Source organism: Pseudophryne corroboree, unplaced genomic scaffold, assembly GCF_028390025.1.
Source record: "Pseudophryne corroboree isolate aPseCor3 unplaced genomic scaffold, aPseCor3.hap2 scaffold_1114, whole genome shotgun sequence".
In the NCBI taxonomy this organism is placed as follows: domain Eukaryota; kingdom Metazoa; phylum Chordata; class Amphibia; order Anura; family Myobatrachidae; genus Pseudophryne; species Pseudophryne corroboree.
In genome coordinates this window covers 12,725-156,903 of record NW_026967740.1, presented here as the reverse complement: position 1 = coordinate 156,903, position 144,179 = coordinate 12,725, and the positions used below count along the sequence as shown (strand labels likewise).

Here is a 144,179-nt window from a genome sequence, read left to right as displayed (position 1 = left end):
ATGCGGGGAATGTAGTGACAGGGGCCCATGCAGGGAATGTAGTGACAGGGGCACACAGGGGGAATGTAGTGATAGGGGCCCATGGGGGGGAATGTAGTGACAGGGGCCCATGGGGGGGAATGTAGTGACACGGGCCCATGGGGGAGTGTAGTGACAGAGGCCCATGGGGGGGAATGTAGTGACAGGGGCCCATGGGGGGGATGTAGTGACAGAGGCCCATGGGGGGGAATGTAGTGACAGGGGCCCATGGGAGGAACGTAGTGACGGCACACGGGGGGAATGTAGTGATAGGGGCCCATGGGGGATGTAGTGACAGGGGCACATGGGGGAATGTAGTGACAGGGGCCCATGGGGGGGAATGTAGTGACAGGGGCCCATGGGAGGAATGTAGTGACAGAGGCCCATGGGGGGGAATGTAGTGACAGGGGCCCATGGGGGGAATGTAGTGACAGGGGCACATGGGGGGAATGTAGTGACAGGGGCTCATGGGGGAATGTAGTGATAGGGGCCCATGCGGGGGAATGTAGTAACAGGGGCCCATGGGGGGAATGTTGTGACAGGGGCCCTTGGGGGGTGGATGTAGTGACAGGGGCCCATGGGGAAAATGTAGTGATAGGGGCCCATAGGAAAAATGTAGTGATAAGGGCCCATGGGGGGAATGTAGTTACAGGGGCTCATGGGGGAATGTAGTGATAGGGGCACACGGGGGGAATGTAGTGACAGGGGCCCATTGGGGGGAATGTAGCGATAGGGGCCCATGGGGGGAATGTAGTAACAGGGGCCGATGGGGAGAATGTAGTGACAGGGGCCCATGGGGGGGAATGTAGTGACAGGGGCCCAAGGGGGTTATGTAGTGACAGGGGCCCATGGTGGGGAATGTAGTGACTGGGGCCCACGGGGGGAATGTAGTGATAGGGGCCCACGGGTGGAATGTAGTGACAGGGGCCCATGGGGGGGAATGTAGTGATAGGGGCCCATGGGTGGATTGTAGTGACAGTGGCCCATGGGGGGGAATGTAGTGACAGGGGCACATGGGGGGAATGTAGTGACAGGGGCCCATGCGGGGAATGTAGTGACAGAGGCCCATGGGGGGGAATGTAGTGACAGGGGAACACGGGGGGAATGTAGTGACAGAGGCCCATGGGGGGGAATGTAGTGACAGAGGCCCATGGGAGGAATGTAGTGACAGGGGCCCATGGGGGGGAATGTAGTGACAGAGGCCCATGGGGGGAATGTAGTGACAGGGGCCCATGGGGGGGATGTAGTGACAGGGGCCCATGGGAGGAATGTAGTGACGGGGCCCATGCGGGGAATTTAGTGACAGGGGCCCACAGGGGGAATGTAGTAACAGGGGCCCACGGGGGGAATGTAGTGACAGAGGCACATGGGGGGAATGTAGTGACAGGGGCCCATGGGGGGAATGTAGCGACAGGGGCCCATGCAGGGAATGTAGTGACAGGGGCACACAGGGGGAATGTAGTGATAGGGGCCCATGGGGGGGAATGTAGTGACAGGGGCCCATGCGGGGAATGTAGTGACAGGGGCCCATGCGGGGAATGTAGTGACAGGGGCCCATGCAGGGAATGTAGTGACAGGGGCACACAGGGGGAATGTAGTGATAGGGGCCCATGGGGGGGAATGTAGTAACAGGGGCCCATGGGGGGGAATGTAGTGACAGGGGCCCATGGGGGGAATGTAGTGACAGAGGCCCATGGGGGGAATGTAGTGACAGAGGCCCATGGGGTTATGTAGTGACAGGGGCACACGGGGGGAATGTAGTGATAGGGGCCCATGGGGGGAATGTAGTGACAGAGGCCCATGGGGTTATGTAGTGACAGAGGCACATGGGGGGAATGTAGTGACGGGCCCATGGGGGGGAATGTAGTGACAGGAGCACATGGGGGGAATGTAGTGACAGAGGCCCATGGGGGGGAATGTAGTGACAGGGGCCCATGGGGTTATGTAGTGACAGGGGCACATGGGGGGAATGTAGTGACAGGGGCCCATGGGGGGAATGTAGTGTCAGAGGCCCATGGGGGGTAATGTAGTGACAGGGTCCCATGGGGGGGAGATGTAGTGACAGGGGTCCATGGGGGGAATGTAGTGATAGAGGGCCCATGGGGGGAATGTAGTGACAGGGGTCCATGGGGGGGAATGTAGTGACAGAGGCCCATGGGGGGGAATGTAGTGATAGGGGCTCATGGGGGAATGTAGTGATAGGGACCCATGGGGGGGAATGTAGTAACAGGGTCCCATGGGGGGAATGTAGTGATAGGGGCACATGGGTGGAATGTAGTGACAGGGGCCCATGGGGTTATGTAGTGACAGGGGCACATGGGGGGAATGTAGTGACAGGGGCCCATGGGGGGAATGTAGTGACAGAGGCCCATGGGGGGTAATGTAGTGACAGGGTCCCATGGGGGGGGAGATGTAGTGATAGAGGGCCCATGGGGGGAATGTAGTGACAGGGGTCCATGGGGAGGAATATAGTGACAGGGGCCCTTGGGGGGGAATGTAGTGACAGGGGCCCATGGGAAAAATGTAGTGATAAGGGCACATGGGAAAAATGTAGTGATAGGGGCCCATGGGGGGAATGTAGTGATAAGGGCCCACGGGTGGAATGTAGTGACAGGGGCCCATGGGGGGGAATGTAGCGATAGGGGCACACGGGTGGAATGTAGTAACAGGGGTCCATGGGGGGGAATGTAGTGACGGGGCCCATGGGGAGAATGTAGTGACAGGGGCCCATGGGGGGGAATGTAGTGACAGGGGCCCATGGAGGGAATGTAGTGATAGGGGCCCATTGGGGGAATGTAGTCACAGGGGCCCATGGGGGGAATGTAGTAACAGGGTCCCATGGGGGGAATGTAGTGACAGGGGCACATGGGTGGAATGTAGTGACAGGGGCCCATGGGGTTATGTAGTGACAGGGGCACATGGGGGGAATGTAGTGACAGGGGACCATGGGGGGAATGTAGTGACAGAGGCCCATGGGGGGTAATGTAGTGACAGGGTCCCATGGGGGGGAGATGTAGTGATAGAGGGCCCATGGGGGGAATGTATTGACAGGGGTCCATGGGGAGGAATGTAGTGACAGGGGCCCTTGGGGGGGAATGTAGTGACAGGGGCCCATGGGAAAAATGTAGTGATAAGGGCCCATGGGAAAAATGTAGTGATAGGGGCCCATGGGGGGAATGTAGTGATAAGGGCCCATGGGGGGAATGTAGTGATAGGGGCACACGGGTGGAATGTAGTGACAGGGGCCCATGGGGGGGAATGTAGCGATAGGGGCACACGGGTGGAATGTAGTAACAGGGGTCCATGGGGGGGAATGTAGTGACGGGGCCCATGGGGAGAATGTAGTGACGGGGCCCATGGGGGGGAATGTAGTGACAGGGGCCCATGGAGGGAATGTAGTGATAGGGGCCCATTGGGGGAATGTAGTCACAGGGGCCCATGGGGGGAATGTAGTGATAGGGGCCCATGGGGGGAATGTAGTAACAGGGGCCCATGGGGGGAATGTAGTGATAGGGGCTCATGGGGGGAATGTAGTGACAGGGGCCCATGGAGGGAATGTAGTGACAGGGGCCCATGCGGGGAATGTAGTGACAGGGGCCCATGCGGGGAATGTAGTGATAGGGGCCTATGGGGAGGAATGTAGTGATAGGGGCCCATGCGGGGAATGTAGTATTAGGGGCCCATGGGGGGAATGTAGTGACAGGGGCCCATGCGGGGAATTTAGTGACAGGGGCCCACAGGGGGAATGTAGTGACAGGGGCCCATGGGGGGAATGTAGCGACATAGGCCCATGGGGGGAATGTAGTGACAGGGGCCCATGCAGGGAATGTAGTGACAGGGGCACACAGGGGGAATGTAGTGATAGGGGCCCATGGGGGGGAATGTAGTGACAGGGGCCCATGGGGGGGAATGTAGTGACACGGGCCCATGGGGGAGTGTAGTGACAGAGGCCCATGGGGGGGAATGTAGTGACAGGGGCCCATGGGGGGGATGTAGTGACAGAGGCCCATGGGGGGGAATGTAGTGACACGGGCCCATGGGAGGAATGTAGTGACGGCACACGGGGTGAATGTAGTGATAGGGGCCCTTGGGTGGAATGTAGTGACAGGGGCCCATGGGGGGAATGTAGTATTAGGGGCCCATGGGGGGAATGTAGTGACAGGGGTCCATGGGAGGAATGTAGTGACAGAGGCCCATGGGGGGGAATGTAGTGACAGGGGCCCATGGGGGGAATGTAGTGACAGAGGCCCATGGGGGGAATGTAGTGACAGGGGCCCATGGGGGGGATGTAGTGACAGGGGCCCATGGGAGGAATGTAGTGACGGCACACGGGGGGAATGTAGTGACAGGGGCCCATGGGGGGGAATGTAGTGACAGAGGCCCATGGGGGGGAATGTAGTGACAGGGGCCCATGGGGGGAATGTAGTGACGGGGCCCATGGGGAGAATGTAGTGACGGGGCCCATGGGGGGGAATGTAGTGACAGGGGCCCATGGAGGGAATGTAGTGATAGGGGCCCATTGGGGGAATGTAGTCACAGGGGCCCATGGGGGGAATGTAGTGATAGGGGCCCATGGGGGGAATGTAGTAACAGGGGCCCATGGGGGGAATGTAGTGATAGGGGCTCATGGGGGGAATGTAGTGACAGGGGCCCATGGAGGGAATGTAGTGACAGGGGCCCATGCGGGGAATGTAGTGACAGGGGCCCATGCGGGGAATGTAGTGATAGGGGCCCATGGGGAGGAATGTAGTGATAGGGGCCCATGCGGGGAATGTAGTATTAGGGGCCCATGGGGGGAATGTAGTGACAGGGGCCCATGCGGGGAATTTAGTGACAGGGGCCCACAGGGGGAATGTAGTGACAGGGGCCCATGGGGGGAATGTAGCGACATAGGCCCATGGGGGGAATGTAGTGACAGGGGCCCATGCAGGGAATGTAGTGACAGGGGCACACAGGGGGAATGTAGTGATAGGGGCCCATGGGGGGGAATGTAGTGACAGGGGCCCATGGGGGGGAATGTAGTGACACGGGCCCATGGGGGAGTGTAGTGACAGAGGCCCATGGGGGGGAATGTAGTGACAGGGGCCCATGGGGGGGATGTAGTGACAGAGGCCCATGGGGGGGAATGTAGTGACACGGGCCCATGGGAGGAATGTAGTGACGGCACACGGGGTGAATGTAGTGATAGGGGCCCTTGGGTGGAATGTAGTGACAGGGGCCCATGGGGGGAATGTAGTATTAGGGGCCCATGGGGGGAATGTAGTGACAGGGGTCCATGGGAGGAATGTAGTGACAGAGGCCCATGGGGGGGAATGTAGTGACAGGGGCCCATGGGGGGAATGTAGTGACAGAGGCCCATGGGGGGAATGTAGTGACAGGGGCCCATGGGGGGGATGTAGTGACAGGGGCCCATGGGAGGAATGTAGTGACGGCACACGGGGGGAATGTAGTGACAGGGGCCCATGGGGGGGAATGTAGTGACAGAGGCCCATGGGGGGGAATGTAGTGACAGGGGCCCATGGGGGGAATGTAGTGACAGGGGCCCATGGGGGGAATGTAGTGACAGGGGCCCATGGGGGGAATGTAGTGACAGGGGCCCATGGGGGGAATGTAGTGACAGGGGCCCATGCGGGTGATGTAGCGACAGGAGCCCACGGGGGGGATGTAGTGACAGAGGCCCATGGGGGGGAATGTAGTGTCAGGGGCCAATGGGAGGAATGTAGTGATGGCACACAGGGGGAATGTAGTGACAGGGGCCCATGGGTGGAATGTAGTGACAGGGGCCCATGGGGGGGAATGTAGTGACAGGGGCCCATGGGTGGAATGTAGTGACAGGGGCCCATGGGGGGGAATGTAGTGATAGGGGCCCATGGGGGGAATGTAGTGACAGGGGCCCATGGGGGGGAATGTAGTGATAGGGGCCCATGGGGGGAATGTAGTGACAAGGGTCCATGGGGGGAATGTAGTGATAGAGGGCCCATGGGAGGAATGTAGTGACAGAGGCCCATGGGGGGGAATGTTGTGATAGGGGCCCATAGGGGGAATGTAGTGACAGGGGCACATGGGGGGAATATAGTGACAGGGGCTCATGGGGGAATGTAGTGATAGGGGCCCATGGGGGGGAATGTAGTAACAGGGGCCCATGGGGGAAATGTTGTGACAGGGGCTCTTGGGGGGTGGATGTAGTGACAGGGGCCCATGGGGAAAATGTAGTGATAGGGGCCCATAGGAAAAATGTAGTGATAAGGGCCCATGGGGGGAATGTAGTTACAGGGGCTCATGGGGGAATGTAGTGATAGGGGCACACGGGGGGAATGTAGTGACAGGGGCCCATTGGGGGGAATGTAGCGATAGGGGCCCATGGGGGGAATGTAGTAACAGGGGCCGATGGGGAGAATGTAGTGACAGGGGCCCATGGGGGGGAATGTAGTGACAGGGGCCCATGGGGGTTATGTAGTGACAGGGGCCCATGGGAGGGAATGTAGTGACAGGGGCCCATGGGGGGAATGTAGTGATAGGGGCCCACGGGTGGAATGTAGTGACAGGGGCCCATGGGGGGGAATGTAGTGATAGGGGCCCATGGGGGGGAATGTAGTGACAGAGGCCCATGGGAGGAATGTAGTGACAGGGGCCCATGGGTGGGAATGTAGTGACAGAGGCCCATGGGGGGAATGTAGTGACAGGGGCCCATGGGGGGGATGTAGTGACAGGGGCCCATGGGAGGAATGTAGTGACGGGGCCCATGCGGGGAATTTAGTGACAGGGGCCCACAGGGGGAATGTAGTAACAGGGGCCCACGGGGGGAATGTAGTGACAGAGGCACATGGGGGGAATGTAGTGACAGGGGCCCATGGGGGGAATGTAGCGACAGGGGCCCATGCAGGGAATGTAGTGACAGGGGCACACAGGGGGAATGTAGTGATAGGGGCCCATGGGGGGGAATGTAGTGACAGGGGCCCATGCGGGGAATGTAGTGACAGGGGCCCATGCGGGGAATGTAGTGACAGGGGCCCATACAGGGAATGTAGGAACAGGGGCACACAGGGGGAATGTAGTGATAGGGGCCCATGGGGGGGAATGTAGTGACAGGGGCCCATGGGGGGGAATGTAGTGACACGGGCCCATGGGGGAGTGTAGTGACAGAGGCCCATGGGGGGGAATGTAGTGACAGGGGCCCATGGGGGGGATGTAGTGACAGAGGCCCATGGGGGGAATGTAGTGACAGGAGCCCATGGGAGGAATGTAGTGACGGCACACGGGGGGAATGTAGTGATAGGGGCCCATGGGGGGATGTAGTGACAGGGGCCCATGGGGGAATGTAGTGACAGGGGCCCATGGGGGGGAATGTAGTGACAGGGGCCCATGGGAGGAATGTAGTGACAGAGGCCCATGGGGGGGAATGTAGTGACAGGGGCCCATGGGGGGAATGTAGTGACAGAGGCCCATGGGGTTATGTAGTGACAGGGGCACACGGGGGGAATGTAGTGATAGGGGCCCATGGGGGTTATGTAGTAACAGGGGTCCATGGGGGGGAATGTAGTGACAAGGGCCCATGGGGGGAATGTAGTGACAGAGGCCCATGGGGGGAATGTAGTGACAGAGGCCCATGGGGTTATGTAGTGACAGGGGCACACGGGGGGAATGTAGTGATAGGGGCCCATGGGGGGAATGTAGTGACAGAGGCCCATGGGGTTATGTAGTGACAGAGGCACATGGGGGGAATGTAGTGACAGGGGCCCATGGGGGGGAATGTAGTGACAGGAGCACATGGGGGGAATGTAGTGACAGAGGCCCATGGGGGGGAATGTAGTGACAGGGGCCCATGGGGTTATGTAGTGACAGGGGCACATGGGGGGAATGTAGTGACAGGGGCCCATGGGGGGAATGTAGTGACAGAGGCCCATGGGGGGTAATGTAGTGACAGGGTCCCATGGGGGGAGATGTAGTGACAGGGGTCCATGGGGGGAATGTAGTGATAGAGGGCCCATGGGGGGAATGTAGTGACAGGGGTCCATGGGGGGGAATGTAGTGACAGAGGCCCATGGGGGGGAATGTAGTGATAGGGGCTCATGGGGGAATGCAGTGATAGGGGCCCATGGGGGGGAATGTAGTAACAGGGTCCCATGGGGGGAATGTAGTGATAGGGGCACATGGGTGGAATGTAGTGACAGGGGCCCATGGGGTTATGTAGTGACAGGGGCACATGGGGGGAATGTAGTGACAGGGGCCAATGGGGGGAATGTAGTGACAGAGGCCCATGGGGGGTAATGTAGTGACAGGGTCCCATGGGGGGGAGATGTAGTGATAGAGGGCCCATGGGGGGAATGTAGTGACAGGGGTCCATGGGGAGGAATGTAGTGACAGGGGCCCTTGGGGGGGAATGTAGTGACAGGGGCCCATGGGAAAAATGTAGTGATAAGGGCCCATGGGAAAAATGTAGTGATAGGGGCCCATGGGGGGAATGTAGTGATAAGGGCCCATGGGGGGAATGTAGTGATAGGGGCACACGGGTGGAATGTAGTGACAGGGGCCCATGGGGGGGAATGTAGCGATAGGGGTACACGGGTGGAATGTAGTGACAGGGGCCCATGGGGAGGAATGTAGTGACAGGGGCCCATGGGGAGGAATGTAGCGATAGAGGCCCATGGGGGGAATGTAGTAACAGGGGTCCATGGGGGGGAATGTAGTGACGGGGCCCATGGGGAGAATGTAGTGACAGGGGCCCATGGGGGGGAATGTAGTGACAGGGGCCCATGGAGGGAATGTAGTGATAGGGGCCCATTGGGGGAATGTAGTCACAGGGGCCCATGGGGGGAATGTAGTGATAGGGGCCCATGGGGGGAATGTAGTAACAGGGGCCCATGGGGGGAATGTAGTGATAGGGGCTCATGGGGGGAATGTAGTGACAGGGGCCCATGGAGGGAATGTAGTGACAGGGGCCCATGCGGGGAATGTAGTGACAGGGGCCCATGCGGGGAATGTAGTGATAGGGGCCCATGGGGAGGAATGTAGTGATAGGGGCCCATGCGGGGAATGTAGTATTAGGGGCCCATGGGGGGAATGTAGTGACAGGGGCCCATGGGGGGAATGTAGTGATAGGGGCCCATGGGGGGAATGTAGTAACAGGGGCCCATGGGGGGAATGTAGTGACGGGCACATGGGGGGGAATGTAGTGACAGGGGCCCATGGAAGGAATGTAGTGACATTGGCTCATGGGGGGGGAATGTAGTGATAGGGGCCCATGGGGGGGAATGTAGTGACAGAGGACCATGGGAGGGATGTAGTGACGGAGGCCCATGGGGGGAATGTAGTGACAGAGGCCCATGGGGGGAATGTAGTAACAGGGGCCCATGGGGGGAATGTAGTAACAGGGGCCCATGGGGGGGAATGTAGTGATAGGGGCCCATGGGGGGGAATGTAGTGACAGGGGCCCATGGGGGGGAATGTAGTGACAGGGGCCCATGGGGGGGTGAGGAACCCAGGTTCATGTGTGCATTATTCTCGCTTACAGCTCCGCACAGCGCCCCGGAGTCACTACCGGGTTCTGAGATCACACAGTAAGGACACAATAGCCAGATACAAAACGCACCTTTATTTTCATACACACTAATTGTACATGGAAAACCGTAACCACACTTTATACATTATTTACAGGTAGCATTAACATTGCACGCAGGAGGACTATACGGATATAAAAACCCCACACAGGGATCCTCCACCCACCTAAGCCGTCTATAGTCACCTCTCAGGGCACCTGAGCACGATTCTTTGCACGGCCATTAGGTTCCACTGGGTGATCTGCTGCAAGACTTGCTGATCCTGGCCGCTTTTGGCCTGATGGTCCTCTACCCGCCAAAGGTAGGGCCACACGCCTGGGACAGCTCCCGATTGAACAAACGCTTAGCTACGTATACTGGACCCTCTCCGCAGAGCCAGGTCTCCAGACAAATGTGCTGACAGGACTCCTGGCAACAGCCTCGTTCCAAACCTCCTCACAAGGCAGGAGCTTCACTCAACTCTCCCCCAAAACCCTGGCATGTCACCTTATAAAACCCCTGCTGCTTGTCTGAGATAGGGGACACCGTTACCTCTGGGATTGGTGGGATTTTCACTCCTAATACTTAAACATGTCCAGGGACCCCAGTGGACCCACCATGGGGGATGGTGCCCGGTCGTCTGCTGAAAGGCCATCCAGAACAAAAGGCACTAGTTATGGAGATAAGAAGGTTGGCTGCCCTGGGGCCATAACATGAGTCCATTTTAACCCCTTGTAGTCATTTGTGATGTCATAGGCAATTCAGCTGATCAAGGCTTCCTGTGGGGTACACAGATCAGATGTGAATATCGGCTGGGTGTTATAAAGGATAACATTCCATTATCTCTGGCATTCTGCCATGCACTACTGAAGCGCAGGACCAAGCTGGCCAAAAAAACATGTGACGTGATGCTGGCATAGCCGCGTTCCGTCATAAATGGACATTATGGTGTGTAATAATGTGTAATGGGCATTACGGTGTGTAATATGTGTAATGGGCATCACGGTGTGTAATAATGAGTAATGGGCATTACGGATGTGTAATAATGTGTAATGGGCATTACGGATGTAAAAAAAATGTGTAATGGGCATTACGGATGTGTACTAATGTGTAATAGGCATTACGGATGTGTAATAATGTGTAATGGGCATTACGGTGTGCAATAATGTGTAATGGGCATTACGGTGTGTAATAATGTGCAATGGGCATTACGGATGTGTAATAATGAGTAATGGGCATTACGGATGTGTAATAATGTGTAATGGGCTTTACGGTGTGTAATAATGTGTAATGGGCATTACGGTGTGTAATAATGTGTAATGGGCATTACGGTGTGTAATAATGTGTAATGGGCATTACGGATGTATAAAAATGTGTAATGGGCATTACGGATGTGTACTAATGTGTAATAGGCATTACGGATGTGTAATAATGTGTAATGGGCATAATGGTGTGTAATAATGTGTAATGGGCATTACGGTGTGTAATAATGTGTAATGGGCATTACGGTGTGTAATAATGTGTAATGGGCATTACGGATGTATAAAAATGTGTAATGGGCATTACGGATGTGTACTAATGTGTAATAGGCATTACGGATGTGTAATAATGTGTAATGGGCATAATGGTGTGTAATAATGTGTAATGGGCATTACACGTATAATAATGTGTAATGGGCATTACAGTGTGTAATAATGTGTATTGGGCATAATGGTGTGTAATAATATGTATCAAGCATTACGGATATATAATAATGTGTAATGGGCATAATGGTGTGTAATAATGTGTAATGGGCATTACACATGTGTAATACTGTGTAATGGCCCTCATTCCGAGTTGTTCGCTCGGTATTTTTCATCGCATCGCAATGAAAATCCGCTTAGTACGCATGCGCAATGTTCGCACTGCAACTGCGCCAAGTAACTTTGCTATGTAGAAAGTAATTTTACTCACGGCTTTTTCATCGCTCCGGCGATCGTAATGTGATTGACAGGAAATGGGTGTTACTGGGCGGAAACACGGCGTTTCAGGGGCGTGTGGCTGAAAACGCTACCGTTTCCGGAAAAAACGCAGGAGTGGCCGGAGAAACGGTGGGAGTGCCTGGGCGAACGCTGGGTGTGTTTGTGACGTCAAACAGGAACGACAAGCACTGAACTGATCGCACAGGCAGAGTAAGTCTGAAGCTACTCTGAAACTGCTAAGTAGTTAGTAATCGCAATATTGCGAATACATCGGTCGCAATTTTAAGAAGCTAAGATTCACTCCCAGTAGGCGGCGGCTTAGCGTGTGTAACTCTGCTAAATTCGCCTTGCGACCGATCAACTCGGAATGAGGGCCAATGTGCAGTACGGTGTGTAATAATGTGTAATGGGCATGATAAAGCTAAATATTTATCTTATATAAAACCCTTTAAGAGGTCTAAGAACAATGTACGCTATTGACGTATGGAGTACCGTAAGGGTACGCACGTTGCGTAACAATCGCTTAGCCGTAGTCGAGACGCTCAAGCGTCACGTTCGCTCACGGCCAAGGGATCACAGGCAGGCACGCTATTGGCTGCCGACTAACGTAATGATTCGCTATAGCGTAGCGGACGCTCGGGACCACGAGGAGATCACCAGCGGCGCAGACGCTCACAATGTTAAACCTTTATATCTAAACCATAGTGTTAGGGTCTCCTGCCCTGTGCTGCCACGTCATCATGGCAACCGGGAGACAAGTGCTAGTGGAGTAACCTGAGCGCAGCTGATACTCCGGTTCGGGTCTTTTGCTGTGCAGTGGTTATAGGCTCTGTGCACGGCAGGGGATCCGGTGCTGGTTTTTGTGCTCACAGTCTGTGAGGTCTGAGTGGGGCGTGGACAGCACCTGCTTTATAAGGCCTCTTTTCAGGGTAAGCAGATGCTGCTGAATCTTTGTTGGTTAGTCAGTTCATGAAAGTTAGCCAGTACTGTGTAGCTTTGTATTTGTTTGTTGCTTACTGCAAATAGGCCTGGGGATTTGGTATTACACTCTGCCAATCCAGACCTAGCAGTAAGACTGGAGTCAGTCGTTTAGCTTGCTGGGGTTCTGTTACTACTCTGTGAACTTAGCAAGTTTGCGGCTGTATTCTAAGACTTGCCTGTCTAATCCTGTCTCACTGTGCTAGGTGTCAGGGGTCAGTTTAGTGGCAGTAAGCTAAAACCTGTGCACTGCAAGTGAGAAATAGGATTGTGGAGACTCTCCTTGTGTCTATCATTCCATCTCTGACCAAGGAGTTTACTGCCACACCCGTTGATAACCCTTTAGGGTTTTGCTGTTGCCCTTAGCAACAGCATTTCGGGTTCTCTACGTATTAAAACACAACATCTTGCTTTTTCCATCTGTGCAGTTCTAATACAAGGGAGATACCCAGTTCCTTAGTCTCTGGGCTTCTCTGTTCACTTTGTGTGTATTTTTGTACCCTATTACCTTCTGTGTACGTTATGTCATATTCCCCAGTTTGTCTGTGAGTCCATTTGTTTTGCATAACAGTTCAAACACCAGTACATTCCTGCAGACACTGGAGTGCATAACAGTTCTGACACCAGTACTTTCCTGCAGACACTGGAGTGCATAACAGTTCTGACACCAGTACTTTCCTGCAGGCACTGGTGTGCATAACATATTCAGCAGCCTAATACTCCTGTTGAAATTTTGTGGGAATATGGAGCATACCCCTCAAAATACGTTGCAACAGGTGGTCGATCAGGTGCAGGTCCTGACTCGACAATTTAATGATTTGTCCATTAAAATGCACACCTCCCAGGCTGCTGGCGGAGCTCCCGCAGCAGCAGCACCTGCAGGGGTTAAGGAGCCGAAAGTAAATCTCCCGGATCGTTTTTCTGGAGATCGCTCGCAGTTCTTTTGTTTCAAGGAGAGCTGCAAGCTATACTTCCGGCTTAGGCCTCAGTCTTCTGGGTCGGAGATTCAGCGGGTGGGCATTGTGATTTCCTTGCTACAAGGAGACCCACAGGTCTGGGCATATGGGTTGCAGCCTGACTGTCCGTCGCTTAAAAGTGTTGATGCTTTTTTTTACGGCACTGGGCATGTTGTATGATGACCCTGACAAGACGGCCTCAGCCGAGGCTCAGATTTCGATCCTTAAGCAAGGGCGAAGGCCAGTTGAGGTTTACTGTACGGAGTTTCGGAGGTTGGCCCATGATACCCAGTGGAATGACCCAGCCCTGAGACACCAGTACCGAAGAGGTCTTTCTAACCAGATAAAGGACCAACTGGTACAATATCCCTTGCCTGATAGCTTGGATCAGCTCATGCAGTTATCCATCCGGGTGGATAGACGGCTGAGAGAACGTAGGCTTGAAAGGGAGACTGAGATTTCCTTCCTTCCCAAGGGAACCTCAGACTCTGAGGAATTTTCTGAGGAGCCTATGCAGATTGGGGCTACCCGCCTCTCCTCGCGTGAGAAGACGCGGAGGAGACAGCAGGGGTTGTGTTTGTACTGTGGGAATAAAGGTCATGTGGTAGTATCATGCCCAGAAAAGCCGGAAAACTTCAGGGCCTGAGGGTGATGGGAAATATCCTGTCAGGCCAGAAGTCAGAATTTCCCAAGAAGACTTTTATCATTCCGGTGACCTTGAAGATCCTCGGTCAAACTGTCAAGACTGAGGCCTTTGTGGACAGTGGGGCCGACGGGGTTTTTATGGACCGCCAATTCGCCCTGAAACACTCTGTTCCCTTAGTACCCTTGGCATCGGAAATTGAGATTTGTGGGTTAAACGGGGAACCATTATCCCAAGGTAAAATTACCTCTTGCACTAGCCAGATTTCTTTGTTTATTGGAGCCACACACTCTGAAAAATTGTCCTTTTATGTGACTGTCTGTACTTTTGCCCCATTGGTGTTGGGGTTACCCTGGTTAAGGGCCCACAATCCTCAATTTGACTGGGTCTCTGGGGAGATTCTTAGTTGGGGTACTGATTGTTTCAGGAGTTGCTTGAGCCTTCCAGTCAGGCTCTCGCAGCTAAGTTTGCCAGGATTGCCAGGGTGTTATGCAGATTTTGCGGACGTGTTCTCCAAAAAAGTTGCAGAGGTACTACCTCCCCATCGCCCCTATGACTGTGCCATTGATTTGTTGCCAAATGCTAAGCTTCCCAAGAGCAGGTTGTACTCCCTGTCACGTCCTGAGACTCAGGCTATGGCAGAGTACATTCAGGAGAACTTGGCTAAGGGATTTATCAGACCTTCACAGTCTCCAGTTGGGTCGGGGTTCTTCTTCGTGGGTAAAAAGGATGGTTCGTTGCGACCCTGCATCGACTTCAGGGAATTGAACCGTATCACGATTAAAAACTCATACCCACTGCCTCTCATTTCGGTCTTGTTTGACCAGCTTCGTACTGCCGCCATTTTTTCTAAGATTGACCTACGCGGTGCGTACAATCTAATCCGAATAAGAGAGGGGGATGAATGGAAGACTGCCTTTAATACCCACTCAGGGCATTATGAATATTTGGTGATGCCTTTTGGGCTCTGTAATGCCCCGGCAGTCTTCCAGGATTTCATGAATGATGTGCTATGGGAATATTTGGATAGATTCTTAGTTGTATACTTAGATGACATCCTAATCTTCTCCCATTCCCTGGAGGAACATCGGAATCATGTACGCTTAGTCAACTCAGAGACCACCGGCTTGGGGCGAAGCTGGAGAAGTGCGAATTTGAAGTTCAGCAAATCGCATTTCTAGGATATATTATCTCCCCAGAAGGTTTCCAAATGGAGGGTTCCAAGGTACAGGCAGTCCTGGATTGGGTGCAGCCCACTAGTTTGAAGGCGCTTCAGCGTTTCCTGGGCTTTGCGAATTTTTATAGAAGATTTATCGCTGGATTTTCGTCTATAGTGGCGCCCTTGGTGGCACTCACTAAGAAAGGGGCGGATGTTGCTCACTGGTCTTGTGAGGCTAAAGCGGCTTTTGCCCGTCTCAAAAGGGCATTTGTTTCGGCCAAGGTGCTGCGACACCCAGATCCAGAGCGTCCTTTTGTGGTGGAGGTGGATGCCTCTGAGATGGGTATTGGGGCAGTGCTTTCTCAGATGGGAGTGTCTGATAATCGCCTTCATCCCTGTGCTTACTTTACCCGTAAATTTTCGCCTGCCGAGATGAATTATGACGTGGGTAACCGGGAATTGTTGGCTATTAAGGATGCACTCGAGGAGTGGAGACACTGGCTTGAGGGGGCTAAGTTTGTGGTCTCAATTCTCACTGACCATAAGAATCTGGCATATTTAGAGTCAGCGAAGCGTCTCAATGCCAGGCAGGCACGATGGGCTTTGTTTTTTGCTCGCTTTAATTTTTTGATAACATATCGCCCTGGGTCAAAAAACATCAAGGCTGATGCGCTCTCGCGGAGTTTTGCTCCAATCCAGGAGACCACCGAGGAGCCGTTGCCCATTGTTTCCCCATCATGTATTGAAGTGGGCATTACCCAGGACCTCTTATCATTAGTCCTTAGAGCACAGGAGCAGGCTCCTCCAGACCTTCCGGTAGGTCTTTTGTTTGTGCCTCCTAGGTTAAGACAGCGAGTGTTCCTGGAATTCCATGCCAAGAAGTCAGCAGGTCACCCGGGTATTGCCAGAACTCGGGAGTTGCTATCTAGGGCGGTGTGGTGGCCCTCGGTGGCTAAGGATGTGGATCAGTGGGTTCGGGCATGTGACATCTGTGCCCGAAATAAGACTCCTAGAGGGGTTCCTGTTGGCCCATTACATCCACTCTCTATCCCATCTAAGCCATGGACCCACATTTCAATGGATTTTGTGGTGGACTTGCCCAAATCCTCGGGGATGACAGCCATCTGGGTTGTCGTTGACAGGTTTTCGAAGATGGCGCACTTCGTTCCACTGGTTGGGCTGCCATCAGCCAGACGCCTGTCTGAATTATTTATGCTGCATGTTGTGCATCTCCACGGGTTGCCACTTGATGTGGTCTCTGACCGCGGATCCCAGTTTGTGGCCAAATTCTGGAGGGCATTTTGTTCCGATCTCCAGATTTCTGTCAGCTTGTCGTCAGGCTACCATCCGCAGTCTAATGGGCAGACTGAAAGGGTGAACCAGTCCTTGGAGCAGTTCCTCAGGTGTTATGTCTCCAAGTGTCAGACTGACTGGGTTGCTCATCTGTCCATGGCGGAGTTTGCCTATAACAACGCGGCTCACTCTGCTACAGGGATCTCTCCCTTCCTTTGTGTGTATGGGCATCATCCTAAGGCCAATTCTTTTGACCCCCTGGACTCCACGCCTGGTGGTTCCTCTGTGGTTTCGGTCCTTAGAGGTATTTGGCGGAAAGTGAAGAAAGCCCTTGTGTCTGTGTCATTAGTGACCAAAAGGGTTTTTGATAAGCGGAAAAGACCCTGCAGCTTCAAATTAGGAGACTTCGTCTGGTTGTCTACCAAGAATTTGAAGTTGAGACAGCCATCTCATAAGTTAGGGCCCCGGTTCATCGGCCCTTATAAGATCACCAGGGTTATCAATCCGGTGGCATTTCAGTTAGATCTGCCCCGTTCTTTGGGTATCAATAAAACATTTCATTGTTCCCTTTTAAAACGGGCGATTAGTAATCCTTCTTCCAGTGGAAGACCTTCCCCTCTTCTGATACGTGGCCAGAGGGAGTTTGTTGTTGAAAGGATTCTTGACTCCAAGGTGGTTCGGGGTCGGCTGTCATTTTTGGTGCACTGGAAGGGGTATGGCCCGGAGGAGCGGTCGTGGGTGCGCAGTTGTGATCTTCATGCCCCCAGACTGATACGCTCTTTCTTCTCGCAGTTCCCCGATAAACCCGGTGGTAGGGGTTCTTTGACCCCTCGTCAGAGGGGGGGTACTGTTAGGGTCTCCTGCCCTGTGCTGCCACGTCATCATGGCAACCGGGAGACAAGTGCTAGTGGAGTAACCTGAGCGCAGCTGATACTCCGGTTCGGGTCTTTTGCTGTGCAGTGGTTATAGGCTCTGTGCACGGCAGGGGATCCGGTGCTGGTTTTTGTGCTCACAGTCTGTGAGGTCTGAGTGGGGCGTGGACAGCACCTGCTTTATAAGGCCTCTTTTCAGGGTAAGCAGATGCTGCTGAATCTTTGTTGGTTAGTCAGTTCATGAAAGTTAGCCAGTACTGTGTAGCTTTGTATTTGTTTGTTGCTTACTGCAAATAGGCCTGGGGATTTGGTATTACACTCTGCCAATCCAGACCTAGCAGTAAGACTGGAGTCAGTCATTTAGCTTGCTGGGGTTCTGTTACTACTCTGTGAACTTAGCAAGTTTGCGGCTGTATTCTAAGACTTGCCTGTCTAATCCTGTCTCACTGTGCTAGGTGTCAGGGGTCAGTTTAGTGGCAGTAAGCTAAAACCTGTGCACTGCAAGTGAGAAATAGGATTGTGGAGACTCTCCTTGTGTCTATCATTCCATCTCTGACCAAGGAGTTTACTGCCACACCCGTTGGTAACCCTTTAGGGTTTTGCTGTTGCCCTTAGCAACAGCATTTCGGGTTCTCTACGTATTAAAACACAACATCTTGCTTTTTCCATCTGTGCAGTTCTAATACAAGGGAGATACCCAGTTCCTTAGTCTCTGGGCTTCTCTGTTCACTTTGTGTGTATTTTGTTACCCTATTACCTTCTGTGTACGTTATGTCATATTCCCCAGTTTGTCTGTGAGTCCATTTGTTTTGCATAACAGTTCAAACACCAGTACATTCCTGCAGACACTGGAGTGCATAACAGTTCTGACACCAGTACTTTCCTGCAGACACTGGAGTGCATAACAGTTCTGACACCAGTACTTTCCTGCAGGCACTGGTGTGCATAACACATAGACAGTGTATTATGCAGCAAAACCTTAGTGTAGTGATAGGGTGTAAATGCAACACAGTATAACCTTATTAACTCAAAAGCTGTTCGAGCGTCACCGACGCTCTGAGAATACTTAACACTATAAGAAATACACAGATACCGTGCTTAGGGTCTAACGCCTTATATGAATGTTATTACTTGCAAAAAGATAAATACAGTACAAGTCACACACTACAATATAACATAGACTAACTAACCAGATAACTACACAGGAAATACAATATAATACAATTACGTTTAAGGGAAATTTGGAGAGGAAGAGGAGAAGAGAGAGAGAGAGAGAAATTTGCTCACAATAACAATAAAGAACAATATGATTGCGGAGAAAAACTTACGCACAAGGGGAAACGATCGCATGCGCCTCTGGATATCCAGCTCCCAATTATCAGCAATGAGAACCGTTGAAGAGAGTGACCTGGATACCATCGGCTTGTCTATTTATGCCCCACACACAATACAATTCAATGGTCCCTACAATCTCATTGTTCATTGGACACAGGAATTCGGCTTCGCATTATAACAAAAGGTCATAGGTTGATTCATACAGGTGGGCTGTGGCTACTTCCAACTGCTCAGGTGGGTGGGATACTGGGTTTCCCGCCGCATGGCTAAGTAATTGCAAATAACAGTAAATGGACATAAACTTCTTATGTCCATAACTATTCGCACAAGCGATTAATACGCTCCAAACCAACACCGGAATATTGCTATTTAAATACTCTTCCGATGGGTACCAAACACCACTGTATGACCCCTGTTAGACCCTTCGTACAATACAAAGAGGGATCTCTCTGTTCAGGAACATGCTATGTTAACTAAACTTTCAGAATCTATCAAAGGGACCATGATCTACAAAATACATTATTACTGAAAATATGTAACGATTGAGTCGCACGCTACGATCACATAAACTCTACCGTAAATACGCATACCGTGCACCTGCGGGTGCACGTAACAGCGGGTATGCGCACGTACGGGAGAGCGCACGCATGCGCAGCACGGACCTGTATGAGGTGCAAATATGGTAGTGTGTATAGAGATATTTTTCTGACTTTGACAGGCATTACGGTGTGTAATAATGTATAATGGGCATTACGGTGTGTAATAATGTGTAATGGGCATTATGGTGTGTAATAATGTGTAATGGGCATTACGGTGTCTAATAATGTGTAATGGGCATTATGGTGTGTAATAATGTGTAATGGGTATTACGGTGTGTAATAATGTGTAATGGGTATTACGGTGTGTAATAATGTGTAATGGGCATAACGGATGTGTAATAATGTGTAATGGGCATTATGGTGTGTAATAATGTGTAATGGGCATTACTGTGTGTAATAATGTGTAATGGGCATAATGGTGTGTAATAATATGTAACAGGCATTACGGATGTATAATAATGTGTAATAGGTATTACGGTGTGTAATAATGTGTAATGGGCATTACGGTGTCTAATAATGTGTAATGGGCATTATGGTGTGTAATAATGTGTAATGGGTATTACGGTGTGTAATAATGTGTAATGGGCATTACGGTGTCTAATAATGTGTAATGGGCATTATGGTGTGTAATAATGTGTAATGGGTATTACGGTGTGTAATAATGTGTAATGGGTATTACGGTGTGTAATAATGTGTAATGGGCATTACGGTGTGTAATAATGTGTAATGGGCATTACAGTGTGTAATAATGTGTAATGGGCATTATGGTGTGTAATAATGTGTAATGGGTATTACGGTGTGTAATAATGTGTAATGGGTATTACGGTGTCTAATAATGTGTAATGGGCATTATGGTGTGTAATAATGTGTAATGGGTATTACGGTGTGTAATAATGTGTAATGGGTATTACGGTGTGTAATAATGTGTAATGGGCATTACGGTGTGTAATAATGTGTAATGGGCATTACAGTGTGTAATAATGTGTAATGGGCATTACGGTGTGTAATAATGTGTAATGGGCATTACGGTGTGTAATAATGTGTAATGGGCATTACTGTGTGTAATAATGTGTAATGGGCATAATGGTGTGTAATAATATGTAACAGGCATTACGGATGTATAATAATGTGTAATAGGTATTACGGTGTGTAATAATGTGTAATGGGCATTACGGTGTCTAATAATGTGTAATGGGCATTATGGTGTGTAATAATGTGTAATGGGTATTACGGTGTGTAATAATGTGTAATGGGTATTACGGTGTGTAATAATGTGTAATGGGCATTACGGTGTGTAATAATGTGTAATGGGCATTACAGTGTGTAATAATGTGTAATGGGCATTACGGTGTGTAATAATGTGTAATGGGCATTACGGTGTGTAATAATGTGTAATGGGCATTACTGTGTGTAATAATGTGTAATGGGCATAATGGTGTGTAATAATATGTAACAGGCATTACGGATGTATAATAATGTGTAATAGGTATTACGGTGTGTAATACTGTGTAATGGGCATTACGGTGTGTAATAATGTGTAATGGGCATTACGGTGTGTAATAATGTGTAATGGGTATTACGGTGTGTAATAATGTGTAATGGGCATTACGGTGTCTAATAATGTGTAATAGGTATTACGGTGTGTAATACTGTGTAATGGGCATTACAGTGTGTAATAATGTGTAATGGGCATAATGGTGTGTAATAATATGTAACAGGCATTACGGATGTATAATAATGTGTAATAGGTATTACGGTGTGTAATACTGTGTAATGGGCATTACGGTGTGTAATAATGTGTAATGGGCATTATGTGTGTAATAATAAGATTTTAAACCTACCGGTAAATCTTTTTCTCCTAGTCCGTAGAGGATGCTGGGGACTCCGTAAGGACCATGGGGTATAGATGGGCTCCGCAGGAGACATGGGCACTAAAAAATAACTTTAGGTATGGGTGTGCACTGGCTCCTCTTTCTATGCCCCTCCTCCAGACCTCAGTTAGAGAAACTGTGCCCAGAGGAGCCAGATAGTATGAGGAAGGGATTTTTGTTAATCCAAGGGCAAGATTCATACCAGCCCACACCATCCACACCATATAACATGAAATATACGCAACCAGTTAACAGTATGAAACAAAACCGCATCAGCCCGAGACTGATCCAAACTGTAACATAACCCTTATGTAAGCAAAAACTATATACAAGTCGTGCAGAAGTAGTCCGCACTACGGACTACGAGAAAAAGATTTACCGGTCGGTTTAAAATCTTATTTTTTCTTACGTCCTAGAGGATGCTGGGGACTCCGTAAGGACCATGGGGATTATACCAAAGCTCCAGACCAGGCGGGAGCTTTGGTATAATCGGATGACTCTGCAGCACTGATTGAGCAAACATGAGGTCCTCCTCAGCCAGGGTATCAAACTTGTAGAACTTTGCAAAAGTGTTTGAACCCGACCAAGGGGGTAATTCCAAGTTGATCGCAGCAGGATTTTTGATAGCAATTGGGCAAAACCATGTGCAGTGCAGGGGGAACAGATATAACATGTGCAGAAAGAGAGAGAGATTTGGGTGTGGTGTGTTCAATCTGCAATCTAAATTGCAGTGTAAAAATAAAGCAGCCAGTATTTACCCTGCACAGAAACAAAATAACCCACCCAAATCTAACTCTCTCTGCAAATGTTATATCTGCCCCCCCCCCCCCCCCCCCCCCATGCAGGGCACATGGTTTTGCCCAACTGCTAAAAAATTTCCTGCTGCAATCAACTTGGAATTACACCCCAAGTCGCCGCTCGGCAAAGCTATAATGCCGAGACGCCTCGAGCAGCTGCCCAAGAACAGCCCACCTTCCATGTGGAATGGGCCTTTACCGAATTTGGTAACGGTAATCCAGCCGTAGAATGAGCCTGCTGAATCGTATTACAGATCCAGCGAGCAATAGTCTGCTTAGAAGCAGGAGCGCCAACCTTGTTGGCTGCATACAGGACAAACAGAGCCTCTGTTTTCCTAACCCGAGCCGTCCTGGCTACATAAATTTTCAAGGCCCTGACTACATCAAGGGACTTGGAATCCTCCAAGTGTCCCCCGTAGCCACAGGCTCCACAATAGGTTGGTTCATATGAAACGATGAAACGACCTTAGGCAAAAATTGAGGACGAGTCCGCAATTCTGCTCTATCCACATGGAAAATCAGATAGGGGCTTTTGTGAGACAAAGCCACCAATTCAGACACCCGCCTTGCAGATGCCAAGGCCAACAACATGACCACCTTTTGAAGAGGCTCAAACTAGTGAGATTTCAGGAACTGTAACACTACGTTAAGGTCCCATGGTGCCACTGGAGGCACAAAAGGAGGCTGTATTCATACACCTCATGCAGTATCAGCCTTGTTGAACTACGCCCAAACCAGATATGTCTCATCCGCTCAGTTTACAAAGTGGGAACTATCACTGATGGCCCCTGTAAACATCACCATAAAGAGGTGTAGCACACTAAATCCTGCAACTTATTTGCCGAGTGTGCCTTGTCATGGACAAAGGGTGGAGGATGAGAATGATGGTGAAGTAGGATTTAGTGCAGACACTGATACGCATAATTGTATGGAATACCTGAACCAGACTTTCACTGCGAGACCTGACATCAGTGACAACCCACTGGAAGGCATAGATTTTACCTTCTACACTGATGGTAGTTGTCACAGACAGATGGACTCAGGAGACCTGTGCACCGGATACGCAGTTGTAGATGATGAAGGTATCATAGAAGCTGAACCCCTTGGTCCACCTCACTCAGCACAAGTCGCTGAGCTGGTAGCACTGACCAGAGCATGTGAGCTGGCAAAGGGTAAGTCAGCTAATACATACACGGACTCTAGATATGCTTTCGGAGTAGTGCATGATTTCGGGGGGCCCTGTGGCGACCCAGAAATTTCATGACGGCAGCTGGCACACCTGTGGCGCATGCATCACATATAAAAAGGCTTCTGACAGCCATACAGGAACCTGACAGAGTGGCTGTTATCAAGTGTAAAGCACACACTTACAACCAAGACCCAGTTTCACTTGGTAACAGCCGGGTGGATGAAGCTGCTAAATCGGCAGCAAGCACCACCATACAAAGCACCACCACACAACTGATGACATTCAACACGGTAAACATGCAACAATTAATTGAAATACAAAATTTGTGCTCCCTACAGGAGAAGGCAGTCTGGAAGGCGAAGGGATATGGTCAGGATTCCTCAGGACTTTGGACAGATGGGCACGGTAAGCCAGTGGCCCCCAGGGTTATCTCCCAAGCCTAGCTGAGGCGGCACACGGTCTGACTCATCTGGGCAATGAAGATATGTGCAAGCTGGTAAGAGCCTACTGGAGTGCACCAAGGTTCTTTTCTCAGGCGAGCAATAAAGCAATGACGTCTTACTTGCTTGAGGAAGAATATTGGTAAGACAATACCGACAGAGCCATCCCATATCCCTCCTACAGACGGCCCTTTCTAGGTAATACAAATTGATTTCATACAGTTACCACCCTGTAGAAATTTAAAGTATGTTTTGGTATGCACTGATGTCTTCTCGAACTGGGTAGAGGCATTCCCCGCTGCCACAAATACTGCCGTGTTCACTGCAAAGAAAATCGTGCAGGAATGTGTGTGTAGATATGGTATCCCTAGGATTATTGAGAGAAATAGGGGTACCCATTTTACAAGTGAAGTCTTTCAAGTCATGTGCAAACTTATGGATATTAATAGTAAGCTACATACTCCCTACCGACCACAGGCGAGTGCGAAGGTGGAGAGAGTGAATAGCACTATTAAGGACAAGCTGAGCAAAGTGATGGCTGAGACTGGACTGTTGTGACCGGAAGCACTGCCACTAGTATTGTATAGCATCATAACCACTCCCAGGTCACCGCTTAACCTATCACCCTTTTAAATCCTTTTTGGGCGACAGCCCCATGTAATGATAGACCCCCAGGATGATCTGAAATGCAATAATGAAATGACTATGCAATATTTGGTTAGGATGAGCCAGCAGCTGAGAAACCAGCAAAGGAATCTGAAACTGGCGATTCCTGACCTACCAAACAGTAATTGTCATGAAATTGAGCCTGGGGACTATGTATGTTGTGATTCAAAAAATTTTACATTGAGGTTGCCTCATAGACAGGTGGGAAGGACCGTTTCAAGTTTTGTTGACCAGCACGACAGCACTGAAGGTTGCTGAGAGAGAGACTTGGGTCCACTCGTCCCACTGCAAGAATGTCGCCGACCCGGAGAAAACTTGTGAGAAGGAGAAAGGTGAAGAGAACCTCATATCACTAGAGAATCTGTTCCGGGAAGGCTGAAAGGCAGGACTGTTGAATGCCACCTGAGCGTGGTGAGCAACAAAATCAAGGACGGTTGTCTTAAATTTTTTCTCTCCAAACACCGCCTCCCCCTCTTCATTTTTTTTTACTTCTCCCCTCCTTTTTTTTTTCCTTACCGAAATGGATCCACATCAAGAGACTGTGTTCCGGCTGTTTCTTGTGCTTCTATTTTTGATCAGGACAATTTGTTTTTGTGAGGGCCCCCGAGAAGTCGAGCGAGGATCTGGAATGGGTTCTGATGGAGAGGATGAATTTGTAGGACCCCAGGATCAGTCCATTACTTTGGTCAAAGCTGGTATCAGTAAGAGATCTGGTAGTCACGGAGCTCGGATTCAATGTGAATGGTTATTGTCTGATGAATACTGCATATGTAAGTACTGCGATAACATAGTAGAAGATGGGTGTATCCAGAGATGTCAGTCAAACAATAATATCAATATTGACGGACATCCTTTGAGTGTCCATCACTCACTAGTGGGTACCGTCTTAAACCAAACGGAATGCTGGGTGTGCTCACAAGTACCTCAAGGACAGAGTAAATCGGGATTAGTGCCATACCCCTTAACAGTAAATGAGGTACTCGAATTGCATGGGGGAGACCAGTGGGCCAAAAACAGGATTTTTATACCTACCGGTAAATCCTTTTCTCCTAGTCCGTAGAGGATGCTGGGGTCCACTTTAGTACCATGGGGTATAGACGGTTCCGCAGGAGCCATGGGCACTTTAAGACTTTTTCAGAGTGTGAACTGGCTCCTCCCTCTATGCCCCTCCTCCAGACCTCAATATAGGAACTGTGCCCAGGGAGACGGACAATTCGAGAAAAGGATTTACTTTTACGTTAATGGTGAGATTCACACCAGCTCACACTTCAACCATGCTGCACAACATGGCATTCAATCTAACACACGCTAACCAGTATGAACAACACAGCAACGTGCTGAAAACAATTTTAACACAACACCTGTGTAAAACTATAACAAAATTTCTACTGCAGGTAAAGTACGCACTGGGTCGGGTGCCCAGCATCCTCTACGGACTAGGAGAAAAGGATTTACCAGTAGGTATAAAAATCTTGTTTTCTCATACGTCCTAGAGGATGCTGGGGTCCACTTTAGTACCCTGGGGTTATACCAAAGCTCCAGTACAGGCGGGAGAATGTGGATGTCCCTGCAGAACCGACTGACCAAACTTTAGGTCATCAGCGGCCAAGGTGTCAAACTTATAAAACTTAGCAAACGTGTTTGCCCCTGACCAAGTAGCTGCTCGGCAAAGTTGTAATGCCGAGACCCCTCGGGCAGCCGCCCAGGATGAGCCCACCTTCCTTGTAGAATGGGCATTCACTGAATTCGGGATCGGCAATCCTGCCGTGGAATGAGCGTGTTGAATCGTACCTCTGATCCAGCGCACAATCGTCTGCTTAGAAGCAGGCCACCCAATCTTGTTGGGAGCATACAGGATAAACAGAGCCTCTGTATTCCGTATCCTAGCCGTTCTGGCGACATAAATTTTCAAAGCTCTGACCACATCTAGAGACTTCGAATCAGCGACGGTGTCAGTAGCCACTGGCACCACAATAGGTTGGTTTATATGGAAAGAAGAAACCACCTTTGGAAGAAATTGCTGATGAGTTCTCAGCTCAACTCTATCTTCATGGAATATCAAGTAAGGGCACTTGTGAGACAAGGCCCCTAACTCAGACACCCTCCTTGCGGATGCCAAGGCCAACAGCATGACCACTTTCCAAGTGAGAAACTGCAACTCCACCTCCTGGAGAGGTTCAAACCAATCTGATTGAAGAAACTGCAACACCACGTTGAGATCCCACAGTGCCGCAGGAGGCACAAATGGAGGTTGGATGTGCAGAACCCCTTTCACGAAGGTCTGAACTTCTGGAAGGGAGGCCAAATGTTTCTGAAAGAAAACGGACAAGGCCGAAATCTGGACCTTGATTGAACCGAGTCTAAGGCCCGCATCCACACCCGTCTGAAGAAAATGGAGAAAACGTCCTAACTGAAACTCTTCCGTTGGAACCTTCTTGGTTTCACACTAAGACACATATTTTCTCCAAATACGGTGGTATTGTTTAGACGTTACTCCTTTCCTGGCCTGAATAAGAGTGGGAATTACTTCTTTGGGAATACCCTTTCGGGCTAGGATCCGGCGCTCAACAGCCATGCTGTCAAATGTAGCCACCGTAAGTCTTGATACACGAACAGCCCCTGCTGCAGCAGGTCCTCGCGAAGAGGAAGAGGCAGAGGATCTTCTATGAGCAACTCCTAAAGATCTGGATACCAAGCCCTCCTTGGCCAGTCTGGGACAATGAGGATCGCTTGAACTCCTGTTCTTTTTATGATTTTGAGAACTTTTGGTATCAGTGGAAGTGGAGGGAAGACATACACCAACCGAAACACCCACTGGGTCACCAGTGCATCCACTGCTATTGCTTGAGGGTGTCTCGACCTGGAACAATATCTCTGAAGCTACTTGTTGAGACGAGATGCCATCATGTCTACTTGAGGAACTCCCCAAAGACCTGTGACCTCTGCGAAGACTTCTTGGTGGAGGCCCCATTCTCCTGGATGGAAATCGTGTCTGCTGAGGAAGTCTGCTTCCTAGTTGTCCACTCCCGGAATGAAAATTGCCGACAGAGCTCTTGCATGTCTTTCTGCCCAGAAGAGTATCTTTGTCACCTCTGCCATTGCCGCTCTGCTTTTCGTTCCGCCCTGATGGTTTGTGTACGCTACTGCTGTTACATTGTCTGACTGGATCTGTATTGGTTGATCTTGAAGAAAATGCACCGCTTGTAGAAGGCCGTTGTAAATGGCTCTCAACTCCAGAACATTTATGTGAAGACAGGTTTCTTGACTTGACCATCTTCCTTGGAAGCTTTCCCCCTGTGTGACTGCTCCCCAACCTCAGAAACTTGTATCTGTGGTTACTCGGACCCAGTCCTGAATCCCAAGCCTGCGTCCTTCCAGGAGGTGAGAGCTGTGCAGCCACCACAGGAGCGAAATTCTGGCTTTGGAAGACAGGATTATCCTCTGATGCATGTGTATATGGGATCCGGACCACTTGTCCAACAGGTCCCACTGGAATACTCTGGCATGGAATCGGCCAAACTGTATGGCCTCATAGGCCACTACCATCTTCCCCAACAACCGAATGCATTGATGAATCGACACTCTTGTTGGTTTCAGAATTTGTTTGACCATTCTCTGGATTTCCAGAGCCTTTTCCACTGGAAGAAATACCCTCTGTACTTCTGTGTCCAGTATCATCCCCAGAAACAATATTCTTGTCGTCTGTTCCAACTGTGACTTTGGAAAATTTATGATCCAACCATGTTGTTGAAGAACTGTCAGGGAGAGTGCAATATTCTGCACCAACCTTTCCCTGGACCTCGCTTTTATCAGAAGATCGTCCAGGTAAGGAATTATATTGACTGCTTGCTGTCGAAGGAGGACCATCATCTCTGCCATCACCTTGGTGAAGACCTTTGGTGCAGTGGAGAGTCCGAACGGCAACGTCTGAAATCGGTAATGACAATCCTGCACTGCAAATCTCAGATAAGCTTGATGCGGAGGATAAATAAGAACATGCAAGTAGGCATCTTTTATGTCCACTGACACCATGAAGTCCCTTTCCTCCAGACTGGAAATCACTGCCCTCAGAGATTCCATCTTGAATTTGAACCTTTGCAGGTAGAGATTCAGTGTTTTCAAATTTAGAATCGGTCTGACCGAGCCGTCCGGCTTCGGAACTACGAAAAGGCTTGAATAAAACCCTTCTCTTTGTTGCGACAAGCGGACCAGGACAATCACTTGATCCTGACACAATTTTTGTATTGCTGCTGGTACGACTTCCCTGTCTTGGATAGAAACTGGTAAGGCCGATTTGAAAAATCAGCATGGGGGAATGTCTTGAAACTCCAGCTTGTAACCATGGGACACTATTTGTGAGAGTTTCAGACGTGCCCCCACCTGAGCGGACTCCCGCAAGGGAGCCCCAGCGTCATGCTGAAGATTTGGCAGAAGCAGAGGTTGATTTCTGCTCCTGTGATCCTGGAGACGCTGTGGACTTTTTTCCTTTTCCCCTTCCTTTATCCGCAAAGAAATGGGATCCTTTACCCTTTTTGTATTTTTTGGGCCGAAAGGACTGCATCTGAGAGTGATTTGTCTTTTTCGCCGGTGCAGGAGCATTAGTCAAAAATGTTGACTTACCTGTGGTAGCCGCAGAAACTAAGGCATCCAGCCCCTCTCCAAACAAGGCCTCGTCTTTATCTATCGTGTCAATGTCTGATGACAAGTTTTCTGACCATTTTTCAATAGCACTACTCACCCACACACAGGCAATGGTAGGCCTGAGTAGTGTCCCATTGGTCACATAGATAGATTTCAACGTAGTCTCTAACTTGCGGTCTGCCGGCTCCTTTAGTGAAGCCGTTCCCGGCGCCGGAAGAATCACCTTTTTTGTTAACCGTGACAGGGCACTGTCTAGAATGGGGGGTGACTCCCACCTTTTCCTGTCCTCTGCAGGGAAAGGGTAAGCCGCCTGAATATGTTTTGGAATCTGAAACTTCTTTTCAGGGTTAGTCCAGACTCCCTCAAAGAGACTGTTTAGCTCATGAGATGGAGGGAAAGTTACATTAATTTTCTTTTCTCTATTAAAGTAAGCCTTCTCCTGTGGTAAAGGAGGGGCCTCCATAACTTCTAACACCTCCTATATAGCAATAATCATGTATTGAAAGTTTTTTGCTAATTTTGGATCTATTCTCCCGGAATCACTAGTGTCGACACAGGAATCAGAGTCCGTGTTGGTATCAGTTTGTACTATATGTGCAAATGACCTCTTTTGTGAACAAAAGGGGTCCCCTGTGGATGAAAGAGCAGAACTATGAAAAATAACATCTTCCACAGATTTTCTCCAGGTTTCTGCATGAGACTTAGACTTATCTAATCTGTTACTGATATGATTCACACCATCGCATAATTCTTTCACCCATTCAGGCTCATGGTGTGCCGGCAGCGCCACCACATTACAACTCTGTGTCCCTAAAATGGCTCCCTGCCTCTGACATGTCACACACGTGTACAAACACACCACAGACACTCCAGGGCTTATAGGGGAGAGACCCACAGTAAAATCTGTCAGAGGGACACAGAAATGAAATTGCCAGCTCACACCCAGCGCCAATGAAAAAAATTCCTGTGACATGTAAATTGTCCACAGACACCTTTTGCGCTTTATAATGCCAAATACTATGTTTGAGCACCAAATTTACACCCCCCCCCCCTTTTTTTACACCCTAATACTTGTGTTTCTTCCCCTGCAGCTTGCCTGGAGAAAATGGCGCTGAGCAGTGTTCTGACTGACTGAGGAGGAAGCCCCGCCCCCTGTAATGGCGCGTTTCTCCTCAGAAATTATCACAATATTTTTATACTGGCGGGGTGTAGGACTGTGCCACAGCATCATATGCCAGCTTTTGCCAGTGAGAGGAGGTTTCATGCTGCCCAGGCCCCCCCCAACCCCCACCCTGCTATGCCTGTGTTATGGAGAGCATGCTCGCGCAGCGTTCCCGCTCACTGCACGGTACCTTATGCCGTCACGATGACCGGAGGATTCCCTCTCTTCAGATCTCCGGTAATACTACTCACCAGTCTTCTGACTTCTGGCTGTGTAAGGGGGGTGATGGCGTGCTGTGGGAGTGAGCGCATAGCTGCAGCTAGTGTTCAGTACCCTTCAGGAGCTAATGGTGTCCAGTCAGCCAGAAGCAGAGCCATGGAGCTATTCAGGAAGTTGGTTCCTACTTCTTCCCCCTAAGTCCCACGAAGCAGGGAGACTGTTGCCAGCAGTACTCCCTGAAAATAAAATACCTAACATAAAGTATTTTTAGTGAAACTCAGTAGAGCTCCACTAGAGTGCGACCAGTCTGCCTGGGCACATTTTCTAAACTAAGGTCTGGAGGAGGGGCATAGCGGGAGGAGCCAGTTCACACTCTGAAAAAGTCTTAAAGTGCCCATGGCTCCTGCGGAACCGTCTATACCCCACGGTACTAAAGTGGACCCCAGCATCCTCTAGGACGTATGAGAAAATTCAATATATCTAGGCTCCCTAGCTTGAAGCTCCACCAGTACCACGTAGATAGGTCACTACTGTGTTTCAACATAACCAATTTCCGGAAACCAGGAAATTGGGAAGTGACTTGGAACAATCAGACAATGACCTTCTCACACAGAGCTGATAAGGAACCCATCAACTCTAAACTTGTACGTGGAATAGCCACAAGTGGGAGGTACTTCCAATACAGGTGGGCTCAAAACCATGTGGGCTGGAAAAGTGTCACAGGGATATTGGCCCTCATTCCGAATTGTTCGCTCGCTAGCTGATTTTAGCAGCAGTGCACACGTTAGGCCGCCACCCTCTGGGAGTGTATCTTAGCTTAGAAGAAGTGCGAACGAGTGGATCGCAGCTCTGCTGCTAAATATTTTCATGTAGTTTCAGAGTAGCTGCAGACCTACTCCTTCCTTGCGATCACTGCAGACTGTTTAGTTCCTGTTTTGACGTCACAAACACGCCCTGCGTTCGGCCAGCCACTCCCCCGTTTCCCCAGGCACGCCTGCGTTTTTAAATGACACGCCTGCGTTTTTTAGCAAAACGGTCAGTTACCTCCCAGAAACGCCCCATTCCTATCAATCAATCACCGATTAGCAGTGAGACTAAAAAGCGTCGCTAGACCTTGTGTGAAACTGCATCGGCTTTTGTGAAAGTACATCGCGCGTGCGCAGTGCGCACCATACACATGCGTAGAAATGCCGATTTCTTGCCTGATCGCCGCGCTGTGAACAACGGCAGCTAGCGATCAACTCGGAATGACCCCCATTCAGGTGACAGGTGGGTACTGTGTTACTCTGGCAACTCAATATGGCGTGAAGTGCTGTACGTATATTACGAACAGTACTGAGGACCCAACGGAGATCATTGATCAAAAGATGGACGAGATCTTGCAGTTGAAGTGGGAGTTCAGAAGGAAACACAATCTCACTTTAGCGGCTGTGGGTAATGAATGGGCCGGATGGGCCTCTTGGTTGAACCCACTCAAATGGTTCTCTGGCTTAGGAGAGTGGGCACACAGTGTGATTGCAAGTGTGGGAAAGTTCCTCCTCTGCGTCCTGGGTGTTGTCATAATTATCGGTCTGATATTTAGATGTGTTCGGATTTTGACGCGGCGAAAAAGACATAATACAAATTTGACGAGTCTGAGGAGCGGGTGCGTTGTAAGTGCGGCAGATCTGGTATAGGATCCAACCATAGAAACAGTGTTATGATAAGGAATGTAAATGAATTTCATGATCTGTTTCTTTTCACAATTTATTTTTGTTTTCTCCTCTACCCAGAGATCTACAATCAGGAAAGACATCTGTGTACCCTGATTTATGTGTATATACCTTTATATATCTTACCCTCATCTCTGCAATCTTCAGTTAATAATACACATAGCCGATAAACGTTATCCACACATAATGGCATACACATGCATCTCCCGGAATGTATCACCAAATAAATGTGCTCCCCATTTATTATTAAAAAGCTGAAAAGGTCCTCAGAGACCCAGATTGCCGGGCCCAACTAGACAGTGCTATTGAGGATTATATAAATCTCAACTTGACTAATGAAGTCTCCCCAGTGACGGTTTGGGAAGCCCACAAATGCGTGATTAGGGGCAAATGCATCCAACTAGGCTCCATCCTTAAAAAACAAAAACAAAAATAAAAGGCTGGAGCTCACTCATAAATCCACGCTAACCTCAGACGTCTTAGCAGAACTGCAAGACGCTCGAGCCTCTCTCAATGGCTTGCTGGATGAAGGCACTCGTAGGGCGTTTCGCTGTTGTCGACACAAGTTTCATAGATGGGGTAATAAACCCGGGAAACTTTTAGCCCGCGCCCTCCGCGCCCAAAGATCCCTGACCTATATTCGAGAGATCAGGGACTCCTCTGGTGTCCCCCATGCTTCTGACGGCAAGATGGCTGAGATCTTTCAGTCGTATTATACGAATCTCTATAATCTAACGTCTCAGCGCTCCCATTGTGAGCAGTCATTACATGGGAAGGCAGTAGAGGACTACCTGGAAGAGATTGGATTCCCGTCCCTCTCCCCTGCTACAATTGAGGCCCTTGAAGTCCCCTTTACAGCTGAAGAGCTGCTCTCCGCTCTGAAGTCCTCCCCGTCTGGAAAAAGCCCGGGCCCCGACGGCTTTCCCATATCCTACTACAAAACATTTCAGGATAAACTTCTCCCCCTCCTGCTCCGTGCATGCAATGCTGTCTCCCCACGGGTCCCCTTCTCGAACCAGTCCCTAGAGGCCCATGTCACGGTCATCCCTAAAGATGGAAAAGACCCCTCATTGCCATCTAGCTACAGGCCAATATCCCTCCTCAACGTGGATCTTAAATTATATGCTAAACTCATGGCAAACCGCCTATGCCAGTTGCTTCCTACAGTAATACATCCAGACCAGGTCGGTTTCATACGCGGCAGAGAAGCAAGAGACAACACCATACGAGTGTTTGACCTGATTGCCCATGCGAACACTGCTAAGGCCCCCATGATGCTTCTCTCCGTAGATGCTGAGAAAGCTTTTGACCGTATCGACTGGGTCTTTATGGAGACCGCGCTGCGTCGGCTGGGTTTGGGAGAGGTGTTCCTGCAAAAAATATTGGCACTATATCGAGCTCCCTCAGCACAAGTGCGGGTAAACGGAATATTATCTGGCCCGATAGCCATCTCAAATGGGACTAGACAGGGATGTCCGCTTTCGCCATTGATATATGTTATCTGCATGGAAGCTCTGGCTAGAGCCATTCGGCAGAATCCAGACATCACTGGTCTGAAGGTGAGCAAGGACGAACATAAACTGGCATTATTTGCGGACGACCTCTTGGCGGTCGTTACAAATCCTGCCGTTTCCCTGCCTGGGCTTATGATAGAATTTGAACGCTTTGGAACGCTGTCCAATTTCAAGATTAACTATGCTAAATCAACGGCCCTTAATATCTCTCTCACCACGGATTTAATTTCATCCCTAAAGACTGCATTCCCATTTACCTGGCACCCCTCACATATTAAATACTTGGGCATCCTGATCCCCTCCTCCCTTTCGACCACTGTCACTCTGAACCACATTCCTCTACTGCGAAAATTGCACACGGAAATGTCACAGTGGCTCCAACAGAAGTTCTCCTGGCTAGGCCATATGAACATTGTAAAAATTAATATCTTACCACGGCTACTTTACCTTTTCCAAACTATCCCCCTACAGCTCCCCCGTCAGTTCTTGGCAAATGCACACAAAGCGATCAGCCACTTTGTTTGGGGCGGCAGGAAACCCAGGTTTAAACACTGCTATCTATTCTTAAGGAAAGCTCAGGGAGGCCAACAACTGCACATGGTTTCGGCATATTATCAAGATACTGTTTTAAATAGAGTCCTAGATTGGTCCCGGCCTGGCGCCGGTTCTAAGCGGTGGGTTGACTTGGAGAAACGGTCTTCGGGCCTACATTTACAGGCGGTACCCTGGCTTGCAACCATTAGCCGCTCCTCACATCTGACGGTTGGACCCACTTTGGCTCTTTGGAGAACACTGAGATTTAAACTGGGTCTTACCTCAGCAACTTCCCTGCTTCTCCCGCTCCTTGACAACCCACTGTTTGGACCGGGTATGGGAGGCGGTGTGGCCGCTAGGTGGAACAGGACAGGCTTGACTAGAATAACACATTTGCTCTCTGAAGGGAACATCAAAGCTTTCAATGATATTAGGTAGGGAACTGATATTCCTGCGACTGACTTCTGGTTTTATCTCCAAACTCGCTATTTTATTTTGTCCCACAGGTCAGCCGCTGCATTGACTGGTAGTCTTACCCCTTTTGAAACAATGTGCTCCCAATCCTCTGAACCCTCCCATGTTGTGTCAGGTATATACAAGATATTGCTACATGGTCGCTACCCCGGCGAACCTGCTTTCTGCACAAAATGGGACGCAGATCTCATACCTAGAGGGATACACATCAACTGGCAGAAGCACTGTGAAGTTATGTCCCGGTGCTCTACGAGTTTAGAAGTTATTGAAACACAGTATAAACTGCTTACTATATGGTATCGCTGTCCCTCCCTTCTACATAAGTTTTATCCCTCAGTATCCCCCATGTGCTGGAGATGTGGAAGAGAAACTGGCACCCTTCTCCACATATGGTGGGACTGTCCCCTGATAGCTACCTTTTGGACCCAAATAATTAAAATTTCCTCCAAGATCCTGGGGTTTCAGGTGCCCACTGGGATTGACTTCTGGTTGCTCTCCCACACTACAATCCCACTGGCGAAATATAAAAACTCTCTCCTCAAACACCTCAACAACGCAGCGAGAGCTGTAGTACCAGTCCACTGGAAGTCCCGGGCCCCCCCTCAAATATGGGAATGGTTTCAGCGGATAGAATTTTATAGATCTATGGAAGAAACTTTTCACTCGGTTCTTGACTCACATGCCGACTATATCGCCACGTGGTTCTCTTGGATAGAGTTCAAAGCTACCTCTACCTACAAAGATCGGATCCCACTAGACTCATCATGAGGTCGCGTATATGTGTAACATGCTTAGCTATAGGGAATCCAAACTAATACCTAATTTAAAAAAAAAAAAAAAAAACAACGATTAGCTTGCCCATTCCCCACCTTCCCTTGATTCTATTCCCATTTCCCCCCTTCTAACCTCTGTCTTGTCTTTTGTGTAGATATAGGATGGTTTATATTTTACAGGTATCTTAACCCATGTATTTCTATATTGTACGACTTGTTGTACTTTCAATGACGTCCTCACTTTTTCTGTAAAAACCAAAATAAAGAATATATAAAAAAAAAAAGCTGAACAGGGTGAGGGCGAAAAGCCCTTATCTAGAAATAAGCTCAGTAATGTTTGTTTGCCCATGTACAGAACATTAATACGGAATGAGAAGGATTGAATGTATACTTTGCAGAACCTTGAAGCTTTCATAGAACTCACACGGCACGAGGATACATCCCCCACAAACATTTACTCATACATACACGCTTTTTCCTATCCCACTAGGCCATATATTTCCCACCTACAACTCTTCCTCTTGTTCTAGGGTACATACTCGAATATTGTGCATATTGTATATGAAATATTTTCTGTTTGTTAATAATTTATGGCAGTTATTGTTTTACTGCCAAAGGGTGGACTGTCGAAGTCGAAAATATTACACCTACACTCAGCACGTGCAAACACCACACAGAGTGGTCTCTGTGCCTGCACGTGTTCTGCCGTGTGTGCGCATACCCGCACGCTGCATGCATTCGCTCACGAAGCCGTGCGTATTAGCGCGTGGTATGAGTAAATACGTTAGCATATGTGTTTGCATAGAAAAGCCACAAAGACATATCCAATATTTTATCCACATAGTGCATAATTTACACATAGTCTACACACACACCACACCAGCAAGTTACATTTACTTAGGAAATAGAACAACAGAGATATCCTGCTTTACAGGATGTGAGGGGACAGAATTAGGTTAGGACATAGTTCTTGGTATCCAGATGTACAGTATTTCAAGGGCTACATTCTGACCACAGTTTACAGATTATAGCATGTTCCTGTGCATATATATGCACAGGAATACAATATTCATAACTTACTGTAATTACTGTACTCGTGATATTCGGCAGAAACCCAGTGGTGGACATTTGCAAGTCCACCTGGACCAAGCATCGCAGGTGATGACTGGCAGGGGTTGGTAGGAGAGGCAGGTGACAGACGGGGTTGCAGGTGACAGGCAGGGGGTGGTAGGAGAAGTAGGTGGCGGCAGGGTACAGGCAGGGGGTGGTAGGGTACAGGCAGTGGGCAGGTGAAAGGGTTATTAGGAGAGTGTCAGGGGCAGCAGGTGACAGACAGGGGCATAAGGAGAAAATAGGGGCAGCAGGTGACCGACAGTGGCATTAGGAGAATGTCAGGGGCAGCAGGTGAGGGGGCATTAGGAGAATGTCAGGGGCAGCAGAAGGGGTATTAGGAGAGTGTCAGTGGCATTAGGAGAATATAGGGCAGGTGAGGGGGCATTAGGAGAATGTCCCCCTCTCACAGCCTAACCCTCCCCCTTCCACAGCCCAACCCTCCCCCAGCCTAACTCCCCCTCCCGCAGCCTAACACTAACTCCCCTCCCACAGCCTAACCCTCCCCTCCCGCAGCCCAACCCCCCTCGCGCAGCTTAACCCTCCCCTTCCGCAGCCTAACCCTCCCCTCCCGCAGCCTAACCCTCCCCCTCCCGCAGCCTAACCCTCCCCTCCCGCAGCCTAACCCCCCTCCCGCAGCCTAACCCTCCCCTCACACAGCCTAACCCCCCACCCACAGCCTAATCCTCCCTCCCGCAGCCTAACCCTCCCCTCACGCAGCCTAACCCTCCCCCTCCAACAGCCTAACCCCCTCCCACAGCCTAACACTAACTCCCCTCCCGCAGCCTAACACTCCCCGTCCTGAAGCCTTATCGTCCCCTCCCGCAGCCTAACCGTCCCCTCCCTGTCGAAATCGAAAATATTACACCTACACTCAGCACGTGCAAACACCACACAGAGTGGCCTCCGTGCGTGTACTTGTTCTGCCGCGTGTGCGCATACCCGCACGCTGCATACATTCGCTCTCGAAGCCGTGTGTATTAGCGCGTGGTATGAGTAAATACGGTAGCATATGTGTTTGCATAGAAAAGCCATAAAGACATATCCAATATTTTATCCACATAGTGCACAATTTACACATAGGGGTAAATTTACTAACATTCGTAATTTTCGGGAAAAGGTCAAAGTTCAATCACGAATGACATCGAAAGTGTAAAACTGCAACTTTTTGAATTGATTACGACTAATTTACTAAGCTGTCGTATTCGGGTTTTTCTTTTGTTCCGATGTCGATGTCATTCGTTTTTTTTTTTTTTTTTTTACGGCAGTGATTAGCAAAACACTGCCGACTTTTTTACAATTAATCTCGGCCGGATCTGTGTGATCCGTGCTGGGGTTCATTTTTTTTTTGTTTTTTTAATTAAACACTGTAAAATTAAAAAAAAAATTGCGTGGGGTCCCCCCTCCTAAGCATAACCAGCCTCGGGCTCTTTGAGCCGATCCTGGTTGCAAAAATATGGGGGAAAAAATGACAGGGGTTCCCCCATATTTAAGCAACCAGCATCGGGCTCTGCGCCTGGTCCTGGTCCCAAAAATACGGGGGACAAAAAGAGTAGGGGTCCCCCGTATTTTTAAAACCAGCACCGGGCTCCACTAGCTGGTCAGATAATGCCACAGCCGGGGGTCACTTTTATATAGTGCCCTGCGGCCGTGGCATCAAAAATCCAACTAGTCACCCCTGGCCGGGGTACCCTGGGGGAGTGGGGACCCCTTCAATCAAGGGGTCCCCCCCCCAGCCACCCAAGGGCCAGGGGTGAAGCCCGATGCTGTCCCCCCCATCCAATGGGCTGCGGATGGGGGGGCTGATAGCCTTTTGTGTAAATGAAAAGATATTGTTTTTAGTAGCAGTACTACAAGTCCCAGCACGCCTCCCCCGCATGCTGGTACTTGGAGAACCACAAGTACCAGCATGCGGCGGAAAAACGGGCCCGCTGGTACCTGTAGTACTACTACTAAAAAAATACCCCAAAAAAGACAAGACACACACACCTTGAAAGTATAATTTTATTACATACATACACACAAACATACATACATACTTACCTTATGTTCACACGCAGGTCGGTCCTCTTGTCCAGTACAATCCATGGTGTACCTGTTGAAAAAATTCTACTCACCAGATCCAAGGTCCCAGGGTCCTCGGGGCATCCATGTTTAATCCACGTACTTGAAAAAAAAAAAAAAACGCATACACGAGCCACGAACTGAAAGGGGCCCCATGTTTTCACATGGGACTCCTTTCCCCGAATGCCAGAAACCCACTCTGACTTCTGTCTAAGTGGGTTTCTTCAGCCAATCAGGGAGCGCTACGTTGTAGCACTCTCCTGCTCAGCTGTGTGCTCCTGTCCTCACTGACAGGCGGCACACGGCAGCGCTACATTGTAACCAATGCTGGGAACTTTCTGCCCTGCGGTTGACCTAAAGTGACGTCACCGCTGAGCAGAAAGTTCCCAGCATTGGTTACAATGTAGCGCATAGGCGCTACATTGTAACACTGCCGTGTGCCGCCTGTCACTCAGTACAGGAGCACACAGCCGATCAGGAGAGTGCTACAACGTGGCGCTCCCTGATTGGCTGAAGAAATCCACTTAGACATCAGTCAGAGTGGGTTTCTGGCATTCGGGGAAAGGAGTCCCATGTGAAAACATGGGGCCCCTTTCAGTTCGTGGCTCGTGTATGCGTTTTTTTTTTTCTTTCAAGTACGTGGATTAAACATGGATGCCCCGAGGACCCTGGGACCTTGGATCTGGTGAGTAGAATTTTTTCAACAGGTACACCATGGATTGTACTGGACAAGAGGACCGACCTGCGTGTGAACATAAGGTAAGTATGTATGTATGTTTGTGTGTATGTATGTAATAAAATTATACTTTCAAGGTGTGTGTGTCTTGTGTTTTTTTGGGTATTTTTTTAGTAGTAGTACTACAGGTACCAGCGGGCCCGTTTTTCCACCGCATGCTGGTACTTGTGGTTCTCCAAGTACCAGCATGCGGGGAGGCTTGCTGGGACTTGTAGTACTGCTACTAAAAACAATATCTTTTAATTTACACAAAAGGCTATCAGCCCCCCCATCCGCAGCCCATTGGATGGGGGGGGGACAGCCTCGGGCTTCACCCCTGGCCCTTGGGTGGCTGGGGGGGGGGGACCCCTTGATTGAAGGGGTCCCCACTCCCCCAAGGTACCCCGGCCAGGGGTGACTAGTTGGATTTTTGATGCCACGGCCGCAGGGCACTATATAAAAGTGACCCCCGGCTGTGGCATTATCTGTCCAGCTAGTGGAGCCCGGTGCTGGTTTTAAAAATACGGGGGACCCCTACTCTTTTTGTCCCCCGTATTTTTGGAACCAGGACCAGGCGCAGAGCCCGATGCTGGTTGCTTAAATATGGGGGAACCCCTGTCATTTTTTACCCCATATTTTTGCAACCAGGATCGGCTCAAAGAGCCCGAGGCTGGTTATGCTTAGGAGGGGGGACCCCAAGCATTTTTTTTTTGAGAAAATAAGCACTTTCCCACCCCTTCCCACTGAAACACATGCATGGATCTCATGGATCCCTGCATGCCTATGCAATCACGGCTCAAAAAAGCAGGTCTGCTTTTTTTTAGCACTTTTTTGCGATTTGTAATTTTTCACGGCAGTGTTTTCCTCTTTGGAGATTTGCACTTTTTAGTAAATGACCGAGTTCTACTAATTTGCTGGCGTATTTTGACCGATGGTGTATTCATTCGTATTTTTTTACAACTACTTCCAAAAAAATACGAATGCCCTCATCTCTGCCGTGATTTGAGTTTAGTAAATGACCGATGTGGCCGGAGAGACTAGCCAGCCACACGTGTAATGGCGTCTGCGGCACTGAAGGGGTTAACCCTCGTGCCCAGCGCCATGTTGCGGACTGTTTAAAAGTTTGTTGAATCATGTGTTTTACTTTTAACATGTCTGTCACAACTGAGGGCCTGAGTTGACGGGAGGCAACCTCAGTTGTAGGGGCTGAGATGTAACGGAACCTGGGAGGTTGTATCAGACCCCTAGACATGTAAGTAACATGTAGAATAACTGCCCGAAGGCGTGACCACGACAACCAGGATAAAAGTCAATGATGTTTATTATGACAAACTCCGTAACACAGCAGAAAATAAGAAAACATAAAAGTCAGCAGGGCAATAATACAGTTCCTGGGTACTACAGGGTGGCAAGGGCCACAGGCACTGGTAGTGTGAGACAGTTCTAATAATCTTCTAGTTGGAAAGTCCTTACCAGGCCTGACTGTAGCAATGGAGAGAACCCAGGATCGTACCAGCTGGTGTTCCAGGAAAGGCTGGGCTGCTGAAGATAAAACGGCTGCTGTGGATACTGGCTGGAACCAGACTGTTGTTGGTACGGAGTGGATACTGGCTGGAACCAGTTAAATAATAAACGAACTTGAGAGCGATGAAATAATAATACCGGTGGAGAGTGGTAAACTGCAGAAAGGACACCGGCCCTTTAAGGGAAGCTGTACACTGCTGGAAGCTGGGCTGGAAGCAGGTGATTGACTTGAGAGCGATGAAATAATAATACCGGTGGAGAGTGGTAAACTGCAGAAAGGACACCGGCCCTTTAAGGGAAGCTGTACACTGCTGGAAGCTGGGCTGGAAGCAGGTGATTGACTTGAGAGCGATGAAATAATAATACCGGTGGAGAGTGGTAAACTGCAGAAAGGACACCGGCCCTTTAAGAGAAGTTGTATACTGCTGGAAGCTCGGCTGGAAGCAGGTGATTGCTGTAGCTGGAAACAGGTGAGTCCAGAATGGATCGGAGAGTCAGGCTACACCGCAGATGGAATGCTGGTGCGGGTCTCTATAGCAGAAGTCTGGAGACAGGAGCTGGAACCTGGAAGACAACCACAGGAGAGAGACAAACTGGAACTAGGTTAGACAACCAAAGCACTGACGCCTTCCTTGTTCAGGCACAGCTTACTTATACCTGCAGCAAGGAAGGGGTTGGCTAGGCAATTATGCAAATCAACAATACAGACAGCAGATTGGTGGAAATGATCAGATGACAAAAACCAAGATGGCTGCGCCCATGCAGACACTTGGAGGGAAGTTTGGTTTGTAATCCATGTGAGAATTGAAACAGTAATGGCGACGCCGGCCACAGGAGACAGGAGACGCCAGACTGACAAGCGCACATTTAACCACGCGGGCACAGCGGAGGCCGCGGCTGATGAAATCACCACTCTGACATTCTGCATGTGGAAACTCAGAAACAGCGGGATCCGGTCCTGGAATGCTGAGCCAGCCTTAGGAGGCATCTGAAGGGTAAGTAATGGCGTCCAGATACCCGGATCGTGACAGCACCCCCCCCTTTAGGAGTGGCCCCAGGACACTTCTTAGGCTTTAAAGGAAACTTTGCGTGGAAATTTCGGACCAAGGCAGGAGCATGGACGTCTGAGGCATTGGTCCAAGAGCGTTCTTCAGGACCATAGCCCTTCCAGTCAATGAGGTATTGTAACTGACCGTAACGGAAACGTGAGTCCAAAATCTTGGCCACCTCGTACTCGACTCCCCGTTGAGTCTGAACTTTGGGAGCTGGAGGAAGTGCGGAATGAAACCGATTCAGGATCAGCGGTTTCAACAAAGAAACATGAAATGTCCTGGGTATTTTCAAGAAGGATGGTAACTGTAACCTGTAGGCAACAGGATTGATGACTTGTTCAATCTTGAAGGGTCCGATGTAGCGAGGTGCAAATTTCATGCTGGGAACTCTCAACCTCAAATTCTTCGTGGACAACCACACACGATCACCCACCTTGAGAGCAGGAACCGCTCTACGCTTCCTATCGGCAAACTTTTTATACCTGAATGAGGCTTTAAGCAGGGCTGCGCGGACGTTCTTCCAGTTATTTGAAAACTGACGCAAGGTGACATCCACTGCTGGAACAGAAGTTGCGGGAAGCGGTTGGAATTCTGGGACTTTAGGGTGGAATCCATAATTAATGAAGAATGGTGTAGAAGAAGATGAGGAATGGTATTGATTGTTGTGGCTGAACTCGGCCCAAGGAAGGAGTTGAACCCAGTCATCTTGAGAGGAAGACACATATATACGGAGGAAGGCCTCCAAGTCCTGATTCACCCTTTCGGTTTGACCATTGGTCTGAGGATGGTAAGCCGTGGAAAACTTTAACTTGACTTGGAGGGCTTGACACAAACTTCGCCAAAATTTGGCTACAAATTGTACTCCACGATCCGAGATGATCTCTTCAGGAAGACCGTGAAGTCGGAAGATCTCTTGTATAAACACTTGAGCCAACTTGGAAGCTGACGGAAGGCCGGTGAGAGGGATGAAATGTGCCATCTTGGTGAACCGGTCAACTACCACCCAGATGGTATTAAACTTGTTGCAGATAGGTAGATCGGAAACAAAGTCCATCGACAAATGGGTCCATGGTCGACGGGGAACAGATAATGGAACCAGTTGCCCCGCAGGCGACTGGCGGGAGACTTTGTGTTGGGCACACTTTGGGCAGGAGGCAATAAATTCCATAACGTCCTTCTTCAGAGTTGGCCACCAGTAGGACCTAGAAATAAATTCAAGGGTTTTCTGAATGCCTGTATGTCCAGCAAAACGGGAAGCATGGGCCCAATGCATGAGCTTCTTCCTTAGAACTGGCTTAACAAAACTTTTCCCTGGTGGAGGCGTAGAGTCCATCCCTACCGTGGAGAATGCCAACGGATTAATAATAGGATGCTTGTCTGCAGACTCGGACTCATTTTCTTGCTCCCATGAGCGGGAAAGGGCATCGGCCTTACGATTCTGAGAACCCGGACAGAACTGGAGTTTAAAGTCAAATCTGGAAAAGAAAAGTGCCCATCTGGCCTGACGAGGGTTGAGACATTGTGCGCCTTTGAGATATAAAAGATTTTTGTGGTCGGTAAGTATGGTGATTGAGTGGGAAGCTCCCTCCAACAGGTATCTCCACTCCTCCAGAGCGAGCTTGATGGCTAGCAACTCCTGATCGCCAATGGCATAGTTGCGCTCAGCTGGGGAGAACTTCCGGGAGAAGAAACTGCAAGGATGTAGATGTCCATCTTTGGCCCTCTGGGATAACACTGCTCCTACTCCAACGGAGGAGGCATCTACCTCTAAGATAAAAGGAGAGTCGGTGTCAGGCTGTTTCAGAACTGGTGCAGAGATGAACCGTTGCTTCAGAAGGTGAAAGGCCTGTGTAGCTTCCTCGGACCACTTGGACGGATTAGCACCTTTCTTGGTTAATGCAGTGATAGGCGCCACGATGGTGGAAAAGTCTCGTATAAATTTTCTATAATAATTGGCGAACCCTAAGAACCTCTGGACCCCTTTGAGGCTTAAGGGTATAGGCCAATTCTGGATTGCTTGGAGTTTCTCAGGATCCATCTCTAGTCCGGAACCGGACACAATGTAACCTAGAAACGGAATGGTTTTAACTTCAAACACACACTTCTCCAATTTACAATAGAGGTGATTGACACGGAGACGGGAAAGAACCTCTTTTACCCAGAAACGATGATCTTCGAGATTATTAGCAAAGATGAGGATGTCGTCTAGATAAACCACGACATGGCGGTACAAGATGTCCCTGAAGATCTCATTCACGAAGTGCTGGAAGACTGCTGGAGCGTTGCTCAATCCGAAGGGCATGACGAGGTACTCATAATGTCCGTCACGGGTGTTAAAGGCGGTCTTCCACTCGTCACCCTCACGGATTCGGATGAGATTGTAGGCACCCCTCAAGTCCAGCTTTGTGAAAATGGTTGCACCACTAACTCTATCAAAGAGCTCAGTAATCAGGGGTAAAGGGTATCGGTTCTTGACGGTAATGTCGTTCAGACCCCTGTAGTCGATGCACGGACGCAGACCACCGTCTTTCTTCTTAACGAAGAAGAAGCCTGCGCCGGCTGGAGAAGAAGATGGTCGGATGAAACCCTTCGCCAGGTTCTCTTTGATGTACTCTTCCATGGAGTGTGTCTCGGGCAGAGACAACGGATAAGTTCGGCCTCGCGGTGGAACCTTCCCTGGAATGAGGTCGATTGGGCAGTCCCATTCTCTATGAGGAGGAAGGATATCAGCAGAGGCTTTACTGAACACATCCGTGAAGTCTTGATATGGAGGAGGCGGAACATCAGTTGACCTGGGGAAGGAAGAACAAACAGGAAGAACTTTGGCTAAACAAGTCTCAGCACAGGAGGAACCTCATGCCAGTATTTGCGTAGTCGTCCAGTCAATTGATGGGTTGTGGAGACGGAGCCATGGAAGGCCTAAAACCACTGGATGTGTGGCTCTTGGAATCACTAAAAAAGAAATATACTCAGAATGAAGAACTCCCACTCTCAGACGAACTGGAAGAGTCCTTAAGGAAATGACTGCGTCAAAAATCTTGCTGCCATCCACGGCAGTCAAAGAGATGGACGAGGACAGTCTCTCGGTGGGTAGGGACCACCGTTTAACATAAGCTTCGGTTATGAAATTCCCAGCTGCTCCGGAATCAAGGAGGGCAATGACGTTCCTGTAACGTTGAGCAATTTGGAGCGACACTGGGAGGTTACAGTCATGAGGAGATGGAGAGGAGATCATCACTCCTAGCCGGCCCTCTCCTTGGCGAACTAGGATCTGGAGTCCCGGACGTTTGGGACAGGCATTGATAGTGTGCGACGGAGCTGCACAGTAGAGACAGAGAGACTCAGAGAGACGTTTTCGGCGCTCAGCAGGAGATAGACGGGAACGACTAATTTGCATAGGCTCATCCTTGGATGGAGATGGTTGACGAGAAGGAGGAGCAGAAGATTTAGGAGTAGATGATCTTCCTCGCTCGGTTGCTCTCTCTCTAAAACGTAGATCAACCTTCGTGCAAAGAGAAATTAGCTCATCCAACTTAGAGGGCAAGTCTCTGGTAGCTAACTCATCCTTGATGCGTTCTGATAAGCCATGCCAGAATGCAGCATACAGGGCCTCGTCGTTCCATGCCAGTTCGGATGCCAGGATTTTAAACTGTATAAGATACTGTCCCACGGTACGTGTTCCCTGGCGTAAACGAAGAATCTCAGATGAAGCAGATGTTATCCGGCCTGGCTCGTCGAAGATGCGCCTGAATGTAGCTACAAAGTCAGTATAGGAGGATAGCAGGGGATCAGATTTCTCCCATAAAGGTGATGCCCAGTCAAGGGCTGAGCCACTGAGAAGGGAGATGATATAGGCAATTTTGGTACGGTCACTGAAGAAATTGCCAGGTAGAAGCTCAAAGTGGATTTCACATTGATTGAGAAATCCCCTGCAGAACCTTGGAGATCCATCAAATTTTGCTGGCGTTGGAAGATGAAGATGTGGACTGGAAATGGGTAAGGTGGGTGGGGTTACAGCTGGTGTCACTGTAGTGGACGCACCGGACGTGCCAGGTCCACGGAGGGTCGTTTGAATCCCATCCAGCCGTGTGGAGAGATCCTGGAGACAGCGGATGATGTGGCCCTGTGCAGCCTCCTGATGTTCAAGTCGGGCTGCCAGTTCTTGCATCGGCCTGGCCGCTTGATCCTGGTCTCCGGCTGGATTCATTAGGTCAGTGCTTACTGTCACAACTGAGGGCCTGAGTTGACGGGAGGCAACCTCAGTTGTAGGGGCTGAGATGTAACGGAACCTGGGAGGTTGTATCAGACCCCTAGACATGTAAGTAACATGTAGAATAACTGCCCGAAGGCGTGACCACGACAACCAGGATAAAAGTCAATGATGTTTATTATGACAAACTCCGTAACACAGCAGAAAATAAGAAAACATAAAAGTCAGCAGGGCAATAATACAGTTCCTGGGTACTACAGGGTGGCAAGGGCCACAGGCACTGGTAGTGTGAGACAGTTCTAATAATCTTCTAGTTGGAAAGTCCTTACCAGGCCTGACTGTAGCAATGGAGAGAACCCAGGATCGTACCAGCTGGTGTTCCAGGAAAGGCTGGGCTGCTGAAGATAAAACGGCTGCTGTGGATACTGGCTGGAACCAGACTGTTGTTGGTACGGAGTGGATACTGGCTGGAACCAGTTAAATAATAAACGAACTTGAGAGCGATGAAATAATAATACCGGTGGAGAGTGGTAAACTGCAGAAAGGACACCGGCCCTTTAAGGGAAGCTGTACACTGCTGGAAGCTGGGCTGGAAGCAGGTGATTGACTTGAGAGCAATGAAATAATAATACCGGTGGAGAGTGGTAAACTGCAGAAAGGACACCGGCCCTTTAAGGGAAGCTGTACACTGCTGGAAGCTGGGCTGGAAGCAGGTGATTGACTTGAGAGCGATGAAATAATAATACCGGTGGAGAGTGGTAAACTGCAGAAAGGACACCGGCCCTTTAAGAGAAGTTGTATACTGCTGGAAGCTCGGCTGGAAGCAGGTGATTGCTGTAGCTGGAAACAGGTGAGTCCAGAATGGATCGGAGAGTCAGGCTACACCGCAGATGGAATGCTGGTGCGGGTCTCTATAGCAGAAGTCTGGAGACAGGAGCTGGAACCTGGAAGACAACCACAGGAGAGAGACAAACTGGAACTAGGTTAGACAACCAAAGCACTGACGCCTTCCTTGTTCAGGCACAGCTTACTTATACCTGCAGCAAGGAAGGGGTTGGCTAGGCAATTATGCAAATCAACAATACAGACAGCAGATTGGTGGAAATGATCAGATGACAAAAACCAAGATGGCTGCGCCCATGCAGACACTTGGAGGGAAGTTTGGTTTGTAATCCATGTGAGAATTGAAACAGTAATGGCGACGCCGGCCACAGGAGACAGGAGACGCCAGACTGACAAGCGCACATTTAACCACGCGGGCACAGCGGAGGCCGCGGCTGATGAAATCACCACTCTGACATTCTGCATGTGGAAACTCAGAAACAGCGGGATCCGGTCCTGGAATGCTGAGCCAGCCTTAGGAGGCATCTGAAGGGTAAGTAATGGCGTCCAGATACCCGGATCGTGACAATGTCATATGTAGTGCTCTGTGCACTATTGCAGGAATGCATGTTTAACTGTATCTATTTTATATTCAAGACAGGCTTGGTGTATATTTAAAGGAAAAATGCAGTTACTATAGATGTCTGAATACGCATCTCTTATCCTCTGGAAATAGGAAGTGGCATGCTAATGGCCCTGTTCTATCAGAGAGGTGTGAAGGACAATACCTTTTGATGTGTAAGTTCCTTAGGAGAGATGCTAATCATTGGGTTTATGGGCTTGGATTTGATATACGATCCCTGAATGGAAGATAAAGGAAGGAAGACTGTTTGTTTGTATTGTAGCCATTCCTGTTGTAATCTTAAACACTGGGATTGCCTGGAGATGTGAATGACCAGAAACATCTGTATTTTGAAGATATGTGATAAATTTATCAATAGTGAATGTTAATCTGATACCAAACGTTGTCTGGGTGACAGGAAGGAGGATATTGTTTTATTGCACTTATATCCTTGTAAAATGTAATTTATTGGTATTTTGTAAAATAACCTGATTGGTTGGAGAAGACCGGGAGGGCTTACCCCCCTGTGGTACTGTGTGGAAAACTGACATAAAAAGGAGACCTGCGTGCCTCCAGAGTTGTAGTTATACCATCTTATTCTGCTGGAACATCTTGCTGTATGCTGTTGCCCCTAGCAATAGGGAAGATTTCTCTTTAGAACTATATTTGAGCAAATAAACATCATTGCTTCAAGAAGATTGCTTCATCTTGTGACCAACAGGGTTAGGCCAAACCTAGCCCCATCCTCCGGCTGTCCAGGGAAGCACCTAACGTCTCCAAGCTCCGCCTTCCGCCAGCTACCGGTAGAGGCCTAGCAAGTGGCTAGTGGGGATTCGTCAGCACCACACAGCTGTGGTAAAGCAGTGCGTCGGCACATACAGAGCAGAACCGTGGTTCCAAACGCCACGGCAGGTTAGGAGTTTGGTGGTGGCAGCGAGAACCCGCCCACAGCGCAGTGGGTGGAGTCAGTAACAGGCGGTTACTGACGGTAAGCAGGAATCCCCTATGTGGTCAGGCCTCGTGCGGCTTGACCTTCCATTCTGTGCACAGTCGACGGGACGCGGCAAGCGGCGAGTGCTTCCGTACGGTACCGTCCTGTCACAACCGAGATGACACTTTGAAGAAAAAACGGCATCTCGGTCAAAATCGGGACCTTAGTAAATTTACCCCATAGTCTCCACACACCACACCAGCAAGTTACATTTACTTAGGAAATAGAACAACAGAGATATCCAGCTTTACAGGATGTGAGGGGACAGAACTAGTTTAGGACATAGTGCTTTGTATCCAGATGTACAGAATTTCAAGGGCTACATTCCGATCGCAGTTTGCAGATTAGAGCATGCTCCTGCACATAGATATACACAGGAATACAATATTCATAATTTACTGTAATTACTGTACTCGTGATATTTGGCGAGAACCCAGGGGAGGACACCTGCAAGTACACCTGGACCAAGCACCGCCCACCAACCATCAAACCAACCTATGACCCCTCATGTACTGTAAATGACCTGCCCCTTGACCTATGGAAGAAGAGTTTACAGTTCCCTTTGTATTGTGTTTTGAACAATTGTATAAAAGTACGGCCTCCTGGGCGGCCCCAGTCTATTCTCTGAAGGTCATCTTGCTAAGACTAACTGAGGACCGGATCCGGGAAGCGCAGGTGAAGAAACGTATGTACTATTGGTTGTAGCTCTTCTCTTGTGATATTGTTGTATTTCGTGTATATCCCTTTTAGTAAATATTTGGTGCTGCGTTGGACCACAACATAACAATTACAACTGGTGTCGCATTCCATTCTTGTTTGGGTATAGATGTGTATTCAGCCACACGTGTCACTGTATTGTGCACATAGCGTGTTGGCGTGTATACGCTAAGTGCATACACATCGCAGGGGTTATTGTTTGCATTCAGCGGCCGCAGCGGCCCGAACCATAGTATAGTAAGGTACTGCATTTCCCTGTAAGTTAAACGGACTTAACAGTTGGGGGTTCGTCCGGTTCACCACATACTCACGATGCGCAGGGCCTAACAGACTTTGGTCTACCAACAAAGGGTGGAGACGCGTCTTACGTAATTTTGTATTGGGTTTAAAACTATCTAATGTTGCTAGACCACGTCTGTCCTGTATAGTCATAGAGGTGCTGGTGCGAACCGAGGGACAACAGGGAAAAAGCCATTCATTTTCTGTGCGTGTCATTTTTGGTGGGTAATTGTAAAAACACAAAACGCAGTTCTGGCCTAAAGATTTAGGTAAGCACTCAAAGGAGGATTACCCTTGTGGGCAACTTCCAGTGGGTGTACGGAACAAAAGTGTGTTGTGTAGTGAGCAGTAGAAGTTTACTTACATTAATCTTGATAAGTGTGGTATAGACAGTTGCATACGCACGGTGTACACGTGGTATGTTACGTGAGGAAAGCGTACGGGAACGCGCACTTGGCGCGAGAACATGCACGGTTGCGTGCTTATGCAAGGTTTCGTGAAGTAGCGAGTGCAAGTGTAACCACACAATAGGAATATATTTATAGGCGGGATAGAACACATAGTTATACAAAAGCAAGTAACTATCCATTTCTAAAAGCAGATTACTGTAATATATTGGTTAAAGTGCACTACCTCTGGAACAAGCTATCAAAGGGAGTGATATTTTTCTGTACAGAAAACCTTGGGGGTAATTCCAAGTTGATCACAGCAGGAATTCTGTTAGTAATTGGGCAAAACCATGTGCACTGCAGGGGAGGCAGATATAACATGTGCAGAGAGAGTTAGATTTGGGTGTGGTGTGTTCAATCTGCAATCTAATTTGCAGTGTAAAAATAAAGCAGCCAGTATTTACCCTGCACAGAAATAAAATAACCCACCCAAATCTAACTCTCTCTGCACTTGTTATATCTGCCTCCCCTGCAGTGCACATGGTTATGCCCAACTGCTAAAAAAATTCCTGCTGCGATCAACTTGGAATTACCCCCCTTGTGTATTAGTGTGGGTTGAAAGTAAGTGTGAATGTATTGAACTCCATGACCAATTCGGGTTCCCGTAGAAGACACTGAGTTGGCAGAGGCTTGGTGGCGTGAAGGCTAGTGACCTTACGTTATAGAGAAATACGCAAGTAGTGAGGAAACTTGCGGGGGAGCGTGATAGAGTATAGATTGTGAAGTATTGAAGTTAAGGTTTTTTGTGTTATGCTCCAGCTGTGGAGCGCAGCTACTAGAATTCGACTCCCGAGATCGTAGGGCGTATAGATAAGAAGTATCTATAAGCTGTGCGCTTGGACTGCACGTCTGTGTGTGTGATACGCGGCGCAACGTGATACCATTCGCATTCTTTATTCGCAATTGCGTCATCATACGCGCTGTGTGGAGCATACGCAGACGTGATTTGTGTAAAGTAGATGGAATTTTCGCTGACTCTCTATCAGTAAAATATTCCGGGTGGAAGTCCATAGGAAGGTTTGGTGACGTTTCCCAGGCGGAATTCCTGTGGAAAGAAACCACAAAGATCAGGCTGACTGAAAAAGTTGGCGTATTGATTTATTACTGTTGATACGTCAATACTTACAGTGAAGAGGGACCTGATCGAGATACCTCACTGGGTACGCGGTGGCCACTATTGGAGTGAGTCGTGGTACTGCCAGCGGAGAAGGAGTTGGTGAGAGAACTCAGAGGACTTTCACCGTTTGCTCGTATTGTCCAGTTGGGGATTGTGTAAAGAAAGCCCACGGTGGGAGCGTACAAGAGAAAAACGTTCGGCAGCCAGGGTTCAGGCTGGAGAGCTGAGGCCAAGTGGGTCCGCTTGGTTGATATGGTATGGTCCACACGGAGAGGCTTTTTGTGATGAATGGGTGCGAATGACGGTGGATAATTCCCTAGGGTTGGTAGTTTTGACAATTATAAACTACTAAAATGATCAGATCAGGTGCTCTGTTTAAAGGCACATAAATACAGACATGGTCACCCATATATTATATTAATATAGTTATATCAATATAATTGTAGCAGCTCCCATTTGAGTATTCTGTGGTTCTCAGACCAAAGGAAAATATATATGAGACATGCAATATCACAAGAGAACGCCAAGTATCAATGACTATATCATAAACAATGTATTCCGTCACATATATTAAGAACATATATAAATGCATTGCATAGAATAAAAATTACTTCAAAAGTTACTCACTGCTGGTAATAATACCCGCTGCCATATAGCGTATCCCAATTATATAGCGCCATAGTTACCTACTTTGCTGCCTCCTCCGCCGGGTCCGGGGGCGTGGCTGGCAGCAGGATGGGCGGTCCGGTGGCGTTACACCAGGGTCGCGTCATCGTGACTTTGCCGAGAAACGAGCCGATGCATAGCGGGGGGCGGAGCTACAAAGACGCGATTCAGCGCAAATCGCGTCATCGGACCCCTCCGGCCGCCCGCTTGCTCTCTGCTGGGGGCGGCCGAGGGGGAAAGCGGGAGGCTTGCCCACCTGTCCGGGGGGCCGGGAGCGTCACCCGATTTTCGTGAGTCTCCCGGCCATTCCGGGAGGGTAGGCAAGTATGTATAGCGCACACACGCCCGCAGCCAAGGGGCAATTAAACTGATCCGCTCCAGAGAAAATGTAGTGTCCCAGATTGTTCTAGGGGAATGTAAGTGGATGTAAATGCTGAAATGTAAAGGTAAATTTACTGTTCTCGGGGTGGTAACTAGGGCAGTGCTTATGGCAGGGGGAGCAGTATAGGGAAGGGAGAATATGGGGGGCACCAGGTGCCCTTGCCCCCACGTCAGCGCATCCTGCCCCTACAGGGGCATCTGTACACTTCATACACACCCAGGACAGCATCAGGATGGGGCAGCCGCCATGTTGCTGGCTCCCTATGGGCGCCGCCATGTTGGCTTAGTCTGTGTGAGCAGCAGCTAATGACGTATCCAGTGACCAGGGCGGGAGGCAGAAGAGGGCGGGGACTGTGCTGCGGCCATTGGGAGGGAGAGAGGGCGGGGCTGCGTCCTATGGGCGGGAGAGTAGGCGGGGCTGCGGGTTGTGAACGGGGTGTGAGCGGAGGTGAGGGTTGCTGAGTGACGGAAAGCTGTGGCCTATTAGCTGAGAAGTAGGCGGGGCTAGAGGTGTATGAGTGACAGGTCTCTGCGTCCTATGGGCGGGTTAGAGGACGCAACTGGGTGGGGACTCTGAGTGACGGGTCTCTGCGGCCTATGGCGGGAGAGTGGGCGAGGCTGTTCCTTTTAGCTTTTTGACTGCGGCTGCCCTTAACCCATAATCCCATGCGCTGCGTCACACCCGGAAATACTGCCCCGCCCACTTCCTGTACACACAGTCCTCTGTCCCTGGTGTCATCTACTGCCGCCTCCTCCTCCTCCAGGTAATGCCCCTCCCCCCTCACCTGCTGCCCCTGCCTGTCACCTGCTGCCTCTGCCTGTCACCTGACTGCCCCCTGCCTGTCACCTGCTGCCCCTGCCTGTCACCTGCTGCCCCCTGCCTGTCACCTGCTGCCCCTGCCTGTCACCTGCTGCCCCTGCCTGTCACCTGACTGCCCCTTCCTGTCACCTGACTGCCCCTGCCTGTCACCTGACTGCCCCCCACACCTGCTGCCCCCTGTCTGTCTCCTGCTCCCCCCTCACCTGCTGCCCCCTGCCTGTCACCTGCTGCCCCTGCCTGTCTCCTGCTGCCCCTGCCTGTCTCCTGACTGCCCCCTGCCTGTCACCTGCTGCCCCTGCCTGTCAGTCACCTGCTGCCCCCTGCCTGTCAGTCACCTGCTGCCCCCTGCCTGTCACCTGCTGCCCCTTCCTGTCACCTGACTGCCCCTTCCTGTCACCTGACTGCCCCTGCCTGTCACCTGACTGCCCCCCACACCTGCTGCCCCCTGTCTGTCTCCTGCTCCCCCCTCACCTGCTGTCCCCTGCCTGTCACCTGCTGTCCCCTGCCTGTCACCTGCTGCCCCTGCCTGTCACCTGACTGCCCCTTCCTGTCACCTGACTGCCCCTGCCTGTCACCTGACTGCCCCCCACACCTGCTGCCCCCTGTCTGTCTCCTGCTCCCCCCTCACCTGCTGCCCCCTGCCTGTCACCTGCTGCCCCTGCCTGTCTCCTGCCTGTCTCCTGACTGCCCCCTGCCTGTCACCTGCTGCCCCTGCCTGTCACCTGCTGCCCCTGCCTGTCTCCTGCTGCCTCTCCTGCTGCCCCTGCCTGTCTCCTGCTGCCCCTGCCTGTCACCTGCTGCCCCCTGCCTGTCACCTGCTGCCCCCTGCCTGTCACCTGCTGCCCCTGCCTGTCACCTGCTGCCCCTGCCTGTCACCTGCTGCCCCCTGCCTGTCACCTGCTGCCCCCTGCCTGTCACCTGACTGCCCCTGCCTGTCACCTGACTGCCCCTGCCTGTCACCTGACTGCCCCCCACACCTGCTGCCCCCTGTCTGTCTCCTGCTCCCCCCTCACCTGCTGCCCCCTGCCTGTCACCTGCTGCCCCTGCCTGTCTCCTGCTGCCCCTGCCTGTCTCCTGACTGCCCCCTGCCTGTCACCTGCTGCCCCTGCCTGTCACCTGCTGCCCCTGCCTGCCTCTGCCTGTCACCTGCTGCCCCCAGCCTGTCACCTGCTGCCCCCAGCCTGTCACCTGCTGCCCCCAGCCTGTCACCTGCTGCCCCCAGCCGGTCACCTGCTGCCCCCTGCCTGTCTCCTGCTGCCCCTGCCTGTCTACTGACTGCCCCCCTCACCTGCTGCCCCCTGCCAGTCACCTGCTGCCCCCTGCCAGTCACCTGCTGCCCCCTGCCAGTCACCTGCTGCCCCTGCCTGTCACCTGACTGCCCCCTGCCTGTCACCTGACTGCCCCCTGCCTGTCACCTGACTGCCCCCTGCCTGTCACCTGCTGCCCCCTGCCTGTCACCTGCTGCCCCCTGCCTGTCACCTGCTGCCCCCTGCCTGTCACCTGACTGCCCCCCACACCTGCTGCCCCCTGTCTGTATCCTGCTCCCCCCTCACCTGCTGCCCCCTGCCTGTCACCTGACTGCCCCCTGCCTGTCACCTGACTGCCCCTGCCTGTCACCTGACTGCCCCCTGCCTGTCACCTGCTGCCCCCTGCCTGTCACCTGCTGCCCCCTGCCTGTCACCTGACTGCCCCCCACACCTGCTGCCCCCTGTCTGTCTCCTGCTCCCCCCTCACCTGCTGCCCCCTGCCTGTCACCTGCTGCCCCCTGCTGGTCACCTGCTGCCCCCTGCCGGTCACCTGCTGCCCCCTGCCGGTCACCTGCTGCCCCCTGCCAGTCACCTGCTGCCCCCTGCCTGTCTCCTCACTGCCCCCTCACCTGCCTGTCTCCTCACTGCCCCCTCACCTGCCTGTCACCTGCTGCCCCCTCACCTGCCTGTCACCTGCTGCCCCCTGCCTGTCACCTGCTGCCCCCTGCCTGTCACCTGCTGCCCCCTGCCTGTCACCTGCTGCCCCCTGCCTGTCACCTGACTGCCCCTGCCTGTCACCTGACTGCCCCCCACACCTGCTGCCCCCTGTCTGTCTCCTGCTCCCCCCTCACCTGCTGCCCCCTGCCTGTCACCTGCTGCCCCCTGCCTGTCACCTGCTGCCCCCTGCCTGTCACCTGCTGCCCCCTGCCGGTCACCTGCTGCCCCCTGCCAGTCTCCTCACTGCCCCCTCACCTGCCAGTCTCCTCACTGCCCCCTCACCTGCCTGTCTCCTCACTGCCCCCTCACCTGCCTGTCACCTGCTGCCCCCTGCCTGTCACCTGCTGCCCCCTGCCTGTCACCTGCTGCCCCCTGCCTGTCACCTGACTGCCCCCCCTGCCTGTCACCTGCTGCCCCTTGCCTGTCACCTGCTGCCACCTGCCTGTCACCTCCTGACTGCCCCCTGCCTGTCTCCTGCTGCCCCCTGCCTGTCTCCTCACTGCCCCCTCACCTGCTGCCCCCTGCCTGTCTCCTCACTGCCCCCTCACCTGCTGCCCCCTTCCTGTCACCTCCTGCCCCTGTCACCTGCTGCTCCCTGCCTGTCTCCTCACTGCCCCCTCACCTGCTGCCATCTGCTGCCCCCTGCCTGTCTCCTGACTGCCCCCTGCCTGTCTCCTGCTCCCCCCTCACCTGCTGCCCCCTGCCTGTCTCCTGACTGCCCCCTCACCTGCTGCCACCTGCCTGTCACCTGCTGCCCCCTGCCTGTCTCCTCACTGCCCCCTCACCTGCTGCCCCCTGCCTGTCTTCTCACTGCCCCCTCACCTGCTGCCCCCTGCCTGTCACCTGCTGCCCCCTGCCTGTCTCCTCACTGCCCCCTCACCTGCTGCCCCTTGCCTGTCACCTGCTGCCCCTTGCCTGTCTCCTGCTGCCCCCTGCCTGTCACCTGCTGCCCCCTGCCTGTCTCCAGCTGCCCCTGTCACCTGCTGCCCCCTGCCTGTCTCCTGCTGCCCCTGTCACCTGCTGCCCCCTGCCTGTGTCCTGACTGCCCGCCTCACCTGCAGCCCCCTGCCTGTCTCCTGCAGCCCCCTGCCTGTCTCCTGCTGCCCCCTGCCTGTCTCCTGCTGCCCCCTGCCTGTCTCCTGCCTGTCTCCTGCTGCCCCCTGCCTGTCTCCTGTCTCCTGCTGCCCCCTGCCTGTCACCTGCTGCCCCCTCACCTGCTGCCCCCTGCCGGTCATCTGCTACCCCCTGCCTGTCTCCTCACTGCCCCCTCACCTGCTGCTACCTGCCTGTCACCTGCTGCCCCCTGCCTGTCTCCTCACTGCCCCCTCACCTGCTGCCCCCTGCCTGTCTCCTGACTGCCCCCTCACCTGCTGCCCCCTGCCTGTCTCCTGCTGCCCCCTGCCTGTCTCCTGCTGCCCCCTGCCTGTCTCCTGCTGCCCCCTGCCTGTCTCCTGCTGCCCCCTGCCTGTCTCCTCACTGCCCCCTCACCTGCTGCCACCTGCTGCCCCCTGCCTGTCTCCTCACTGCCCCCTCACCTGCTGCCACCTGCTGCCCCCTACTTGTCTCCTGACTGCCCCCTGCCTGTCTCCTCACTGCCCCCTTACCTGCTGCCCCCTGCCTGTCACCTGCTGCCCCTCTCACCTGCTGCCCCCTACATGTCTCCTGCTGCCCCAAAGATGTGTTTACACTTACCTAAAAAGATCAGTATAGGGTCCTCTGTGCAGGACCGGTCTTCTTTAATTAATCAATTCGACTAAAAAAAGTTGCTAGGTATGATCACATAAAGGCATCTTTATCTGCGATTGCAGAATGATGTTATAACCCTCCTTATATATTCAGCTGAAGGAAATATCTTCAGTACACACACCTTACTTACACAACAACAGTGTGTGTCCAGCACATCACCGTATCTTGATCTGTTATAGGTGGATGCGTACCGTTTACTCGCAGTAAAAGTGATCCTGTTCCTCGTGTAAAGGTTTCTTTATGTGTGTCCCAGCACTCCAAAGGGAAAGAAAATGTTTCATATGAATTTAATACATAAAAAAAACATACATATAAAATATCTAAAAACAATTTGTCATTATAAAGATGGAAAAACTAGTGGTATTGTCCAGGGGAAGTACCCAGATTGACTCTTTCTCTTACGTCCTAGAGGATGCTGGGGACTCCATAAGGACCATGGGGTATAGACGGGCTCCGCAGGAGACATGGGCACTATTAAAGAACTTTAGTATGGGTGTGCACTGGCTCCTCCCTCTATGCCCCTCCTCCAGACCTCAGTTGGATCCTGTGTCCAGAGGAGACTGGGTGCATTACAGGGGAGCTCTCCTGAGTTTCTCTGAGAAATACTTTTGTTAGGTTTTTTATTTTCAGGGAGCACTGCTGGCAACAGACTCCCTGCATCGTGGGACTGAGGAGAGAGAAGCAGACCTACTTAACTGATAGGCTCTGCTTCTTAGGCTACTGGACACCATTAGCTCCAGAGGGATTGGTACGTAGGTCTCTCCTAGCTGTTCGTCCCGGAGCCGCGCCGCCGTCCTCCTCACAGAGCCGGAAGATAGAAGCCGGGTGAGTATTAGAAGAAAGAAGACTTCAAAGGCGGCAGAAGACTTCAGTTCTTCCATGAGGTAAGCGCGCAGCGGTAACGCTGCGAGCCATTGCTCCCACACACAACACACACTGCAGGCACTGATGGGTGCAGGGGGGGGGGGGGCGCCCTGGGCAGCAATAAAAACCTCTAGGGCTCTACCTACCTCTATATCATATATATAAAAGCGCTGTTTATCTGGGAATTCTATTTCCAGTATCAGTTGGCGCTGGGTGTGTGCTGGCATACTCTCTCTCTCTCTGTCTCTCCAAAGGGCCTTATTGGGGATCTGTGTCCATAAAAAATATCCCTGTGTGTGCGCGGATGTGTCAGTATGTGTGTGTCGACACGTCTGAAGCGGAAGGCTCATCTAAGGAGGAGGTGGAGCAGATGATTGTGGTGTCTCCGTCGGCAACGCCAACACCTGATTGGTTGGACATGTGGAATGTTTTAAATGAAAATGTGTCTTTATTACATAAGAGATTGGACAAAGCAGAGTTCAGGGTTAATACAGGGAGTCAATCCATGGCTTTGACTGTGTCACAGGGCCCTTCAGGGTCTCAAAAACGTCCCCTGTCCCAAATAGCAGACACTGATACCGACACGGATTCTGACTCCAGTGTCGACTACGATGATGCAAGGGTGGCCAAAACTATTCATTATATGATTATTGCAATAAAAGATGTTTTGCATATCACAGATGACCCCTCTGTCCCTGACACGAGGGTGCGCATGTATAAGGGAAAGAAACCTGGGGTTACCTTTCCCCCATCTCATGAGCTGAACGCGTTATTTGAAAAAGCTTGGGAAACTCCAGACAAGAAACTGCAGATTCCCAAAAGAATTATTATGGCGTATCCTTTTCCCTCAAAGGACAGGTTAAGGTGGGAATCTTCACCCACAGTCGACAAGGCCTTAACGCGCTTGTCCAAAAAGGTGGCGCTACCGTCTCCAGACACGGCGACGCTAAAAGATCCTGCGGATCGCAGACAGAAAACTGCCTTAAAATCAATTTATACGCATACAGGTGCATTGCTCAGACCGGCAATAGCATCAGCTTGGGTTTGTAGCGCGGTAGCAGCTTGGACAGATACCTTGTCAGCTGACATTGATACCCTAGATAGAGATACCATTCTATTGACCTTAGGTCACATTAAAGACGCAGTCTTATATATGAGAGACGCTCAGAGAGACGTTGGATTGCTAGGTTCGAGGGCCAACGCAATGGCGATTTCTGCTAGGTGAGCCCTGTGGTCCCGCCAATGGACGGGTGAAAAAAAGGTATATGGAAGTTTTGCCTTACAAGGGTGAGCTTTTATTTGGGGAAGGTCTCGTGGACCTGGTTTCCACAGCTACAGCGGGTAAATCTACTTTTTTGCCTTATGTTCCCCCACAGCAAAAGAAAACACCACAGTATCGGATGCAGTCCTTTCGGTCGCATAAGTCCAGAAGAGGTCGGGGCTCTTCCTCCCTCGCCAGAGGTCAGTAGCGGATCTTGCCACGGGCAAGCAGGACTTTTGCCCGGGGCGCCGCCTTCCGGAGGGCGCCGCACCATGGCAAGATCCGCTACTGGTGTGCCCCCCGCTGCCGCTGCCCCCTCCCCCCTGCCGTGAAGGGAACTAGACGCGTAGCGTCTAGTTTCCCCTCGTGGAGAGGACCTTTACTGTGCGGTGCGCGATGACGTAATCGCGCACCATACAGCAAAGGTCCTCTCCACGAAGGGAACTAGACACGAAGCGTCTAGTTTCCCTTCGTGGAGAGGACCTATGATGTGCGGTGCGCAATGACGTCATCGTGCACTGCACATCATTTCATCGGCGCTATTACTGTACAGGGGGCGTAAGTGACCACGCCCCCTGTATGAAGCCACGCCCCCATCGGCCGCCCGGGGCGCTCAAAACCCTCGAGCCGGCCCTGCCAGAGGTAAGGGTAGAGGGAAAAGAATGCCTGCTACGGCCAGTTCCCAGGAACAGAAGTCCTCCCTGGCTTCTACTAAATCCATTGCATGATGCTGGGGCTCCACTGAGGGAGTCCGCTCCGGTGGGGGCGCATCTTCGACTCTTCAGCCACGTCTGGGTTCAGTCAGAGGTGGATCCTTGGGTGATGGAAATTGTGTCCCAAGGTTACAGGCTGGAATTCGAAGACGTGCCTCCTTGCCGATTCTTCAAATAGGCTTTACCAACGTCTCCCCCAGAAAGGGAGATAGTGTTGGCTGCAATTCAAAAGCTGTGTCTACAGCAAGTGATTATCAAGGTTCCCTTAATGCAACAGGAAAAAGGGTACTATTCAACCCTGTTTGTGGTCCCGAAACCGGATGGCTCAGTCAGACCCATTCTAAACTTAAAATCCTTGAACCTGTACTTAAAAAGGTTCAAGTTCAAGATGGAATCGCTCAGGGGAGTGATCTACAGCCTGGAAGGGGGGGATTTTATAGTGTCACTAGACATAAAGGATGCATACCTTCATGTCCCCATATATCCCCCTCATCAGGCGTACCTGAGATTCGCTGTACAGGATTGTCATTACCAATTTCAGATGTTGCCGTTTGGTCTTTCCACGGCATCGAGGATTTTCACCAAGGTGATGGCGAAAATGATGGTGCTCCTGCGCAGGCAGGGAGTCACAATTATCCCGTACTTGGACGATCTCCTGATAAAAGCGAGATTGAGAGATCAATTGCTGAAAAGCGTGTTGCTCTCCCTGAGAGTGCTGCAGCAGCACGGCTGGATTCTAAATCTACCAAAGTCACAATTGGTTCCAACGACTCGGCTATCATTCTTAGGCATGATTCTGGACACGGAACAGAAGAGGGTTTTTCTCCCAATGGAAAAAGCCCAGGAGCTCCAGAACATGGTCAGAGACCTGAAAAAAACAAAGAGTGTCAGTCCATCATGGCACTCGGGTTCTGGGGAAAATGGTGGCGTCCTTCGGCAGGTTTCATGCGAGGACATTTCAGTGGGACCTTCTGGACAAGTGGTCCGGGTCTCACCTTCAAATACATCAGAAGATAACCCTATCCCCCAGGGCCAGGGTATCTCTCCTGTGGTGGCTGCAGAGTGCTCATCTTCAAGAAGGTCGCAGGTTCGGCATTCAGGACTGGGTCCTGGTAACCACGGACGTGAGCCTCCGAGGCTGGGGAGCAGTCACACAAGGAAGACATTTTCAGGGACTGTGGTCAAGCTAGGAGGCTTGTCTACACATCAACATACTGGAATTATGGGCCATATACAACGACCTAAGGTAAGCGGAGAATCTTCTTCGCGGTCTACCGGTTTTGATTCAGTCAGACAACGTCATAGCAGTGGCTCATGTAAACCGTCAAGGCGGTACAAGGAGCAGAGTGGCAATAGCGGAAGCCACCAGGATTTTGCGATGGGCAGAAAATCACCTAAGTGCTCTGTCAGCGATATTCATTCTGGGAGTGGACAACTGGGAAGCAGACTTCCTCAGCAGATACGATCTCCATCCAGGAGAGTGGGGACTTCATCAAGAAGTCTTTGCAGAGATAACAAGTCGTTGGGAGCTTTCTCAAATAGACATGATGGCATCACGCCTCAACAAGAAGCTTCGGAGGTATTGCGCCAGGTCAAGGGACCCTCAGGCAGTAGCGGTGGACGCCCTGGTGATGCCATGGGTGTTTCAGTCGGTCTATGTGTTTCCTTCTCTTCCTCTCATCTCAAAACTATTGAGAATCATAAGACGGAAAAGAGTACGAACGATACTCATTGTTCCGGATTGGGCTCGAAGGCTTTGGTATTCAGATCTTCAGGAAATGATCACAGAAGATCCGTGGCCTCTTCCTCTCAGAGAAGACATGTTGCAGCAGGGGCCCTGCGTGTTCCAAGACTTACCGCGGTTATGTTTGACGGCATGGCGGTTGAACACCGAATCCTAGCGGAGAAGGGTATTCCGGAAGAAGTCATCCCTACTCTGATAAAGGCTAGGAAGGAAGTGACGGCGAAACATTATCACTGTACCTGGAGAAAGTATGTATCTTGGTGTGAAGCCGAGGATGCTCCTACGGAAGGTTTCCACTTGGGCCGTTTTCTCCACTTTCTACAGACAGGAGTGGATATGGGCCTAAAGTTATGCTCCGTTAAGGTACAGATTTCGGCCATGTCTATATTCTTCCAGAAGGAATTGGCTTCTCTCCCAGAAGTTCAAACTTTTGTAAAGGGAGTGCTACACATCCAGCCTCCTTTTGTGCCCCCAGTGGCACCATGGGACCTTAACGTGGTGTTACAGTTCATTAAATCACACTGGTTTGAGCCTCTTCAAACAGTTGAATTGAAATTTCTCACTTGGAAGGTGGTCATGTTATTGGCCTTGGCATCTGCAAGGCGGGTGTCCTAATTGGCGGCTTTGTCTCATAAGAGCCCCTATCTGATTTTCCATGTGGATAGAGCGGAATTGAGGACTCGTCCTCAGTTTCTGCCCTAGGTGGTTTCGTCTTTTCACATGAACCAACCCATTTTGGTGCCTGTGGCTACGGGTGACTTGGAGGATTCCATGTCCCTGGATGTAGTCAGGGCTTTAAAAATATATGTAGCCAGAACGGCTCGGGTTAGGAAAACAGAGTCACTGTTTGTCCTTTATGCAGCCAACAAGGTTGGCGCTCCTGCTTCTAAGCAGACGATTGCACGCTGGATCTGTAACACGATTCAGCAGGCTCATTCTACGGCGGGATTGCCGTTAACAAAATCGGTTAAGGCCCATTCCAGTAGGAGAGTGGGCTCTTCTTGGGCGGCTGCCCGAGGGGTCTCGGCATTACAGCTTTGCTGAGCGGCTACTTGGTCGGGTTCAAACACTTTTGCAAGATTCTACAAGTTTGATACCCTGGCTGATGAGGACCTCATGTTTGCTCAGTCGGTGTTGCATAGTCATCCGCACTCTCCCGCCCGGTCTGGAGCTTTGGTATAAACCCCATGGTCCTTACGGAGTCCCCAGCATACTCTAGGACGTAAGAGAAAATAAGATTTTAAACCTACCGGTAAATCTTTTTCTCCTAGTCCGTAGAGGATGCTGGGCGCCCGTCCCAGTGCGGACATATTTCTGCATGACTTGTATATAGTTATTGCTTACATAAGGGTTATGTTACAGTTAAGATCAGTCGTTGGCTGATACTGTTTTTTATTCATACTGTTAACTGGTTGCGTATATTCCAGGTTATACGGTGTGGCTGGTATGAATCTTGCCCTTGGATTAACATAAATCCTTTCCTCGTACTGTCCGTCTACTCTGGGCACAGTTTCTCTAACTGAGGTCTGGAGGAGGGGCATAGAGGGAGGAGCCAGTGCACACCCATACTGAAGTTCTTTAATAGTGCCCATGTCTCCTGCGGAGCCTGCCTATACACCATGGTCCTTACGGAGTCCCCAGCATCCTCTACGGATTAGTAGAAAAATATTTACCGGTAGGTTTAAAATCTTATTTTTTCAAGGCACAGGTCACTCAGTTTTACATATCTCTGTTACATGTGTTCTCTGTGTTGTGTATTGTATTTTTTCCTAGGCGCTCCAGCTTTGAGGAACCAGAGTATTTATTACACATCACACAGTCTGTATTCTCACTGATTCCCTGACACGATGGACACAGACAGGAGTCACAGAACTGAGAGGATAATTAATATCACCCTTGAGATCATCTACATACTGACTGGGGAGGTGAGGCGATCTGGGAGCGTCACAGTGACATCACTTATGTTTATAGTAATAATACAGGGACAGGACTGGGGAGCTGAGGGGATCTGGGAGTGTCACAGTGACATCACTTATGTCTATAGTAATAATACAGGGACATGACTGGGGAGGTGAGGAGATCTGGGAGTGTAACAGTGTCATCAGTTATATCTATAGTAATAATACAGGGACATGACTGGGGAGGTGAGGGGATCTGGGAGCGTCACAGTGACATCAATTACATCTATAGTAATAATACAGGGACATGACTGGGGAGGTGAGGGGATCTGGGAGCGTCACAGTGACATCAATTACATCTATAGTAATAATACAGGGACATGACTGGGGAGGTGAGGGGATCTGGGAGCGTCACAGTGACATCAATTACATCTATAGTGATAACACAGGGACATGACGGGGGAGGTGAGGGGATCTGGGTGCGTCACAGTGACATCACTTATATCTATAGTAATAATACAGGGTCATGACTGGGGAGGTGAGGGGATCTGGGATTGTCGCAGTGATATCAATTACATCTATAGTAATAATACAGGGACATGACGGGAGGTGAGGGGATCTGGGAGCGTCACATATCTATAGTAATAATACAGGGACATGACTGGGGTGGTGAGGTGATCTGGGAGCGTTACAATGACATCACTTATATTTATAGTAATTATACAGGGACATGACTGGGGAGGTGAGGGGACCTGGTAGTATCACAGTGATGTCACATATCTATAGTAATAATACAGGGATATGACTGGGGAGGTGAGGGGATCTGGTAGCGTCACCGTGACATCACTTATATCTATTGTACTAATACAAGGACATGACTGGGGAGGTGAGGTGATCTGGGAGCGTCACAGTGACATCACTTATATCTATAGTAATAATATAGGGACATGATTGGGGAGGTGAGGGGATCTGGGAGCGTCACAGTGACATCACTTATATCTATAGTAATAATATAGGGACATGATTGGGGAGGTGAGGGGATGTGGGAGCATCACAGTGGCATCACTTATACCTATAGTAATAATACAGGGACATGACTGGGGAGGTGAGGGGATCTGGGAGTTTATGCAGTTACATTTGTTGTCTCTCCCATTGCACAGGATTACACAGTAGTAAAGAAGACATCCGATGAGTGTGAGACACCCAGCAGCCGTCCCCATGTGTCAGGAGTACTGAGCAGGACCCAGCTCACAATCACAGTGCCTCCGCCTCACTCACTGATACATGACAGACACAATGACCAGAAGATCCTGGAACTCACCAACAAGATCATTCAGCTGCTGACTGGAGAGGTGACTGCTGGGAATGGGGCATTATACAGTAACACCAGGGGATGTGTCTTGGTGATGACTGGAGAGGTGACTGCCGGGAAAGGGACATTATACAGTAACACCAGGGGATGTGTCTGGGTGATGATTGGAGAGGTGACTGCTGGTAATGGGACATTATACAGTAACACAGGGGATGTGTCTGGGTGATGACTGGAGAGGTGACTGCTGGTAATGAGGCATTATACAGTAACACAGGGGATGTGTCTGGGTGATGACTGGAGAGGTGACTGCTGGGAATGAGGCCTTATACAGTAACACCAGGGGATGTGTCTGGGTGATGACTGGAGAGGTGACTGCTGGGAATGGGGCATTATACAGTAACACCAGGGGATGTGTCTTGGTGATGACTGGAGAGGTGACTGCCGGGAAAGGGACATTATACAGTAACACCAGGGGATGTGTCTGGGTGATGATTGGAGAGGTGACTGCTGGTAATGGGACATTATACAGTAACACAGGGGATGTGTCTGGGTGATGACTGGAGAGGTGACTGCTGGTAATGAGGCATTATACAGTAACACAGGGGATGTGTCTGGGTGATGACTGGAGAGGTGACTGCTGGGAATGAGGCATTATACAGTAACACCAGGGGACGTGTCTGGGTGATGACTGGAGAGGTGACTGCTTGGAATGGGACATTGTACAGTAACACCAGGGAATGTGTCTGGGTGATGACTGGAGAGGTGACTGCTGGGAATGGGGCATTATACATTAACACCAGGGGACGTGTCTGGGTGATGACTGGAGAGGTGACTGCTTGGAATGGGACATTGTACAGTAACACCAGGGGATGTGTCTGGGTGATGACTGGAGAGGTGACTGCTGGGAATGGGGCATTATACATTAACACCAGGGGACGTGTCTGGGTGATGACTGGAGAGGTGACTGCTTGGAATGGGACATTATACAGTAACACCAGGGGATGTGTCTGGGTGATGACTGGAGAGGTGACTGCTGGGAATGGAACATTATACAGTAACACAGGGGAACGTGTCTGGGTGATGACTGGAGAGGTGACTGCTGGGAATGGGACATTATACAGTAACACCAGGGGATGTGTCTGGGTGATGACTGGAGAGGTGACTGCTGGGAATGGGGCCTTATACAGTAACACCAGGGGATGTGTCTGGGTGATGACTGGAGAAGTGACTGCTGGGAATGGGGCATTATACAGTAACACCAGGGGACGTGTCTGGGTGATGACTGGAGAGGTGACTGCTGGGAATGGGGCCTTATACAGTAACACCAGGGGATGTGTCTGGGTGATGACTGGAGAAGTGACTGCTGGGAAAGGGGCATTATACAGTAACACCAGGGGACGTGTCTGGGTGATGACTGAAGAGGTGACTGCTGGGAATGGGGCATTATACAGTAACACCAGGGGACGTGTCTGGGTGATGACTGAAGAGGTGACTGCTCGGAATGGGACATTATACAGTAACACCAGGGGGACGTGTCTGGGTGATGACTGGAGAGGTGACTGCTGGGAATGGGACATTATACAGTAACACCGGGGGTTGTGTCTGGGTGGTGACTGGAGAGGTGACTGCTGGGAATGGGACATTATACAGTAACACCAGGGGATGTGTCTGGGTGATGACTGGAGAGGTGACTGCTGGGAATGGAACATTATACAGTAACACAGGGGAACGTGTCTGGGTGATGACTGGAGAGGTGACTGCTGGGAATGGGACATTATACAGTAACACCGGGGGTTGTGTCTGGGTGGTGACTGGAGAGGTGACTGCTGGGAATGGGACATTATACAGTAACACCAGGGGACGTGTCTGGGTGATGACTGGTGAGGTGACTGCTGGGAATGGGGCATTATACAGTAACACCAGGGGATGTGTCTGGGTGATGACTGGAGAGGTGACTGCTGGGAATGGAACATTATACAGTAACACAGGGGAACGTGTCTGGGTGATGACTGGAGAGGTGACTGCTGGGAATGGGACATTATACAGTAACACCAGGGATGTGTCTGGGTGATGACTGGAGAGGTGACTGCTGGGAATGGGGCCTTATACAGTAACACCAGGGGATGTGTCTGGGTGATGACTGGAGAAGTGACTGCTGGGAATGGGGCATTATACAGTAACACCAGGGGACGTGTCTGGGTGATGACTGGAGAGGTGACTGCTGGGAATGGGGCATTATACAGTAACACCAGGGGACGTGTCTGGGTGATGACTGGAGAGGTGACTGCTGGGAATGGGGCCTTATACAGTAACACCAGGGGATGTGTCTGGGTGATGACTGGAGAAGTGACTGCTGGGAAAGGGGCATTATACAGTAACACCAGGGGACGTGTCTGGGTGATGACTGAAGAGGTGACTGCTGGGAATGGGGCATTATACAGTAACACCAGGGGACGTGTCTGGGTGATGACTGAAGAGGTGACTGCTCGGAATGGGACATTATACAGTAACACCAGGGGGACGTGTCTGGGTGATGACTGGAGAGGTGACTGCTGGGAATGGGACATTATACAGTAACACCAGGGGGACGTGTCTGGGTGATGACTGGAGAGGTGACTGCTGGGAATGGGACATTATACAGTAACACCGGGGGTTGTGTCTGGGTGGTGACTGGAGAGGTGACTGCTGGGAATGGGACATTATACAGTAACACCAGGGGATGTGTCTGGGTGATGACTGGAGAGGTGACTGCTGGTAATGAGGCATTATACAGTAACACCAGGGGATGTGTCTGGGTGATGACTGGAGAGGTGACTGCTGGGAATGAGGCATTATACAGTAACACCAGGGGACGTGTCTGGGTGATGACTGGAGAGGTGACTGCTTGGAATGGGACATTGTACAGTAACACCAGGGGATGTGTCTGGGTGATGACTGGAGAGGTGACTGCTGGGAATGGGACATTATACAGTAACACCAGGGGATGTGTCTGGGTGATGACTGGAGAGGTGACTGCTGGGAATGGGACATTATACATTAACACCAGGGGATGTGTCTGGGTGATGACTGGAGAGGTGACTGCTGGGAATGGGACATTATACAGTAACGCCAGGGGATGTGTCTGGGTGATGACTGGAGAGGTGACTGCTGGGAATGGGGCATTATACAGTAACGCCAGGGGATGTGTCTGGGTGATGACTGGAGAGGTGACTGCTGGGAATGGGGCATTATACAGTAACACCAGGGTACGTGTGTCTGGGTGATGACTGGAGAGGTGACTGCTGGGAATGGGACATTATACAGTAACACCAGGGGACATGTCTGGGTGATGACTGGAGAGGTGACTGCTGGGAATGGGACATTATACAGTAACACCGGGGGATGTGTCTGGGTGATGACTGGAGAGGTGACTGCTGGGAATGGGTCATTATACAGTAACACCAGGGTACGTGTGTCTGGGTGATGACTGGAGAGGTGACTGCTGGGAATGGGACATTATACAGTAACACCAGGGGACATGTCTGGGTGATGACTGGAGAGGTGACTGCTGGGAATGGGACATTATACAGTAACACCAGGGAATGTGTCTGGGTGATGACTGGAGAGGTGACTGCTGGGAATGGGACATTATAAATTAATACCGGGGGACGTGTCTGGGTGATGACTGGAGAGGTGACTGCTGGGAATGGGACATTATACAGTAACACCAGGGGACGTGTCTGGGTGATGACTGGAGATGTGACTACTGGGAATGGGACATTATACAGTAACACCAGGGGAAGTGTCTGGGTGATGACTGGAGAGGTGACTGCTGGGAATAGGACATTATACAGTAACACCAGGGGATGTGTCTGGATGATGACTGGAGAGGTGACTGCTGGGAATGGGACATTATACAGTAACACCAGGGGATGTGTCTGGGTGATGACTGGAGAGGTGACTGCTGGGAATGGGGCATTATACAGTAACACTAGGAGATGTGTCTGGGTGATGACTGGAGAGGTGACTGCTGGGAATGGGGCATTATACAGTAACACCAGGGGATGTGTCTGGGTGATGACTGGAGAGGTGACTGCTGGGAATGGGACATTATACAGTAACACCAGGGGATGTGTCTGGGTGATGACTGGAGAGGTGATTGCTGGGAATGGGACATTATACAGTAACACCGGGGGACGTGTCTGGGTGATGACTGGAGAGGTGACTGCTGGGAATGGGGCATTATACAGTAACACCAGATGATGTGTCTGGGTGATGACTGGAGATGTGACTGCTGGGAATGGGGCATTATACAGTAACACCAGGGGATGTGTCTGGGTGATGACTGGAGAGGTGACTGCTGGGAATGGGGCATTATTCAGTAACACCAGGTGACGTGTCTGGGTGATGACTGGAGAGGCGACTGCTGGGAATGGGACATTATACAGTAACACCGGGGGATGTGTCTGGGTGATGACTGGAGAGGTGACTGCTGGGAATGGGACATTATACAGTAACACCAGGGGATGTGTCTGGGTGATGACTGGAGAGGTGACTGCTGGGAATGGGACATTATACAGTAACACCGGGGGATGTGTCTGGGTGATGACTGTAGAGGTGACTGCTGGGAATGGGACAATATACAGTAATACCAGGGGATGTGTCTGGGTGATGACTGGAGAGGTGACTGCTGGGAATGGGACATTATACAGTAACGACAGGGGACGTGTCTGGCTGCTGACTGGAGAGGTGACTGCTGGGAATTGGGCATTATACAGTAACACCGGGGGATGTGTCTGGGTGATGACTGGAGAGGTGACTGCTGGGAATGGGACATTATACAGTAACACCAGGGGATGTGTCTGGGTGATGACTGGAGAGGTGACTGCTGGGAATGGGACATTATACAGTAACACCAGGGGATGTGTCTGGGTGATGACTGGAGAGGTGACTGCTGGGAATGGGACATTATACAGTAACACCAGGGGGCGTGTCTGGGTGATGACTGGAGAGGTGACTGCTGGGAATGGGACATTATACAGTAACACCAGGGGACGTGTCTGGGTGATGACTGGAGAGGTGACTGCTGGGAATGGGGCATTATACAGTAACACCAGGGGATGTGTCTGGGTGATGACTGGAGAGGTGACTGCTGGGAATGGGACATTATACAGTAACACCAGGGGGCGTGTCTGGGTGATGACTGGAGAGGTGACTGCTGGGAATGGGACATTATACAGTAACACCAGGGGATGTGTCTGGGTGATGACTGGAGAGGTGACTGCTGGGAATGGGACATTATACAGTAACACCAGGGGGCGTGTCTGGGTGATGACTGGAGAGGTGACTGCTGGGAATGGGACATTATACAGTAACACCAGGGGACGTGTCTGGGTGATGACTGGAGAGGTGACTGCTGGGAATGGGGCATTATACAGTAACACCAGGGGACGTGTCTGGCTGCTGACTGGAGAGGTGACTGCTGGGAATTGGGCATTATACAGTAACACCGGGGGATGTGTCTGGGTGATGACTGGAGAGGTGACTGCTGGGAATGGGACATTATACAGTAACACCAGGGGATGTGTCTGGGTGATGACTGGAGAGGTGACTGCTGGGAATGGGACATTATACAGTAACACCAGGGGATGTGTCTGGGTGATGACTGGAGAGGTGACTGCTGGGAATGGGACATTATACAGTAACACCAGGGGGCGTGTCTGGGTGATGACTGGAGAGGTGACTGCTGGGAATGGGACATTATACAGTAACACCAGGGGACGTGTCTGGGTGATGACTGGAGAGGTGACTGCTGGGAATGGGGCATTATACAGTAACACCAGGGGATGTGTCTGGGTGATGACTGGAGAGGTGACTGCTGGGAATGGGACATTATACAGTAACACCAGGGGGCGTGTCTGGGTGATGACTGGAGAGGTGACTGCTGGGAATGGGACATTATACAGTAACACCAGGGGATGTGTCTGGGTGATGACTGGAGAGGTGACTGCTGGGAATGGGACATTATACAGTAACACCAGGGGATGTGTCTGGGTGATGACTGGAGAGGTGACTGCTGGGAATGGGGCATTATACAGTAACACTAGGAGATGTGTCTGGGTGATGACTGGAGAGGTGACTGCTGGGAATGGGGCATTATACAGTAACACCAGGGGATGTGTCTGGGTGATGACTGGAGAGGTGACTGCTGGGAATGGGACATTATACAGTAACACCAGGGGATGTGTCTGGGTGATGACTGGAGAGGTGATTGCTGGGAATGGGACATTATACAGTAACACCGGGGGACGTGTCTGGGTGATGACTGGAGAGGTGACTGCTGGGAATGGGGCATTATACAGTAACACCAGATGATGTGTCTGGGTGATGACTGGAGATGTGACTGCTGGGAATGGGGCATTATACAGTAACACCAGGGGATGTGTCTGGGTGATGACTGGAGAGGTGACTGCTGGGAATGGGGCATTATTCAGTAACACCAGGTGACGTGTCTGGGTGATGACTGGAGAGGCGACTGCTGGGAATGGGACATTATACAGTAACACCGGGGGATGTGTCTGGGTGATGACTGGAGAGGTGACTGCTGGGAATGGGACATTATACAGTAACACCAGGGGATGTGTCTGGGTGATGACTGGAGAGGTGACTGCTGGGAATGGGACATTATACAGTAACACCGGGGGATGTGTCTGGGTGATGACTGTAGAGGTGACTGCTGGGAATGGGACAATATACAGTAATACCAGGGGATGTGTCTGGGTGATGACTGGAGAGGTGACTGCTGGGAATGGGACATTATACAGTAACGACAGGGGACGTGTCTGGCTGCTGACTGGAGAGGTGACTGCTGGGAATTGGGCATTATACAGTAACACCGGGGGATGTGTCTGGGTGATGACTGGAGAGGTGACTGCTGGGAATGGGACATTATACAGTAACACCAGGGGATGTGTCTGGGTGATGACTGGAGAGGTGACTGCTGGGAATGGGACATTATACAGTAACACCAGGGGATGTGTCTGGGTGATGACTGGAGAGGTGACTGCTGGGAATGGGACATTATACAGTAACACCAGGGGGCGTGTCTGGGTGATGACTGGAGAGGTGACTGCTGGGAATGGGACATTATACAGTAACACCAGGGGACGTGTCTGGGTGATGACTGGAGAGGTGACTGCTGGGAATGGGGCATTATACAGTAACACCAGGGGATGTGTCTGGGTGATGACTGGAGAGGTGACTGCTGGGAATGGGACATTATACAGTAACACCAGGGGGCGTGTCTGGGTGATGACTGGAGAGGTGACTGCTGGGAATGGGACATTATACAGTAACACCAGGGGATGTGTCTGGGTGATGACTGGAGAGGTGACTGCTGGGAATGGGACATTATACAGTAACACCAGGGGGCGTGTCTGGGTGATGACTGGAGAGGTGACTGCTGGGAATGGGACATTATACAGTAACACCAGGGGACGTGTCTGGGTGATGACTGGAGAGGTGACTGCTGGGAATGGGGCATTATACAGTAACACCAGGGGACGTGTCTGGCTGCTGACTGGAGAGGTGACTGCTGGGAATTGGGCATTATACAGTAACACCGGGGGATGTGTCTGGGTGATGACTGGAGAGGTGACTGCTGGGAATGGGACATTATACAGTAACACCAGGGGATGTGTCTGGGTGATGACTGGAGAGGTGACTGCTGGGAATGGGACATTATACAGTAACACCAGGGGATGTGTCTGGGTGATGACTGGAGAGGTGACTGCTGGGAATGGGACATTATACAGTAACACCAGGGGGCGTGTCTGGGTGATGACTGGAGAGGTGACTGCTGGGAATGGGACATTATACAGTAACACCAGGGGACGTGTCTGGGTGATGACTGGAGAGGTGACTGCTGGGAATGGGGCATTATACAGTAACACCAGGGGATGTGTCTGGGTGATGACTGGAGAGGTGACTGCTGGGAATGGGACATTATACAGTAACACCAGGGGGCGTGTCTGGGTGATGACTGGAGAGGTGACTGCTGGGAATGGGACATTATACAGTAACACCAGGGGATGTGTCTGGGTGATGACTGGAGAGGTGACTGCTGGGAATGGGACATTATACAGTAACACCAGGGGGCGTGTCTGGGTGATGACTGGAGAGGTGACTGCTGGGAATGGGACATTATACAGTAACACCAGGGGACGTGTCTGGGTGATGACTGGAGAGGTGACTGCTGGGAATGGGGCATTATACAGTAACACCAGGGGACGTGTCTGGCTGCTGACTGGAGAGGTGACTGCTGGGAATTGGGCATTATACAGTAACACCGGGGGATGTGTCTGGGTGATGACTGGAGAGGTGACTGCTGGGAATGGGACATTATACAGTAACACCAGGGGATGTGTCTGGGTGATGACTGGAGAGGTGACTGCTGGGAATGGGACATTATACAGTAACACCAGGGGATGTGTCTGGGTGATGACTGGAGAGGTGACTGCTGGGAATGGGACATTATACAGTAACACCAGGGGGCGTGTCTGGGTGATGACTGGAGAGGTGACTGCTGGGAATGGGACATTATACAGTAACACCAGGGGGCGTGTCTGGGTGATGACTGGAGAGGTGACTGCTGGGAATGGGGCATTATACAGTAACACCAGGGGATGTGTCTGGGTGATGACTGGAGAGGTGACTGCTGGGAATGGGACATTATACAGTAACACCAGGGGGCGTGTCTGGGTGATGACTGGAGAGGTGACTGCTGGGAATGGGACATTATACAGTAACACCAGGGGATGTGTCTGGGTGATGACTGGAGAGGTGACTGCTGGGAATGGGACATTATACAGTAACGTCGGGGGATGTGTCTGGGTGATGACTGGAGAGGTGACTGCTGGGAATGGGGCATTATACAGTAACACCAGGGGACGTGTCTGGGTGATGACTGTATCACTGTGTGTGTCAGGTTCCTATAAGGTGTCAGGTTGTCACTGTCTATGTCTCCATGCAGGAGGGGGAGTATATAGAGGAACACAGGGGTCTGTACAAGGACGTGATGATGGAGAATCACCGGACCCTCACATCACTGGGTAAGAGGAGACTGTCATGTATTGTACAGGGGAGAGCAGGTATGGGGACCCCCTATATACACACATCATCTGATAATCACATATATACACTGTACTCAGTCACTGTGTGTCTCCTACAGATGGGCCCAGTAACAGAGATACCCCAGAGAGATGTCCCCGTCCTCTGTATTCCCAGGATTGTACAGAGGAGAATCACAGGATCCCACAGGAGGATCAGGTAGGTGGGATTTAGCGTCTCGCCCATATACCAAAGTGACTGTCACTGTATGATCTATAGAGGAGCTTTGTGTCATATACACTGATATTCTATAGGTAAATTTTACTTTATTTCTGTTACATCCTAGAGGATGCTGAGGTCCACATTAGTTCCATGGGGTATAGACGGGTCAACCAGAAGCCATGAGTTTGATAGTGTGGGCTGGCCCCTCTCTCTATGCCCCTCCTACCACTACTTGGGGGAAACTGTGTCTGACATTTTGCTGTGTGTGTGTGTAAATTCTCACATTACCATGTCCAGGGACTCTGTGTATTGTGCGGCAGAATATGTATCTTCTCCAGAGGAATCCATTCCATGTACTCAGGAATGTAATATTACGTCTCAGCCTTCCGAGCCCGAACCCCAGTGTGTGGCTTTTATTAAGGGAATGATATCCCAGATTTCTCTGACGTCCTAGTGGATGCTGGGAACTCCGTAAGGACCATGGGGAATAGCGGCTCCGCAGGAGACTGGGCACATCTAAAGAAAGCTTTAGGATCACCTGGTGTGCACTGGCTCCTCCCCCTATGACCCTCCTCCAAGCCTCAGTTAGATTTCTGTGCCCGACGAGAAGGGTGCACACTAGGGGCTCTCCTGAGCTCTCTGTGAAAGTTTTAGTTTAGGTTTATATTTTCAGTGAGACCTGCTGGCAACAGGCTCACTGCATCGTGGGACTAAGGGGAGAAGAAACGGACTCACCTGCGTGCAGAGTGGATTGGGCTTCTTAGGCTACTGGACATTAGCTCCAGAGGGACGATCACAGGTTCAGCCTGGATGGGTCACCGGAGCCGCGCCGCCGTCCCCCTTACAGAGCCAGAAGAGCGAAGAGGTCCGGAAAAATCGGCGGCAGAAGACGATCCTGTCTTCAGATAAGGTAGCGCACAGCACCGCAGCTGTGCGCCATTGCTCTCAGCACACTTCACACTCCGGTCACTGAGGGTGCAGGGCGCTGGGGGGGGCAGCGCCCTGAGACGCAATAAATCGTTAGAAAACCTTTTATGGCTAAAATAAATGCATCACATATAACTCCTGGGCTATATGGATGCATTTAACCCCTGCCAAAACATACAGAAAAAGGATGATAAGGACGCCGAGAAAGGGGCGGAGCCTATCTCCTCAGCACACTGGCGCCATTTTCCCTCACAGCTCAGTTGGAGGGAAGCTCCCTGGCTCTCCCCTGCAGTCACTACACTACAGAAAGTGGTTAAAAAAGAGAGGGGGGCACAAATTAGGCGCAGTATATAACAATACAGCAGCTATAAAGGGAAAAACACTTATATAAGGTTATCCCTGTATATATATAGCGCTCTGGTGTGTGCTGGCAAACTCTCCCTCTGTCTCCCCAAAGGGCTAGTGGGGTCCTGTCCTCTATCAGAGCATTCCCTGTGTGTGTGCTGTGTGTCGGTACGTTGGTGTCGACATGTATGAGGAGAAAAATGATGAGGAGACGGAGTAGAGTGTCTGAAATAGTGTTGTCACCCCCTAGGGGGTCGACACCTGAGTGGATGTACTGTTGAAATTGCGTGCCAGTGTCAGCTTTGTATAAAAGACAGTGGTTGACATGAGACAGCCGGCTACTCAGCTTGTGCATGTCCAGACGTCTCATACAGGGGCCCTAAAGCGCCCGTTACCTCAGATACAGACGCCGACAAGGGTACTGACTCCTGTGTCGACGGTGAAGAGACAACCGTGATTTCCAATAAGGCCACACATTGCATGATTGAGGCAATGGAAAAAGTTTACACTTTTCTGATAATATGAATACCACCAAAAAAAAAAAAAAAAAGGGGTATTATGTTGGTGAGGAAAAACTTCCTGTAGTTTTCCTGAATCTGAGAAATAAAATGAGGTGTGTGATGATGCGTGGGTTTCCCCCCGATAACAATTGATAATTTCAAAAAAGTTATTGGCAGTATACCTTTTCCCGCCAGAGGTTAGGGTGCGTTGGGAAACACCCCCTAGGGTGGATAAAGCGCTCACACGCTTGTAAAAACAAGGGCTCTACCCTCTCCTGAGATGGCCGCCCTTAAGGATCCTGCTGATAGAAAGCAGGAGCGTATCCTAAAATGTATTTACACACATACTGGTGTTATACTGCGACCAGCAATCGCCTCAGCCTGGATGTGCAGTGCTGGGTTGGCGTGGTCGGATTCCCTGACTGGAAATATGATATCCTAGATAAGGACACTATATTATTGCCTATAGAGCAATTAAAAGATGCATTTCTATATATGCATGATGCACAGCGGAATATTTGCCGACTGGCATCAAGTATAAGTGCGTTGTCCAATTATTCCAGTAAAGTGGTCAGGTGATGCGGATTCCAAACAGCATTTGGAAGTATTGCCTTAAAAGAGGGGCTGTACCCCAGGTCGCCTCTCAAAATAAGACGCCGTATTATCAGGCGCAGTCCTGGTTGGCAAGCGGGCAAAAGGGTTCCTCTTTTCTGCTCGTGACAGAGGGAGAGGAAAATGGCTGCAGAGATCAGCCAGTTCCAAGGAACAGAAACCCTTTTCCGCCTATGCCAAGCCCTCAGTATGACGCTAGGGCTTTACAAGTTCAGGCACGGTGGGGTCCCGTTCTCAATGAATTTCAGTGCGCAGTGGGCTCACTCGCAAGTAGACCCCTGGATCCTTCAGATAATATTTCAGGGGTACAAATTGGAATTCGAGACGTATTCCCCTCGCCGTTTCCAAAAGTCTGTTTTACCGACGTCTCCCGCTGACAGGGAGGCAGTTTTGGAAGCCATTCACAAGCTGTATTCCCAGCAGGTGATAATCAAGGTACCCCTCCTGCAACAGGGAACGGGGTATTATTCCACACTATTGTGGTACCGAAGCCAGACGGCTCGGTGAGACCGATTTTAAACTCTAAAATCTTTGAACACTTGCATACAGAGGTTCAAATTCAAAATTGAGTCACTCAGAGCAGTGATTGCAAACCTGGAAGAAGGGGACTACATGATGTCTCGGGACATCAAGGATGCTTACCTTCATGTCAAAATTTATCCTTCTCACCAAGGGTATTTCAGGTTATGGTACAGAACTGTATCAGTTCGGACGCTGCCGTAGGGATGGTCCACGGCACCCCGGGTCTTTACTGAAGTAATGACCGAAATGATGATATTCCTTCGAAGGAAGGGAATTTTAGTTATCCTTTACTTGGACGATTCCCTGATAAGGGTAAGATCCAGGGAACAGTTGGAGATCGGTGTAGCACTATATCAGGTAGTGTTGTGGCAGCACGATTGGATTTTCAATATTCCAAAATCGCAGCTGGTTCCGACGACTTGTCTTCTGTTCCTAGGGATGATTCTGGACATAGTCCAGAAAGAAGGTGTTTCTCCCGGAGGAGAAAGCCAGGGAGTTATCCGAGCTAGTCAGGAACCTCCTAAAACCGAACCAAGTCCCAGTGCATCAATGCACAAGGGTTCTGGGTAAAAATGGTGGCTTCCTACGAAGCAATCCCATACGGCAGATTCCACGCACAGTGGAACCTACTGGACAAATGGTCCGGGTCGCATCTTCAGATGCTTCAGCGGATAACGCTGTCACCAGGGACAAGGGTATCCCTCCTGTGGTGGTTGCAGAGTGCTCATCTTCTAGAGGGCCGCAGATTCGGCATTCGGGACTGGGTCCTGGTGGCCACGGATGCCAGCCTGCGAGGCTGGGGAGCAGTCACACAGGGAAGGAATTTCCAGGGCTTATGGTCAAGCCTGGAGACATCTCTTCATATAAACATTCTGGAACTAAGGGCCATTTACAATGCCCTAAGTCAAGCGAAACCCCTGCTTCAGGGTCAGGCGGTATTGATCCAATCGGACAACATCACGTCAGTTACCCACGTAAACAGACAGGGCGGCACGAGAAGCAGGAGGGCAATGGCAGAGGCTGCAAGGATTTTCGCTGGGCGGAAAATCATGTGATAGCACTGTCAGCAGTGTTCATTCCGGGAGTGGACAACTGGGAAGCAGACTTCCTCAGCAGACATGACCTTCACCCGGGAGAGTGGAGACTTCACTCAGAAGTCTTCCACCTGATTGTAAACCGTTGGGAAAAACCAAAGGTGGACATAATGGCGTCCCGTCTAAACAAAAAACTAGACAGATATTGCGCCAGGTCAAGGGACCCTCAGGCAATAGCGGTGGACGCTCTGGTAACGCCGTGGGTGTACCAGTCAGTGTATGTGTTCCCTCCTCTGCCTCTCATACCAAAAGTACTGAGAATCATATGAAGAAGAGGAGTAAGAACTATACTCGTGGTTCCGGATTGGCCAAGAAGGACTTGGTATCTGGAACTTCAAGAGATGCTCACGGACGAACCGTGGCCTCTATCTCTAAGAAAGGACCTGCTCCAGCAGGGGCCTTGTCTGTTCCAAGACTTACCGCGGCTGCGTTGGACGGCATGGCGGTTGAACGCCGGATCCTGAAGGAAAAAGGCATTCCGGATGAAGTCATCCCTACCCTGGTCAAGGCCAGGAAGGACGTAACCGCAAAACATTATCACCGCATTTGGCGAAAATTTGTTGCGTGGGGTGAGGCCAAGAAGGCCCCTACAGAGGAATTTCAACTGGGTCGTTTCCTCCATTTCCTGCAAACAGGACTGTCTATGGGCCAAAAATTGGGGTCCATTAAGGTTCAAATTTCGGCCCTGTCGATTTTCTTCCAAAAAGAACGGGCTTCAGTGCCTGAAGTTCAGACATTTGTAAAAGGGGTACTGCATATACAGCCTCCTTTTGTGCCTCCAGTGGCACCTTGGGATCTCAATGTTGTGTTGAGTTTCCTAAAGTCACATTGGTTTGAACCACTCACCACTGTGGACTTAAAATATCTCACATGGAAGTGACGAGTTAGCCCTGGCTTCAGCCAGGCGTGTGTCAGAATTGGCGGTTTTATCATATAAAAGCCCTTACTTAATATTTCATTCTGACAGGGCAGAATTGAGGACTTGTCCTCAATTTCTACCTAGGTGGTTTCTGCATTTCACATGAACCAACCTATTGTGGTACCTGCGGCTACTAAGGACTTGGAGGATTCCAAGTTGCTTGACGTGGTCAGGGCCCTGAAAATATATGTTTCCAGGATGGCTGGAGTCAGAAAATCTGACTCGCTGTTTATCCTGTATGCACCCAACAAGCTGGGTGCTTCTGCTTCTAAGCAGACGATTGCTCGTTGGATTTGTAGTACAATTCAGCTTGCACATTCTGTGGCAGGCCTGCCACAGCCAAAAATCTGTAAATGCCCACTCCACAAGGAAGGTGGGATCATCTTGGGCAGCTGCCCGAGGGGTCTCGGCTTTACAACTTTGCCGAGCAGTTGCTTGGTCAGGAGCAAATACGTTTGTAAAATTCTACAAATTTGATACCCTGGCTGAGGAGGACCTGGAGTTCTCTCATTCGGTGCTGCAGAGTCATCCGCACTCTCCCGCCCGTTTGGGAGCTTTGGTATAATCCCCATGGTCCTTACGGAGTTCCCAGCATCCACTAGGACGTCAGAGAAAATAAGAATTTACTTACCGATAATTCTATTTCTCGTAGTCCGTAGTGGATGCTGGGCGCCCATCCCAAGTGCGGATTGTCTGCAATACTGGTACATAATTATTGTTACCAAAAAAAAAAATTCGGGTTATTGTTGTAGTGAGCCATCTTTTCTAGAGGCTCCTCTATTATCATGCTGTTAACTGGGTTCAGATCACAAGTTGTACAGTGTGATTGGTGTGGCTGGTATGAGTCTTACCCGGGATTCAAAATCCTTCCTTATTGTGTACGCTCGTCCGGGCACAGTATCCTAACTGAGGCTTGGAGGAGGGTCATAGGGGGAGGAGCCAGTGCACACCAGGTGATCCTAAAGCTTTCTTTAGATGTGCCCAGTCTCCTGCGGAGCCGCTATTCCCCATGGTCCTTACGGAGTTCCCAGCATCCACTACGGACTACGAGAAATAGAATTATCGGTAAGTAAATTCTTATTTTCTACTAGGATAGCGCATACTGAGACTGCAACTCAGGTTTGAAAAAATTCCAGACGATAGGAAAAAGTGTGAAAACCCCCCTATAGTTGACACCTCTGTTTCTAGACTGTCAAAAAATGTGGTGCTACCTGTCCCTGGGTCTACCGCTTGAAAAGAGCCGGCTGATCGTAAGATTGAGTCTACGCTGAAATCCATGTACATGGCTTCTGGCATGGCGCTAAGGCCCACTATTGCCTGTGCATGGATTTCAAAGGCTATAGTAAGGTGGTCAGGCACATTACTAGAAGAATTAGATACTATGGATAGAAGTGACGTTGAATTGTTTTTACATAACGTACAGGATTCCGTGGGTTTCATGGTGGAGGCCATGAAGGACCTGGGTCATCTGAATGCAAGGACATCTTCCATGGCTGTCTCAACACACAGGAATCCAGGAAGAGTGTGGAGAACCTACCTTTCACAGGTCAGGCTCTCTTTGGGGAAGCATTGGATGCGTGGATCTCCACGGCAGCCGCTGGTACGTCAATCTTTCTTCCCTCAGCCACTCAGACGGCGAAGAAACCTTTTTCTACGTCCGCAATGCAGCTCTTTCGGGCCGCAAAAGCAAAGAAGTCCAAGCCTCCTACCACTTTCTTCAGAGGTGGTCGAGCAAAATCCAAAAGACTTGCACGCGCAGGTTCCCTGGAACAGAAGCCTGCCTCTGTTTCCTCAAAATCCTCAGCATGACGGTGGACCTCACAGCCTGAAGAACAAGCAGGTGGGAGCGAGACTCAGAAGCTTCAGTCACGTCTGGTTGTCATCCGGCCTGGATCCCTGGGTACAGGATATTGTGTCCCAGGGGTACAGGCTGGAGTTTCAAGAGCTCCCGCCTCACAGATTCTTCAAATCAGGCTTGCCAGCTTTGCTGACAGTAAGGGCTATCCTACAGGAAGCCATCCAAAAATTTGGAAAGGTCAGCTGTCATTGTTCCATTGCCGCATCATCTGGAAAACCAGGGTTACTATTCAAAGCTCTTTGTGGTACCGAAACCGGATGGTTCGGTCAGACCAATTTTAAACCTGAAATCGTTAAACCCTTATCTGAGGGACTTCAAGTTCAAAATGGAGTCTCTGAGAGAGGTGATTTCAGGTCTGGAGGAGGTGGAGTTTCTGGTATCCCTGGATATCAAAGATGCGTACCTCCACATTTCAATTTGGCCGCCACACCAGGCTTATCTCAGATTTGCGCTGTTGGACTGTCACTATCTGTTCCAGGCACTGCCATTCGGCCTCTTCTCGGCACCGAGGGTGTTCACCAAGGTAATGGCAGAGATGATGGTTCTCCTCCGCAGGCGAGGAGTGAATATAATTCCATATCTGGGCGATCTCCTAATGAAAGCGTCCTCCAGGGAGAAGTTGTTGCAGAGCATTGCTCTCGTGACTCAAATTCTCAGGGATCATGGATGGATCCTGAATCTTCCAAAGTCACATTTAGAGCCGACAAGGAGATTGTCTTTCCTAGGGATGATCCTCGACACGCAAGTGCAGAGGTTGTTTCTACCGGTGGAGAAAGCGTTGGTGATACAGACAATGGTCTGGGATGTCTTAAAGCCTACCCAGGTATTGGTCCATCAGTGCATTCGCCTTCTGGGGAAGATGGTTGCCTCCTATGAGGCTCTACAGTACGGAAGATTTCATGCACGGTCCTTCCAACTGGATCTCCTGGATAAGTGGTCGGATTCTCACCTTCACATGCACCAGCGGATACGTCTGTCGCCGAAAGCCAGGATTTCACTCCTGTGGTGGCTACAACTGCCTCACCTTCTAGAAGGCCGCAGGTTGTGGGGTTCAGAACTGGATCCTTCTAACCACGGATGCAGGTCTCAGATGTTGGGGCGCAGTCACCCAAGGGGAAAACTTCCAAGGAAGGTGGTCAAGCCTGGAATCCAGTCTTCCAAAAAACATTTTGGAACTAAGAGCCGTGTACAACGGTCTTCTACAAGCGGCACACCTTCTGCAAGGTCAAGCCATTCAAGTACAGTCGGACAATGTAACGCCGGTGGCCTACATAAACCGACAGGGCGGAACGAAGAGCAGAGCTGCGATGTCAGAGGTGACAAGAATCCTCCTCTGGGCAGAAAAGCATGCGGTGGCGCTGTCAGCGATCTTCATTCCGGGAGTGGACAACTGGGAAGCAGACTTCCTCAGCAGGCACGATCTACATCCATGGGAGTGGGGCCTCCATCCGGAGGTGTTCACGGAGGTGACAAGTCTTTGGGGTGTACCTCAAATAAACAAGATGGCCTCCCGTCTCAACAAGAAGCTTCGGAGGTACTGTTCCGGTCGAGAGACCAAAAAGCAGTGGCAGTGGACGCTCTGGTAACTCCGTGGGTGTTTAAGTCAGTGTATGTGTTCCCTCCACTTCCACTCATCCCAAGGATTCTAAAGCTCATAAAGAGAACAGGAGTTCAGGCGATCCTCATTGCTTCGGACTGGCCAAGAAGGGCTTGGTACGCGGATCTTCTGGAGTTATTGCTGGAAGATCCGAGGCCTCTTCCTCTTCGGGAGGATCTTCTGCATCAGGGGCTGTTCGCTTATCAAGACTTACCACGGGTATGTTTGACGGCATGGAGGTTGAATGCCAGATCTTAACTCGGAAGGGTATTCCAAACGAGGTTTTCTCTATCGTCCTAGTGGATGCTGGGGTTCCTGAAAGGACCATGGGGAATAGCGGCTCCGCAGGAGACAGGGCACAAAAAGTAAAGCTTTTTCCGATCAGGTGGTGTGCACTGGCTCCTCCCCCTATGACCCTCCTCCAGACTCCAGTTAGATTTTTGTGCCCGGCCGAGAAGGGTGCAATCTAGGTGGCTCTCCTAAAGAGCTGCTTAGAGAAAGTTTAGCTAGGTTTTTTATTTTACAGTGAGTCCTGCTGGCAACAGGATCACTGCAGCGAGGGACTGAGGGGAGAAGGAGTCAACTCACCTGCGTGCAGGATGGATTGGTTTCTTGGCTACTGGACATCAAGCTCCAGAGGGACGATCACAGGTACAGCCTGGATGGTCACCGGAGCCACGCCGCCGGCCCCCTTGCAGATGCTGAAAACAGAAGAGGTCCAGAATCGGCGGCTGAAGACTCCTGCAGTCTTCTAAAGGTAGCGCACAGCACTGCAGCTGTGCGCCATTTTCCTCTCAGCACACTTCACACGGCAGTCACTGAGGGTGCAGGGCGCTGGGAGGGGGGCGCCCTGGGAGGCAAATGATTACCTATAAAGGCTAAAAATACCTCACATATAGCCCTAGAGGCTATATGGAGATATTTAACCCCTGCCTAATTTTTCTAAATAGCGGGAGACGAGCCCGCCAGAAAAGGGGCGGGGCCTATCTCCTCAGCACACGGCGCCATTTCCTCTCACAGCTCCGCTGGTCAGGACGGCTCCCAAGTCTCTCCCCTGCACTGCACTACAGAAACAGGGTAAAACAGAGAGGGGGGGGCACATTTATGGCGATATTTTGATATAACAAAGCAGCTATAAGGGAGCACTTATTATAAGGCTATCCCTGATATATATATAGCGCTTTTGGTGTGTGCTGGCAAACTCTCCCTCTGTCTCCCCAAAGGGCTAGTGGGTCCTGTCTTCGTTAGGAGCATTCCCTGTGTGTCTGCTGTGTGTCGGTACGTGTGTGTCGACATGTATGAGGACGATATTGGTGTGGAGGCGGAGCAATTGCCAAATATGAGGATGTCACCCCCTAGGGAGTCGACACCAGAATGGATGCCTTTATTTATGGAACTACGGGATAGTGTCAACACGCTAAAGCAGTCGTTTGACGACATGAGACGGCCGGACAATCAATTAGTGCCTGTCCAGGCGACTCAAACACCGTCAGGGGCTGTGAAACGCCCTTTGCCTCAGTCGGTCGACACAGACCCAGACACAGGCGATGACTCCAGTGGTGACGGTGACGAATCAACCGTATTTTCCAGTAGGGCCACACGTTATATGATTTTGGCAATGAAGGAGGCGTTACATTTAGCTGATACTACAGGTACCACTAAACAGGGTATTATGTGGGGTATGAAAAAACTACCTATAGTTTTTCCTGAATCAGAAGAACTAAATGACGTGTGTAATGAAGCGTGGGTTGCCCCTGATAAAAAGCTGATAATTTCAAAGAAATTATTGGCATTATACCCTTTCCCGCCAGAGGTTAGGGAGCGCTGGGAAACACCTCCTAGGGTGGACAAGGCGCTAACACGCTTATCTAAACAAGTGGCGTTACCCTCTCCTGAGACGGCCGCACTTAAAGATCCATCAGATAGGAGGATGGAAAATATCCAAAAAAGTATATACACACATGCAGGTGTTATACTACGACCAGCTGTAGCGACTGCCTGGATGGGCAGTGCGGGGGTAGTTTGGTCAGAGTCCCTGATTGAAAATATTGATACCCTGGACAGGGACAATATTTTACTGTCGTTAGAACAAATAAAGGATGCATTTCTTTATATGCGTGATGCACAGAGGGATATATGCACACTGGCATCACGGGTAAGTGCTATGTCCATTTCGGCCAGAAGAGCTTTATGGACGCGACAGTGGACAGGCGATGCGGATTCAAAACGGCATATGGAAGTTTTGCCGTATAAAGGGGAGGAGTTATTTGGAGTCGGTCTATCAGATTTGGTGGCCACGGCTACAGCCGGGAAATCCACCTTTCTACCTCAAGTCACTCCCCAACAGAAAAAGGCACCGACTTTTCAACCGCAGCCCTTTCGTTCCTTTAAAAATAAGAGAGCAAAGGGCTATTCATATCTGCCACGAGGCAAAGGTCGAGGGAAGAGACAGCAACACGCAGCTCCTTCCCAGGATCAGAAGCCCTCCCCGGCTTCTACAAAAGCCTCAGCATGACGCTGGGGCTTCTCAAGCGGACTCGGGGACGGTGGGGGGTCGTCTCAAAAATTACAGCGCGCAGTGGGCTCACTCGCAAGTAGATCCCTGGATCCTGCAGATAATATCTCAGGGATACAGGTTGGAATTAGAGACAGATCCACCTCGCCGTTTCCTGAAGTCTGCTTTACCAACGTCCCCCTCCGAAAGGGAGACGGTTTTGGAAGCCATTCACAAGCTGTACTCTCAGCAGGTGATAGTCAAGGTACCTCTTCTGCAACAAGGGAAGGGGTATTATTCCACTCTTTTTGTGGTACCGAAGCCGGATGGCTCGGTAAGGCCTATTCTAAATCTGAAGTCCTTGAACCTGTACATAAAGAAGTTCAAGTTCAAAATGGAGTCACTCAGAGCAGTGATAGCGAACCTGGAAGAGGGGGACTTTATGGTATCCTTGGACATCAAGGATGCGTATCTCCACGTTCCAATTTACCCCTCACACCAGGGGTACCTCAGGTTCGTTGTACAAAACTGTCACTATCAGTTTCAGACGCTGCCGTTCGGATTGTCCACGGCACCTCGGATCTTTACAAAGGTAATGGCCGAGATGATGATTCTTCTTCGAAGAAAAGGCGTATTAATTATCCCATACTTGGACGATCTCCTAATAAGGGCGAGGTCCAGAGAACAGCTAGAGATGGGATTAGCACTGTCTCAAGAAGTGCTAAAACAGCACGGGTGGATTCTGAATATTCCAAAATCCCAGTTAATGCCGACAACTCGTCTGCTGTTCCTAGGGATGATTCTGGACACGGTTCAGAAAAAGGTTTTTCTCCCGGAGGAAAAAGCCAAGGAGTTATCCGAGCTTGTCAGGAACCTCCTAAAACCAGGAAAGGTGTCTGTACATCAATGCACAAGAGTCCTGGGAAAAATGGTGGCTTCTTACGAAGCACTTCCATTCGGCAGATTCCACGCAAGAATTTTCCAAAGGGATCTGTTGGACAAAAGGTCAGGGTCGCATCTTCAGATGCACCTGCGGATATCCCTGTCTCCAAGGACAAGGGTGTCTCTTCTGTGGTGGTTGCAGAGTGCTCATCTATTGGAGGGCCGCAGATTCGGCATACAGGATTGGATCCTGGTGACCACGGACGCCAGCCTGAGAGGCTGGGGAGCAGTCACACAAGGAAGAAACTTCCAGGGAGTATGGACGAGCCTGGAAACGTCTCTTCACATAAACATTCTGGAACTAAGAGCAATATACAATGCTCTAAGCCAGGCAGAACCTCTGCTTCAGGGAAAACCGGTGTTGATCCAGTCGGACAACATCACGGCAGTCGCCCATGTGAACAGACAGGGCGGCACAAGAAGCAGGAGTGCAATGGCAGAAGCTGCAAGGATTCTTCGCTGGGCAGAGAATCATGTGATAGCACTGTCAGCAGTGTTCATCCCGGGAGTGGACAACTGGGAAGCAGACTTCCTCAGCAGACACGATCTTCACCCGGGAGAGTGGGGACTTCATCCAGAAGTCTTCCACATGCTGGTAACCCGTTGGGAAAGACAAATGGTGGACATGATGGCGTCTCGCCTCAACAAAAAACTGGACAGGTATTGCGCCAGGTCAAGAGATCCGCAGGCAATAGCTGTGGACGCGCTGGTAACGCCTTGGGTGTACCAGTCGGTGTATGTGTTTCCTCCTCTGCCTCTCATACCAAAAGTATTGAGAATTATACGGCAAAGAGGCGTAAGAACGATACTAGTGGTTCCGGATTGGCCAAGAAGGACTTGGTACCCGGAACTTCAAGAGATGATCACGGAAGATCCGTGGCCTCTACCTCTAAGGAGGGACTTGCTTCAGCAGGGTCCCTGTCTGTTTCAAGACTTACCGCGGCTGCGTTTGACGGCATGGCGGTTGAACGCCGGATCCTAAAGGAAAAAGGCATGCCGGAAGAAGTCATTCCTACTTTGATTAAAGCAAGGAAGGAAGTAACCGTGCAACATTATCACCGAATTTGGCGAAAATATGTTGCGTGGTGCGAAGATCGGAGTGCTCCGACGGAGGAATTTCAACTGGGTCGATTCCTACATTTCCTGCAATCAGGATTGTCTATGGGTCTCAAATTGGGATCTATTAAGGTTCAAATTTCGGCCCTGTCGATTTTCTTTCAAAAAGAATTGGCTTCAGTCCCTGAAGTCCAGACCTTTGTTAAGGGAGTGCTGCATATACAGCCTCCTGTGGTGCCTCCAGTGGCACCGTGGGATCTCAATGTGGTTTTGGAATTTCTAAAATCTCATTGGTTTGAACCACTAAAAAAGGTGGATTTAAAATATCTCACATGGAAAGTGACCATGTTACTAGCCCTGGCTTCGGCCAGGAGAGTGTCAGAACTGGCAGCTTTATCTTACAAAAGCCCATATCTGATTTTCCATTCGGACAGGGCAGAACTGCGGACTCGTCCGCATTTTCTCCCTAAGGTGGTGTCAGCATTTCATCTGAACCAGCCTATTGTAGTGCCTGCGGCTACAAGTGACTTGGAGGACTCCAAGTTACTGGACGTTGTCAGAGCATTAAAAATATATATTGCAAGGACAGCTGGAGTCAGAAAATCTGACTCGTTGTTTATATTGTATGCACCCAACAAGATGGGTGCTCCTGCGTCTAAGCAGACGATTGCTCGTTGGATCTGTAGCACAATCCAACTTGCACATTCTGTGGCAGGCCTGCCACAGCCTAAATCTGTAAAGGCCCACTCCACAAGGAAGGTGGGCTCATCTTGGGCGGCTGCCCGAGGGGTCTCGGCATTACAACTTTGCCGAGCAGCTACGTGGTCAGGGGAGAACACGTTTGTAAAATTTTACAAATTTGATACTCTGGCTAAGGAGGACCTGGAGTTCTCTCATTCGGTGCTGCAGAGTCATCCGCACTCTCCCGCCCGTTTGGGAGCTTTGGTATAATCCCCATGGTCCTTTCAGGAACCCCAGCATCCACTAGGACGATAGAGAAAATAAGATTTTACTTACCGATAAATCTATTTCTCGGAGTCCGTAGTGGATGCTGGGCGCCCATCCCAAGTGCGGATTATCTGCATAAATTGTACATAGTTATTGTTAACTAATTCGGGTTATTGTTGAAGGAAGCCATCTTTCAGAGGCTCCGCTGTTATCATACTGTTAACTGGGTTCAGATCACAGGTTGTACGGTGTGATTGGTGTGGCTGGTATGAGTCTTACCCGGGATTCAAAATCCTCCCTTATTGTGTACGCTCGTCCGGGCACAGTACCTAACTGGAGTCTGGAGGAGGGTCATAGGGGGAGGAGCCAGTGCACACCACCTGATCTGGAAAAGCTTTACTTTTTGTGCCCTGTCTCCTGCGGAGCCGCTATTCCCCATGGTCCTTTCAGGAACCCCAGCATCCACTACGGACTCCGAGAAATAGATTTATCGGTAAGTAAAATCTTATTATTCCTACCCTGATACAGGCTAGGAATGGAGTAACGTCTAAACATAACCATCGAATTTGGAAAAAGTATGTGTCTTGGTGTGAATCCAAGAAATTTCCTGCGGTGGAGTTTCAACTTGGACGGTTTCTCCTCTTCCTGCAAGCAGGTGTGGATATGGGTCTGAGGTTGGGATCCATAAAGGTCCAGATTTCGGCCTTATCCATTTTCTTCCAGAAACGACTGGCTTCCCGCCTTGAGGTTCAGACTTTCTTGAAAGGGGTTCTGCACATCCAGCCTCCCTTTGTGCCTGCTACGGCACCCTGGGATCTTAACGTGGTGTTACAGTTCCTGCAATCGGATTGGTTCAAGCCTATACAGGGGGTTGAGGTAAAGTTTCTCACGTGGAAGGCTGTCACGTGGAAGGAACTCAGGACGCGTCAGCAGTTCCTTCCAAAGGTTGTGTCGGCTTTTCATATCAACCAACCTATTGTGGTGCCAGTGGCTACTGACTCCTCAATTCCATCAAAGTCCTTGGATGTTGTCAGGGCTCTGAAGATCTATGTGAAGAGGACTGCTCGTCACAGAAAGTCGGACTCTCTTTGTCCTGTGTGAGCCCAAGAAAATTGGGTGTCCTGCTTGTAAGCAGACGATTTCTCGCTGGATCAGGTTCACTATCCAGCACGCGTATTCTACGGCAGGACTGCCGTGTCCAAAATCTATTCAGCCCCACTCTACTCGTAAGGTGGGTTCTTCCTGGGCGGCTGCCCGGGGTGTCTAGGCTTTACAGCTTTGCCGAGCGGCTACTTGGTCGGGGTCGAACACGTTTGCTAAGTTCTACAAGTTCGATACTTTGGCCTCTGATTACCTAAAGTTTGGTCAATCAGTTCTGCAGGAGCCTCTGCGCTCTCCCTCCCGTTCTGGAAGCTTTGGTACATCCCCATGGTACTAATGTGGACCCCAGCAGGACGTAACAGAAAATAGGATTTTAATTACCTACCGGTAAATCCTTTTCTTGTAGTCCGTAGAGGATGCTGGGCGCCCGCCCAGTGCTTTATTATCCTGCTGTAGTTGCTTGGCTCAGTACTGCTTTGTTCTTGGGTAAGTACTGTTGTTCAGCTGTTGCTGAGTTTTCAAGCTAGTTAGCTTGGTTTGCCTTGTCTGTGAGATGGTGGGAATCTCACCACTATCTGTGTAAAATCCTTCTCTCGAAGTTGTCTGTCTCCTCAGGCACAGTTTCTAGACTGAGTCTGGTAGGAGGGGCATAGAGGGAGGAGCCAGCCCACACTCGCAAACTCTTAAAGTGCCCATGGCTCCTAGTGGACCCGTCTATACCCCATGGTTCTAATGTGGACCCCAGCATCCTCTACGGACTACGAGAAAAGGATTTACTGGTAGGTAATTAAAATCCTATTTTTTAAATTAAACATTATTAATGTGATATTTTTTGCTTTATTTAGGCTGAAGAACTGACTGATTTAAAGGCAGAAGATATAGAGGGAGAAGAAGAGACGTATGTGAGTGATATAAAGGCAGAAGATGTAGTGGGAGAAGAAGAGACGTATGTGAGTGATATAAAGGCAGAAGATGTAGTGGGAGAAGAAGAGACGTATGTGACTGATATAAAGGCAGAAGATATAGAGGGAGAAGAAGAGACGTATGTGACTGATATAAAGGCAGAAGATACAGAGGGAGAAGAAGAGACGTATGTGAGGGGTGATCAGCAGTGTAAGGAGGAGGAAATCCCTACAGATATCAGCACAGGTGAGTAATAAACACTTATTACAGAAAAGAGTCACATATTCTCCTTGCTCAGTCACTACAGCAATCTCTTATACTACACCAGAGATACCAGCCCAGAGATCTGAACAGTCTCCTCCCCACACTCTCTGGTGTATCTCATACATCAGGAGCCATCATCCCCTATTATACTCCTGCTCTCCCCCTCACATCATGTCACTGTGTGTTACCAGCCAGAGATCTGACCAGTCTCCTCCTCACACTCTCTGGTGTATCTCATACATCAGGAGCCATCATCCCCTATTATACTCCTGCTCTCCCCCTCACATCATGTCATTGTGTTACCAGCCCAGAGATCTGACCAGTCTCCTCCCCACACTCTCTGGTGTATCTCATACATCCCCCTCACATCATGTCACTGTGTGTTACCAGCCAGAGATCTGACCAGTCTCCTCCTCACACTCTCTGGTGTATCTCATACATCAGGAGACATCAGCCCCTATTATACTCCTGCTCTCCCCCTCACATCATGTCACTGTGTGTTACCAGCCCAGAGATCTGACCAGTCTCCTCCCCACACTCTCTGGTGTATCTCATACATCAGGAGCCATCATCCCCTATTATACTCCTGCTCTCCCCCTCACATCATGTCACTGTGTGTTACCAGCCCAGAGATCTGACCAGTCTCCTCCCCACACTCTCTGGTGTATCTTATAGATCAGAAGCCATCAGCCCCTTTTATACTCCTGCTCTCCCCCTCATATCATGTCACTGTGTGTTACCAGCCCAGAGATCTGACCAGTCTCCTCCCCACACTCTCTGGTGTATCATACATCAGGAGCCATCAGCCCCTATTATACTCCTGCTCTCCCTCTCACATCATGTCACTGTGTGTTACCAGCCCAGAGATCTGACCAGTCTCCTCCCCACACTCTCTGGTGTATCTCATACATCAGGAGACATCAGCCCCTATTATACTCCTGCTCTCTGCCTCACATCATGTCACTGTGTTACCAGCCCAGAGATCTGACCAGTCTCCTCCCCACACTCTCTGGTGTATCTCATACATCAGGAGACATCAGCCCCTATTATACTCCTGCTCTCCCCCTCACATCCTGTTACTGTGGGTTACCAGCCCAGAGATCTGACCAGTCTCCTCCCCACACTCTCTGGTGTATCTCTTACATCAGGAGCCATCAGCTCCTATTATACTCCTGCTCTCCCCCTCACATCATGTCACTGTGTGTTACCAGCTCAGAGATCTGACCAGTCTCCTCCCCACACTCTCTGGTGTATCTCATACATCAGGAGCCATCAGCCCCTATTATACTCCTGCTCCCCCCCTCACATCATGTCACTGTGTGTTACCAGCCCAGAGATCTGACCAGTCTCCTCCCCACACTCTCTGGTGTATCTCTTACATCAGGAGCCATCAGCTCCTATTATACTCCTGCTCTCCCCCTCACATCATGTCACTGTGTGTTACCAGCCCAGAGATCTGACCAGTCTCTTCCTCACACTCTCTGGTGTATCTCATACATCAGGAGCCAGCAGCCCCTATTATACTCCTGCTCTCCCCCTCACATCATGTCACTGTGTTACCAGCCCAGAGATCTGACCAGTCTCCTCCCCACACTCTCTGGTGTATCTCATACATCCCCCTCACATCATGTCACTGTGTGTTACCAGCCCAGAGATCTGACCAGTCTCCTCCCCACACTCTCTGTGTTACATGCTATATTATGTACATTATGGATGTGTTAGTGACATTCAGCTGTCCTGGTAGTAAAGTCATATTACAGATGATGGGAAAACTAGTCAGGTGAAACCACATCTTGCTATCAGTATGTATGATCCTGCTGGGTGAATTCTCCCATAGTCGGCACACCCATGAAGGTCTGGTTCCATGCTGGTTCACGTCACTTGTCCTGTGTGAGAGTCTCGGGGTTCCTCATGCCACATGACACAGTACTTAGGAAATATCCGGTGCAGCCTCCCGTCATGTATCCACATAACAATCCTGGCAGTGCATACACTTACCATACAGAGGTAAGTGACACTGTCAGAGTGTGTTAGGGTCTAGTCCTTGGCATATCATCATAGGGGTGGTCTTCTGAGCAAGATGGCATGTAGGATCACATGTAGGCATCTTGTGATCGCAGCGTCAGGTTACTGAGATCCACCAGGAGATGTCTCATCTGGTGTCACGATCTAGAGGTAACGGCACAGGGGATGTCACCCCGTACACCCAGACACTGCCACAGGCCCACAGCTTCTGGGTCAGGTCACACAGACAGGAGACAGATAGATATAAAAAAATATTTCTCTAAAATCCATAAGGGATATTGGGGAATTAGACCGATGGGGTATAGATGGGGTTCAAAGGAGCCGGTGCACTTTAAAATTCTTCCACTGGGTGTGCTGGCCCCTCCCCTCTATGCCCCTCCTACAGGAAGTATAGAAAAAGTGCCCTCGGGAGCAACAGCCTACCTGCACCGTGGGAGTTAAGGGGGGGGGGGGGGGGGGGGGGACAGTTACCGGCCTCTGTAAGGTGTCAGAGCCGCTTCCCCGCTGCAGGACCACCGTCCTGAGAGGTTGTTGGTACCGCGGGGCACTGCGCCTTGGCGGTCGCAATCGCAGCACGCCGCACACTCCTAACGGTAGCCTGAAGGTGACGAGTGGTGAGTACAAACCGGGGGCCACGCTAGAGGGATCCCCCGGTTCTTTGTGCTACGCAACACATGGGACGGTGTACGGGACCCTCCACGGGGGGACCCACTATAGACCCCGTGTACACCGGCAGCGGTTAGTGCAAAACTAGCATTTATGTAATATTTTGCACAGTAAAGGGGACTTGCCAGTATAAATATCATTACAAGCTCCGACACCATTGCAGGGGGCGGAGCTTCCTCAGAGCGGGACCAGCGGCATTTTGGCGCCTTCCTCTGCTTACAGCTGCAGCAGCAAGGACCCACAGCTCCTCCAGACTCTCCGGGCTACACAGGTAACTGGTACAGGGGTGTAAAGACATGGGAGAGCCGCTATTATACACATCCTAGTATCCTGTAAAGGACAATACAATCCGGTTATACTGTGATTTATATAGGAGCCTGTACAGCTTACGGAGTCTGACAGGCTTGGGTGGGCTGTCCCTCCTCCATTTTATGTCTCCTTCTCACATACAGTAAGGGCAGACTTGCTATTGTATTATTGTCTGTGATTCTCCAGATTCTCTCCCTCATCCACTGGTTCATTGTCATGTGAACAATGCAGTCAGTCTTCTCAAGTTAGTGAAGAGACTGGACGGAAGGGTCTGGAACCTTCCTGGCTCAGCGCCATGAAATCTATGATGTCAGACATGTCATCCCAGCTCACTGCTAATACTCAGCAAACACAACAGCTAGAGCAGGCTGTTGCTGACCTGACTGCTAGGGCAGACAAACAGCCCCCCTCCCTAGTTCAGGGCCACAAAAACGTGGGCTGCCTGATTTGCTCTCAGAATCTGAGGTCTGGATTTACAGCCTGCACCAATGGGACCACTGAATAAATTTCACCTGGTATCCCTGCTGTAAGTGTGCGTTCCACTGCGTTCAGTTGGAACGCACAGCTGAAGTGAATCACAGCCCCACCCACTTTTTGTTTGTGGGCTCCGTCATTAGGGTGGAGGGGCACTCATCGGACCACACCGGAAGTCTGTGCGTTTCACCACGGAGCAGGTGGAACGCACGGCGTGACCACAATTCCGGGTGCTGTAGCTTGCTTTCCACCGCGAAAAAGCGTGGAAAGCACAGCGTGAATACCCAGAAGTCTGTGCATTCCACTGTGAGGAAGTGGAGCGCACAAGGGGTTTTAAACATCTTTTTACCCCTTATACGGTGCTCAATTAGTTTGGGGTACTAAGGGACATTATAGCCCACCCAGGTCTTAGTCTTTACACCTTTTTAAACCAATTTATGTTAAATTAAATTCTATTGGAAACCACGCCCATTTGACAGGACTTCCTGTCTTCAGGTATAAATACCTGTACATTTGCTCTCATCACACACCTTGGGAAAGACATCAGTCGAAACGCGTTGGATTGAGGGCCAGGAGCACTAGGAATTGACTTGGGGTACACGATTTGAGGTGAGAGAGTCTGGACACTTTCATTCTTTTCCCATCGCTGTATTTCCATCTCCCCAGGCCATGACCGGTGTTCACAGTCTTTTAGAGTTTTTTGTGTTTTTTTTAGCAATTTTGTTTTATTTTTGTGTGTAATTTTATGGAATAAACCATTTTTTGTGATTCCTTATCGTGTTCCTGATGCAAATCTTTCTGCTTATCAACCCTCGCCTCATATGAGGCACGGAAGCTACAGATTGTGGAGAAGAAGCTGTCAGAACACCTATAGAAACCTTTATGGACACATCTCCACGCATTTAGTTGTGAGTTGGGTATGTCCCACACGTGTATTGTTGTCCCATTGATTTCTGTAGGTGAATACTGGATTAGAACTACCTTATAAAGGATAACAATATTGAAAAAGATACCTTTTATAAGTATCTACTCCCCTTGACGGACAGGAGTATGGTACGCACACCGTCTATATAAAGGGGGACAGAATCTCTTTGCATAAAGGAACCATTTTGTGGATAGAACTTATGACACGATTGGTCGCCCCTTGTCTTCCCCTCCCCTTTCTCTGTTTCTGAGGATCTATGGGAATCACCTTTTGACGTGGAGATTACATCGAGAATCACGAAATACAAAATAAAAGAAACCTTTATATGAGGAAAACTGCCTGCTCCAACGTGAGTACGGTACAAATACTAGTGCGTCCCTCGATGTTATATTTCCCACGTAGAAGAAGTTAAGAAAAGGAGACCATCAGTCGACTGTCGACTCTTAGAGTTCCTCGACATATTTTTGGAATTTATTCATGATGAGCGCAGAGGTGATGTCTAAAATATCTTGTTGATACTGGATGTGTCAATGTTACATCTGCATCCCAATTGTTACCTGGTCACAGACTTGTACCTCTTTCATATTGTCCCTTGGTCATTTCTTGGATCCCGCAGCTGGCATGGATTTCCAAGCTAGACCGCCCCCAGGAAGAGATGCTGTCATTTGCATGGAGGAGCACTTGGCACTGATGTGCCCCATTGTATTGCCAATTAAAACACCTGCGGCCATCACCCAAAACAGGTTGACCTTACACCCCCCCCCCCCCCCCCCCCCAGCAGCTGGTTTTGTTGAAGGGGCAAATGTGGAGGGCCCTACAGGAGGCCTCTCCTTCAAGGCCGTCTGCCTGCACATCCCAAATGATTTATTTGCGGTCAGAGCCAGGCTGGCAGTCTCGGATGATTCCGGGTCACGGCCCACAACCCAATGTTTCACATCTACTGGCCACAATGAGAGAAGCTGCTCCTGGATAATTAAGTCCTTGAATTTGGAATACTCTGTTGCCTTCACCTCCTCAAACCACTGATGGTACACGGTTGTCTGTTTAACCACAAATCCATATTATGTATCGGAGTCACTGTGTTATAAGCTTCTGTTGGTAAATTTCCACGGGTGAGTTTCAATCGCTTTGGCAGCACTACCTTAGTGCCTCAATAATCGCCACCCAGTTCTTGTGGACGGTCTGCAAATGCCTCCAACGCTTTCTCTCTCAGTCCTGGTATCAAATTGCCGGCCCATTCACTGGGATCCAGCACAAATTCTCGGCAAGTCGTTTCAACTAATCTCAGGAACGCATCAAGCTCGCCGTCTTTCTCCGACACAGGGAATTGGTCGTGCCGGGGTTTCCCCTACCCGGATCATGGACTGCGTTCTGGCCAGTTCCAACTGGTACTTGCGTTAGGCCTGGCGCTCGGCAGCTTCTCTTTGGCCTTACGCTCGGCAGCTTCCCTGTCAGCATTTGCTTGGTAGCGCTGCACCAGCGATATAGTGGTTGCTGGATCGAACGTCCTTCATATGCCTGATAGTTTGAAGGTAACCTCCAGTGTAGACTCGCTGTATCCAGCAGAGGCATCCGTCCCCTGCCAGGACATCTGTTGTTACCCACATTCACCTACTGTAAGTTCTTAGAAAAGTAGTTATAAATCCAACAAGCTGCCAACAATTTGTCACAACTCGCCGGCCGATTCTCCAGATACATCAATCTGAGAATCGCCGCCAGTGACTTACGGGTTACTTCCAACATGATATTCACCACCACCAAGAGTTTTACTGAGCAATGCCACGCCCATTGCAGCTCTTCAGTTCCGCTTTACCAGAACACACTTTAAAAAATAGTAACGTGGTCCTCGCAAACGCCAAGGCATAAGAACACAGAAAAAAGATAGTAAACTATTTTGTCCTCACCCAAATCTTGCTTGTGTCGAAATCCCTGAAGGGCTTCTTGGTCAAGTGAGCAGGGGTTATTGAATGACTTTTCAGTCTGTTTATACATGTAGACGAGGTTCTTCCTCTGGGGACATGTCTTACTTCAATGGACATAACTGAACAGACACACATTTATGGCAGGGGATGGCACATGATCTCTCAGTGTTACCTAAATGTATGCACAGGTGATGTTATATTACTACACAGCCCATGTCACCTCTAGTAATCCCACATGATCTCAGTGTTACCTAAATGTATGCACAGGCGATGTTATATTACTGCACAGCCCATGTCACCTCTAGTAATCCCACATGATCTCAGTGTTACCTAAATGTATGCACAGGCGATGTTATATTACTGCACAGCCCATGTCACCTCTAGTAATCCCACATGATCTCTCAGTGTTACCTAAATGTATGCACAGGTGATGTTATATTACTGCACAGCCCATGTCACCTCTAGTAATCCCACATGATCTCAGTGTTAACTAAATGTATGCACAGGCGATGTTATATTACTGCACAGCCCATGTCACCTTTAGTTATCCCACATGATCTCAGTGTTACCTAAATGTATGCAGAGGTGATGTTATATTACTGCACAGCCCATGTCACCTCTAGTAATCCCACATGATCTCAGTGTTACCTAAATGTATGCACAGGCGATGTTATATTACTGCACAGCCCATGTCACCTCTAGTAATCCCACATGATCTCAGTGTTACCTAAATGTATGCACAGGCGATGTTATATTACTGCACAGCCCATGTCATCTCTAGTAATCCCACATGGTCTCAGTGTTACCTAAATGTATGCACAGGCGATGTTATATTATTGCACAGCCCATGTCACCTCTAGTAATACTACATGATCTCAGTGTTACCTAAATGTATGCACAGGTGATGTTATATTACTGCACAGCCCATGTCACCTCTAGTAATCCCACATGATCTCTCAGTGTTACCTAAATGTATGCACAGGTGATGTTATATTACTGCACAGCCCATGTCAGCTCTAGTAATCCCACATGATCTCAGTGTTACCTAAATGTATGCACAGGCGATGTTATATTACTGCACAGCCCATGTCACCTCTAGTAATCCCACATGATCTCAGTGTTACCTAAATGTATGCACAGGCGATGTTATATTACTGCACAGCCCATGTCACCTCTAGTAATCCCACATGATCTCTCAGTGTTACCTAAATGTATGCACAGGCGATGTTATATTACTGCACAGCCCATGTCATCTCTAGTAATCCCACATGATCTCTCAGTGTTACCTAAATGTATGCACAGGCGATGTTATATTACTGCACAGCCCATGTCATCTCTAGTAATCCCACATGATCTCTCAGTGTTACCTAAATGTATGCACAGGTGATGTTATATTACTGCACAACCCATGTCACACCTCTAGTTATCCCACATGATCTCAGTGTTACCTAAATGTATGCACAGGCGATGTTATATTACTGCACAGCCCATGTCACCTCTAGTAATCCCACATGATCTCTCAGTGTTACCTAAATGTATGCACAGGTGATGTTATATTACTGCACAGCCCATGTCACCTTTAGTTATCCCACATGATCTCAGTGTTACCTAAATGTATGCACAGGCGATGTTATATTACTGCACAGCCCATGTCACCTCTAGTAATCCCACATGATCTCTCAATGTTACCTAAATGTATGCACAGGTGATGTTATATTACTGCACAGCCCATGTCACCTCTAGTAATCCCACATGGTCTCAGTATTACCTAAGTGTATGCACAGGTGATGTTATATTACTGCACAGCCCATGTCACCTCCAGTAATCCCACATGATCTCAGTGTTACCTACATGTATGCACAGGTGATGTTATATTACTGCACAGCCCATGTCACCTCTAGTAATCCCACATGATCTCTCAGTGTTACCTAAATGTATGCACAGGCGATGTTATATTACTGCACAGCCCATGTCACCTCTAGTATTTCCACATGATCTCAGTGTTACCTAAATGTATGCACAGGCGATGTTATATTACTGCACAGCCCATGTCACCTCTAGTAATCCCACATGATCTCTCAGTGTTACCTAAATGTATGCACAGGCGATGTTATATTACTGCACAGCCCATGTCACCTCTAGTAATTCCACATGATCTCAGTGTTACCTAAATGTATGCACAGGAGATGTTATATTACTGCACAGCCCATGTCACCTCTAGTAATCCCTCATGATCTCTCAGTGTTGCCTAAATGTATGCACAGGTGATGTTATATTACTGCACAGCCCATGTCACCTCTAGTAATTCCACATGATCTCAGTGTTACCTAAATGTATGCACAGGCGATGTTATATTACTGCACAGCCCATGTCACCTCTAGTAATCCCACATTATCTCAGTGTTACCTAAATGTATGCACAGGCGATGTTATATTACTGCACAGCCAATGTCATCTCTAGTAATCCCACATGATATCTCAGTGTTACCTAAATGTATGCACAGGCGATGTTATATTACTGCACAGCCCATGTCACCTCTAGTAATACCACATGATCTCTCAGTGTTACCTAAATGTATGCACAGGCGATGTTATATTACTACACAGCCCATGTCACCTCTAGTAATCCCACATGTTCTCTCAGTGTTACCTAAATGTATGCACAGGTGATGTTATATTACTGCACAGCCCATGTCACCTCTAGTAATCCCACATGATCTCTCAGTGTTACCTAAATGTATGCACAGGCGATGTTATATTACTGCACAGCCCATGTCACCTCTAGTAATCCCACATGATCTCTCAGTGTTACCTAAATGTATGCACAGGCGATGTTATATTACTGCACAGCCCATGTCACCTCTAGTAATCCCACATGATCTCAGTGTTACCTAAATGTATGCACAGGCGATGTTATATTACTGCACAACCCATGTCACCTCTAGTAATCCCACATGTTCTCAGTGTTACCTAAATGTATGCACAGGCGATGTTATATTACTGCACAGCCCATGTCACCTCTAGTAATCCCACATGATCTCAGTGTTACCTAAATGTATGCACAGGTGATGTTATATTACTGCACAGCCCCTGTCACCTCTAGTAATCCCACATGATCTCAGTGTTACCTAAATGTATGCACAGGTGATGTTATATTACTGCACAGCCCATGTCATCTCTAGTAATCCCACATGTTCTCTCAGTGTTACCTAAATGTATGCACAGGCAATGTTATATTACTGCACAGCCCATGTCATCTCTAGTAATCCCACATGATCTCAGTGTTACCTAAATGTATGCACAGGTGATGTTATATTACTGCACAGCCCATGTCATCTCTAGTAATCCCATATGATCTCAGTGTTACCTAAATGTATGCACAGGTGATGTTATATTACTGCACAGCCCATGTCACCTCTAGTAATCCCACATGATCTCTCAGTGTTACCTAAATGTATGCACAGGTGATGTTATATTACTGCACAGCCCATGTCACCTCTAGTAATCCCACATGATCTCAGTGTTACCTAAATGTATGCACAGGTGATGTTATATTACTGCACAGCCCATGTCACCTCTAGTAATCCCACATGATCTCTCAGTGTTACCTAAATGTATGCACAGGTGATGTTATATTACTGCACAGCCCATGTCAGCTCTAGTAATCCCACATGATCTCAGTGTTACCTAAATGTATGCACAGGCGATGTTATATTACTGCACAGCCCATGTCATCTCTAGTAATCCCACATGATCTCTCAGTGTTACCTAAATGTATGCACAGGCGATGTTATATTACTGCACAGCCCATGTCATCTCTAGTAATCCCACATGGTCTCAGTGTTACCTAAATGTATGCACAGGCGATGTTATATTACTGCACAGCCCATGTCACCTCTAGTAATACTACATGATCTCAGTGTTACCTAAATGTATGCACAGGTGATGTTATATTACTGCACAGCCCATGTCACCTCTAGTAATACCACATGATCTTAGTGTTACCTAAATGTATGCACAGGTGATGTTATATTACTGCACAGCCCATGTCATCTCTAGTAATCCCACATGATCTCAGTGTTACCTACATGTATGCACAGGTGATGTTATATTACTGCACAGCCCAGGTCACCTCCAGTAATCCCACATGATCTCAGTATTACCTAAATGTATGCACAGGTGATGTTATATTACTGCACAGCCCATGTCACCTCTAGTAATCCCACATGATCTCAGTATTACCTAAATGTATGCACAGGTGATGTTATATTACTGCACAGCCCATGTTACCTCTAGTAATCCCACATGATCTCTCAGTGTTACCTAAATGTATGCACAGGTGATGTTATATTACTGCACAGCCCAGGTCACCTCCAGTAATCCCACATGATCTCAGTATTACCTAAATGTATGCACAGGTGATGTTATATTACTGCACAGCCCATGTCACCTCCAGTAATCCCACATGATCTCTCAGTGTTACCTAAATGTATGCACAGGCGATGTTATATTACTGCACAGCCCATGTCACCTCTAGTAATCCCACATGATCTCAGTGTTACCTAAATGTATGCTCAGGCGATGTTATATTACTGCACAGCCCATGTCACCTCTAGTAATCCCACATGATCTCTCAGTGTTACCTAAATGTATGCACAGGCGATGTTATATTACTGCACAGCCCATGTCACCTCTAGTAATCCCACATGATCTCAGTGTTACCTAAATGTATGCACAGGTGATGTTATATTACTGCACAGCCCATGTCACCTCCAGTAATCCCACATGATCTCAGTGTTACCTACATGTATGCACAGGCGATGTTATATTACTACACAGCCCATGTCACCTCTAGTAATCCCACATGATCTCTCAGTGTTACCTAAATGTATGCACAGGCGATGTTATATTACTGCACAGCCCATGTCACCTCTAGTATTTCCACATGATCTCAGTGTTACCTAAATGTATGCACAGGCGATGTTATATTACTGCACAGCCCATGTCACCTCTAGTAATCCCACATGATCTCAGTGTTACCTAAATGTATGCACAGGCGATGTTATATTACTACACAGCCCATGTTACCTCTAGTAATCCCACATGATCTCAGTGTTACCTAAATGTATGCACAGGCGATGTTATATTACTGCACAGCCCATGTCACCTCTAGTAATCCCACATGGTCTCAGTGTTACCTAAATGTATGCACAGGCGATGTTATATTACTGCACAGCCCATGTCACCTCTAGTAATTCCACATGATCTCAGTGTTACCTAAATGTATGCACAGGAGATGTTATATTACTGCACAGCCCATGTCACCTCTAGTAATCCCTCATGATCTCTCAGTGTTGCCTAAATGTATGCACAGGCGATGTTATATTTCTACACAGCCCATGTCACCTCTAGTAATCCCACATGATCTCAGTGTTACCTAAATGTATGCACAGGCGATGTTATATTACTGCACAGCCCATGTCACCTCTAGTAATCCCACATGATCTCAGTGTTACCTAAATGTATGCACAGGAGATGTTATATTACTGCACAGCCCATGTCACCTCTAGTAATCCCTCATGATCTCTCAGTGTTGCCTAAATGTATGCACAGGTGATGTTATATTACTGCACGGCCCATGTCACCTCTAGTAATCCCACATGATCTCAGTGTTACCTAAATGTATGCACAGGCGATGTTATATTACTGCACGGCCCATGTCACCTCTAGTAATCCCACATGATCTCTCAGTGTTACCTAAATGTATGCACAGGTGATGTTATATTACTGCACGGCCCATGTCACCTCTAGTAATCCCACATGATCTCTCAGTGTTACCTAAATGTATGCACAGGCGATGTTATATTACTGCACAGCCCATGTCACCTCTAGTAATCCCACATGATCTCAGTGTTACCTAAATGTATGCACAGGCAATGTTATATTACTGCACAGCCCATGTCATCTCTAGTAATCCCACATGATCTCAGTGTTACCTAAATGTATGCACAGGAGATGTTATATTACTGCACAGCCCATGTCATCTCTAGTAATCCCACATGATCTCAGTGTTACCTAAATGTATGCACAGGAGATGTTATATTACTGCACAGCCCATGTCACCTCTAGTAATCCCTCATGATCTCTCAGTGTTGCCTAAATGTATGCACAGGTGATGTTATATTACTGCACAGCCCATGTCACACCTCTAGTAATCCCACATGATCTCAGTGTTACCTAAATGTATGCACAGGCGATGTTATATTACTGCACAGCCCATGTCACCTCTAGTAATCCCACATGATCTCAGTGTTACCTAAATGTATGCACAGGCGATGTTATATTACTGCACAGCCCATGTCACCTTTAGTTATCCCACATGATCTCTGTGTTACCTAAATGTATGCACAGGCGATGTTATATTACTGCACAGCCCATGTCACCTCTAGTAATCCCACATGATCTTTCAGTGTTACCTAAATGTATGCACAGGTAATGTTATATGACTGCACAGCCCATGTCACCTCTAGTAATACCACATGATCTCAGTGTTACCTAAATGTATGCACAGGTGATGTTATATTACTGCACAGCCCATGTCACCTCTAGTAATCCCACATGATCTCTCAGTGTTACCTAAATGTATGCACAGGCGATGTTATATTACTGCACAGCCCATGTCATCTCTAGTAATCCCACATGATCTCAGTGTTACCTAAATGTATGCACAGGCGATGTTATATTACTGCACAGCCCATGTCACCTCTAGTAATCCCACATGATCTCAGTGTTACCTAAATGTATGCACAGGAGATGTTATATTACTGCACAGCCCATGTCACCTCTAGTAATCCCACATGATCTCAGTGTTACCTAAATGTATGCACAGGTGATGTAATATTACTGCACAGCCCATGTCACCTCTAGTAATCCCACATGATCTCAGTGTTACCTAAATGTATGCACAGGCGATGTTATATTACTGCACAGCCCATATCACCTCTAGTAATCCCACATGATCTCAGTGTTACCTAAATGTATGCACAGGTGATGTTATATTACTGCACAGCCCATGTCACCTCTAGTAATCCCACATGATCTCAGTGTTACCTAAATGTATGCACAGGCGATGTTATATTACTGCACAGCCCATGTCACCTTTAGTAATCCCACATGATCTCAGTGTTACCTAAATGTATGCACAGGTGATGTTATATTACTGCACAGCCCATGTCACCTCTAGTAATCCCACATGATCTCTCAGTGTTACCTAAATGTATGCACAGGCGATGTTATATTACTGCACTGCCCATGTCACCTCTAGTAATCCCACATGATCTCAGTGTTACCTAAATGTATGCACAGGTGATGTTATATTACTGCACAGCCCATGTCACCTCTAGTAATCCCACATGATCTCAGTGTTACCTAAATGTATGCACAGGTGATGTTATATTACTGCACAGCCCATGTCACCTCTAGTAATCCCACATGATCTCAGTGTTACCTAAATGTATGCACAGGCGATGTTATATTACTGCACTGCCCATGTCACCTCTAGTAATCCCACATGGTCTCTCAGTGTTACCTAAATGTATGCACAGGCGATGTTATATTACTGCACAGCCCATGTCACCTCTAATAATCCCACATGATCTCAGTGTTACCTAAATGTATGCACAGGCGATGTTATATTACTGCACAGCCCATGTCACCTCTAGTAATCCCACATGTTCTCTCAGTGTTACCTAAATGTATGCACAGGCGATGTTATATTACTGCACAGCCCCTGTCACCTCTAGTAATCCCACATGATCTCAGTGTTACCTAAATGTTTGCACAGGCAATGTTATATTACTACACAGCCCATGTCACCTCTAGTAATTCCACATGATCTCAGTGTTACCTAAATGTATGCACAGGCGATGTTATATTACTGCACAGCCCATGTCATCTCTAGTAATCCCACATGATCTCAGTGTTACCTAAATGTATGCACAGGAGATGTTATATTACTGCACAGCCCATGTCACCTCTAGTAATCCCTCATGATCTCTCAGTGTTGCCTAAATGTATGCACAGGTGATGTTATATTACTGCACAGCCCATGTCACACCTCTAGTAATCCCACATGATCTCAGTGTTACCTAAATGTATGCACAGGCGATGTTATATTACTGCACAGCCCATGTCACCTCTAGTAATCCCACATGATCTCAGTGTTACCTAAATGTATGCACAGGCGATGTTATATTACTGCACAGCCCATGTCACCTTTAGTTATCCCACATGATCTCTGTGTTACCTAAATGTATGCACAGGCGATGTTATATTACTGCACAGCCCATGTCACCTCTAGTAATCCCACATGATCTTTCAGTGTTACCTAAATGTATGCACAGGTAATGTTATATGACTGCACAGCCCATGTCACCTCTAGTAATACCACATGATCTCAGTGTTACCTAAATGTATGCACAGGTGATGTTATATTACTGCACAGCCCATGTCACCTCTAGTAATCCCACATGATCTCTCAGTGTTACCTAAATGTATGCACAGGCGATGTTATATTACTGCACAGCCCATGTCATCTCTAGTAATCCCACATGATCTCAGTGTTACCTAAATGTATGCACAGGCGATGTTATATTACTGCACAGCCCATGTCACCTCTAGTAATCCCACATGATCTCAGTGTTACCTAAATGTATGCACAGGAGATGTTATATTACTGCACAGCCCATGTCACCTCTAGTAATCCCACATGATCTCAGTGTTACCTAAATGTATGCACAGGTGATGTAATATTACTGCACAGCCCATGTCACCTCTAGTAATCCCACATGATCTCAGTGTTACCTAAATGTATGCACAGGCGATGTTATATTACTGCACAGCCCATGTCACCTCTAGTAATCCCACATGATCTCAGTGTTACCTAAATGTATGCACAGGTGATGTTATATTACTGCACAGCCCATGTCACCTCTAGTAATCCCACATGATCTCAGTGTTACCTAAATGTATGCACAGGCGATGTTATATTACTGCACAGCCCATGTCACCTTTAGTAATCCCACATGATCTCAGTGTTACCTAAATGTATGCACAGGTGATGTTATATTACTGCACAGCCCATGTCACCTCTAGTAATCCCACATGATCTCTCAGTGTTACCTAAATGTATGCACAGGCGATGTTATTTCTCTATCGTCCTAAGTGGATGCTGGGGTTCCTGAAAGGACCATGGGGAATAGCGGCTCCGCAGGAGACAGGGCACAAAAAAGTAAAGCTTTTACCAGATCAGGTGGTGTGCACTGGCTCCTCCCCCTATGACCCTCCTCCAGACTCCAGTTAGATTTTGTGCCCGAACGAGAAGGGTGCAATCTAGGTGGCTCTCCTAAAGAGCTGCTTAGAGAAAGTTTAGCTTAGGTTTTTTACTTTACAGTGAGTCCTGCTGGCAACAGGATCACTGCAACGAGGGACTTAGGGGAGAAGTAGTGAACTCACCTGCGTGCAGAGTGGATTTGCTGCTTGGCTACTGGACACTAGCTCCAGAGGGACGATCACAGGTACAGCCTGGATGGTCACCGGAGCCGCGCCGCCGGCCCCCTTGCAGACGCTGAAGAGAGAAGAGGTCCAAAATCGGCGGCTGAAGACTCCTGAGTCTTCATAAAGGTAGCGCACAGCACTGCAGCTGTGCGCCATTTTCCTCTCAGCACACTTCACACAACAGTCACTGAGGGTGCAGAGCGCTGGGGGGGGCGCTCTGAGAGGCAAATAAAAACCTTATTAGAGGCAAAAAATACCTCACATATAGCCCACAGAGGCTATATGGAGATATTTAACCCCTGCCTAACTTCAAAAATAGCGGGAGACGAGCCCGCCGTAAAAGGGGCGGGGCCTATCTCCTCAGCACACAGCGCCATTTTCTCTCACAGAAAAGCTGGAGAGAAGGCTCCCAGGCTCTCCCCTGCACTGCACTACAGAAACAGGGTTAAAACAGAGAGGGGGGGCACTGATTTTGGCGATATTGTATATATATAAAAGATGCTATAAGGGAGAAACACTTATATAAGGTTGTCCCTATATAATTATAGCGTTTTTGGTGTGTGCTGGCAGACTCTCCCTCTGTCTCCCCAAAGGGCTAGTGGGTCCTGTCCTCTGTCAGAGCATTCCCGGTGTGTGTGCTGTGTGTCGGTACGTGTGTGTCGACATGTATGAGGACGATGTTGGTGAGGAGGCGGAGAAATTGCCTGTAATGGTGATGTCACTCTCTAGGGAGTCGACACCGGAATGGATGGCTTATTTAGAAAATTACGTGAGAATGTCAACACGCTGCAAGGTCGGTTGACGACATGAGACGGCCGACAATCTATTAGGACCGGTCCAGGCGTCTCAGAAACACCGTCAGGGGTTTTAAAAACGCCCATTTACCTCAGTCGGTCGACACAGACACAGACACGGACACTGAATACAGTGTCGACGGTGAATAAACAAACGTATTTCTCATTAGGGCCACACGTTAAGGGCAATGAAGGAGGTGTTACGTGTTTCTGATACTACAAGTACCACAAGAAAGGGTATTATGTGGGAGTGGAAAAAACTACCTGTAGTTTTTCCTGAATCAGATAAAATAAAATGAAGTGTGTGATGATGCGTAGGGTTACCCCGATAGCAAATATTGGCGTTATACCCTTTCCCGCCAGAAATTAGGGTACGTTGGGAAACACCCCTTAGGGTGATAAGGCGCTCACACGCTTATCAAGTGGCGTTACCGTCTCCAGATACGGCCGCCCTCAAGGAGCCAGCTGATAGGAAGCTGGAAAAATATCCTAAAAAGTATATACACACATACGGTGGTTATACTGCGACCAGCGATCGCCATCAGCCTGGAGATGCAGTGCTGGGTTGGCTTGGTCGGATTCCCTGACTGAAAATATTTTATTCATGTAGAGCATTTAATAGGATGCATTCTATATATATGTATGTGAGATGCACAGAGGGATATTTGCTCTCTGGCATCAAGAAAGTGCGTTGTCCATATCTCCCAGAAGATGTCAGGGACACGACAGTGGTCAGGTGATACAGATCCCATACGGCAGATGGAAGTATTGCTGTATAAAGGGAAGGAGTTATTTGGGGGTCGGTCCATCGGACCTGGGGACCACAGCAACAGCTGGGAAATCCAACCTTTTTTACCCCAAGTTACATCTCAGCTAAAAAAGACACCGTCTTTTCAGCCTCAATCTTTCCTTTCCCATGAGGGCATGCAGGCAAAAGGCCAGTCATATCTGCCCAGACATAGAGGTAAGGGAAGTAGACTGCAGCAGGCAGCCCTTTCCCAGGAAAAGAAGCCCTCCACCGCGTCTGCCAAGTCCTCAGCATGACGCTGGGGCCGTGCAAGCGGACTCAAGGTGGGGGGGTAGTCTCAAGAGTCTCAGGGCGCAGTGGGATCACTCGCAAGTTGACCCCTAGATCGTACGAGTATTATCCCAGGGGTAAAGATTGGAGAGTCGAGACATCTTCTCCTCGCAGGTTCCTGAAGTCTGCTTTACCAACGGCTCCCTCCGACAGGGAGGCAGCATTGGAAACAATTCACAAGCTGTATATCCAGCAGGTGATAATCAAAGTACCCCTCCTACAACAAGGAAAAGGGTATTATTTTTCCACACTATATTGTGGTACTGAAGCCAGACGGCTTGGTGACACATAGTCTAAATCTAAAATGTTTTGAACACTTACATAAAAGGTTCAAATCGAGATAAAGTCACTCAGAGCAGTGATAGCGAACCGGAAAAAAGGGGACTATATGGTGTCCCTGGACATCAAGGATTACCTCCATGTCCAAATTTTGTCCTTCTCATCAAGGGTACTTCTGGTTCGTGGTACAGAACTGTCAATATCAGTTTCAGACGATGCCGTTTGAATTATCCACGGCACCCCGGGCCTTTTTACCAAGGTAATGGCCGAAAAGATGTTTCTTCAAAGAAAAAAGGCATCTAAATTATCCCTTACTTGCACGACCTAAAAAGGGCAAGTTCCAGAGAACAGTTGGAGGTCGGAAGAGCACTATCTAAAGTAGTTCTTCGACGGCACGACTGGATTCTAAATATTCCAAGAATCGCAGCTGTTTTCCGACGATACGTCTGCTGTTCCTAGGGATGATTCTGGACACGGTTCAGAAAAAGGTTTTTCTTCCCGAGGAAAAAGCCAAGGAGTTATCCGACCTGTCAGGAACCTCCTAAAACCAGGAAAGGTGTCTGTACATCAATGCACAAGAGTCCTGGGAAAAATGGTGGCTTTTTACGAAGCAATTCCATTCGGCAGATTCCATGCACAAATGGTCAGGGTCGCATCCTCAGATGCACCTGCGAATAACCCTGTCGCCAAGGACAAGGGTATATCTTCTGTGGTGGTTGCAAAAGGCTCATCTATTGGAGGGCCGCAGATTCGGCATACAGGATTTGATCCTGGTGACCACGGACGCCAGCCTGAGAGGTTGGGGAGCAGTCACACAAGGAAGAAACTTCCAGGGGGTATGGACGAACCTGGAAAAGTCTCTTCACATAAACATTCTGGTACTAAGAGCAATCTAAAATGCTCTAAGCCAGGCGGAACCACTCCTGCAAGGAAAACCGGTGTTGATTCAGTCGGACAACATCACGGCGGTCGCCCATGTAAACAGACAGGGCGGCACAAGAAGCAGGAGTGCAATGGCAGAAGCTGCCAAGATTCTTCGCTGGGCGGAGAATCACGTAATAGCACTGTCAGCAGTGTTCTTCCCGGGCGTGGACAACTGGGAAGCAGACTTCCTCAGCAGACACGATATTCACCCGGGAGAGGGGGGTCTTCATCCAGAAGTCTTCCACATGCTAATAAACTGTTGGGAAAGACCAATGGTAGACATGATGGCGTCTCGCCTCAACAAGAAACTGGACAAGTATTGCGCCAGGTCAAGAGATCCACAGGCAATAGCTGTGGACGCACTGGTAACACCTTGGGTGTACAAATCAGTATATGTGTTTCCTCCTCTGCCTCTCATACCAAAGGTATTGAAGATTATACGGTGAGGAGGAGTAAGAACAATACTAGTGGCTCCGGATTGGCCAAGAAGGACTTGGTACCCGGAACTTCAAGAGTTGGTCACGGACGACCCGTGCCCTCTACTTCTGAGAAGGGACCTGCTACAACAGGGTCCCTGTCTCTTTCAAGACTTACCGCGGCTGCGTTTGACGGCATGGCGGTTGAACGCCAGATCCTAAAAGGGAAAGGCATTCCAGAAGAAGTCATTCCTACCTTGATTAAGGCAAGGAAGGAAGTCACCGCGAAACATTATCACCGCATTTGGCGAAAATATGTCGCGTGGTGCGAGGATCGGAGTGTTCCGACGGAGGAATTTCAACTGGGTCGTTTCCTACATTTCCTACAATCAGGATTGTCTATGGGTCTCAAATTGAGATCTATTAAGGTTCAAATTTCGGCCCTGTCAATATTCTTCCAAAAAGAATTGGCCTCAGTTCCTGAGGTACAGACTTTTGTTAAAGGAGTACTGCATATACAGCCTCCTGTGGTGCCTCCGGTGGCACCGTGGGATCTAAATGTAGTTTTAGATTTCCTCAAATCCCATTGGTTTGAACCATTGAAAAAGGTGGATTTTAAATATCTCACATGGAAAGTGACTATGTTACTGGCCCTGGCTTCCGCCAGGAGAGTATCTGAATTGGCGGCTTTATCTTATAAAAGCCCTTATCTAATCTTCCATTCGGATAGGGCAGAACTGAGGACTCGTCCGCATTTTCTCCCTAAGGTGGTATCAGCGTTTCACCTGAACCAACCTATTGTGGTGCCTGCGGCCACTGGCGACTTGGAGGACTCCAAGTTGTTGGACGTTGTCAGAGCCTTAAAAATATACATTTCAAGGACGGCTGAAGTCAGAAAATCTGACTCGCTGTTGATACTATATGCACCCAACAAGTTGGGTGCCCCTGCTTCTAAGCAGACGATTGCTCGTTGGATTTGTAACACAATTCAACTTGCTCATTCTGTGGCAGGCCTGCCACAGCCTAAATCTGTTAAGGCCCATTCCACAAGGAAGGTGGGCTCATCTTGGGCGGCTGCCCGAGGGGTCTCGGCATTACAATTCTGTCGAGCAGCTACGTGGTCGGGGGAAAACACGTTTGTAAAATTCTACAAATTTGATACCCTGGCAAAAGAGGACTTGGAATTCTCTCATTCGGTGCTGCAGAGTCATCCGCACTCTCCCGCCCGTTTGGGAGCTTTGGTATAATCCCCATGGTCCTTTCAGGAACCCCAGCATCCACTTAGGACGATAGAGAAAATAAGAATTTACTTACCGATAATTCTATTTCTCGGAGTCCGTAGTGGATGCTGGGCGCCCATCCCAAGTGCGGATTATCTGCAATACTGTACATAGTTATTGTTAACAAATTCGGGTCATATTGTTAAGGAGCCATCTTTAAGAGGCTCTTTCTGTTATCATACTGTTAACTGGGTTTAGATCACAAGTTGTACGGTGTGATTGGTGTGGCTGGTATGAGTCTTACCCGGGATTCAAATTGCCTCCCTTATTGTGTACGCTCGTCCGGGCACAGTACCTAACTGGAGTCTGGAGGAGGGTCATAGGGGGAGGAGCCAGTGCACACCACCTGATCTGGTAAAAGCTTTACTTTTTTGTGCCCTGTCTCCTGCGGAGCCGCTATTCCCCATGGTCCTTTCAGGAACCCCAGCATCCACTACGGACTCCGAGAAATAGAATTATCGGTAAGTAAATTCTTATTATTACTGCACTGCCCATGTCACCTCTAGTAATCCCACATGATCTCAGTGTTACCTAAATGTATGCACAGGTGATGTTATATTACTGCACAGCCCATGTCACCTCTAGTAATCCCACATGATCTCAGTGTTACCTAAATGTATGCACAGGTGATGTTATATTACTGCACAGCCCATGTCACCTCTAATAATCCCACATGATCTCAGTGTTACCTAAATGTATGCACAGGCGATGTTATATTACTGCACAGCCCATGTCACCTCTAGTAATCCCACATGTTCTCTCAGTGTTACCTAAATGTATGCACAGGCGATGTTATATTACTGCACAGCCCCTGTCACCTCTAGTAATCCCACATGATCTCAGTGTTACCTAAATGTTTGCACAGGCAATGTTATATTACTACACAGCCCATGTCACCTCTAGTAATTCCACATGATCTCAGTGTTACCTAAATGTATGCACAGGCGATGTTATATTACTACACAGCCCATGTCACCTCTAGTAATCCCACATGATCTCAGTGTTACCTAAATGTATGCACAGGCGATGTTATATTACTGCACAGTCCATGTCACTTCTAGTAATCCCACATGATCTGTCAGTGTTATCTAAATGTATGCACAGGAGATGTTATATTACTGCACAGCCCATTTCACCTCTAGTAATCCCACATGATCTCAGTGTTACCTAAATGTATGCACAGGCGATGTTATATTACTGCACAGCCCATGTCACCTCTAGTAATCCCACATGTTCTCTCAGTGTTACCTAAATGTATGCACAGGTGATGTTATATTACTGCACAGCCCATGTCATCTCTAGTAATCCCACATGATCTCTCAGTGTTACCTAAATGTATGCACAGGTGATGTTATATTACTGCACAGCCCATGTCACCTCTAGTAATCCCACATGTTCTCAGTGTTACCTAAATGTATGCACAGGCGATGTTATATTATTACACAGCCCATGTCACCTCTAGTAATTCCACATGATCTCAGTGTTACCTAAATGTATGCACAGGCGATGTTATATTACTGCACAGCCCATGTCACCTCTAGTAATCCCACATTATCTCAGTGTTACCTAAATGTATGCACAGGCGATGTTATATTACTGCACAGCCCATGTCATCTCTAGTAATCCCACATGATATCTCAGTGTTACCTAAATGTATGCACAGGCGATGTTATATTACTGCACAGCCCATGTCACCTCTAGTAATACCACATGATCTCTCAGTGTTACCTAAATGTATGCACAGGCGATGTTATATTACTACACAGCCCATGTCACCTCTAGTAATCCCACATGTTCTCTCAGTGTTACCTAAATGTATGCACAGGTGATGTTATATTACTGCACAGCCCATGTCACCTCTAGTAATCCCACATGATCTCTCAGTGTTACCTAAATGTATGCACAGGCGATGTTATATTACTGCACAGCCCATGTCACCTCTAGTAATCCCACATGATCTCTCAGTGTTACCTAAATGTATGCACAGGCGATGTTATATTACTGCACAGCCCATGTCACCTCTAGTAATCCCACATGATCTCAGTGTTACCTAAATGTATGCACAGGCGATGTTATATTACTGCACAACCCATGTCACCTCTAGTAATCCCACATGTTCTCAGTGTTACCTAAATGTATGCACAGGCGATGTTATATTACTGCACAGCCCATGTCACCTCTAGTAATCCCACATGATCTCAGTGTTACCTAAATGTATGCACAGGTGATGTTATATTACTGCACAGCCCCTGTCACCTCTAGTAATCCCACATGATCTCAGTGTTACCTAAATGTATGCACAGGTGATGTTATATTACTGCACAGCCCATGTCATCTCTAGTAATCCCATATGATCTCAGTGTTACCTAAATGTATGCACAGGCGATGTTATATTACTGCACAGCCCATGTCACCTCTAGTAATCCCACATGATCTCTCAGTGTTACCTAAATGTATGCACAGGCAATGTTATATTACTGCACAGCCCATGTCATCTCTAGTAATCCCACATGATCTCAGTGTTACCTAAATGTATGCACAGGTGATGTTATATTACTGCACAGCCCATGTCATCTCTAGTAATCCCATATGATCTCAGTGTTACCTAAATGTATGCACAGGTGATGTTATATTACTGCACAGCCCATGTCACCTCTAGTAATCCCACATGATCTCTCAGTGTTACCTAAATGTATGCACAGGTGATGTTATATTACTGCACAGCCCATGTCACCTCTAGTAATCCCACATGATCTCAGTGTTACCTAAATGTATGCACAGGTGATGTTATATTACTGCACAGCCCATGTCACCTCTAGTAATCCCATATGATCTCTCAGTGTTACCTAAATGTATGCACAGGCGATGTTATATTACTGCACAGCCCATGTCACCTCTAGTATTTCCACATGATCTCAGTGTTACCTAAATGTATGCACAGGCGATGTTATATTACTGCACAGCCCATGTCACCTCTAGTAATCCCACATGATCTCAGTGTTACCTAAATGTATGCACAGGCGATGTTATATTACTACACAGCCCATGTTACCTCTAGTAATCCCACATGATCTCAGTGTTACCTAAATGTATGCACAGGCGATGTTATATTACTGCACAGCCCATGTCACCTCTAGTAATCCCACATGGTCTCAGTGTTACCTAAATGTATGCACAGGCGATGTTATATTACTGCACAGCCCATGTCACCTCTAGTAATTCCACATGATCTCAGTGTTACCTAAATGTATGCACAGGAGATGTTATATTACTGCACAGCCCATGTCACCTCTAGTAATCCCTCATGATCTCTCAGTGTTGCCTAAATGTATGCACAGGCGATGTTATATTTCTACACAGCCCATGTCACCTCTAGTAATCCCACATGATCTCAGTGTTACCTAAATGTATGCACAGGCGATGTTATATTACTGCACAGCCCATGTCACCTCTAGTAATCCCACATGATCTCAGTGTTACCTAAATGTATGCACAGGAGATGTTATATTACTGCACAGCCCATGTCACCTCTAGTAATCCCTCATGATCTCTCAGTGTTGCCTAAATGTATGCACAGGTGATGTTATATTACTGCACGGCCCATGTCACCTCTAGTAATCCCACATGATCTCAGTGTTACCTAAATGTATGCACAGGCGATGTTATATTACTGCACGGCCCATGTCACCTCTAGTAATCCCACATGATCTCTCAGTGTTACCTAAATGTATGCACAGGTGATGTTATATTACTGCACAGCCCATGTCACCTCTAGTAATCCCACATGATCTCTCAGTGTTACCTAAATGTATGCACAGGCGATGTTATATTACTGCACAGCCCATGTCACCTCTAGTAATCCCAGATGATCTCAGTGTTACCTAAATGTATGCACAGGCAATGTTATATTACTGCACAGCCCATGTCATCTCTAGTAATCCCACATGATCTCAGTGTTACCTAAATGTATGCACAGGAGATGTTATATTACTGCACAGCCCATGTCATCTCTAGTAATCCCACATGATCTCAGTGTTACCTAAATGTATGCACAGGAGATGTTATATTACTGCACAGCCCATGTCACCTCTAGTAATCCCTCATGATCTCTCAGTGTTGCCTAAATGTATGCACAGGTGATGTTATATTACTGCACAGCCCATGTCACACCTTTAGTAATCCCACATGATCTCAGTGTTACCTAAATGTATGCACAGGCGATGTTATATTACTGCACAGCCCATGTCACCTCTAGTAATCCCACATGATCTCAGTGTTACCTAAATGTATGCACAGGCGATGTTATATTACTGCACAGCCCATGTCACCTTTAGTTATCCCACATGATCTCTGTGTTACCTAAATGTATGCACAGGCGATGTTATATTACTGCACAGCCCATGTCACCTCTAGTAATCCCACATGATCTTTCAGTGTTACCTAAATGTATGCACAGGTAATGTTATATGACTGCACAGCCCATGTCACCTCTAGTAATACCACATGATCTCAGTGTTACCTAAATGTATGCACAGGTGATGTTATATTACTGCACAGCCCATGTCACCTCTAGTAATCCCACATGATCTCTCAGTGTTACCTAAATGTATGCACAGGCGATGTTATATTACTGCACAGCCCATGTCATCTCTAGTAATCCCACATGATCTCAGTGTTACCTAAATGTATGCACAGGCGATGTTATATTACTGCACAGCCCATGTCACCTCTAGTAATCCCACATGATCTCAGTGTTACCTAAATGTATGCACAGGAGATGTTATATTACTGCACAGCCCATGTCACCTCTAGTAATCCCACATGATCTCAGTGTTACCTAAATGTATGCACAGGTGATGTAATATTACTGCACAGCCCATGTCACCTCTAGTAATCCCACATGATCTCAGTGTTACCTAAATGTATGCACAGGCGATGTTATATTACTGCACAGCCCATATCACCTCTAGTAATCCCACATGATCTCAGTGTTACCTAAATGTATGCACAGGTGATGTTATATTACTGCACAGCCCATGTCACCTCTAGTAATCCCACATGATCTCAGTGTTACCTAAATGTATGCACAGGCGATGTTATATTACTGCACAGCCCATGTCACCTTTAGTAATCCCACATGATCTCAGTGTTACCTAAATGTATGCACAGGTGATGTTATATTACTGCACAGCCCATGTCACCTCTAGTAATCCCACATGATCTCTCAGTATTACCTAAATGTATGCACAGGCGATGTTATATTACTGCACTGCCCATGTCACCTCTAGTAATCCCACATGATCTCAGTGTTACCTAAATGTATGCACAGGTGATGTTATATTACTGCACAGCCCATGTCACCTCTAGTAATCCCACATGATCTCAGTGTTACCTAAATGTATGCACAGGTGATGTTATATTACTGCACAGCCCATGTCACCTCTAGTAATCCCACATGATCTCAGTGTTACCTAAATGTATGCACAGGCGATGTTATATTACTGCACTGCCCATGTCACCTCTAGTAATCCCACATGGTCTCTCAGTGTTACCTAAATGTATGCACAGGCGATGTTATATTACTGCACAGCCCATGTCACCTCTAATAATCCCACATGATCTCAGTGTTACCTAAATGTATGCACAGGCGATGTTATATTACTGCACAGCCCATGTCACCTCTAGTAATCCCACATGTTCTCTCAGTGTTACCTAAATGTATGCACAGGCGATGTTATATTACTGCACAGCCCCTGTCACCTCTAGTAATCCCACATGATCTCAGTGTTACCTAAATGTTTGCACAGGCAATGTTATATTACTACACAGCCCATGTCACCTCTAGTAATTCCACATGATCTCAGTGTTACCTAAATGTATGCACAGGCGATGTTATATTACTGCACAGCCCATGTCATCTCTAGTAATCCCACATGATCTCAGTGTTACCTAAATGTATGCACAGGAGATGTTATATTACTGCACAGCCCATGTCACCTCTAGTAATCCCTCATGATCTCTCAGTGTTGCCTAAATGTATGCACAGGTGATGTTATATTACTGCACAGCCCATGTCACACCTCTAGTAATCCCACATGATCTCAGTGTTACCTAAATGTATGCACAGGCGATGTAATATTACTGCACAGCCCATGTCACCTCTAGTAATCCCACATGATCTCAGTGTTACCTAAATGTATGCACAGGCGATGTTATATTACTGCACAGCCCATGTCACCTCTAGTAATCCCACATGATCTCAGTGTTACCTAAATGTATGCACAGGTGATGTTATATTACTGCACAGCCCATGTCACCTCTAGTAATCCCACATGATCTCAGTGTTACCTTAATGTATGCACAGGCGATGTTATATTACTGCACAGCCCATGTCACCTTTAGTAATCCCACATGATCTCAGTGTTACCTAAATGTATGCACAGGTGATGTTATATTACTGCACAGCCCATGTCACCTCTAGTAATCCCACATGATCTCTCAGTGTTACCTAAATGTATGCACAGGCGATGTTATATTACTGCACTGCCCATGTCACCTCTAGTAATCCCACATGATCTCAGTGTTACCTAAATGTATGCACAGGTGATGTTATATTACTGCACAGCCCATGTCACCTCTAGTAATCCCACATGATCTCAGTGTTACCTAAATGTATGCACAGGTGATGTTATATTACTGCACAGCCCATGTCACCTCTAATAATCCCACATGATCTCAGTGTTACCTAAATGTATGCACAGGCGATGTTATATTACTGCACAGCCCATGTCACCTCTAGTAATCCCACATGTTCTCTCAGTGTTACCTAAATGTATGCACAGGCGATGTTATATTACTGCACAGCCCCTGTCACCTCTAGTAATCCCACATGATCTCAGTGTTACCTAAATGTATGCACAGGCGATGTTATATTACTACACAGCCCATGTCACCTCTAGTAATCCCACATGATCTCAGTGTTACCTAAATGTATGCACAGGCGATGTTATATTACTGCACAGTCCATGTCACTTCTAGTAATCCCACATGATCTGTCAGTGTTATCTAAATGTATGCACAGGAGATGTTATATTACTGCACAGCCCATTTCACCTCTAGTAATCCCACATGATCTCAGTGTTACCTAAATGTATGCACAGGCGATGTTATATTACTGCACAGCCCATGTCACCTCTAGTAATCCCACATGTTCTCTCAGTGTTACCTAAATGTATGCACAGGTGATGTTATATTACTGCACAGCCCATGTCATCTCTAGTAATCCCACATGATCTCTCAGTGTTACCTAAATGTATGCACAGGTGATGTTATATTACTGCACAGCCCATGTCACCTCTAGTAATCCCACATGTTCTCAGTGTTACCTAAATGTATGCACAGGCGATGTTATATTATTACACAGCCCATGTCACCTCTAGTAATTCCACATGATCTCAGTGTTACCTAAATGTATGCACAGGCGATGTTATATTACTGCACAGCCCATGTCACCTCTAGTAATCCCACATTATCTCAGTGTTACCTAAATGTATGCACAGGCGATGTTATATTACTGCACAGCCCATGTCATCTCTAGTAATCCCACATGATATCTCAGTGTTACCTAAATGTATGCACAGGCGATGTTATATTACTGCACAGCCCATGACACCTCTAGTAATACCACATGATCTCTCAGTGTTACCTAAATGTATGCACAGGCGATGTTATATTACTACACAGCCCATGTCACCTCTAGTAATCCCACATGTTCTCTCAGTGTTACCTAAATGTATGCACAGGTGATGTTATATTACTGCACAGCCCATGTCACCTCTAGTAATCCCACATGATCTCTCAGTGTTACCTAAATGTATGCACAGGCGATGTTATATTACTGCACAGCCCATGTCACCTCTAGTAATCCCACATGATCTCTCAGTGTTACCTAAATGTATGCACAGGCGATGTTATATTACTGCACAGCCCATGTCACCTCTAGTAATCCCACATGATCTCAGTGTTACCTAAATGTATGCACAGGCGATGTTATATTACTGCACAACCCATGTCACCTCTAGTAATCCCACATGTTCTCAGTGTTACCTAAATGTATGCACAGGCGATGTTATATTACTGCACAGCCCATGTCACCTCTAGTAATCCCACATGATCTCAGTGTTACCTAAATGTATGCACAGGTGATGTTATATTACTGCACAGCCCCTGTCACCTCTAGTAATCCCACATGATCTCAGTGTTACCTAAATGTATGCACAGGTGATGTTATATTACTGCACAGCCCATGTCATCTCTAGTAATCCCATATGATCTCAGTGTTACCTAAATGTATGCACAGGCGATGTTATATTACTGCACAGCCCATGTCACCTCTAGTAATCCCACATGATCTCTCAGTGTTACCTAAATGTATGCACAGGCAATGTTATATTACTGCACAGCCCATGTCATCTCTAGTAATCCCACATGATCTCAGTGTTACCTAAATGTATGCACAGGTGATGTTATATTACTGCACAGCCCATGTCATCTCTAGTAATCCCATATGATCTCAGTGTTACCTAAATGTATGCACAGGTGATGTTATATTACTGCACAGCCCATGTCACCTCTAGTAATCCCACATGATCTCTCAGTGTTACCTAAATGTATGCACAGGTGATGTTATATTACTGCACAGCCCATGTCACCTCTAGTAATCCCACATGATCTCAGTGTTACCTAAATGTATGCACAGGTGATGTTATATTACTGCACAGCCCATGTCACCTCTAGTAATCCCATATGATCTCTCAGTGTTACCTAAATGTATGCACAGGCGATGTTATATTACTGCACAGTCCATGTCATCTCTAGTAATCCCACATGTTCTCTCAGTGTTACCTAAATGTATGCACAGGTGATGTAATATTACTGCACAGCCCACGTCACCTCTAGTAATCCCACATGTTCTCTCAGTTTTACCTAAATGTATGCACAGGCGATGTTATATTACTGCACAGCCCATGTCACCTCTAGTAATCCCACATGATCTCTCAGTGTTACCTAAATGTATGCACAGGCGATGTTATATTACTGCACAGTCCATGTCACTTCTAGTAATCCCACATGATCTGTCAGTGTTATCTAAATGTATGCACAGGCGATGTTATATTACTGCACAGCCCATGTCACCTCTAGTAATCCCACATGATCTCAGTGTTAACTAAATGTATGCACAGGCGATGTTATATTACTGCACAGCCCATGTCACCTCTAGTAATCCCACATGATCTCAGTGTTACCTAAATGTATGCACAGGCGATGTTATATTACTGCACAGCCCATGTCACCTCTAGTAATCCCACATGATGTCAGTGTTACCTAAATGTATGCACAGGCGACGTTATATTACTGCACAGCCCATGTCACATCTAGTAATCCCACATGATCTCTCAGTGTTACCTAAATGTATGCACAGGAGATGTTATATTACTGCACAGCCCATGTCACTTCTAGTAATCCCACATGATCTCAGTGTTACCTAAATGTATGCACAGGCGATGTTATATTACTGCACAGCCCATGTCACCTCTAGTAATACCACATGATCAGTGTTATCTAAATGTATGCACAGGTGATGTTATATTACTGCACAGGCCATGTCACCTCTAATAATCCCACATGATCTCAGTGTTACCTAAATGTATGCACAGGCGTTGTTATATTACTGCACAGCCCATGTCACCTCTAGTAATCCCACATGATCTCTCAGTGTTACCTAAATGTATGCACAGGTGATGTTATATTACTGCACAGCCCATGTCACCTCTAGTAATCCCACATGGTCTCAGTGTTACCTAAATGTATGCACAGGTGATGTTATATTACTGCACAGCCCATGTCACCTCTAGTAATACCATATGATCTCTCAGTGTTACCTAAATGTATGCACAGGCGATGTTATATTACTGCACAGCCTATGTCACCTCTAGTAATCCCACATGATCTCAGTGTTACCTAAATGTATGCACAGGAGATGTTATATTACTGCACAGCCCATGTCACCTCTAGTAATCCCACATGATCTCTCAGTGTTACCTAAATGTATGCACAGGAGATGTTATATTACTGCACAGCCCATGTCACCTCTAGTAATCCCACATGATCTCTCAGTGTTACCTAAATGTATGCACAGGTGATGTTATATTACTACACAGCCCATGTCACCTCTAGTAATCCCACATGATCTCTCAGTGTTACCTAAATGTATGCACAGGTGATGTTATATTACTACACAGCCCATGTCACCTCTAGTAATCCCACATGATCTCTCAGTGTTACCTAAATGTATGCACAGGAGATGTTATATTACTGCACAGCCCATGTCATCTCTTGTAATCCCACATGATCTCTCAGTGTTACCTAAATGTATGCACAGGAGATGTTATATTACTGCACAGCCCATGTCACCTCTTGTAATCCCACATGATCTCTCAGTGTTACCTAAATGTATGCACAGGTGATGTTATATTACTGCACAGCTCATGTCACCTCTAGTAATCCCACATGATCTCAGTGTTACCTAAATGTATGCACAGGCGATGTTATATTACTGCACAGCCCATGTCACCTCTAGTAATCCCACATGATCTCTCAGTGTTACCTAAATGTATGCACAGGCGATGTTATATTACTACACAGCCCATGTCACCTCTAGTAATCCCACATGATCTCTGTGTTACCTAAATGTATGCACAGGCGATGTTATATTACTGCACAGCCCATGTCACCTCTAGTAATCCCACATGATCTCAGTGTTACCTAAATGTATGCACAGGTGATGTTATATTACTGCACAGCCCATGTCACCTCTAGTAATCCCACATGTTCTCAGTGTTACCTAAATGTATGCACAGGCGATGTTATATTACTGTACAGCCCATGTCACCTCTAGTTATCCCACATGATCTCTCAGTGTTACCTAAATGTATGCACAGGTGATGTTATATTACTGCACAGCCCATGTCACCTCTAGTAATCCCACATGATCTCTGTGTTACCTAAATGTATGCACAGGCGATGTTATATTACTGCACAGCCCATGTCACCTCTAGTAATCCCACATGATCTCTCAGTGTTACCTAAATGTATGCACAGGTGATGTTATATTACTGCACAGCCCATGTCACCTCTAGTTATCCCACATGATCTCTCAGTGTTACCTAAATGTATGCACAGGTGATGTTATATTACTGCACAGCCCATGTCACCTCTAGTAATCCCACATGTTCTCAGTGTTACCTAAATGTATGCACAGGCGATGTTATATTACTGTACAGCCCATGTCACCTCTAGTTATCCCACATGATCTCTCAGTGTTACCTAAATGTATGCACAGGTGATGTTATATTACTGCACAGCCCATGTCACCTCTAGTAATCCCACATGATCTCAGTGTTACCTAAGTGTATGCACAGGTGATGTTATATTACTGCACAGCCCATGTCACCTCTAGTAATCCCATATGATCTCTCAGTGTTACCTAAATGTATGCACAGGTGATGTTATATTACTACACAGCCCATGTCACCTCTAGTAATCCCACATGATCTCAGTGCTACCTAAATGTATGCACAGGCGATGTTATATTACTGCACAGTCCATGTCACCTCTAGTAATCCCACATGATCTCTCAGTGTTACCTAAATGTATGCACAGGTGATGTTATATTACTGCACAGCCATGTCACCTCTAGTAATCCCACATGATCTCTCAGTGTTACCTAAATGTATGCACAGGTGATGTAATATTACTGCACAGCCCATGTCACCTCTAGTAATCCCACATGATCTCAGTGTTACCTAAATGTCTGCACAGGTGATGTTATATTACTGCACAGCCCATGTCACCTCTAGTAATCCCACATGATCTCAGTGTTACCTAAATGTATGCACAGGTGATGTTATATTACTGCACAGCCCATGTCACCTCTAGTAATCCCACATGATCTCTCAGTGTTACCTAAATGTATGCACAGGTGATGTAATATTACTGCACAGCCCATGTCACCTCTAGTAATCCCACATGATCTCAGTGTTACCTAAATGTCTGCACAGGTGATGTTATATTACTGCACAGCCCATGTCACCTCTAGTAATCCCACATGATCTCAGTGTTACCTAAATGTATGCACAGGTGATGTTATATTACTGCACAGCCCATGTCACCTCTAGTAATCCCACATGATCTCAGTGTTACCTAAATGTATGCACAGGTGATGTTATATTACTGCACAGCCCATGTCACCTCTAGTAATCCCACATGATCTCAGTGTTACCTACATGTATGCACAGGCGATGTTATATTAATGCACAGCCCATGTCACTTTTGGTAATCCCACATGATCTCTCAGTGTTACCTAAATGTATGCACAGGCGATGTTATATTACTGCACAGCTCATGTCATCTCTAGTAATCCCACATGATCTCAGTGTTACCTACATGTATGCACAGGTGATGTTATATTACTGCACAGCCCATGTCACCTCTAGTAATCCCACATGATCTCTCAGTGTTACCTAAATGTATGCACAGGTGATGTTATATTACTGCACAACCCATGTCACCTCTAATAATCCCACATGATCTCTCAGTGTTACCTAAATGTATGCACAGGAGATGTTATATTACTGCACAGCCCATGTCACCTCTAGTAATCCCACATGATCTCAGTGTTACCTAAATGTATGCACAGGTGATGTTATATTACTGCACAGCCCATGTCACCTCTAGTAATCCCACATGTTCTCTCAGTGTTATCTAAATGTATGCACAGGCGATGTTATATTACTGCACAGCCCATGTTACCTCTAGTAATCCCACATGATCTCCGTGTTACCTAAATGTATGCACAGGCGATGTTATATTACTGCACAGCCCATGTCTTCTCTAGTAATCCCACATGATCTCTCAGTGTTACCTAAATGTATGCACAGGCGATGTTATATTACTACACAGCCCATGTTACCTCTAGTAATCCCACATGATCTCAGTGTTACCTAAATGTATGCACAGGCGATGTTATATTACTGCACAGCCCATGTCACCTCTAGTAATCCCACATGATCTCAGTGTTACCTAAATGTATGCACAGGCGATGTTATATTACTGCACAGCCCATGTCACCTCTAGTAATCCCACATGATCTCAGTGTTACCTAAATGTATGCACAGGCAATGTTATATTACTGTACAGCCCATGTCACCTCTAGTTATCCCACATGATCTCTCAGTGTTACCTAAATGTATGCACAGGTGATGTTATATTACTGCACAGCCCATGTCACCTCTAGTAATCCCACATGATCTCTGTGTTACCTAAATGTATGCACAGGCGATGTTATATTACTGCACAGCCCATGTCACCTCTAGTAATCCCACATGATCTCTCAGTGTTACCTAAATGTATGCACAGGTGATGTTATATTACTGCACAGCCCATGTCACCTCTAGTTATCCCACATGATCTCTCAGTGTTACCTAAATGTATGCACAGGTGATGTTATATTACTGCACAGCCCATGTCACCTCTAGTAATCCCACATGTTCTCAGTGTTACCTAAATGTATGCACAGGCGATGTTATATTACTGTACAGCCCATGTCACCTCTAGTTATCCCACATGATCTCTCAGTGTTACCTAAATGTATGCACAGGTGATGTTATATTACTGCACAGCCCATGTCACCTCTAGTAATCCCACATGATCTCAGTATTACCTAAGTGTATGCACAGGTGATGTTATATTACTGCACAGCCCATGTCACCTCTAGTAATCCCATATGATCTCTCAGTGTTACCTAAATGTATGCACAGGTGATGTTATATTACTACACAGCCCATGTCACCTCTAGTAATCCCACATGATCTCAGTGCTACCTAAATGTATGCACAGGCGATGTTATATTACTGCACAGTCCATGTCACCTCTAGTAATCCCACATGATCTCTCAGTGTTACCTAAATGTATGCACAGGTGATGTTATATTACTGCACAGCCATGTCACCTCTAGTAATCCCACATGATCTCTCAGTGTTACCTAAATGTATGCACAGGTGATGTAATATTACTGCACAGCCCATGTCACCTCTAGTAATCCCACATGATCTCAGTGTTACCTAAATGTCTGCACAGGTGATGTTATATTACTGCACAGCCCATGTCACCTCTAGTAATCCCACATGATCTCAGTGTTACCTAAATGTATGCACAGGTGATGTTATATTACTGCACAGCCCATGTCACCTCTAGTAATCCCACATGATCTCAGTGTTACCTAAATGTATGCACAGGTGATGTTATATTACTGCACAGCCCATGTCACCTCTAGTAATCCCACATGATCTCAGTGTTACCTACATGTATGCACAGGCGATGTTATATTACTGCACAGCCCATGTCACTTTTGGTAATCCCACATGATCTCTCAGTGTTACCTAAATGTATGCACAGGCGATGTTATATTACTGCACAGCTCATGTCATCTCTAGTAATCCCACATGATCTCAGTGTTACCTACATGTATGCACAGGTGATGTTATATTACTGCACAGCCCATGTCACCTCTAGTAATCCCACATGATCTCTCAGTGTTACCTAAATGTATGCACAGGTGATGTTATATTACTGCACAACCCATGTCACCTCTAATAATCCCACATGATCTCTCAGTGTTACCTAAATGTATGCACAGGAGATGTTATATTACTGCACAGCCCATGTCACCTCTAGTAATCCCACATGATCTCAGTGTTACCTAAATGTATGCACAGGTGATGTTATATTACTGCACAGCCCATGTCACCTCTAGTAATCCCACATGTTCTCTCAATGTTATCTAAATGTATGCACAGGCGATGTTATATTACTGCACAGCCCATGTTACCTCTAGTAATCCCACATGATCTCAGTGTTACCTAAATGTATGCACAGGCGATGTTATATTACTGCACAGCCCATGTCTTCTCTAGTAATCCCACATGATCTCTCAGTGTTACCTAAATGTATGCACAGGCGATGTTATATTACTACACAGCCCATGTTACCTCTAGTAATCCCACATGATCTCAGTGTTACCTAAATGTATGCACAGGCGATGTTATATTACTGCACAGCCCATGTCACCTCTAGTAATCCCACATGATCTCAGTGTTACCTAAATGTATGCACAGGCGATGTTATATTACTGCACAGCCCATGTCACCTCTAGTAATCCCACATGATCTCAGTGTTACCTAAATGTATGCACAGGCAATGTTATATTACTGCACAGCCCATGTCACCTCTAGTAATCCCACATGATCTCTCAGTGTTACCTAAATGTATGCACAGGCGATGTTATATTACTGCACAGCCCATGTCACCTCTAGTAATCCCACATGATCTCAGTGTTACCTAAATGTATGCACAGGCAATGTTATATTACTGCACAGCCCATGTCACCTCTAGTAATCCCACATGTTCTCTGTGTTACCTAAATGTATGCACAGGCGATGTTATATTACTGCACAGCCCATGTCACCTTTAGTTATCCCACATGATCTCAGTGTTACCTAAATGTATGCACAGGTGATGTTATATTACTGCACAGCCCATGTCACCTCTAGTAATCCCACATGATCTCAGTGTTACCTAAATGTATGCACAGGCAATGTTATATTACTGCACAGCCCATGTCACCTCTAGTAATCCCACATGTTCTCTGTGTTACCTAAATGTATGCACAGGCGATGTTATATTACTGCACAGCCCATGTCACCTTTAGTTATCCCACATGGTCTCAGTATTACCTAAGTGTATGCACAGGGGATGTTATATTACTGCACAGCCCATGTCATCTCTAGTAATCCCACATGATCTCTCAGTGTTACCTAAATGTATGCACAGGCGATGTTATATCACTGCACAACCCATGTCACCTCTAGTAATACCACATGTTCAGTGTTATTTAAATGTATGCACAGGTGATGTTATATTACTGCACAGCCCATGTCACCTCTAGTAATACCACATGATCAGTGTTATTTAAATGTATGCACAGGTGATGTTATATTACTGCACAGCCCATGTCACCTCTAGTAATCCCACATGATCTCAGTGTTACCTAAATGTATGCACAGGCGATGTTATATTACTGCACAGCCCATGTCACCTCTAGTAATCCCACATGATCTCTCAGTGTTACCTAAATGTATGCACAGGTGATGTTATATTACTGCACAGCCCATGTCACCTCTAGTAATCCCACATGATCTCAGTGTTACCTAAATGTATGCACAGGCGATGTTATATTACTGCACAGCCCATGTCACCTCTAGTAATCCCACATGAACTCTCAGTGTTACCTAAATGTATGCACAGGCGATGTTATATTACTGCACAGCTCATGTCACCTCTAGTAATCCCACATGATCTCTCAGTGTTACCTAAATGTATGCACAGGCAATGTTATATTACTGCACAGCCCATGTCACCTCTAGTAATCCCACATGATCTCTCAGTGTTACCTAAATGTATGCGCAGGCGATGTTATATTACTGCACAGCCCATGTCACCTCTAGTAATAGCACTTGATCTCTCAGTGTTACCTAAATGTATGCACAGGCAATGTTATATTACTGCACAGCCCATGTCACCTCTAGTAATCCCACATGATCTCAGTGTTACCTAAATGTATGCACAGGTGATGTTATATTACTGCACAGCCCATGTCACCTCTAGTAATCCCACATGATCTCAGTGTTACCTAAATGTATGCACAGGCGATGTTATATTACTGCACAGCCCATGTCACCTCTAGTAATCCCACATGATCTCAGTGTTACCTAAATGTATGCACAGGCGATGTTATATTACTGCACAGCCCATGTCACCACTAGTAATCCCACATGGTCTCTCAGTGTTACCTAAATGTATGCACAGGCGATGTTATATTACTGCACAGCCCCTGTCACCTCTAGTAATCCCACATGAACTCTCAGTGTTACCTAAATGTATGCACAGGCGATGTTATATTACTGCACAGCCCATGTCACCTCTAGTAATCCCACATGATCTCTCAGTGTTACCTAAATGTATGCACAGGCGATGTTATATTACTGCACAGCCCATGTCACCTCTAGTAATCCCACATGATCTCTCAGTGTTACCTAAATGTATGCACAGGTGATGTTATATTACTGCACAGCCCATGTCATCTCTAGTAATCCCACATGATCTCTCAGTGTTACCTAAATGTATGCACAGGCGACGTTATATTACTGCACAGCCCATGTCACCTCTAGTAATCCCACATGATCTCAGTGTTACCTAAATGTATGCACAGGTGATGTTATATTACTGCACAGCCCATGTCACCTCTAGTAATCCCACATGATCTCAGTGTTACCTAAATGTATGCACAGGCGATGTTATATTACTGCACAGCCCATGTCATCTCTAGTAATCCCACATGATCTCTCAGTGTTACCTAAATGTATGCACAGGTGACGTTATATTACTGCACAGCCCATGTCACCTCTAGTAATCCCACATGATCTCAGTGTTACCTAAATGTATGCACAGGTGATGTTATATTACTGCACAGCCCGTGTCACCTCTAGTAATCCCACATGATCTCTCAGTGTTATCTAAATGTATGCACAGGTGATGTTATATTACTGCACAGCCCATGTCACCTCTAGTAATCCCACATGATATCTCAGTGTTACCTAAATGTATGCACAGGCGATGTTATATTACTGCACAGCCCGTGTCACCTCTAGTAATCCCACATGGTCTCAGTGTTACCTAAATGTATGCACAGGCGATGTTATATTACTGCACAGCCCATGTCACCTCTAGTAATCCCACATGATCTCTCAGTGTTACCTAAATGTATGCACAGGTGATGTTATATTACTGCACAGCCCATGTCACCTCTAATAATACCACATGATCTCTGTGTTACCTAAATGTATGCACAGGCAATGTTATATTACTGCACAGCCCATGTCACTTTTAGTAATCCCACATGATCTCTCAGTGTTGGTTACACTCCAGTCCAAGCTTCCAAGTATTTTTAATTAAACATAAAAGCAATGCCAGAAATACAGTACTGGTTACAATGTCCCTTACAGAATTATATATTGTACCATATGACACCATGGGTCTTTTTTTACTCATTTTATAGCAATTTGTCAGTTTTGATCATAGTCTTTACAATATTTAAATTGTTACAGAAAATGTCACTTTTCCATAATGTATTTTATTTCCAGCAGATGGACACACAAGCAGGAATATCTCAGAAGGACATCTAATGTTATCCCCGGATTGTGAAATAAAAGATAATGACAGTAGACGGGATTCTCCAGGAGATAACCCCATTACCCCAATTATCCATCCAGCTCTATCAGCTGATCCCCCTGATCCTGGGAAATGTTCTCCTGATCACTCTGATATTGGTGCATCTGTTACAGCTCCGAGAGTAGATACAGAGTTTCCCTGTTCTATAGATGCCAAATGTTTTATACAGAACACAAAACTTACTGCCCATCAGCCAGTTAAGGCAGGGGAGAGGCCATTTCCATGTTCTGAGTGTGGGAAATGTTTTTCACGAAAGGCATCTTATGTTAAACATCTGGGAAGTCACACAGGTAATAAGCAATTTTCATGTTCTCACTGTGGGAAATGTTTTACATACAAATGGCATCTTGTTAAACATCTGAGAAGTCACACAGGTGAGAAGCCATTTTCATGTTCTGAGTGTGGGAAATGTTTTACACAGAAATCGAGTCTTGTTACACATCAGAGAAGTCACACAAGTGAGAAGCCATTTTCATGTTCTGAGTGTGGGAAATGTTTTACACTGAAATCATCTCTTGTTATGCATCAGAAAACTCACACAGGTGAGAGGCCATTTTCATGTTCTGAGTGTGGGAAATGTTTTTCACGAAAGACATCTTATGTTAAACATCTGGGAAGTCACACAGGTAATAAGCAATTTTCATGTTCTCACTGTGGGAAATGTTTTACATACAATTGGCATCTTGTTACACATCAGAGAAGTCACACAGGTGAGAAGCCATTTTCATGTTCTGAGTGTGGGAAATGTTTTACACAGAAATCGAGTCTTGTTATTCATGAGAGAAGTCACACAGGTGAGAAGCCATTTTCATGTTCTGAGTGTGGGAAAGGTTTTACACGGAAATCACATCTTGTTCTACATGAGTTAACTCACACAGGTGAGAAGCCATTTCCATGTTCTGAGTGTGGGAAATGTTTTACACAGAAATCGAGTCTTGTTACACATCGGAGAACTCACACAGGAGAGAGGCCATTTCCATGTTCTGAGTGTAGGAAAGATTTTAAACACAAATCAGATCTTGTTGTACATCAGAGAAGTCACACAGGTGAGAGGCCATTTCCATGTTCTGAGTGTGGGAAATATTTTACACGGAAATCATATCTTGTTATACATCAGAGATGTCACACAGGTGAGAGGCCATTTCCATGTTCTGAGTGTGGAAAATGTTTTAAACACAAATCAGATCTTATTCAACATGGGAGAACTCACAGACGTGTGAAGCCATTTGCATGCCCTGAGTGATAAATCCATTTTAATCTTCTGGAGTATACTCATCATCATTTCCCTGCATTGTTCCTTCAGGTGCTATGCTAGGTCCTTTGATTTTTGCAATATACATGCTGCTACTGGGTGAAATAATCAGACGTCGTGGCATCATCTACCACTGCTATGCAGATAACCTGTCTTTGCTCCAGGTACTTAGAAACCCAATACTAAATGTCTAGCTGAGCTCCAGGTGTGGGTGATTCCAGTTGGCTATTACTCACTGTACATATGATAGAAGCTCACCAACAAAGGGGAGGACTACAGCTTTGCAAACCAGACTTACACTTCAGAGTTAGAAAATGCGGATCATGTGCGGAATCTTGGTGTCATGGATGGTGGAGTGACACTTAGACATCAGGTATCAGCCACAATCAGATCCTCATCTGAGGAACATAGCCAGACTCCAGCACTTCCCTCAGAAGATCTACCTACAGTCATACATGCACTTGTATCATCACGCATAGACTACTGCAATGTCCTCTACCTGGGTCTCCCAGCAATAGAATTGCACCGCTTGTAGCTTGTACAGAATGCAGCAGCCAGGCTGTTACCTAACCAGCCCGTTCCTGCCACATAACACCCATTCTCTGCTCCCTTCACCGGCTGCCTGTAAGATGGTGACTATTACATAGTCTGACTGACTCTCCCAGTCCTACATGGCCAGGGTCACGGGTACCAGAAGCAGCTTCTGCCTCTTTACTGCCCTGGTTACTTCCATCTGCAGATCAAGGAACTGTTACCAGCAGTACCCAGAATCTCCAGTAATACATATGAGGATAATCTATTAGCATTACAACCCGGACCATTGAACCTGCAGCCTCGCACAGTCCAAGAGGCTTCCACTCTGGAGACTACAAACAGGCTGATGACTTACACGTTTCGTTAATGTTCCTTCAGTCCCTTAATAATACATCTAACATGCTGAGGTCTTTATTCTGTTCTACTTATTGTGTATCTTATGCTCTGTATATGTGAATGTAAAGCTCTGTGACTGCTATTGGGAGAAAAGTGCTCTATAAGTAACAGTACTGGTGAGAATGACAGGAGTCAGATCTAGTTACACCATACGTTACATATACAGAAGGGGAAATGTATAAGTAACATTATTACTGGTGAGAATGACAGGAGTCAGATCTAGTTACACCATACGTTACATATACAGAAGGGGAAATGTATAAGTAATATTATTACTGGTGAGAATGACAGGAGTCAGATCTAGTTACACCATATGTTACATATACAGAAGGCGAAATGTATAAGTAACATTATTACTGCTGAGAGTTACAGGAGTCAGATCTAGTTACACCATACGTTCCATATACAGAAGGGGAAATGTATAAGTAACATTATTACTGGTGAGAATGACAGGAGTCAGATCTAGTTACACCATACGTTCCATATACAGAAGGGGAAATGTATAAGTAACATTATTACTGGTGAGAATGACAGGAGTCAGATCTAGTTACACCATACATTACATATACAGAAGGGGAAATGTATAAGTAACATTATTACTGGTGAGAGTGACATGAGTCAGATCTAGTTACACCATACGTTCCATATACAGAAGGGGAAATGTATAAGTAACATTATTACTGGTGAGAATGACAGGAGTCAGATCTAGTTACACCATACGTTCCATATACAGAAGGGGAAATGTATAAGTAACATTATTACTGGTGAGAATGACAGGAGTCAGATCTAGTTACACCATACATTCCATATACAGAAGGGGAAATGTATAAGTAACTTTATTACAGGTGAGAATGACAGGAGTCAGATCTAGTTACACCATACGTTCTATATACAGAAGGGGTAATATATAAGTAACATTATTACTGGTGAGAATGACAGGAGTCAGATCTAGTTACACCATACGTTACATATACAGAAGGGGAAATGTATAAGTAACATTATTACCAGTGAGAATGACAGGAGTCAGATCTAGTTACACCATATGTTACATATACAGAAGGCGAAATGTATAAGTAACATTATTACTGCTGAGAGTTACAGGAGTCAGATCTAGTTACACCATACGTTACATATACAGAAGGGGAAATGTATAAGTAACATTATTACTGGTGAGACTGACAGGAGTCAGATCTAGTTACACTATACGTTACATATACAGAAGGGGAAATGAATAAGTAACATTATTACTGGTGAAAATTACAGGAGTCAGATCTAGTTACACCATACGTTACATATACAGAAGGGGAAATGTATTAGTAACATTATTACCAGAGAGAATGACAGGAGTCAGATCTAGTTACACCATACGTTACATATACAGAAGGGGAAATGTATAAGTAACATTATTACCAGAGAGAATGACAGGAGTCACATCTAGTTACACCATACGTTACTTATACAGAAGGGGAAATGTATAAGTAACATTATTACTGGTGAGAATGACAGGAGTCAGATCTAGTTACACCATACGTTACATATACAGAAGGGGAAATGTATAAGTAACATTATTACTGGTGAGAATGACAGGAGTCAGATCTAGTTACACCATACTTTATATATACAGAAGGGAAATGCATAAGTAACATTATTACTGGTGAGAATGACAGGAGTAAGATCTAGTTACACCATACGTTACATATACAGAAGGGGAAATGTATAAGTAACATTATTACTGGTGAGAATGACAGGAGTCAGATCTAGTTACACCATACGTTACATATACAGAAGGGGAAATGTATAAGTAACATTATTACTGGTGAGAGTTACAGGAGTCAGATCTAGTTACACCATATGTTACATATACAGAAGGGGAAATGTATAAGTAACATTATTACTGGTGAGAATGACAGGAGTCAGATCTAGTTACACCATACGTTCCATATACAGAAGGGGAAATGTATAAGTAACACTATTACTGGTGATAATGACAGGAGTCAGATCTAGTTACACCATACGTTACATATACAGAAGGGGAAATGTATAAGTAACATTATTACTGGTGAGAATGACAGGAGTCAGATCTAATTACACCATACGTTACATATACAGAAGGGGAAATGTATAAGTAACATTATTACTGGTGAGAGTGACAGGAGTCAGATCTAGTTACACCATACGTTACATATACAGAAGGAGAAATGTATAAGTAACATTATTACTGGTGAGAATGACAGGAGTCAGATCTAGTTACACCATACGTTCCATATACAGAAGGGGAAATGTATAAGTAACATTATTACTGGTGAGAATGACAGAAGTCTGATCTAGTTTCACCATACGTTACATATACAGAAGGGGAAATGTATAAGTAACATTATTACTGGTGAGAATGACAGAAGTCAGATCTAGTTTCACCATACGTTACATATACAGAAGGGGAAATGTATAGGTAACATTATTACTGGTGAGAGTGACAGGAGTCAGATCTAGTTACACCATACGTTACATATACAGAAGGGGAAATGTATAAGTAACATTATTACTGGTGAGAATGACAGAAGTCAGATCTAGTTACATCATACGTTACATATACAGAAGGGGAAATGTATAAGTAACATTATTACTGGTGAGAATGACAGGAGTCAGATCTAGTTACACCATACGTTACATATACAGAAGGGGAAATGTATAAGTAACATTATTACGAGTGAGAATGACAGGAGTCAGATCTAGTTACACCATACGTTACATATACAGAAGGGGAAATGTATAAGTATCATTATTACTGGTGAGAATGACAGGAGTCAGATCTAGTTACTCCATACGTTACATATACAGAAGAGGAAATGTATAAGTAACATTATTACTGGTGAGAATGACAGGAGTCAGATCTAGTTACACCATACGTTACATATACAGAAGGGGAAATGTATAAGTAACATTATTACTGGTGAGAATGACAGAAGTCAGATCTAGTTACACCATACGTTACATATACAGAAGGGGAAATGTATAAGTATCATTATTACTGGTGAGAATGACAGGAGTCAGATCTAGTTTCACCATACGTTACATATACAGAAGGGGAAATGTATAAGTAACATTATTACTGGTGAGAGTGACAGGAGTCATCTAGTTACACCATACGTTACATATACAGAAGGGGAAATGTATAAGTAACATTATTACTGGTGAGAATGACAGAAGTCAGATCTAGTTACACCATACGTTACATATACAGAAGGGGAAATGTATAAGTAACATTATTACTGGTGAGAATGACAGAAGTCTGATCTAGTTACACCATACGTTACATATACAGAAGGGGAAATGTATAAGTAACATTATTACTGGTGAGAATGACAGGAGTCAGATCTAGTTACACCATACGTTCCATATACAGAAGGTGAAATGTATAAGTAACATTATTACTGGTGAGAATGACAGGAGTCAGATCTAGTTACACCATACGTTCCATATACAGAAGGTGAAATGTATAAGTAACATTATTACTGGTGAGAATGACAGGAGTCAGATCTAGTTTCACCATACGTTACATATACAGAAGGGGAAATGTATAAGTAACATTATTACTGGTGAGAATGACAGGAGTCAGATCTAGTTACACCATACGTTCCATATACAGAAGGTGAAATGTATAAGTAACATTATTACTGGTGAGAATGACAGGAGTCAGATCTAGTTACACCATACGTTACATATACAGAAGGGGAAATGTATAAGTAACATTACTGGTGAGAATGACAGGAGTCATCTAGTTACACCATACGTTACATATACAGAAGGGGAAATGTATAAGTAACATTATTACTGGTGAGAGTGACAGGAGTCATCTAGTTACACCATACGTTACATATACAGAAGGGGAAATGTATAAGTAACATTATTACTGGTGAGAATGACAGGAGTCAGATCTAGTTACACCATACGTTACATATACAGAAGGGGAAATGTATAAGTAACATTATTACTGGTGAGAGTGACAGGAGTCATCTAGTTACACCATACGTTACATATACAGAAGGGGAAATGTATAAGTAACATTATTACTGGTGAGAATGACAGGAGTCAGATCTAGTTACACCATACGTTACATATACAGAAGGGGAAATGTATAAGTAACATTATTACTGGTGAGAGTGACAGGAGTCATCTAGTTACACCATACGTTACATATACAGAAGGGGAAATGTATAAGTAACATTATTACTGGTGAGAATGACAGAAGTCAGATCTAGTTACACCATACGTTACATATACAGAAGGGGAAATGTATAAGTAACATTATTACTGGTGAGAATGACAGGAGTCAGATCTAGTTACACCATACATTACATATACAGAAGGGGAAATGTATAAGTAACATTACTGGTGAGAGTGACATGAGTCAGATCTAGTTACACCATACGTTACATATACAGAAGGGGAAATGTATAAGTAACATTATTACTGGTGAGAATGACAGGAGTCAGATCTAGTTACACCATACGTTACATATACAGAAGGGGAAATGTATAAGTAACATTATTACTGGTGAGAGTGACAGGAGTCATCTAGTTACACCATACGTTACATATACAGAAGGGGAAATGTATAAGTAACATTATTACTGGTGAGAATGACAGGAGTCAGATCTAGTTACACCATACGTTACATATACAGAAGGGGAAATGTATAAGTAACATTATTACTGGTGAGAATGACAGAAGTCAGATCTAGTTACACCATACGTTACATATACAGAAGGGGAAATGTATAAGTAACATTATTACTGGTGAGAATGACAGGAGTCAGATCTAGTTACACCATACGTTACATATACAGAAGGGGAAATGTATAAGTAACATTATTACTGGTGAGAATGACAGGAGTCAGATCTAGTTACACCATACGTTACATATACAGAAGGGGAAATGTATAAGTAACATTATTACTGGTGAGAATGACAGAAGTCAGATCTAGTTACACCATACGTTACATATACAGAAGGGGAAATGTATAAGTAACATTATTACTGGTGAGAATGACAGGAGTCAGATCTAGTTACACCATACGTTACATATACAGAAGGGGAAATGTATAAGTAACATTATTACTGGTGAGAATGACAGGAGTCATCTAGTTACACCATACGTTACATATACAGAAGGGGAAATGTATAAGTAACATTATTACTGGTGAGAGTGACAGGAGTCAGATCTAGTTACACCATACGTTACATATACAGAAGTGGAAATGTATAAGTAACATTATTACTGGTGAGAATGACAGGAGTCAGATCTAGTTACACCATACGTTACATATACAGAAGGGGAAATATATAAGTAACATTATTACTGGTGAGAATGACAGGAGTCAGATCTAGTTTCACCATACGTTACATATACAGAAGGTGAAATGTATAAGTAACATTATTACTGGTGAGAATGACAGGAGTCAGATCTAGTTACACCATACGTTACATATACAGAAGGGGAAATGTATAAGTAACATTATTACTGGTGAGAATGACAGGAGTCAGATCTAGTTACACCATACGTTACATATACAGAAGGGGAAATGTATAAGTAACATTATTACTGGTGAGAATGACAGAAGTCAGATCTAGTTACACCATACGTTACATATACAGAAGGGGAAATGTATAAGTAACATTATTACTGGTGAGAATGACAGGAGTCAGATCTAGTTACACCATACGTTACATATACAGAAGGGGAAATGTATAAGTAACATTATTACTGGTGAGAGTGACAGGAGTCATCTAGTTACACCATACGTTACATATACAGAAGGAGAAATGTATAAGTAACATTATTACTGGTGAGAGTGACAGAAGTCAGATCTAGTTACACCATACGTTACATATACAGAAGGGGAAATGTATAAGTAACATTATTACTGGTGAGAATGACAGAAGTCAGATCTAGTTACACCATACGTTACATATACAGAAGGGGAAATGTATAAGTATCATTATTACTGGTGAGAATGACAGGAGTCAGATCTAGTTACACCACACGTTACATATACAGAAGGGGAAATGTATAAGTAACATTATTACTGGTGAGAATGACAGGAGTCAGATCTAGTTACACCATACGTTACATAGACAGAAGGGGAAATGTATAAGTAACATTATTACTGGTGAGAATGACAGGAGTCAGATCTAGTTACACCATACGTTACATATACAGAAAGGGAAATGTATAAGTAACATTATTACTGGTGAGAATGACAGGAGTCAGATCTAGTTACACCATACGTTCCATATACAGAAGGGGAAATGTATAAATAACATTATTACTGGTGAGAATGACAGGAGTCAGATCTAGTTACACCATACGTTCCATATACAGAAGGGGAAATGTATAAGTAACATTATTACTGGTGAGAATGACAGGAGTCAGATCTAGTTACACCATACGTTCCATATACAGAAGGGGAAATGTATAAGTAACATTATTACTGGTGAGAATAACAGGAGTCAGATCTAGTTACACCATACGTTACATATACAGAAAGGGAAATGTATAAGTAACATTATTACTGGTGAGAATGACAGGAGTCAGATCTAGTTACACCATATGTTACATATACAGAAGGGGAAATGTATAAGTAACATTATTACTGGTGAGAATGACAGGAGTCAGATCTAGTTACACCATACGTTCCATATACAGAAGGGGAAATGTATAAATAACATTATTACTGGTGAGAATGACAGGAGTCAGATCTAGTTACACCATACGTTACATATACAGAAGGGGAAATGTATAAGTAACATTATTACTGGTGAGAATGACAGGAGTCAGATCTAGTTATACCATACGTTACATATACAGAAGGGGAAATGTATAAGTAACATTATTACTGGTGAGAATGACAGGAGTCAGATCTAGTTACACCATACGTTACATATACAGAAAGGGAAATGTATAAGTAACATTATTACTGGTGAGAATGACAGGAGTCAGATCTAGTTACACCATATGTTACATATACAGAAGGGGAAATCTATAAGTAACATTATTACTGGTGAGAATGACAGGAGTCAGATCTAGTTACACCATACGTTCCATATACAGAAGGGGAAATGTATAAATAACATTATTACTGGTGAGAATGACAGGAGTCAGATCTAGTTACACCATACGTTACATATACAGAAGGGGAAATGTATAAGTAACATTATTACTGGTGAGAATGACAGGAGTCAGATCTAGTTACACCATACGTTACATATACAGAAGGGGAAATGTATAAGTAACATTATTACTGGTGAGAATGACAGAAGTCAGATCTAGTTACACCATACGTTACATATACAGAAGGGGAAATGTATAAGTAACATTATTACTGGTGAGAATGACAGAAGTCAGATCTAGTTACACCATACGTTACATATACAGAAGGGGAAATGTATAAGTAACATTATTACTGGTGAGAATGACAGGAGTCAGATCTAGTTACACCATACGTTACATATACAGAAGGGGAAATGTATAAGTAACATTATTACTGGTGAGAGTGACAGGAGTCAGATCTAGTTACACCATACGTTACATATACAGAAGGGGAAATGTATAAGTAACATTATTACTGGTGAGAATGACAGGAGTCAGATCTAGTTACACCATACGTTACATATACAGAAGGGGAAATGTATAAGTAACATTATTACTGGTGAGAATGACAGGAGTCAGATCTAGTTACACCATACGTTACATATACAGAAGGGGAAATGTATAAGTAACATTATTACTGGTGAGAATGACAGGAGTCAGATCTAGTTACACCATACGTTACATATACAGAAGGGGAAATGTATAAGTAACATTATTACTGGTGAGAATGACAGAAGTCAGATCTAGTTACACCATACGTTACATATACAGAAGGGGAAATGTATAAGTAACATTATTACTGGTGAGAATGACAGGAGTCAGATCTAGTTACACCATACGTTACATATACAGAAGGGGAAATGTATAAGTAACATTATTACTGGTGAGAGTGACAGGAGTCAGATTTAGTTACACCATACGTTACATATACAGAAGGGGAAATGTATAAGTAACATTATTACTGGTGAGAATGACAGAAGTCAGATCTAGTTACACCATACGTTACATATACAGAAGGGGAAATGTATAAGTAACATTATTACTGGTGAGAATGACAGAAGTCTGATCTAGTTACACCATACGTTACATATACAGAAGGGGAAATGTATAAGTAACATTATTACTGGTGAGAATGACAGGAGTCAGATCTAGTTACACCATACGTTACATATACAGAAGGGGAAATGTATAAGTAACATTACTGGTGAGAATGACAGGAGTCAGATCTAGTTACACCATACGTTACATATACAGAAGGGGAAATGTATAAGTAACATTACTGGTGAGAATGACAGGAGTCATCTAGTTACACCATACGTTACATATACAGAAGGGGAAATCTATAAGTAACATTATTACTGGTGAGAATGACAGGAGTCAGATCTAGTTACACCATACGTTACATATACAGAAGGGGAAATGTATAAGTAACATTATTACTGGTGAAAGTGACAGGAGTCATCTAGTTACACCATACGTTACATATACAGAAGAGGAAATGTATAAGTAACATTATTACTGGTGAGAATGACAGAAGTCAGATCTAGTTACACCATACGTTACATATACAGAAGGGGAAATGTATAAGTAACATTATTACTGGTGAGAATGACAGGAGTCAGATCTAGTTACACCATACATTACATATACAGAAGGGGAAATGTATAAGTAACATTATTACTGGTGAGAGTGACATGAGTCAGATCTAGTTACACCATACGTTACATATACAGAAGGGGAAATGTATAAGTAACATTATTACTGGTGAAAATGACAGGAGTCAGATCTAGTTACACCATACGTTACATATACAGAAGGGGAAATGTATAAGTAACATTATTACTGGTGAGAGTGACAGGAGTCATCTAGTTACACCATACGTTACATATACAGAAGGGGAAATGTATAAGTAACATTATTACTGGTGAGAATGACAGGAGTCAGATCTAGTTACACCATACGTTACATATACAGAAGGGGAAATGTATAAGTAACATTATTACTGGTGAGAATGACAGAAGTCAGATCTAGTTACACCATACGTTACATATACAGAAGGGGAAATGTATAAGTAACATTATTACTGGTGAGAATGACAGAAGTCTGATCTAGTTACACCATACGTTACATATACAGAAGGGGAAATGTATAAGTAACATTATTACTGGTGAGTATGACAGGAGTCAGATCTAGTTACACCATACGTTACATATACAGAAGGGGAAATGTATAAGTAACATTATTACTGGTGAGAATGACAGGAGTCAGATCTAGTTACACCATACGTTACATATACAGAAGGGGAAATGTATAAGTAACATTATTACTGGTGAGAATGACAGGAGTCATCTAGTTACACCATACGTTACATATACAGAAGGGGAAATGTATAAGTAACATTATTACTGGTGAGAGTGACAGGAGTCAGATCTAGTTACACCATACGTTACATATACAGAAGTGGAAATGTATAAGTAACATTATTACTGGTGAGAATGACAGGAGTCAGATCTAGTTACACCATACGTTACATATACAGAAGGGGAAATATATAAGTAACATTATTACTGGTGAGAATGACAGGAGTCAGATCTAGTTTCACCATACGTTACATATACAGAAGGTGAAATGTATAAGTAACATTATTACTGGTGAGAATGACAGGAGTCAGATCTAGTTACACCATACGTTACATATACAGAAGGGGAAATGTATAAGTAACATTATTACTGGTGAGAATGACAGGAGTCAGATCTAGTTACACCATACGTTACATATACAGAAGGGGAAATGTATAAGTAACATTATTACTGGTGAGAATGACAGAAGTCAGATCTAGTTACACCATACGTTACATATACAGAAGGGGAAATGTATAAGTAACATTATTACTGGTGAGAATGACAGGAGTCAGATCTAGTTACACCATACGTTACATATACAGAAGGGGAAATGTATAAGTAACATTATTACTGGTGAGAATGACAGGAGTCAGATCTAGTTACACCATACGTTACATATACAGAAAGGGAAATGTATAAGTAACATTATTACTGGTGAGAATGACAGGAGTCAGATCTAGTTACACCATATGTTACATATACAGAAGGGGAAATCTATAAGTAACATTATTACTGGTGAGAATGACAGGAGTCAGATCTAGTTACACCATACGTTCCATATACAGAAGGGGAAATGTATAAATAACATTATTACTGGTGAGAATGACAGGAGTCAGATCTAGTTACACCATACGTTACATATACAGAAGGGGAAATGTATAAGTAACATTATTACTGGTGAGAATGACAGGAGTCAGATCTAGTTACACCATACGTTACATATACAGAAGGGGAAATGTATAAGTAACATTATTACTGGTGAGAATGACAGAAGTCAGATCTAGTTACACCATACGTTACATATACAGAAGGGGAAATGTATAAGTAACATTATTACTGGTGAGAATGACAGGAGTCAGATCTAGTTACACCATACGTTACATATACAGAAGGGGAAATGTATAAGTAACATTATTACTGGTGAGAATGACAGGAGTCATCTAGTTACACCATACGTTACATATACAGAAGGGGAAATGTATAAGTAACATTATTACTGGTGAGAGTGACAGGAGTCAGATCTAGTTACACCATACGTTACATATACAGAAGTGGAAATGTATAAGTAACATTATTACTGGTGAGAATGACAGGAGTCAGATCTAGTTACACCATACGTTACATATACAGAAGGGGAAATATATAAGTAACATTATTACTGGTGAGAATGACAGGAGTCAGATCTAGTTTCACCATACGTTACATATACAGAAGGTGAAATGTATAAGTAACATTATTACTGGTGAGAATGACAGGAGTCAGATCTAGTTACACCATACGTTACATATACAGAAGGGGAAATGTATAAGTAACATTATTACTGGTGAGAATGACAGGAGTCAGATCTAGTTACACCATACGTTACATATACAGAAGGGGAAATGTATAAGTAACATTATTACTGGTGAGAATGACAGAAGTCAGATCTAGTTACACCATACGTTACATATACAGAAGGGGAAATGTATAAGTAACATTATTACTGGTGAGAATGACAGGAGTCAGATCTAGTTACACCATACGTTACATATACAGAAGGGGAAATGTATAAGTAACATTATTACTGGTGAGAGTGACAGGAGTCATCTAGTTACACCATACGTTACATATACAGAAGGAGAAATGTATAAGTAACATTATTACTGGTGAGAGTGACAGAAGTCAGATCTAGTTACACCATACGTTACATATACAGAAGGGGAAATGTATAAGTAACATTATTACTGGTGAGAATGACAGAAGTCAGATCTAGTTACACCATACGTTACATATACAGAAGGGGAAATGTATAAGTATCATTATTACTGGTGAGAATGACAGGAGTCAGATCTAGTTACACCACACGTTACATATACAGAAGGGGAAATGTATAAGTAACATTATTACTGGTGAGAATGACAGGAGTCAGATCTAGTTACACCATACGTTACATAGACAGAAGGGGAAATGTATAAGTAACATTATTACTGGTGAGAATGACAGGAGTCAGATCTAGTTACACCATACGTTACATATACAGAAAGGGAAATGTATAAGTAACATTATTACTGGTGAGAATGACAGGAGTCAGATCTAGTTACACCATACGTTCCATATACAGAAGGGGAAATGTATAAATAACATTATTACTGGTGAGAATGACAGGAGTCAGATCTAGTTACACCATACGTTCCATATACAGAAGGGGAAATGTATAAGTAACATTATTACTGGTGAGAATGACAGGAGTCAGATCTAGTTACACCATACGTTCCATATACAGAAGGGGAAATGTATAAGTAACATTATTACTGGTGAGAATAACAGGAGTCAGATCTAGTTACACCATACGTTACATATACAGAAAGGGAAATGTATAAGTAACATTATTACTGGTGAGAATGACAGGAGTCAGATCTAGTTACACCATATGTTACATATACAGAAGGGGAAATGTATAAGTAACATTATTACTGGTGAGAATGACAGGAGTCAGATCTAGTTACACCATACGTTCCATATACAGAAGGGGAAATGTATAAATAACATTATTACTGGTGAGAATGACAGGAGTCAGATCTAGTTACACCATACGTTACATATACAGAAGGGGAAATGTATAAGTAACATTATTACTGGTGAGAATGACAGGAGTCAGATCTAGTTATACCATACGTTACATATACAGAAGGGGAAATGTATAAGTAACATTATTACTGGTGAGAATGACAGGAGTCAGATCTAGTTACACCATACGTTACATATACAGAAAGGGAAATGTATAAGTAACATTATTACTGGTGAGAATGACAGGAGTCAGATCTAGTTACACCATATGTTACATATACAGAAGGGGAAATCTATAAGTAACATTATTACTGGTGAGAATGACAGGAGTCAGATCTAGTTACACCATACGTTCCATATACAGAAGGGGAAATGTATAAATAACATTATTACTGGTGAGAATGACAGGAGTCAGATCTAGTTACACCATACGTTACATATACAGAAGGGGAAATGTATAAGTAACATTATTACTGGTGAGAATGACAGGAGTCAGATCTAGTTACACCATACGTTACATATACAGAAGGGGAAATGTATAAGTAACATTATTACTGGTGAGAATGACAGAAGTCAGATCTAGTTACACCATACGTTACATATACAGAAGGGGAAATGTATAAGTAACATTATTACTGGTGAGAATGACAGAAGTCAGATCTAGTTACACCATACGTTACATATACAGAAGGGGAAATGTATAAGTAACATTATTACTGGTGAGAATGACAGGAGTCAGATCTAGTTACACCATACGTTACATATACAGAAGGGGAAATGTATAAGTAACATTATTACTGGTGAGAGTGACAGGAGTCAGATCTAGTTACACCATACGTTACATATACAGAAGGGG

General features: G+C 47.2%; 1 protein-coding gene across 2 annotated transcripts; it reads left to right on the top strand.

Moving 5' to 3' along the window:
* The first annotated feature begins 52,715 nt into the window (after window positions 1-52,715).
* On the top strand, window positions 52,716-130,087 carry LOC134989673 (oocyte zinc finger protein XlCOF22-like). Of its 2 annotated transcripts, none has more exons than XM_063950621.1 (7): window positions 52,716-52,825; window positions 62,947-63,098; window positions 64,232-64,423; window positions 73,394-73,472; window positions 73,592-73,689; window positions 89,453-89,756; window positions 128,741-130,087. In XM_063950621.1, the coding sequence occupies exons 2-7, from the start codon at window positions 63,021-63,023 to the stop codon at window positions 130,066-130,068; spliced, it is 2,079 nt and encodes a 692-aa protein (XP_063806691.1). In that variant the 5' UTR covers window positions 52,716-52,825; window positions 62,947-63,020; the 3' UTR covers window positions 130,069-130,087. The 2 variants fall into 2 exon arrangements, with proteins under 2 accessions (XP_063806691.1, XP_063806690.1); XM_063950620.1 differs by having other exon boundaries at window positions 128,738-130,087.
* Window positions 130,088-144,179: the final 14,092 nt, after the last annotated feature.

Coding starts and splice junctions, on each gene's coding strand:
- LOC134989673 (XM_063950620.1), top strand. CDS start 63,021: ATGGACACAGACAGGAGTCACAGAACTGAGAGGATAATTAATATCACC. Junction 64,424..73,393: donor TTCAGCTGCTGACTGGAGAG/GTGACTGCTGGG, acceptor GTCTCCATGCAG/GAGGGGGAGTATATAGAGGA. Junction 73,690..89,452: donor GGATCCCACAGGAGGATCAG/GTAGGTGGGATT, acceptor TGCTTTATTTAG/GCTGAAGAACTGACTGATTT.